We start from the raw sequence: 144,179 nt of genomic DNA on the forward strand, positions 1-144,179 counted from the left end.
TGCACATCAAAGGAAACTATTAGCAAGGTGAAAAGACAACCTTCAGAATGGGAGAAGATAATAGCAAATGAAGCAACTGACAAACAACTAATCTCGAGAATATACAAGCAACTCCTACAGCTCAACTCCAGAAAAATAAATGACCCAATCAAAAAATGGGCCAAAGAACTAAATAGACATTTCTCCAAAGAAGACATACAGATGGCTAACAAACACATGAAAAGATGCTCAGCATCACTCATTATCAGAGAAATGCAAATCAAAACCACTATGAAGAGGCAACTTTTAAGACTGTTTGCAGAAATAGAGAAGTAAATAGAAATCACACTGTAAAGAAAAAGTCAATATGAGGAAAGAGAATAATAAATTCTAGAAATATAAGTCAATGAAAAACTCATGACACCCCAAACATGGTTTCTCTTCATTCACTTTAGGTACATAAGAACTGTTTCTAAAAACTGACTATGCTGTGATTAAAAATAATAATAATAAAAACAAAACTTTAAAATCTCAGTAGCATAAACAACAAGGATGTATTTACAACTCACACTGTATGTCTGCCATGCGTTGTTGTGGTGGCAGGGTAGCTTCTCAATGTCATTCTTATTCTAGGACTCAGGATAATGAACATTGTATTTTGCAACAAGAGGATACAACTTGTTGAAAGGTCTTACACTGTGTTAAATGTTCCAATCAAGAAGTGACATGTCTGCCCACAAACCATTGGTCAGAACTGGTGATATGGTGCTACAGGGGGAGCAAAGAAATGTTATCCTCCTGATGGCCAGAAGGAGAGAACCAGAAGTGATTTAACATTAGAATTATTTTTCACCCATGGGAACATAAGAATTTCCAGTTGATCATTAATATCCTATTGTTTTAAAAAAATTGAAGTGCTAATTACAAAATGTTAATATTCTGGGTGATGGTAACATAGCTATCTGTGACATTATTCTTTGTGTACGTGTTCTCTAGAATGGAGTAAGCATGTCTCCATCATGACTCTGATGTAGCAGTGCCCAGCATTTTTGGCAGCAGAGACGGGTTTCATGGAAGACAGTTTTTCCACTGACGGGACAGGGTGGTTTCAGGATGATTCAAGCATGTTAACATTTACTGTGCACTTTATTTCTATCATTATTTCATCAGCTCCACTTCAGATCGTCAGACATGAGACCCCGGAGACTGGGGACTCCTGATAGAGTATCAGTGCTTTGGATAAGGATAAAAGATAGGAAAGAAGAAATGGATGCATGGTAAAAGCAAGCTTAAATGAAAATTTCCTGTTCACTTTCAGCAACTGGTATAAGCTCCTTAGAATATCAGAAAATCTCTCTGTAATGACTACTGTAGAAATCTAGTCTCATTTCCCAATCTACTGTCAAACCAAAGTATTCATAATGTTGATGATGCCATCCAGCCATCTCATCCTCTGCCACCCCTTTCTCCTCCTGCCCTCAACTGAATTCGTTATAGTATTGTTTCTGTTTTATGTTTTGGTTTTTTGATCACAAGTCATATAGGATCTTAACTTCCCAACCAGGGATCGAACCCCGAGTGCTGGATAGCAAAGTCCTGCAATGCATTTGTTATTACTAACTTTCCCTTTTCTTCCCCGGATCAACATTACTCAGGAAAAAAATACAGTTTTTACTGAAAACCCTTCTCACAGGCTAGGTTAAATGTTAGACCCTAAACTCCTAAACATCCTTCTTATACTAACAGCCAACTTTTTAGGGGTTTCTCATGTCTGCTTCCCCTATGGGCAGTGAGTTCACAAGAGTATCCTTGTGTCATTGGCATCTATCAAAACGTCTAGTATGTAGTGCTAAATAAATCCTTAAATGTGTGAAAATGTAAAATTTGTAACAAACCTCAGTGATCCTTGGTAGGAGAAAAAGCAAAGGCCAAAGAAAACTTGACCACCTGCAGGAAATCAGCATCAAATTACCATGCATGCCACTTTGGCAATTAACAAAAGCAAAATATTCTACCCTGCTTTCTGTTGCTACATGAGATAATGATGTTTCATTTAACTTTTCTCACAGTCTTTTCACATCTGTCATTTCACTGGATTCTCTCAAAATTCCTCCCCGGTAGACAGACCAAGTGTTTATTTTCCATGATGAACAAAATAAAACATTGAAACAAGAGGAGTCTACTCACCTGCCCTAAATCATACAACAAATAAAGCAGAACTGTTTTTAGAACCTAGAATTTAGGACAACAAGCTCTTCCCACTAGATCACACTGTTTGGTTACAATGGCAGTTTGAGAGTCTTGTCTCCAGAATTGACTTGGGTCTTTCCCTAGACAGGGCTTCCATGGTAGTTTAGCTGGTAAAGAATCTGCCTGCAATGCAGGAGACCTTGGTTTAATTCTTGGGTCAGGAAGATCCCCTGGAGAAGGGATAGGCTACTCACCTCAGTATTATTGGGCTTCCCTGGTAGCTCAGATGGTAAAGAATCTGCCTGCAATGTGGAAGATCTGGGTTCAATCCCTGGGTTGGAAAGATCCCCTGAAGGAGGGCATGGCAACCCACTACAGTATTCTTGTCCAGAAAATCCCATGGTCTCATGAAGTCAGACATGACTGAAGCAATTAAGCATACACACACAGTCATTTATACTCTCTTAAAGGGCTTCCTTGGTGGCTCGGATGGTAAAGAATCCACCCACAATGCAGGAGACCCAGGTTCGATCTCTGGGTCAAGAAGATCCTCTGGAGAAGGGAATGGCAACACACTCCAGTATTCTTGCCTGGAAAATCCCATGGACAGAGGAGCCTTATGGGCTACAGTCCATGGGCTTGCAAGGAGTTGGACAGGACTGAGTGACTAACACTTTCACATTCCCCAGACAGATTCAGCCCTCCTGGGGATAAGATCCAACGCAGGCCAGTAAAATAGCTTTGGGATTTATGAGAAACTGGATCATCTATGTACAGGAGGCCAGCATCCTAGATATATGACAGAGTGAAAACTTCAGTGTTTAAATCAGCATTTGGGTGAAGATTTGTTCGGTTTCAGGGAGAGAAACCAGCCTGGAACCGGCACACTATATTTTAAATCATATCTCTTCCATTCATTTCCCATATGACCTTGGGAAATCACCTTTCCTTCCTGGATCTCCGTTTCTCTAAGGCCCTTCTGCTCTGACATTCTTTGAAGATCTTAAAATGTCTAAATATATGTTATAAAAGGTAATGTTCCTTTTATTCTAAAAAGTATTAAATAGATTCAGGAATACCTGGGTATAGATGAAATGTGGAATTCAGAAAACCAATTGCCTTTATGTATAGCAACATAAAAATCACCATATTTTAAAAAAGCTTCCATTTCATCTCCCATTAACAGATGGGAAGCAGTTTGATGGAGTTTATTGGATGAAGCAGCTGCCATCTGAGCAGTCACACCACATGAGTGACACTAATGAGACCGGTGAAATATTCAAGAGTCCAAGACTCCCCCCTCAAGAAATCACTGCATCTCTATCAGGGTCATAGTGGGCATGTTTGTGAGTTAGTCCTCAGCTCTAAAAATAGGCTGTGTAAATAATAAGGCGTATAATGATGATGACTATTATTTATAGCTTGCCCCAGCCTCCCAGGCAAATGTCTGGGGAAGAACAAAAAGATGCTTAGTATAATTAAAACAAAGAAAATACAGAGGTGCAAGCATATGAGGAAAAGAAGCATTTGAACATCAGAAGCTGAGAAATATTTGTTGGATTTGATTAATAATCACTAATGTGGATTTTATTTTAAAATCATTCAGCTAAAAAAGCAGATTGCGGGAGTTTTGTTTTATGCATAAAAAAGCACCCTGAAACTGACTTTCTATTAAAAAGTTCCTGTATGGCTAAACCTCTTCTGAGCTTGACTATATATTTTTTTTTCCTCGACTATATTTTTATACTTTACTTTTTCAGAAATAACTTGAAAGAACAAGTTTTTCTAATCTCCAGATCTTGAGGGATTCCATTTGAGATTAACTCAAGAAATACTACTAAGTGTACATTAAATTTCAAGCACTGAGAATACAGATATTTTATATATATATGTAATTTATGGGCTATCTCATTTAATATGTGATATATTATATATCATATATATTGCATATAACATATATTAAATGAGAAAGCTCATAAATAAGTATAATTCATAAATTCCAGGGGCTCAGGAAGTGATGGGAGAATTAAAATACCCTGAGATAAAGTGAGTTACAGGATCTGGGAATGTTGGGGACCAGAGTTCTGAAAAGACTTCACTACAGAGTGGTATTGATATTTCTCCCACCTGAAAGGATATCTTGGACTTCATCCATATGACAAGGGAGAATGGGGCATTCCAGGAAGAAGAAATAGCAAGGACAAAGGAAGAGAGGAGTGATATAATACTTTAAGAGAAGAAAGAAATGCAGCAGAAGGAACAACCAAAGCCAGATTACAAATGACCACATGAGTCATATGGTGAGACCATATGAGTTCTCCAAAGAATGTCTGACTGTCCTGGGGTAATGGGGAACCACTGGGGGTGTGAATAAAGGGGCTTCCATGATCATATGTATCTCTTAGAAAGATCACTGGACAGTGTATTAGATGATCTGAATATGAAGACAGAGAGACCAATCATAATGCTGTCAAAATAACTCAGGCAAGAGCTGATAAGGGGTTGATCTGGGCAGTAGTTCAAGGGAGGATAAAAAAAGAAGATAAATATGAGACCTAAATATATCAAAGTTCCTGCTAGTATCACTACTCTAAGGCATTTCTCAAGTGATTAAGGAGTCAAAAGGCAAATACAATTGGGTGAAACCATTTAAAAAGGCCACTTTTTGTAATTATTATATATAGTAGCTATGTGCATTTAAACATAAAACATCCATGTACTGCTCTCAGGGCTTGTAAAGAAACTCTGCAGAGTCAACCATTCTGTTTGGTGGGAAGTTTCACTCTAGTGTCCAGCAGTATTTTCAGCTCCCTACATTGAACACAATCTCTGATACCAAGAGAGAGCCCTGGTCTACGTCTGAATCAACCTGTCTGCTTGCTCACTGATAAAGCAAAGAAACTATTTGCCAAGAAAAGGAAGATCTGGTAGTCCAAGGAATTCAAGGCTTGGGCTTAAACTGTGATCCATGACACCTGTTTTATTTTCGTGACTGTGGTTAGGACTCAGTTGACGACTTGAACAAGTTACATCAAGCCTTAATTTCCCTGGCTATAAAGTGGGTATAGTCAGAAGTGATCCCTACTTAACTGTTTGTGATGCTGCATAGATGACTGGGCTATGCCTATTAAATGTTCTCAGCCTTTGCTCAAAGGCCGTTTTACATGTGTCATTACTTTGTTGACAGTGACTGTGGAGTCGGTGTGAGCTTTGTGGGTGGTGAGGTTGAGTCCCCTAGAGGGGCTGACTCATTTGGTCAAAGGTGCCAAAAGATGATGGAATCAGCAAAACCTGGACTTACCTGGTCCATCAAAGATCAAGATCAACTGACCTATGAAAGAGTATTAAAGGGCTTAGGAGAGAATGGTTAGAAGAGAATGGTTTGATGAGAATGGTTTGAAGAGAATGGGTCAAGTCATATATTCTTGCAAATCAGAGAAAGAAGTAAGAATCAAAAGCAGAAATAAGTTTATAATGCAAATAACTAAAATTGCTTTTAAAATTTGCCTAATTATGCACTGTAGCTTCACGTTCAATATCTCATTCATGCTTCCAACTGATACACAGTTCAGTTCAGTTCAGTTTAGTCACTCAGCCGTGTCCAACTCTTTGTGACCCCATGGACTGCAGCATGCCAGGCCTCCCTATCCAGCACCAGCTCCCAGAGTCTATCCAAACTCATGTCCATTGAGTTGGTGATGCCATCCAACCATCTCATCCTTTGTCGTCCCCTTCTCCGCCTGCCCTCAATCTTTCCCAGCATCAGGGTCATTTCAAATGAGTCAGCTCTCTGCATCAGGTGGCCAAATTATTGGAGTTTCAGCTTCAACATCAGTCCTTCCAATGAACACCCAGGATTGATCTCCTTTAGGATGGACTGGTTGGATCATCTTGCAGTCCAAGAGACTCTCAAGAGTCTTCTCCAACACCACAGTTCAAAAGCATCAATTCTTCGGTGCTCAGCTTTCTTTACAATCCAACACTCACATCCATACATGACTACTGGAAAAACCATAGCTTTGACTAGATGGAACTTTGTTGCCAAAGTAATGTCTCTGCTTTTTAATATGCTGTCTGGGTTGGTCATAACATTCCTTCCAAGGAGTAAGCGTCTTTTAATTTCATGGCTGCAGTCACCATCTGCAGTGATTTTGGAGCCCAAAAGAATAAAGTCAGCCACTGTTTCCACTGTTTCCCATTTATTTGCCATGAAGTGATGGGACCGGATGCCATGATCTTAGTTTTCTGAATGTTGAGTTTTAAGCCAACTTTTTCACTCTCCTCTTTCACTTTCATCAAGAGGCTCTTTAGTTCTTCTTCACTTTCTGCCATAAGGGTGATGTCATCTGCATATCTGAGGTTATTGATATTTCTCCTGGCAATCTTGATTCCAGCTTGTGCTTCCTCCAGCCCAGTGTTTCTCATGATGTACTCTGCATATAAGTTAAATAAGCAGGGTGACAATATACAGCCTTGCTGCTGCTGCTGCTGTTAAGTTGCTTCAGTCGTGTCTAACTCTGTGTGACCCCATAGATGGCAGCGCACCAGACTTCTCCGTCCCTGGGATTCTCCAGGCAAGAATACTGGAGTGGGTTGCCAGTTCCTTCTCCAATGCACACATGCATGCTAAGTCGCTTCATTCGTGTCCGACTCTGTGAGACCCCATAGACAGCAGCCCACCAAGCTCCTCTGTCCACAGAACTCCCCAGGCAATAATACTGGAATGAGTTACCATTTCCTTCTCCATGTACAAACTTGACGTACTCCTTTTCCTATTTGGAACCAGTCTGATACTCAGTAGACACCCAGTCAATGTCAGTTGCATAAACGACTTTATGGTAAGTCCTATTGTTCTCATTTTATATACAAGGAAGAGACAAGGGAGAGGGAAGTTCTGCCCAAAGTCATGGTGCCATAAGTGCAGGAGAGCCCAGATTTAAACCTGACCTCTGCAAAACTCCTACAAGGCCCCAGGTCTCCCTGCCTCCAGATGTCTCTTTCCTTCCTTATTACCACTCTGTGCTTCATCGCTGGGGCTGCCTTTCTATTTCTGAACTAGGTAATTTTTCTCCATTCTTGACCATCGTTTGACACTATTTCTCCAGATCCTGAGAATTTATTGTTCCTTCTTCTTTTCTGGGGGACAGACGGATGGTGCTGTTTATAACCTTTTACCCATCTTGGAAGTCAATATCTGTATCGCCCACACTTGCCACACAAGAGGGCTTTACTTCATTTGGAATGTTCTTTACATTCAAAAGCAGGACTCTTCTTAGTAACTGACGGAAACCTAATGAGATCCTCATTCAACGGGAGACGATCTGAGACATTTTGCTGTTTTATTAACAGAAGTTTATAAATGGTTGGGAAAAATCTCTAAAGAAATACAAGACTGGATTGAATACTTCACTCATTCAATTGTCATTTATTGAGCATCACTTTTTTTTCATGTATCAGGAGTTCTTTGAGATTCTGAGAAGATATAAAGACCAATAAGACAGAGATCTGGAGGCAGAGTTCATAGACTCATCTGGAGGTGCATACAGTCTACATTCATCATTTGTGGATTCTGTATTTGCGAGTTTGCCTACTTGCTAACATCAAAATCACTACTACTCTCAGTGCTTTTGTGTCATTTGTCAACACACACCAAGCAACAAAAACTTGAGCCACCAATAAGCATGTTCCTAGTTGAGGTCAATTGAGAGAAAGCTCTACCTTCTTGATCATGGCACACTATAGACAAATGCCATGTTTTGTTGTCTATGTATTAATGGTACCATGTTTTCACATTTTTGTATTTTTCTGTTGATTTCACTGTCTGGTCCTCAAGCATTGTGATGAAGTACTGTCTGGTGTTCCTAAGTGCAAGAAGGTGGTGCTGTGCCTTAAGAAGAAAATGCCTGTGTTAGACAAGCTTCACTCAATCATGAGTTACAGTGCTGTTGACTGTGAGTTCAATGTTAATGAATCAACAGTATATATTAAATCGGTATTTTAAAGCAGATTTTGGGCTCCAAAATCGCTGCAGATGGTGACTGCAGCCATGAAATTAAAAGATGTGTCTTGGAAGGAAAGTTATGACAACCCTAGACAGAGTATTAAAAAGCAGAGACATCACTTTGCTGACAAAGGTCTGTCTAGTCAAAGCTATGGTTTTTCCAGTAGTCATGTATGGATGTGAGAGTTAGACCATAAAGAAGGCTGAACACCAAACAATTGATGCTTTCAAATCCTGGTGCTGGATAAGACTCTTGAGAGTTCATTGGACCATAAGGAGATCGAAACAGTCAATCCTAAAGGAGACCAACCCTGAATATTCATTGGAAAGACTAATGTTGAAGTGGAAGCTCCAATACTTTGGCCATCGATACAAAGAGCCAACTCATTGGAAAAGACCCTGAAACTGGGAAAGATTCAAGGCAAAAGTAGAAGGCCGAGGCCTAGGATGAGATGGTTAGATAGCATCACCGACTCAATGGACATGAATTTGAGCAAACTATGGGAGTTAGTGAAGGATGAAAATGTTATCACCAGAAGCTCACAGGAGCCTAATCTTGAATTTTTCCTAGGAGCAATGGTTCAATATTTGTTAGGTCAACGTTTGTGGTGATTTCATAGAACACAGTTACTGGGAATAACAAAAATCAACTACATATAAATTTATCAGATTCACACAACTTTTTGAGTGATATGATAAAGGTATGAATGCAATACTATGAAAGCCCACAAGAACGAACATTTGACTTGGCCCTGGAGAGTTGAAGGAAGCTTTTCAGATGGGTTGTTTTTGAACCAGGATGTTTAAAATGAATAGAAACTCAATAAATGGAGCAGGCTGAAAGGTCATTTAAGGGAGAGAACCATGTGCAAAGAAGGGGAGCCTGACACGCTGTGAATTAAAACATGATGATTTCAACCATCTTAAGTCATAGGCTCCAATTCAGCCACAGGCAATGATTTTCAGCCATTACCAAGTTTCTGTACATAGTTTGGGCTATGATTTTTCTTTTTTTTTCCTGCAACAAGGAAGTGTGCAGCGTGTCAGCTGTGAAAATTGGCTCAATATTCATAATCAAATAAATCTATTACGCTCCCTCTGAAGCCAGTGCCATGTTTCAGTAGAAACACTCAGTTACATAAAAGAACCCTGGACTGTAATGGGCAAGAAACTCCACCACCCTTGGAAGTCATTATCGTCATACTAGAGGGAAGGCGCGATACAATTCCTGTGGAACTAAGTGAAGTGGGAGGGCAAAATAAAGATTTCTCCCTGTGAAGTAGCAGGCAGAGAGCGCTGCAGGGGTTCATCCTCCAATCCAAGTTCTAATCTATGAATCAACGCCCCAAACACCAAGTCTGAAATGAGCACTTACTAAACGCCCAGTTAGTCAACGCACTAGGAGGAAAAACACACATACACACACAAAACTATTCTTTCTTTCATAGTTACAGAGCTGACATCAGCTCTCCCATCTATCTGCTGAGATAAGTTTTATTATTCTAATTTTAGAGATGACAAAACTGAAACTCCAAAGGATTAAGTAATATAGGTTCGTACAGCTAGTGAGTGACAGAATCAGAATGTATGCTCAGCTTTGACTCCAAATAAAGTGAAGGTTTTCTATGTGTTTCAGATAAGATCCTTGTCCTCAAGAAACTTGCATATGTGATGAAGCAAAGAGTGAGTGGATCAGACTGTCAACTTCACAGAAATTTAGAAGAAAGAAGTGTGAGCCTATAATCCACCATTGTCCTGAAGGCATCATTAGCCTTGGAACCAGTGGTCTTTGACAGCTGGAGATGGGGGAGTAAGTCATTGGAGGTGTATATATGTTTATACACACAATCAAAGTATCAGAGCAGAAATGACTTTGGAAGCACCAAGGGGAGCTATGCTGAGAAGTGAAGTGAAGTGAAATTTGCTCAGTCTTGTCCAACTCTTTACAACCCCATAGACTTAGTCCATGGAATTCTCCAGGCCAGAATACTGGAGTAGATAGCCTTTCCCTTCTCCAGGGGATCCTCCCGACCCAGGAATCAAACTGGGGTCTCCTGTGTTGCAGGCGGATTTTTTACCAACTGAGCTATGAGGGAAGCCCATGCTGAGAAGGGGAAATCTTATGTGTCCAGGGATTTAGAAGGAATGCTCCACCTGCCCTAGGATGAATCTCAGTGGATGGAGAGGAGCCCTGGGTGGGATCAGCTCTTGTTGCTTGGTCTCCACAGGGGATCACTTGCACCCATAACTTTCAATGTTACTGCTCACTCAACAAATATTTTTGGAGACCAGTTTATGCCAAGTATTGCTCTCAGCACTGGGGATGCTTCAGAGAATGTGTTTCCAAATGTCAGAGAGTAGAACTGGTCCATGGAGGGCAATGCAGAGCCCCTGGATGATGATGGCACTTCTCTCCTTGTCTTTCTCATCACTGTCTCCTTTTCTTCCTCCAAACTGCAGTCAGTCTCCTTATTTGAGGTTCCAGTCAAGGCTGCCCAGCCCATGGGAGTTCCCAGAATCAAGTATAGCCTTCTCAGGTTGATGTTCAGGGTCTCCATTCTCAGCCACACTTTCTCCAGCCCCTGACATTACAACCACACCAGACCTCTTTGTTCCTCTACCTGGAGGGACCTTATTTCCCTCTACCTTGACCTCGTTTCCTGCCTCCTGAAGTCTAGTCATCCTTCAAGGTTCAGCTTAAAAGAATCTGAACCCAATTTTCCCTAATCACAATGAACTCCTTGTCCTGAGCCCACATGAAAATACCTGTTTTAGCCTATTTTCTCTTCTGCCTTGCCATAAACTGGGCTGGCAATCAGTCTGTCTACTTCTCAGGCCAGGGGCATGTGTTAGGTCACCATCATTTGGTTTAGCACAGTTCCTGGCCCTTTGTCAAAGCTCAAGGTATCTCTTTAAAAAAATACATACATGACAAGGATGTCCGTGAAATTAGAACAGTCTGGTTTAAATTTAATTTAATTAAGGTTTATTTTAGAAAATGTATATTTTGAAGAAAGACCACTGAAATTTCATCTCAACCTACCTGCCCCCTCACTGACAGCTTAATTTCACTGTAATCTTTATTATAGTAACCTCTAAACTTGTTATTAGTATTACTGACGAAGTTGAAAGACCATTTCATCTGATTATTGTGTCTTAGGAAACACATAATTATTAAATTCCACACTAATAATTAGAAACCCTATTATTTCACAATGGGCTAGGCAACACCACGCAGGTAGCCCTCAATTACTGAAACAGAAGCCCTCTTTAAGTGTGTGGAAGTGAAATTTCATACATCAAATAGTCTCTTCTCACCAACTTCAGCTGTGTTATTAGATACAGACGAGTGTAAAGTAAGGAGTCCTCCCGTGGTCTGAAATGACAGTGTCGCGTGGGGTGAACGGTGTCTGTGGCTGGCTTGTCCTTGCCCTCCTCAGACCCTGACCAGGTTCACGGTGGATGGAATAAGTCAGAAACTTTGCTGTGTATGTGTACAGGGGTGGAGCAAGAAGGATTTTCCAGTAGAGCCACCCAAAGATAATACAGGTCTTTGCAGGGGTTGACAACATGGTCTGGTTCAAGTACAGACAACTTGACTGGCAAAAATAAAAAATGGAGACCTGTGCATTCTTATCCGAAGGTCCCCTACCAATAGGAAGACTATTTCATTCTAACTAGACTGTGCCTTCCTGGCCCCTGTCTGAATTCTTGCCAAAACTCAGAGCAGGAGCTCCCTCAAGAAGAAGAACTTGACCGAGGTCTCCTGAAGCTTTCTAACTCCAGAACTAGGACGGCCTGATGCGCCCAAACCACACATTCCTGGAGCAACTGCTGCAGCCCCCAGCACGTTCGCGGCCTGACCCCTTGTAGGGGTTTAATCAAGTTTCACCGATGCTCTGGCTGATTGACTGGGAAAGGAAGCAGGAGAGGCCTGTGCCTGCAGGAGGGCCCCCCCCAACAGGAGCTCTGACTCACAACCTGTTTGGCAACGAGCAGCCCTCTTTGGTTTCCTGAATCTCTCTCTCTTAATGGCAGATGTTTTAAAACAATGATCGTGACAATGACACTGTAATCCCCTACTTTCCCTTGCATCATAGGATTTTTTCAAGTGTTTTTGCAGACTTGCTCTGAAGGGTAATAACATTTTTTGGACTAAGCATTTGCAAAGACTTTTGAGGGTCCCTTCAGATAAGGGCAGCCCCCAGGGCTGGGGAATCTGTTAACAGTCCGTGCCGGGAGGGGCAGGGAGGAGAACTGGATTCAAAATCGAGGGTAATTTGGAAGGGAGTGGTTGAGGCTGGGATGGTCTGGCTGGGTGCATGGGCACACATTTGAAAGTGCGGCTAGAGATTAATCAAAAGACCGGTCCCCCGTCCTTTTTTTTTTAGAGAAATAGTTGGTATGGAGGAATTTCGTGTGTAGAAGTAGCAGGGGCAGATGCAGACTTCCCCTTGGAGGGCAAAGCCAGAGGCCAAGGCCGAAAAAAAGAGCAGGAATGACCGCGTGTGGAGGTGGTCAGCACTAAGGGTCTGGGAAGGGAACTCGGCCGGAAGACGGCGGGGGTGGGGCTCCCTGGGGGCCGGGGCGGGGCGGCCGCAGCGGGCGGGGCTGAGGGCGGGGCTCGGGGCGGGGCTCGGGGCCGGCTCGCAGGCTGCGGCGGCCGCGGGAGAGGCGTCCACAGCGGCGGCGGCTGGGGCAGAGGCGGACGGGCGGCGGAGCAGGGCGGCGGCGACTCGGGGTGAGCGCGGCGCGGGCGCGGCGGGGTTCGCGGCCGAGGGCCTGCAGGGACGCGGACTCCGGAGGCTCCCGGAGAACCCTGCCATCCTTCCCCAGCTCCCGACGCAGCCTTCGGGGAAGGGCGGGCGGGAGGGCGAGCCGAGGACCCAGTCCTTCTACCCCGTCTCCGGCGATCGCCGTCCAGATGTCCGGTTGGAGCCCTTTTGCCCTTCTGCGGAGCACAGCCTCGTGATTGTGCCCCGGATCATCTCTGTCGTCGCTCAACCGCTCAACATCTTTCCCCTTCAACCCCAGCGCCAGGTAGCTTGGGCTCCAAAGCCAATTCTTCCAGAAGACCCCCAACTCTGCTTCCCCGTTCCCACCACCAGAGACCCGGCTCCCCACCACTCCCTACCGCCCCCAGAGGCAGGGACGACCCCCGTTCCCTGGGGCCTGCACACCTGGAAGTTTGTGCTGCCACCTGCCAGGGAGATTATTTGCCAGCCAGACGGCCCGCAGCTGTGCGGGGACCCAGACCGCCTTGCCATCACCCTCCCCCTCCCCCGCTTAGAATCCCAGTCTGAAGAAAGGGACTTCACCGGATCCTTAGCTTTGGGAACAATTTGACCCACTTCCCAAAAGACTGGTCCCAAGCCAGCCAGGCTGTTTGGTGGCAACACCTGTCATGCCTGCCAGCCGAAGGACTGAAGAGCCTCTGTTATACCGGGCCAGAGGGTCCCTGCGTCCTTCTCCAGGCTCCCCTGATTTTGTGACCAGCGTTCCCAGAGACTGGGGCCACGAGCTTTTGTCATTTGCCGACCCCACCCCGGGTTCTCCAGAATTCCCCTCCCCTGTAGGGTCCAGGACTGATGGGCAACAGTACTGGCCCTGGCCTCCCCTCCCTTGACCCTGTTTCCCCCTCCGCTCCCCCCAGGGAACCCAAGGCAGAGTCCTGGAGCCTGTATGCAGGGCCTTGGTCTCCCTACCAGCCCTTTGGCCCTCCTTCCCTTCCCTGTTAGAAACTTTTCCCTTCTCTCCAGTCACCATCACTCTGGTTGGGCCCGGGGCCATCTGCACAGCGCCGTGTCCCCAGGGCACTGAAAGCTGGGCTGGGACCGTGGGCTGGGACGTGTGCTGGGCCAGTGCGAGGAGGGTGGCTGACAGCCAGGTCAGGCTGGGCATCTGGGCCCGAGTGTTGGTGTGGGGGGTGGGGACGGGCAAGGTTTAGGGTGGGCCATTGGCTTTCCCTGAGCACTGAAGGAGGTCCAAGAGCTTGCTTTGCTGTAGAGAGAGAAGGCAGAACAGGGGCTGTTTTTCCTGCGTGCTTCTGACTGTCTTGTGTTGCTATGGTGACAGTTTTGCCTCTCTTCCTTCTTCTGACTCTTCTGGGAGCTGGTTTTTATTGGTCTGTTGTCCTGTCTTTTATGGCTCTAATTTCTCCTTTCTATTTGCTCTGAAATAAACAGTCATAAACCTGGGCCCCAGGCCGGGGGACTGGCAGAATCTCACCTCCTCCTGGCCCCCAGGCTCCAGTGAGGGGAGGGTAGAGGAGAGAGGTAGAGACAGACCTGGCCACACCATCTCCTGCCCCCAGCTCTGGGATGGGGGCTGTGCATCACAGCCTGGGGCTCACAGTGGATAGCACCAGGGCCCCAGTGCTCATAATAGACCCAAATGTGATGCAGAAGCCCGGGATATTATTTCCTTTCATCTTCAAGGCAGTTCTGTGGTGTAGGGTCCGTCTCCACCTTGCAGATGACAAGACTAAGCTCAGAGTGAGCTATTTCCCTCAGGTCACTCTGCTTTCAGCACATAGTGGGCACTGAGCTTTTGTTGAATGGATGGAAAAGTGATGGAGCTGGTGGGCAAACACCCAGCTCACTCCCTGGCCACCCCTCAGGCTTCCAGGTACTGGTCCCAGGAGAGGGATAACAGAGCTCCCTAAACCTTTGTGCTGGGAGACTCGAGTGGGAAGGGTGTTCCCTAGTTTCTCTGGTAGACCCCTCCAGAGGCCCCTGCCAGAGAGCGACCTGTAAGGTCCTTTGTGAACCCTTGACTCTTCAGGTTGGGGGAGCTGAAGTTGGGAGGAGAGTCAAGCCACTTGGGACTTCCTGTTTTTACTTAGCACCCAGAAGCATTCGGTTTGCTTTTACTCTCAGAGCCGGGTGAGTCGGGGACACGGAGAGCTCAGGAGATCTTCCCAAGCCAACCCTGGGCGAGGAGTTCAGAGCTGTCCAGGCCATGGGTCACCAACTGTCAGCTGTCAGTGACACAGTCCCAGAGAAGCTGTCCCCCCTTTTATTTTTCCCTTCACCACACACTCTTTTCTTCCCCATCCTGCCCCCCCACCCTTTACTTTGCGGGTGCTCTTGGCCTGTTAGTAATGAGCTGGAAAAGCGTCATGGTGGCAGGAAAAAAACAGGGAGTCAGCAGCCCATTGTCAAATTCCAGCCCTGGGGCAGTCACTCATGTGGACCTCAGTTTTAACCTTTAAAATGGGGTTGATAGCATCTCTCCTCCTGGCCACAGTTGGCTTGTTTTTGGAGCTGGAATGCAGTAGCTTACAGGGAGTACATTTTTTTGCAAAATTGAAAGCCTGAGGGGCCCATCATGTCCTCTTCCTGTTGGGAGGTCTCCATGTTAGACACCCCCAAACCACTGCTCAGAGATGAAGAATTGATTTAAGAATAATTAAGCTGTGAAAGCTTAGGATCAGAGGTATTCTCCAGTCTGCAGGTCCAGACTCGATGCTGGATCAGTATGTTTCTTTAGTTATGCACCTTCTGTTAACTGAGCATATACTCTGTACCAAATATAGTTTGGGGAACTGGGGATTTTAAAAAGTGAACACTATTTCTGTTTTCAAAGAATGTAGTCTGAGGGTAAAGACAGACGTGAAAGGAGAGCCTTGCAATCCGTAGGAGAGATGGGTGATCAAGGAAAAGGTGGGGTGATGGGGACCCAGAGATGGTGACTTGACTTGGCCCCCGTGTTAGGGTGAATCATTCATCCTGTGCTTTGTGACTGAAACACAATTCTCTTACCTCTGCCCATGTGGCAAGCCCTCGGTCCGGCCCTCCCAGCCAGAGGGGATGGTTGCTGAGTCCCTCATTCAGCTCTGTGAGTAGTGTCAGGTTTGTGGCAGGGGCCAGTCCTGCCTTTCTTCCTGACTTTTGACTCATCCACTTACCGTAGCCTCTGGCTCCGAGTTCATCTTGGTCAAATCCTTTCTCCAAGGCTGCAGGAATTACCTGACAAGACAGCATGGTGACTGGAAAGAAAGTGGACTTTTGGAGTCAGCCATAAATTCAAACTCTCCTACTACTGTGTCCTAGGGGTGGGCTCCTGAAGAGCATCTGACCTCCCTGAGCCTTGGCTGTTGCACCTGTAAAATGGTAATAATGAGACTTGCCTTCTAGGAAGTGAAAGTGCATTTACAGGGTCTGGCCTGGTGCCCATCTCACACTTGCTGTTATTAAGTTATATTGATTAGAAAGGAGTTCTCAGTTACTGGCCCTCTGGGTCCTTTTAGAGCCACGGTGGGGAGCTTTTTGATCTAATTCTGGCCTTCAGAGATTCATTATCGGGGAAAGTTAAAAATCGCCCACACTCCTGTTCTAAGCACTGCTGGTTAATCTTTGAGTTCTCTCTCACCAGATAAACTATGCTGAGCAACGTGGTGTTTGATGTCCTCAAAAGGGAACAAATTTGAAACGGCAACAAACACCCTGGGTTTAAGAAACGTGTCACTATGAGAATACTTTGATGTAGTTCCACTGTTTCTTTTTGGTGTCAAGTTCCAAAAAAAAAAAAAAAAATCATTGCCATTGAGGAGATTACTGCATATGTTTTCTTCTAGAAGTTTTATGGTTTTAGGTCTTACATTCAGTCTATTTTTTGAGTTACTTTTTGTGTGCAGTGTAAGATAGTGGTCCAGTTTGGTTCTTTTGCACGTGGCTATCGTTTTCCCAACACGATTTATTGAAGAGACTGTCCTCTCTCCATTGTATACCCTGGCTCCTCTGTCAGACAACACTCTGAAATGAGTGCTTCACATTTTTATTCTGAGCCTGTTTAGTTTCCTTTTATTTTCTTAAGTTACACTACCTATGGAAATACATTTTCTCAAATCATCACTGCAACTCTGTGATATTAGTATTTATTGTGCCCTTTGGGCAGTGAAGGAAATTGGCAAAGGTCTCTGGCGCAGAGTCCAGCAACTAGTAAGTGGCAGGGCCAGAATTTAAAACTGGGTCCTACTTGCTCTTTGTGCCAAGGTACACAGCATTGTCATCTCCTAGGCTGGTGTGTCAGTGACCTAAAATAATTGTGTTTGGAGCATGGGAGCAGATTTTAACAGGGGTGGGACCGGTCAGGGCTGTAACTCGGACCCAGGCTCATAGTAAGTGTTTAGAGATTTTATTGGGGTTTTGCTCTCATCACAGCATTATCAAGGTCTTTGGCAGTTGGCTGAGGTGTCATTCCTAGAAGTGGTGAAGAGGAGAGGAGTTTGGCATGTGCAAGTTCAGAGAAAATTTTGATGATGCTTGAAATAGCTTCCTTTGCCTAAGAGTGGGTTACCGGTTTGTCATTGACATAAATTGAACTGATTTTCGGGCTGAACGTATGAATGGAAAGTATGACAGGTGCATCCCAGGGATAGGGGGACAGAAGCAAGAAGGTCAGAAAACCTGGGTCAGCGGCCCAACAAATACAGGGGTGGTTGGGATTCAGTCTATTGGTATAACTCATGGCTGGGAGATGGAGGTAGGAAAGTGATTACAGAATGGCCCCCTCCTGGCATTTCTTTCCTGGGTGATTTAGAAATTGAATTTCTTTGGCCCAAGGACCCCATTGTTCTGAAAACGGTGCCATGTTTGCCGGCAACATGCTTCCTGGTCCAGCTTAGCTCTGCTGACAGATCTGTTTCTATTTGCAATTATCTCAAGGCCTGAGCCTGGTGTCTGCTTGTTTAATGACTTCACTTTCTAATAAAAATTCTATATGGCATAGATAATTAGATCTTTAAAATGAAACTGGGGAAATGGGATGCCCCTGAAGAGTTGAATTGCAGTTTTATGATGGATCAAGCGTAAAAAATGGGATCATTCACTCATTCACTTAGCAAATGTGTATGAGACTGGTTCTTGCCCGGTGCTCTGCTAGACAGAACACAAGGATCAGGATGGTTTTGCCGCTGCCCTCAAGTAGTGCTCACTCCAGGAGAGGCAGGGGAGGAAACGCACACCTGAGATGGAGCTTGGAGAATGTCATAAAGAAAAGCAGTGCAAGGGGGTGGGGAGTGGGGAAGTGTCATTGTTTCAGCTCTTATTGCAACACAGTCCATTTTGCTCCCCATGGGTGTTGTCTGCAGTACAGCTCTATCACACCTGACACTGCAGGGAGAAGAAGCCTGGAAGAGAAAGGTTAAAGCCTGGATGGTGAACGACTCAGCTCTATTCCTAGCTTCCTGCATTGGGGAGGAGGAGCGGTTCTCTGTAGGAGACCCCCCCCCCCCATAGCTACAGTTTCCGGCTTCCCAGGTGGCTCAGTGGTAAAGAACCCGCCTGCCAATGCAGAAGCTGCAGGAGATGTGGGTTCGATCCCTGGGTCAGGAAGATCCCCTGGAGAAGGAAATGGCAAATCAGTCTAGTATTCTTGCCTGGAGAATCCCATGGTTGGAGGAGCCTGGCAGACTCAGGCTGCAGTCCTTGGGGTCTCAAGAGAGTCAGACGCTACAGAGTGACTGTGCAGGCAGGCATACAGCCATAGTTTCAGTTACCCATTCTCAACCTCAGTCTGAAAATAGTAAATGGAAAATTCCAAAACTAAGCAATTCATAAATTTTATGTTGGGCACCATTCTGAGGAGTGTGATGAAATCTAGCACCTTCCCGCTCAGTCCTACCTGCCATGTGAATCATCCCTTTGTCCAACATATTCCTCCTATTAATCACTTAGTACCCATCTCAGTTATCGGATAGACTCTGGTGGTATCGCATTACTGTTGTTCAAGAAAGTCTTATTTTACTTAATAATGGAACTAATGTGCAAGAGTAGCGATGCTGGCAATGTGGATGGGCCAAAAAAGGAAGTTGTAAAGTGTTTCCTTTCAGTGAAAAGGTGAAAATTCTCAACTTAATAAAGAAAGAAAAAAAAAAAAATCTTTGCTGAGGTTGGTAAGATCTAGAGTAAGAAATTCATGCTAGTCTGGCTGTCACACCTCAAACTGCAAAAGTCACAGCTACATGAAGAGTGTTTAGTTAAGATGGAAAAGGCATTGAATTTGTACAATAAGGTACTTTCATCAGAGAGAGGCCACATTTCCATAACTTTTATTACATCAGATTGTTATAATGGATCTGCTTTTTTATTAGTCATTGGTGTTCATCTCTGACTGTGACCAATTTATAAACTTTATCATTGGCACATGTGTATCGGAGAAATCATGGTATATATAGCATTCAGTACTATTTGTGGTTTCCACTGGCAGGCTTGGAACAGATGGATCCCCTGAGGATAAAGGAGACCACTGTACTTTCTGTTGGTAAAACAAGAGGGCTTATTTGGTGACTTAGAAGGGACCTTCCACATCTAGCCAATGATTTGAGCTTCTGTCCCAAAGTGATAGGTGAAAAAGCAAAGCCTGGCAGCCTTAGTCAGCAAGGTTTCAAAAACAGAGCTGGAGTGGAGAGAACCCTGGGTGTTTTCAAAGAACACAGAAATCTTGCTCTCCCTCATAGAAAGGGGGCCAAGTCTGATTGAACATCCTGATACATAGTTGAAGGTCAAGGCTGATGACAAAAGGGAGACACAGAAGGGCCCCAGGAGCTCAGTAGAGGTGGGAAGGACCCTTACCAGCTCACTCCCAAGTTCCAGAGTGTCCACCAACTGGAATGTGGAGGGTTGACCTCCACATTGTGACCACATTGAATGTGCTCTGTCCTCCATATTCCAGTCAGTAGAGGATGCTTTGGTTTCTGCAGATGCTCTCTGTTTTAAGTTAATAACCATTTTAAAATCATTTAGTCTGATGATTTCTGGATTTTGGAATGCATTAAAATGCATAATCGCTGTGGGACCTCAGAAAGAGTGACAAGCACACAACTGCCTCAACACACCATCAAACTCTCTTATCCCCAGTGTCATCCAAATTCAGGGTCTTCCAGTTGCAGTGATGAGGCCAAATCCCCTGATCCTGGAGTAAAGAAGCAGAGAAGACCCACTCAGAGCTGCCTGGGCTTTGGCAAGTTATTCCATCTCTCTTGAGTCTCGTGTTTCCCCAGTAAAACACAGGCAGCAGCAGTACCTTCTGAATAATGAGCATTTAATATCCATTTTTTTAGAGGACTTCCCTGGTGGCTCAAATGGTAAGAATCTGCCTGCAATGCAGGAGACCTGAGTTCAATCTCTGAGTTGGGAAGATCTCCTGGAGAAGGGAATGGCAACCCACTCCAGTATTCTTGCCTAGAGAAGCCCATGGACAGAGGATCCTTGTGGGCTGTGGTCCATGGGATCACAAAGAGCGACGGTCCATGGGGTCGCACGACTGAATGACTGACACTTCCACAAAGAGCTTTAGAAGCAGATATACCCATTCTATGGATGGGAAAACTGAGGTCCACAGGTGTTAGGAAACTTGCATAATGTCACATCATTCATTAGGAAGATTGCATAGCTGGTACCCGGAACCGTGTCTGTGTGCTTTCAAAGTGTGGCCTGTCTTTACCTTCCACCCTAGAAATGAGATGGTGCCAACACTTTGAGGTCCAGAGAGGTGAGATGGGCACATGGAAATTACCTGGGAGCATCCCAGGGCTGCAGCATGAGTGCGTCTGAAGTCCACAGACCTGGGTGGAATCCTCCTTTTCCCTTGGGCCGATCCCTTAAGCTTATTGAGTTTTCCAAGTTTTGAACTGAAGTTAATAATATTTGTGGCCCAGAAATATTGCAAAGAATACAGGCATACCTTGTTTTACTGCACTTCCCAGATATTGCTTTTTTTTTGACAGATTGAAAGTTTGTGGCAACTCTCAGTTAATCAAGTCTGTGCTGTTTTTCCAGCAGCATTTGCTCACTTCCTGTGTCCCTGTTACATCTTGGCAATTATGGCAATATTTCAAGCTTTTTCATTATTATTGAATTTGTTCTGGTCCCCTGTGATCAGTGATCTTTGATGTGACGGCTTCGACTGGCTGAAAGCTCAGATGATGGTTAGCGTTTTTTAGCAATAAAATTTAAATTTTGTCAACTAAGATATGTATATTTTTTAGATATAGTACTTTTGCACACTTAATAGTCTACAGTTTAGTGTAAACATAACATTTATATGCACTGGGAACTCAAAAATTTCAGGTGACTCACTTTCTGAGGTGGTCTGAAACCAAACCCACAGTATCTCTGAAGTGTGCCAGAAATAAACATGTCAGTCTTCATTTTGCCTGATCTTTTAAGAAAAGTGTGTTTGAAAAGTTCATCTACCTCCTTGGCTCCTCTTTACTTGTTGTTTTTGGTTGGAAACAGCAGGGAACTTCTTTCTCTAAAAGATGTGTTCCTGAATTGCCTTGGCAAAGCCACCCAAGTCCACTCTCCTGGACCTATGTTTCTAGCTCCTAAGCCTTTGTTTTATACTTTAAATGAACCTGACCATGTTCCTTACTGGAGTGTGACAAGGATAAGACTTCCAGCTGACATCCAGCATTACGCCCACTGTATGATCAGTCTTGCATCCTGTCCTTCCTTGATTTTGTAAATGCATATGAATTTTTTCCTTTAAGTGTTGAGGCTTCAAATCTGTGCCCTTGAGCACCTTCAGAAGTAAACAATGGAGCTGTAAGCTGTTTTCTTACATTCCCTTATTTGCAAGTCGAAAATCCAAAATCCTCTGAAAATGCAAAGTTTTTATTTTTTTTCATAACTCACGTGGGTGCAAAAGCTGGCTTGATGGTACATGAGACTATTTTTAGTTTGTATTTATCCCACTTGGAATGAATACGTTTTTCATCAGAAGAATGAATGCTCCAGACCCTGCTGGGGGTTCGTGTAACATGGTATCTGTACTCTATTACCTTTCTAAAATATGAAAAATTCTGAATTTGGCAGCACATCTGAGCAAAGGGTTTCAAAGAAGCGTTTATGAATCTCTCTTTCTGAAAGCCCGGAGGAACTCACAGGACTCTTGGTGTTGGGGAGACACCAGAGGGGTCCTCCAACATCTGCCTGATTCCAGATGCTGTAGTGACATGGTTTGTCGTGTGCTCATCAAAAGCCTTTGTGGCCAGTTTTCTATTTCCTCAATTTAAATAAGAGGATATAAATTAAATGACCAGGCCTGGCACAAAAACAAAACAAAATTAAAAAACAATGACAAAACCTTTTAAAGCACGGGTTCCAAAGTTTCATGGGGACCAAGTATTTTTTTAAAAATTCCATAGAACTAAAATTAAGCTGGGAATTTTTGGTCTAGAGTGGCTTATAATTATTTCATCATCGGCCTTGGGGGGAAGGTACGAGGGAATTTTTCAATCCTACTCATCCTTTTAGCCTTGTGAGGAGGAAGCAGGCCTTGGAGAGTGAGCAGGAGGAAGTCAAAAGGCCCGAGTAGGCGTGAGAAGGTCTCCATTCTTATCTTGGTTTCGCTCTTGATTTGTTGAGGGATTTGGCCTCCTTGCCTCCCTTCTCTGGGCCCTTGGAACTTCATTTCAAAGTCAACTAATTCTTTCTTTCTGAGAGTCTAGGAGTTGAAGCTGGGGTCCTCAAAGAGAGTAAAGAGCGTTGATCTGCCTCTTTGACTGCATCCTCCCAGCTTCCATCTGGCTCAAGGTGGACCGGAGGAGGCGAAAGGCTCTGCTTTGGTCTCCTCTGGGCCCGTCCTCTCCGCTTCTCTCACAACATGATCCTTTGATGGTGTGGCCTGGCTTGTGTGGGACTCACCTTGACCCCTGCACCTCCCTTGCTGCCTAGGGAGGGCTCACAGGATGTTTAACCCAGCCGTGCAGGTGACACTGCCCTGCTGGTGATGGTCAGCACCAGGGCTTGCTCTGCTTCACTGGGCTACTGTCGAGGCCATGCCGGGCACGAGTGAGGGGGTGTAAGAAAGGAGGGAGGGAGTTCCCTGTTGCAGAGCACAGGACCAGTGCAAGATCTGCCCAGGGAGACGGAGATGGAGTAGGTCCCTGCCATGGCCTGTGTGGGCAAGGGGTTGAAATGTAGAGCATTTAGGTAAAGGATGCTGGGGACCCGTCTAATTCCCTGTCCTTCTCTCCTTTCTCCCTTTCTTTCTTCCTTCCTACCTTCTCTTCCTTCTTTCTCACTTTCTTTCTCTTTGGAGTTTACACTTAAAGTACCATCATTCTGACTTTTGCCAGGTTGAAAGTTTCCTCCAGAGTCTGACATGGTTTAAAAACTTGGTGTTTCTGTCTCTCAGAGGCCCCACCCTGTTCAGCCAGGAGATACTCACTTGGCAGTAACTCATATTAGGAACTGGGGCCTTGAACTTGCACAGGGGGCTTTCCCCAATGGAGAAGTGATCTTGACTTTGGGGATCCTGAAGTCCTTCAGTTCACACGGACTGTGGGAGCCACTGGGCAGTTGTAAACATCATTGACACCAGGGCATACTGAGAGGAGGGCAGCCCTGGAGTGGCTGATCTTCATAAATTAATAAGGCCTGGGCTCTGGTGGATGAGCGTGTATGAGTGTGAGTGTATGCCTGGTATGTGGGTGTGTGAGGGCGCATGGTGTGTCATTGTGTGCATGGTATGTGCTGTGTATGCGAATGTGTGTAGATGTGTGTGTGTCAGTGTGAACACGTGTGAGTGCATGGATTTGGAGGTCCTTTCAGATCCCGGGAGATGCTGCCAAGACTTGGGTCTAGCTCCTTTGGACAAGGCTCCCCCTCAGTCTGACTCCTGGCCTTTGTGTAGCTCACGAATGGAACTGACCTCCCAGAGGGTCCCTGGGGCTGAGGGACCTCTGATATTTCAGGGACTAATGACCACTGAACAAAGTAATTCAGAGCTTAACTGGCAGGAAGCAACTAAATTATGTTTTCTTAGGGAGAAATATCTAATCTTTCAGCTTTGGAAACCCAGACTGCTGTCAAAGCTGATTTTATACATGTTTGAAAAGATGCACATTATTTGAGGATGCGACTTTAAAAATAAGAGAAAGGCCTAATACAGGTTTTAAAAATGAAGGACTAGAGAAAATAGAAAGCAATACATCCAGTGTTATTTAGCAATCGGTTGGGGGAAGGTAGGAAAAAATTGTGAAAGCAAAAAGGAAGAGAAGCAGAAAGAGAAACGGAAGAGAAACTGAGCTGCCTTTGCCCTGTGATAGGCGGTGGGCCCGTCTCCTGGTCCAGATTCTTCTGGGCCAAACCCAGACTGAGCTGAGAGAGTCAGGAGGCTAGAGGCGAAGGTGGGGGAGGAACACTGGGAGAAGTGGGTAGAGGATCCTTGCAGAGTTTGCTTCTACGCTTCCAAGGATCAGGAAGACATCTGGGGTGATGGAGAGTGCCCTGTCCAGGGAGTCCCCTAGGAGCCAAGGTCTCCCACTGACCCAGCTGCTGCTGCTGCTGCTGCTGCTGCTGCTAAGTCACTTCAGTAGTGTCCAACTCTGTGTGACCCCAAGACGGCAGCCCATCAGGCTCCCCCATCCCTGGGATTCTCCAGGCAAGAACACTGGAGTGGGTTGCCATTTCCTTCTCCAACGCGTGAAAGTGAAAAGTGAAAGGGAAGTCGCTCAGTCGTGTCCGACTCTTCGTGACCCCATGGACTGCAGCCTACCAGGCTCCTCCGCCCATGGAATTTTCCAGGCAAGAGTACTGGAGTGGGGTGCCATTGCCTTCTCCAACTGACCCAGCTAACCTTCTGTAACCATCTGTCTCTCACTGTCCCTCGGTTCCTCAGCCTGCAGCTGCTGAGAACGTTCTTCTCCATGGGTGCAAATTGCAGGCTTGCTCCCATGGGACTGGGGGCGAGAGTGTCAACATCTGTGGGTGGGAATGAGATGCTCTATGCATCTCCTCCATCTTCCCTCCCTTTGAACCACCTGTCTGAAGGCCCTTTCCCCCCTGTCCACTCTGTAACCCCCTAGTAAGGCTGTGGGCTGTGCGAATATATCTGTTCCACCTCAAATTCAGGAAATGATTTGAATACCTCATATCAGCTAAAATAGCAGCAGTGAGCTTGCTATTTCATCGTATATATGCATGAGTTATTTTTTTCTACATAGTTATTTACAGGTTAACCTATACCAACATGGCCCTAATGTTTCGAAGTCTACCACATTTTAAATTATATTTGTAACAGTGAGTTGTGATCTTTAACATGCCTTTAATACCCATCAGTTCTATTTTGCTAGTCTATCTGTATACATTCCTCACCCTACAGACAACCTTGCAAGGTAGATATATTTCTGTCTCTTTTACAGATAAAGACTGAAACTAAGACAGTTTTAAAAACTTGCTTTAAGACATAGGATTGAAAGTGGGGCACCAGGATTTGGATTCAAGACTGTCTGGCTCTCAGAGTCCTACTCTTTCCCACACCACATACTTCATACTGCTTCCAGGCCACAATTTTATTTTTTTCTTAGGAAAATCAAATCTTTTTTTTTTTTTTCCTGACATGGTTCTACTTAAGCCTCAGAAAATGCAATCATAGCTGGAGTTCTTCGTCTCTTTCCAGTGGAGTCCCATGGTGCTCCCTACCTTAATGTAAACTTCATGCAAATAATATATTTCCATATAACAAACTTTTGCCATGCATGTGTCAAGTTCTAGAAACTTGCCTATGTCATTTAATGGGAGAAGATGTTGTGACTTTATTTTACAGAGGTCAAAACTAAGTCTCAGAGAGATGCAGTTATTTATTTTATTATTTATTTTGTGGCTTGCTTTGTGAGTTAACATTTTAGAGTATGGCTTTGTAGGGGGCTTGGGATTTTTCCTTTGGCTGAGGACTGAAGTACCCCATGTTGAATCATGAAATGGAGCCCCAACTGACCCACCCATCTCTCAACCTCGTTGTCTCTGTCTGCTGCGGTCAGAACCCAGTCTGGTGGTTGTGAAGAAAGACCTGGTTCCTCTTGTCTTTCCCCATCTTGCATCAGCCTGCACCATCCTTGCCCATTTGAGCTGGCCCCAATTCCTGTTCTAGTTTCATGGCTCATCACTGACTTGCCAATATTATGCATTAGCTTCATATTATGGAAGGGATCATGGTGCTATATTTACCCAAGATTGCACATGAGTTACATATGCTCTTTCCTTTCCTGAACAGGTTCTCAAAGATTCACTTCCGGTTTTACATTTACCTAAAATTCATCCACCCATCCATCATCCATCCATCCATCATCCATCCACTTATTCAACAAAAGCTTATTGAGTACCCACAGTGAGTCAGGTACTTCTTTAGGTCAGTACCTGGAGAGTCAACAGTGAACCAAACAGCCAAACCCCCTGCTTCATGGAGCTTACAATCAATCAGGGAAAAATGGACCATAAATAATACAACCAAGTAAAACAGAGGATGATGTTAGATGGTTGCAAGTTGATGAAGGAACCTGAAGCAGAGATAGGTGTACACAATGAGGGGTCAGTGGGGAAAGTTTGAGGGAAAAGAGTTGCTATTTTAAGTTGGATGGTCAAGGAACATCTCAGAGAGGGTGATGCTTCAGGGAAGACCTGCAGAGAATGAGAGGGTGAACTACACAGCTCACTTAGAGAAACATGTTCCAGGCAGAGAGTCAAAACCTCAGAACACAGGGCAAGTGCAGGACTTTAAAACCTGGAGTGTGTGATGCTGGCTTGGCGATGGAACAGCACAGAGGCCAGGGCTGTGGTTGAGTGGACAAGAGACAAGTGGGCAGGTTGGGAGGTTGGGGAGACAGCCAAGGGCTGGCCAGCAACTTCAGAGCTTCTCCTTCCAACTGAGAACCTTTGCTGTCTTTTTACAGCCTGCTTTCCCCACCCTGGCCTGTGCACCCTGGAGGGAAGGCACCTAGCCCCAGGCCTGGGCTGGAAGGAGAGTGCAGCATTGATGATAATTGTGTGCATTTTTTTCTCTTTGTATTTTTTTTTCAGTTTTGATTTTTTAATTGACATATAGTTGACATACAGTGTTGTATTACTTTCTGCTGTACAGCAAAGTGATTCAACCATACATATATATATGCATTCTTTTTTATATATTCCTTTCCTTTTTCTAAAAGCCAAGAATGCTAATGAAAAGTTTATTTGCGATTCTTTGGGTAACATGGGAATTTTGAATGCATGCCGCTTCTGAACTCCCAATTAGTGAGTTCCTTTTTGGACAACCATCAAAGAGTTGCCAGGGAAAGAAAGAAGGGGCAGGAAAAAGCTGGAAGTGGAAACTGTGGCGAGGAGAGTGTTAACTGGAGTCGAGAGGAAGAGCACTTCACCAGAAAGTCCCGGGATTAGTGGGGCTGCCCAGATCTCTGCTGGGGACCAGTGTTTACAGAGAGTGACCGCAGGCTAAGCAAGGAGCTCTTGAGAAAGCCTCAGAGTGAAACCCTCAGAGCGTGTCGGGAGTCCAGCCAGGACTTTCCACTCATCACTTTGCTGACTCAGAGGGACCTGGAAGGCCTTGTCTCTGGAGACCTTTCAGGAAAGAAAAGAGCATTCTCCCTGGTAGGGAGTTTCCCTTGCAGAGCTCCACGCTGGTCTCTGAGGGGCCTGGGCTGCTTCTGAGGTAGAGAAAGAACACCTAGGAAATCAGCTAAAACAGGGGTGAGAAGAGGGCTGAGCAGAAGCTTTGGGTCTCCCATGGCATGTCAAGGTCAGGGACCTCCCCTCCACTGGCAGCTCCTTCATGAGTGTGTGTGCTAAGTCACTTCAGTTGTGTCCAACTCTCAGCAACCCTATGGACTGTAGCCCACCAGGCTCCTCTGTCCATGGGATTCTCCAGACAAGAATACTGGAGTGGGTGGTCATGCCCCCCTCCAGAGGATCTTCCCGATACAAGGATTGAACCCGCATCTCTTAGATCTCCTGCATTGGCAGGTGGGGTCTTTACCACTAGCACCACCTGGGAAGCCCTCCCACTTTCATATCTGCTCCTAATTTAAATCTTGCATCTTCAGGATCCTTGTAGGACAAAGTTGTCCCAACTCAGCAGTTGGTCCAAGTCACTCACTAGGGTTGGATTCTTGGGGGATAGGGTTGCAATTCGTGGATATTGAGGCTGGAGGATGTTCTGAAATCATTTGGAAGCTGTTATGGCCTTTCAACAAGGCAGTGATGAGAGAGGGTTTCCAGCCAGATGTGTGTGTGTGTCCAGGTGTGTATGACATAGTTGGAAATGACTGAGTGTTCATTCACGAGGGATGCTGGGGGGAGTGATTTTTTCCCCACTGGCGTGTCAGAGGATGGGTTGGTTTAAAAATTAAAAAAAAGAAAAAGCAAAGATTTTTCTTGTTATTTGGATGTCTTATTCTTATTCAGCAACTCTTTTTGGACATTGGGCTATGCTCAGGCATCAAACCAGGTGCTCACGTAGCCACAGCATATCAACACATTCCTTATGAGCCTTGCTAGAGAAAACATACTTCAAAACACATGGGATAAGACCCTTTGCATGACCTGGCTTCAAATGCATGTTGCAGAGGTATAAAGGTGGGGAAATAAAAAGTCACTGTATCTGATATTAAAGGGCTGGGGATTTACTTCTGTACCTGCCAGTGATCCGTGTAAAGTGAGTGACAGCCTTTCAGAGCCTTCATCTCCTCACCCACTGGCGGACTTGATCTTCAGCTTTCCCTCCCAGGGATATTAGGAACATAACAAGCTTTGCCAACAAATGAAAAGTTCTGTACAAATTGCAAGGAGTTACTCACAGGGCTCTGAGAGACCTCTGTTAGCAATGAGGGACCTGGTGAGAGATTTGGATCAAGTCTAATATTCGTTCACAACTTAATTTTTGTAAACTTTGCTGCTCCTGCTATGTCTCTAACTGCCTGTTTGGGCTTTCTTCCAGCTTTCAGAACTGCTTTTCCTGGCTTTTTATTAGCGTCTGGTTTTTGCAATTCAGTGCAATGCTTTAGAAGTGTACACATGTATGTATTTACCTAAACACTGTGGGGCTGATTGTTTTTTGACCAGTATTACAAAAATGGAAGAAAAGGGTCAGGATTGTTGCTCAGAATATGAAAGGACTTGGGTTTTGTATGAAAACAGCACCGGTGGATAAGTAGGACGTGGGAGGTGTCAGAAGTCAACCTTGCTCCGGTCAGGGTAAGAAACCAAAAGTGTGAATTATTATCTTGTAAAAGCATGTAGGATGCCAGCTCTGTCAGATCCCCCCCAAAATAGCTGTTTAAAATGGAGCTTTCTGGTGAAAAGATCAGTTGCTGCAGAATCTAGAATGCTTTCCTTATATGTCAGAGAGCTGGGACAGAGCATTGAGCCAGCCTGAAATGTGTCTAAATAAATGATTAAGGTGACTCACTCATTCCCCATTGAAAAGAGCTTTGTGAAAAAGGGAAAGTAAGAGGGAAAGAAGAGAATAAAGCAGAGGCAAAGAACAATAGGATTTTAATTTTAAACAATAGGAAAAAGAAAATTGAATTAGTCACTTGTGTCAGATCCTGTGAGCCTCTGTTCTGAATGACTACCACCCTGTGAAGGTTTTAAGGTCAGGGTCTCCTGATGTTGAATTTCCTGGTGAAATAACACACCATTCCTGGGGCTGGTCCAGGGTCTGTGATGGGTATTCTGGGGATATTTGTCATGTAAGCCACTGCAGGGCTACACTGTCCAGTCCAGGAAGCCTTCCCTTAGCCAGAGAAGAGTCTCTCAGCCGTGGGTGAGAAGGTCTGAGGCTTGCCAGTTTAGTTCAATAAAGATGGAAGCCTTGTCACTCGGTTCTGCATTTCTTTTATTGTATCTATCATGTTCTTTGACTACATCATCCCTGATACCAGGAACTGACCCAGAGACCAGTCAGATCTTTATAATTGGCTAGTGTTTGAATTGATCTGCAGTTTGCAAAAGAGATTTTTACACGAAAGGTGAGCCAATCTTGTTTTTAATCATATGCAGCAGTGATAAAACATATAGTTTTGTTCCCATGACTTACATCTCTTTGCTCTTTAATTCTGGGCCATCACTTAATAACTCTTAAGTCTTTGGGACCTCAGTCATAGAATGGACCTGATTCCTTCTTTGCTGACCTCAACATAATACCTGTGAATATGAAATGACTTACTATGCCATCAGGTGGTGTATTAGTCAGTTTTGCTGCAGTAAGAAATAACCCCCAAGTTTCAGTGGCTGGTAGCAACAAGCCTTTCACTTATGTCATGCATCAGGGGGCTGCTGTTTGGCTTTCATGGTGCTGACCCACAGTTCTCATTCTGAGACGGAGTCTGACTGGGCAGCTGCTTCTTGGAAAGTGTCCTCCTCTTGACAGGGAAGAGAGTGAGCAAGGTGGCAGAGACCTGATGCTTCTTGAAGCTTCTGCTCCTCACATCCATTTCCTAAAAAGGGCAAATGGCCATGTCCTGTATCGATTGTGTCCCCCTGCCATGGGAGGGAAGGTGGTGTTAATACATGAAGCCATATGGCAACCAGAAAGGCTGTATATTCTTTCTACAACCCCAGACACTGTAAACCTATTAAACCAGATGTGCATGTTATGTTCTTAGTAAAATAATAATTGATGGTCTAGTAGGAACTGAGCTCATATCGGGTGTTGATATTTACGTCAACTGGACTAGACTGTGCCAGGACATTCAAATGTAGTCTCTCCAGGAGAAGAAATTTGAGGTCATTTACTCCCATCTGCTAGGGGTAAAGCCTAGCAGTGTGCCTGGCAAATAGTAAGTACTGGATACAGACTAGCTGCTCTGAATGATTCCACAGAGTCACAGCTACTCCAGTACTCTGGAGCCAAAGAATCAAGTAGGATTAAGGTTTCCAGCCCATTTAAGATGAGAACATTTGGCAACGCATGAATTTTAACTCCATGCTAGATCAACAGGTTTATCAATTTAGTTCTTCAATTCAAATGTAATCACATTTCTGAAGCCTTGTTGCCCCTTACCCTGGAACTCATATCATGACATCAAAGAAGGTTCAGAGTGCAAACATAAGCCAAGGTCCCCAGCGTTGTTCACGATCAGTGTCCTTGTGAGCGACAGTAATAGCTACAGTTTTGACTATTGTTGTGTCTCTCTTTGGGGCTTTCCAAAACACTATTATTCTTCATATCTTGTTGTTGAACTGTCTCTGTCTTGCTGGAAGCAATGGTAGCCTCTTAAATTTAAAGAAATAAAAACCAAGGCCCAAGGATGTGAGGGCGGGCCCAAAGGCCAAGCAGGAGGTATGGACACCAATCCTCCCCTCCCCAACTGTGTGACCTTGGGCTAATGACTTGGCCTCTCTGTGCTTCATTGTTCACATCTGCAAGATACACGTGTTAATCCCTGCGTCTTCCTCCTGGGGGTGCTGTGATGATTTAGTGGGGCTGTGCTCAGCGTACTGGATCGATTTTAGGTTTCGGCCCCGGGCACAGGAGAGAGAGTGGTAGGCAGAGTAGCACAGCGGTCTGGTCTTCCCTGTGACTGGTCTAGTGATGAGGCGTTTAATTGAGGCTGGGGTGTGGGACTCCATGAATGGTAGAGGAAGGAAGGGATGAGGCCATGCTCCTGTACGAACAGCCCCCTGATGTGGTGCTGAGACTGGAAGATTCCTCAAGGTCCCCGCCTGGGCTGAACCTGAGCCTAAGGGGTCTTGGGGCCCGCTGGGCTTCCCGTTTGGGCAGAACTTGTAGTCAGTGCCGGTTGGAGGCCCCCAACCAGAAGTGACTAGACGCCCTGCCATAGCAGGCATGAGGGACGGTCACAAGGATGCTTGTTCTGGGCCCCTGATCGTGTCTTGCTGACAGCCCAGGTCAGGCTGTGTCCAACCAGCTTGTCCAAGGCGTGAGGCCTCTACGTGTGAATTGGAGCTCAAGAAGCACGCTCAGAGCCAACCTCAGGCAGGAAGGCTCAGGAGACCCCCGGGGGCCAGTTCAAAGTCAGGTGAGTGCCCTGCAACCCTCTGGGGGTCCTTGTAAATAAACATCACCCTCTATTTCCCTGTCAGACCTTAAGTAGACAACTTCTAAGAGGCCAGCGTAAATTGCATTTTTAACCTGCAAATTATGAAACATTGTTTTGCTTTTTATTCTGTAATTGAGGGTTACCTTTTCTCTAACACCTTTAATTTAAATAATTTCATCCTGAGCGTCCAGGAATTTCAAAATCCACTTTAGCATCTAATCCTTTTGTTACCAGCACTAACAGGTTTTTGCAAGACACAGCAGCTCATTTAGAATGCTGTGTTTTATTAATAGCTGGGAAAATACAGGCCTTATTTACATCTTTATCACTTTCCGATCTGTTGGCTAGTGGGGGAAGACATTCTGTATGCGGCTCTGATGTAGCATTCAAGTTCAAGGACACAGATTTTCAGGAGGATTCCCACCTGCGTGGTCTTCCTTCCTCTTCCCCAAAATCCTGGACATCACACTTTATGATTTATGCCCATTTTATAGAATAGGAAACTAAGGCTCAGGGGCTCATAGGAACATTCGACCCAGGTTATGGTAGCTGCTAAATGGAGCAACCACGTGAGACTTGAGCTCACTGGCCAGGGCTGTGCCCAGAACCCTAGCTCCCTGTGCATGGACCACCTTCTCTGGATTTCTGAGACTCTGCTTTTAGACAGTTCAAGACCTCTCCATTTTCAGGGCTACACTCGACCTCTGCTTGATAGGTTGACCAAACAGGCACGATTCTTTGAGATCATCTAGACCAGGGATTTCCAATGTTCGATGTCATAGCCACTTGGGAAATGGTAATGTGTGTACAGCACACAAAGGAAATGGTGTGCTTGTGGTGAAGCTGCTGTGGTCATTAGATAGTGGTCTGGCCACCCTGACCTCATCAGCTATCTTCTTAAACTAAGGACATCTTTGCCACACACGGTTGGGTCTGTTTTACAGTCGGTAATCCTGACACCTGGGGAAGGAAACACTAGAGCTACCTGGTGGCACTTGCGATTACATTCCGTGGCTTGCCTTAACATTTTAGTCACTCCAAATTTCTGAATTATTCATCAGCCATTTGTTACAAATTGTCAGGGACAGCTGACTTGACTGTGTGTATATGTATATTCACATGATCTCTTCCCAATTGGGTTATACATTATCTAGGGACAAGGTCTTGGTCTTGTTCCCTTTCTTTTCTTACTGCCCCCCCCAAAAAAAAGATGCTAAGCATAATGACTTGGACTTTTCTATGTATTAAAGTGTAAATAAACTACCATCCGTCCTTTTCCTTTAAAATAAACTGTTGCATCCTCCTACGTCAAGTATCTTTTCTTCCGGAACACATTCCCAAATGCCCCTGGCTGTAAATAATCTCTGTCTTGTCTCACCCTCCAGCACATTTTCTTGGTGACATCTTGAGCTTTTACTGGTTTTTATCTTATGTTAGAATCGTCGGTGAATATATCCCATCTCCTTTTCCAGTAATACGACCACTTTGAAATCAGGTTCTGTTACGTGTGGTTCACGTAACAGAGTGGCATTTACTTAACAGGCATTCAATTCAGATTCAGTGTTTTTGCAAGCCTCTATCAGACGCTGCAATATGGGAGCTCACTTAAATTTTAGCAGCCATGTGAGATGGGTGGCGTATATTAGCTTCATTTTATACTATAAGGAGACTCAGACTGCAAGAGAGGAAGTGCCTATTTAAGGCTGTTTAAGTTGAAGCCAGGACCCTGCACTCCAAATTCCACACCCTTAGCTCCTTGTCCTTGCTCACAATGAATGTTTGCTGAGTAGAAATACAAGCCAAGAAGATGGGACTTCATTAGTTTAGAGGCTGATAAAGGCCCGGCATAAGGCTTGTGTGATTTTTATTAGTGGCCGGAAGAGTACCCTCGTGTTGGGGAAAAAATGAAAAGAATGTTGGTTCTTATGAATGTTTTCTGCTTGCCTGCCAGTTGTCCCCAGAACATCTGCAAGTTCAGATGAAATATGACTTTCAGATGAAAGAATGTTCTAACTGACCCAAGTCTTTCTCCCCTGCAATGAAAACAATGGGAATTTATACCTTTTTGTTTTGCTGTTAACCAGATTCCTTGAGAATCAGTTTCCTTGATAGATGAGGTAAATCTAATCAGCTACTGATCTCCAGGAGACTTAATGGTTGTGTCTTTGTGTGTGTGTGTATTTATGTGTGCAGCAGAGCTATGAAAATCCTGCTTTATTTTTCTGCTCTACTTTCCCCTTATTTCCCATGGCAATCACTGACCCCATTCCAAGTTAAAGACCACACCCCCAAAGGTAGCAGAAACCATGTACAGTGATGCTGGATTCATCTTCCATGTGATTATCTAAGTGTGGCCTCCAAGAAAGTCATTTCTCCAGCCCCGTTAATTCCTGACTCTAATCAGAGCCCCAAAGCCCCTAATCAAGCTTCTGAGTTTGGTGACGGCAAGTGCCTTCATGACCATCTGCGAAGAAAACATGCCAAGAGGAAGCTTCTGCCAGATGACAGTGGTTAAGCCGCAGCACCTGCTGGACAGATGCATCTTGAATAGCAGGATAAGCCCCTTCTCCCTGGGGAACGTGGCAGAGAGTGCCCAGAGAAGAAATGATCATCCATGGCTAGAACTCACTGAGGCTAGTTTTCCACGGGGTTACCAGTCCTCTTGTGGCCCCCTGGTATGATAATTCTCATTTTAGAGATGCATACACTGAGGCATCTCTGACTCAACCCTTCCACTACAAGGACTGACTGTAGAGTAGAGTCTTTCTGGGTTCAGTCCTAACCTCCTTTTATGGCAGGGTGGACACCACAACTAAGAGGTTCACACCAACTCTACCTTGGATCAAATCCCAGCAACAGAGTAGAGATGCTGAGATGCTGGCAGAGGGTCACAAAGATGGATGTGCCCTGGTGCCCTTGCCTGCTTCCAGGTCTGCATGTAGATGAATTTGACTTCTGGGCACCAGATCTTTCCAGTGTAAGGTACTGGGTGGAAATGAAGTGTGATGTATATTCTGCCTTGAAGACACGTCTCAAGGAGCATTCTTTCTTAGAGTATATTCTTACATCAAGGAACTGGTCCTGGTGGGAGATGATCAGAAGGCATTCATTCATTTCCTCATTCATTGAACAAATCATTTAAAAACACTATGCCTGGGTGGGCCCCAAAGGTATGACAGGGAGCAGGTCTGACATGGGCTAGGTTCTGAACATGCACTTACAGGATGTCTAATTCTGGGTGAATATGGAGAGAACTGGGCTTCCCTGGTGGTTCAGAAGGTAAAGAACCTGCCTGCGGTTCAGGAGATTCAAGAGACCCGGGTTTGATCCCTGGATTGGGAAGATCCCCTGGAGAAGGAATGGCAACCCACTCCAGTATTCTTGCCTGGAGAAGTCCATGGATAGAAGAGCATGGCGGGCTACAGTCCATGGGGTTGCAAAGAGTTGAACACGACTGAGTGACTAAGCTCATAGCATAGCATGAATAGAACTAGGGATAAAGTCTTTGTAGGGAAAAAGGTGTGTACTGTAAATAAAATTGTACAAGGGATGTTTCTACACAGTTATTTATCAACTTTTGTATATCTCATTTCATTTTGATTATATGTCTTTTTAATAAAAGAAGCATGCTGTCCATTGATGTCCCTTGAAAACATCCTTGGCTGGTCTGGATAAGCTGGAAACTGCTCAAGTCTGCTTCTTTTATGGTTTTGTATCATGCAGGCAGGCTTGCGACACTGTCAAATCCTAAGATGTTGGTGAAGGTTCTATCTCTAGGCCCTGGCTTTTTTGTGCCCCCTGCCTACAGATGCCTTTTGGCTGTGGCTGCCTTTCTCTGGGCTAAATGCTATTTATTGTTTAAGCTGCAGTTCAGAGATGACCAGCTAAAACCATTCATTCATGCATTTGATAAATATTAATTGAATGCCTACTTTGTGCCATGCAGAGTTCCATGTACTGGGCCTGTGAGACATTAGTGAGAAAAAGTAGAAAATAAAGTTAGTATCACTCAGGCAAAAGTAATAAAATAATGTTTATTGCCTTCTAGCTTATTAGAAGGTCAAAAGAGCATGGGACAATGTGGAGTAAGGGGATACATTTGGATCTGTGCTGGATGTACTTTAAAGGTAAAGCCAAAAGAACTTCCTGGAAGGTTGGGTGTGGGCTGTGAAATAAAGAGGAGGCTAAGATGACTCAATGTTTTGTGCTAATAAACTGGATGGATGGAAATGTCATTAGCTGAGATGAGAAAGACTGGATGAAGTAGGCTAGGGAGCAGGGAGGAGTGAGGAGTTCATTGTGGGGCCACATTAAGTTTGAGTTCAGCATCCAGGTGTGGCGTTTGAGCAGACTGTGGTTAGTGCAAGCAAGGAAGAGGTCAAAGATGGAAATACGCATTTGAGATTTATCAAAATATAGACAACTTGAAAGCCATGAAGCCAGGTGAGGTCACTAAAGGCATGAGTCCTGATAAGGAAGAGGGGGACTAAAGGTGTGAGTCCTAGGGAATGCCAATGTCAAGAGTTCTAGAAAAAAAGAAAGGGAACCAACCAAGGAGATAGGGAGAGACAGAGATTAACTAGGAGGAAAAATAAGAGACTGTGATCTCCTAAGATTTTCTAGAAGGAACGATGACTCAATCATGCAGAATTGCTGATGGTCTAGTAAAGATGCAGGCTGAGAACTGACCATTGGATTTATCATCAAGGAGGTCATTAGCGTCATCCACCTCTGACCCCAGCCCACCCAGCTTACTTCCTCTGCATACCACATGGTCCTTTCATAATGCGCCTCTAGGCTGTACTCATTTGATCTCTTTAAATAGCTGTGCCTGCACAAAATAGCTGCATGTCTGCAGTCTTGCAGACATCTTCACATGGGTGATTCACTTACGTAACATAAATGAGCACCTACTATGTGCAGGACTGATCGAGATAGAATAAAGCTGCTAAGTCAATTGCATTCTCTGCCCTCTTCTTCTAGCTTAAGGAGTACAGCAAGACTTATACAGAATCTGTTATCACAAAAGAATGTGATTGATACAGTAAAATTATGGGAGCTCGGAGGACAGAGAGATTTTCCCTGGGGTCAGTGTTGAAACCATGTGCATGTAGCTTTTGAGTTTGGTCTTAAAGGATGAATAGGATTTGGATTTCAGGAGATGGAGTGGAGAGAAGACTGTTTTAGATAGAGGCATGCAGGTGGGACAGCTGGAAAGGTGACACTGAGCCTGACGGCAGGGTACAGGAAAGAAAGAAGAGAAGGTGAGGCTAGAATTTAGGCTGGCACCTGGTGAAGAGGACCTTAAAAATTAGGAGCTGGGCTTTTATTTTTTAGCCCATGGAGAAATCATTAAAGGTCTTTGAGCTGTGGAGTGGCGTAATCATAGCTCTGCTGCTTCAGGAAGAGTCATCTGGCTGCCTGTGCAAAAACATCCAGGAGAAAGATAATAAAGACCTAAATTAGGGCAGCTGCAGTGGGAGGAGGGGGAGGGGCCATGTGAGAATCCACAGAAGCGGAATCCCCAGGACCTGGCGTTGGAGAGTGTGGGCTGCCTGGATTGTAGCTGGGGCTCTGGGCCCTCCCTAAAGACCACATGCATGCGTGTGTGCTTGCTGAGTCGCATCAGTCGTGTCCCTATAGACTGCAGCCCACCAGGCTGCTCTGTCCATGGGATTCTCCAGGCAAGAATACTGGAGTGGGTTGCCATGCCCTCCTCCAGGAGATATTCCTGACCCTGGGATCGAACTTCTGTCTCTTATGTTCCCTGCATTAGCAGGCGATTCTTCACATTAGTGACACCTAGGAAGCCCCTTCTTCAAGTGCCAGGTGGCCTTGGTGGCTGCTCTTGCTTATCACCTCCACCCCCATCCTCTTCCAAACTGTGGGTGCTCAACCTTCACCTCATTAATGAAATGAAGCTGGCTTATTTTTGGAACTCTGTGATGCCCATGGTCTCTGCATTTAAGAAACAAATTAACGCTGTGCATTTTAGGACTCTCCACCTGCATGGTGCCCACTCAAAAGAGGTAATTGTGGAGATGTGAGCAATGTGTGCTCTGGCAAGGGCTCCTCTAGGTCACCTCCAACCTCCAATCTCTGATCTGTTTCATCTGATCAGTTGCATACAGCGTTTTCAGGAATAGTTGAGCAAAAGCAGTTCTCAAAGCCTCAAGAGGGTAATCTGCAGTGCCACCCCCACCAGCAGTGCCCTAGGAAATGCCAAGTGACCCAGATGGGGTCCAGGCAGCCTGCCTGATTATTCTTCCCCTGAAAATGCAGCCTCAAGAGCGTAGCCTTTGTACCAGAGGATAGAAACCCCCTCTCTGCCCAGTGATTCTTTCAGCATCAGCTAAAGTGGGCTGAGACACGGCAGGTAATGATGCCCAGGGGATCATTACTGAGTTTGGCTGCAAGGATGGAACCCCAGGCTGTAGGGGGAAGGGCCTGGCCTGTAGCCAGTCCCAGGATCCCAATGCAAGTGGCAGCAACGTTGGGGGAGCAGCCTTTGGGGCAAGGCTGGCTTCCTCCTGAATCTGCCATAAAAGGATAAAAGTGCTGCTATCTCATCTGCATTGGGTAGCATTGCTGGATGATAAATTTTTTAAAAGTGTGGATTTTTCTCCCTTTTTGCAATGAGTGTGTGTGTGTGTGTGTGTGTGTGTTTATGCGTGTGCACACTTTCATACAGTTTGCAGCCTATATGTGTTAACAGATGGATTCAGCCTCATCTTTATCTAGTGTTACAGAAGATAAAACTGAAACCGGGTGATATGCTGCCTTTTCAATTTAAGAGGAAAAACACTTTTTAAAATGCCTTTAAGGGAAGCCCTTCTGGTAGAAAAGAGCGGTCCAAAATATGGTCTGGCTTTACCCACAAGGCGGACCACAACAGAACCATTTAAAAGTGATTTTTCTCCTTCTCCCCACCTTCCACCTGACTTCTCCAAAATATATGATCCCTGTGTCAGAAGTAGGCCAAGCTTTAAGGCTGTCATGAATTATGTATCAAGAGACATCCTTACCCAGGAGTCTTGAACGAATGCCCCATGGTTTAAATTTTATAGACTACCTCACCTCCCCCACAGTAGCAGCATTTTCTGTTGCTGCATTCTTCCTGAGATGGAAATAGAAAGTGTTTTACAAAAGGCAGGACAAAACGTTATGCTAATAAAGGTAATTGTGCAAGGCTTGGAAACGCTCCCCTGTGAAGGCAGCTTTAAGCCCTGCACGCCAGGTACTCGGGTGAGCAGCCTGCCACGGCTTTGGTCTTTCCTGATTTCAACAGAAGTCAGACATCCCCAGGGTTTCCCTGGTGGCTCAGATGGTAAAGAATCTGCCTGCAATGCAGGAGATCTGGGTTCGATCCCTGGGTCTGGGAATATCTCCTGGAGAAGGAAATGGCAACCCACTCCAGTATTTTTGCCTGGAGAATCCCAAGGACAAAGGAGCCTGGCGGGCTACAGTCCATGGTGTCCCAAGAAGTTAGACACGACTGAGTGACTAACACAACAGCCATTCCCAGAGGCAGGACTGGTGGAGAGGAGAAACAGATCCACTGGGCAGGTCTCTCTGCCCACCTTTTCTGGCGAGGACTTTTGCCATTTCATCTGAATAGCAAGTATGTTTTACCCACCTATGTGTTCTGTAAGATTCAAGCTGAGGTTTGTGAAAATAATTATTTTGTCTGAAACTGGGGACATTAACTGGATAAACAAAAAAGTTGGGTGTTTGGTGTTTGATTTTTTTTGCCTCCTTATTGCTAACCCGTGAATCGGAAAGTGAGTCCTGAACACAGGTGCCCTGCGCAAGACACTCCCTGGGTGCAGAATCCCAGAGGGCCTTCCGGACAAAAAGGCCTGGGGCTGCGGGCTGTGGTCTCCTCTGCTCTGAGTGCCATGACCTACTCTCCGTGCATTCTTCTGGGGAGTGCATTTTCATATTTGATAGCCTTGAGATAAGCTAGGGGTCATTCTTCATAGAGGCTTCTCATTTTTTTTTAATCTTTAATAAACCTTTTATTAAATATCTCATTTCATCCCTGTAACACGCTGGGGATATGAAGCACACAGTGTGTTTCCCTCATTTTAGAGATGAAATAATTGACAGCCAGGATGGAATAGTGTGTACACACACATGTGCTCATGCACGCGCGTGCGCACACACACGCAGAGGCATGATGTAACATATAAACCTGACCACGTCACCCTGTCCCTGACAAACGGTGAAAGGTGAACAGTAGGGTCCAGCTCCCACGTGAAGGGTAGATTCCCGTACAAAGCTCTGCTGGCCCCTGTGGTCTGGCTTCCATTTCAGCCCAGGTTTCCCTCCCACCTGACCTATTATTGTCTCATAGTCCAGCCATATGATGAGGATGAGATGGTTGGATGGCATCACCGACTCGATGGACATGGGTTCGAGCAGGCTCTGGGAGTTGGTGATGGACAGGGAGGTCTGGCGTGCTGCAGTCCATGGGGTGGCAAAGAGTCAGACATGACTGAGCAACTGAACTGAACTGAACCAGCCATACCCAACTCACATAGTGTCTCACATCAGGAGCTTCATCACCTCCATTCATTTTTATTGCCTTATGACCTCTGTCCTCTTTCCCCCCTCTCCTTCTCAACCCCCATGTTGGCCTGGCTAAGTCCTGTGTGGATTCCAGACTTAGCTCAGACATTGACCCCTCCACGAAGCCTTGACTGATTGGATTCCCACCATGTGGATGGAGTTCGGGGTCCCCCATTAGTGCTCCCACACCAGCCTCTGCTTCCCCCTTACAGCAATCACCAAACTGTATTTTAATTCTTGTTTCTTGTCTTTATCTTTCCTGGTAGCTCCTGAGTTCCTAGTAAACATGGGTGAGGGGGCCATACTTTGTTCTCAGAATCTTTATCCCCAAATGGAAGAAACACAGGAAGCTAGTGACAGGTGGCAGGGCAGACCTCAGTGGGATTCCTCCTCCTTATTGCTGTACCTCTGTTTGGAGGCACCCCCATTCAAGGGGTCAGCCCACTAGGCAGGGTTTTATACTGTCTCCTGTGTCATTCAGTTGCATAGCTGCTCTCAGATTCCAAGATGAGGTCCCAGGAGGCATCTTATTTATCTCCTCTACTGACCCAGGCCCTTGGGACCACGTCTAGAAATATTGACCATTTTCGTAGGAATTTTTTAGTAGGAAAAAAAGTCAAGCCTGCTGTCAGGTCATTCTGAAGATGATTAATAATGAAGCAAAATGATTTTTTTATTTTGTAAAATAAAATTCAGGCATTACTGAAGACATTATTGTACTGTTTCTTTCAATATTAGGACTGTAAATGAAAAAGAAAATAATTTGTTTAAGGCTAGAGCATCGGAATCAAAGGGATTCACTAGTTTCAATGCTTTCCTTTGGGCTTTAGTGCCTTTCTTTACTTCTCTTAGCCTGAGTTATGACCTGTTGCTGGGTCATGGACATGAGAAATGAATGAGAGATGAGCATGGAAGGTCCAAGTTCAGCCAAGGATGGAGGCAAGTTCTCACCGAGTGGTGGTTACTTTGTAAATTTCTTTCCCTGAAACTACCCTGCTTCCATCCTGTGGCCCCAAGTCCTACCTGGACCACAATTAGCTTATGCCTACGCTTCAAGAAGACTCTTGAGAGTCTCTTGTGTTGCAAGGAGATCCAACCAGTCCTGAATATTCATTGGAAGGACTGAAGCTTAAACTCCAATCCTTTGGCCACCTGATGTGAAGAACTGAATCATTGGAAAAGACCCTGATGCTGGGAAGGATTGACGGTGGGAGGAGAAGGGGAAGACAGAGGATGAGATTGTTGGATGTCATCACCGACGCAATGGACATGAATTTGAGTAAGCTCTGGGAGTTGGTGATGGACAGGGAAGCCTGGCATGCTGCATGGGGTTGCAAAGAGTTGGATACAACTGAGCGACTGAACTGAACTGAATTCTCCAGGTTTCACCGTTTAGAGTTCAGAGACCTGAACAAAAAGACTCACTGAGCAGTCACAAAAGTGCCCTCAACTAAGAGTCAATAGAAAACCCCACAGCAGGCCTGGGGCAGTGCACCCCTCCCCTGGGCCAGGGGCCCCTCATTCTTAAAGAGGGTTGGGGGAGGGGAGCAGGTACTCAGGTGGCTTCCAGCCCTGGCATCCTGTGAGCCTAATTGGTGGCTGAGTGAGCTGTCATCGGTAGACCAGGAGAAATCAATTTGACCCTCGTCACTCTGCTGGCAGCTCTGGTGCCTGAGAAGCCGCTGGGTCCAGCTACATCTAGAACTAGCTCTGAACCCTTGGGGTTTTAATTACAGGGCTTTGTGAGTCAGATGGCTCATGGTCAGGGAGACACTGAGGGGGGTCCCATCCTGTCATCTGCTCCCTGAGAAATGGGCCGCCTCTCCCAGTCCAGCCCAGGGACAGGGAACCGAGAGGCTCGCCGGGGGTCTTCCAGGAAAGACTTGTGGCAAAGCTTGTCCCCACAGCCCTGCTGACTTCAGGCCCCAGAGGAGTTGGGGCAGTTGGTATGTGGCATGTCATCGCTTTTCTCTTGTGAGCATCTGGGCCATGCCAGCCCGCTTCCCCTGGTGCTTGGAGGGTTTCTTAACCAACTCTGTTTCTGCTTCGGGTGGTTTGTGCTAAATGCATTTGCAGTCCCAAGTGGTACAAGGGATAAAAGGATTGTCTTTAAAAAAAAAAAAAAAAAGTGGTTTGTGAATGTGTGGAAAGCCAGACTGCCTGCTGTGTGTTTTTAACAATCACCTCCCCAGAGAGGGTTCAAAAACCTCACCTTTCAAGATGCTTCAACTCCTATTAGAAAGTGACTTAAATAAGGTTGCTTTTCTGACCACGGCTGGCTGCTATGACTGTCAGGCTGGCGATTATTTGTTGAAGCTGAGTCCCCGGGGCTGGGATGTCACACCATTTCTTCCCATCTCCCTCCCAGAGGAGGTGAAATCCCCTTGTCAGTTTCTTCTAGCTGGTGTCCCTGTGATGGAGGGTGCGCGCACACGAGTGTGAGTCTACTAGAGAGACTACACTGTGGGTCCCAGCTAGACTCATTGCTTTTCCCACAGATCATTACTGAGCACCTACTGTATGCCAGGCACTGTGCTAGTGCAGAAACTCATATCCTTGGGCTGCCGCCTTGTAGCAACTACCACCCTGTTCTGCACCCACGGACCCTCCAGGGTTCCTCCAACTGACCCAAGTTGCCTTTATTTTCCTCTTGGATGCTGATGTGTTCAGGGAACTTCAACGGGCCACATGTTTAAGTATCTTTAGTTCAGGGCTTCTCAACTTTGGCATTACTGACATTTGGGGCAAAATAAGTCTTTGTTTTGGAAATGTCCTGTGCATGGTAGGGTGTTTAGCAGTATCTCTGGCCTCTACACACAAGACGCCAGTAGCACTGCACACACTCCAGTTGTGACAGCCAGAAATGCCTGCAGACATTGCCAAATACATCCTCACAACTTTGAAAGTGAAGATGAAAGTCTCTCAGTCGTGGCCGACTCTTTGCGGCCCCATGGACTTCTCCAGGCTATGGAATTCTCCAGGCCAGAATACTGAAGTGGATACCCTTTCCCTTCTCCAGGGGATCTTCCCAACTCAGGGATCGAACTTAGGTCTCCCGCATTGCAGGTGAATTCTTTACCAACGGAACCACAAAGGAAGCCCAAGAATACTGGAGTGGGTAGCCTATCCCTTCTCTAGCAGATCTTCCTGATCCAGGAATCGAACTGGGGTCTCCTGCACTGAAGGCAGATTCTTTAACAACCAAGCTATCTTTACATTTACTCAAATGCACTTAGGTCCACCGTCCTACTTTATACAGTCGTGTGTCAGGAAAGCAAGGATTCTTTGCTCCCAGTCTACAGTTAAAGTCATTGAGGATCAAGAAGGAGAGAAACGTGCTCAGGTCAAACGGTGAGTTGGGGGCACAGCTGTGGCTACAGTTTAAATCCCCCATCATCCTAACTCAGTGACTTCTGATGGATCCATTGAGTGGTGCCTGGTTAATGTTTAATAACTGACCCTCTGGGGAAAAACATAAACAAACCTGACTAGGAGTGTTTGCCAATTTCCACGGTATAAGTATTCCCACATGGGCGGTTTCTAATTATAAGACCTCACTGAATGTGAAGTTGGGAAGACATAGGTATAATTGGCTCTGGTGAGCTGGTGCCGTGGGTGCTTCTGTCCACACAGCGTCCACACAGTGGTCTTTCTGTCTTCCAAACCTTGTTCTTCTACGCTTTCTACCATAAACACACACTCTTATGACTGTGAGGCATGATTGGGGGTATAATTAGGCTAGTCAGGGTTTCTGATCACCTCTGGATAACTATAGAACAGTTAGACTGGAATTTTCTCCCTTTTCTTTTAGATGAACATCCAGTTTCACAATCTTTCCATCTAAGGAGTTACAGGAGCTCATCGGGAGGGTCTCCTGGACAGAATGAACTCTTAGGCAGGAACGAAGTGTTTTGCTCAGCATCAGACCAGTTGAATGGGAGGTACTTAGTGGTACAAAGTAGTGATGGCCACTGGGCTGCAGGGTTCCATATACCATTCCAGAATATCTAGGTGGGATCTTGGCTGGAGTTTTAGTTCAGGCATGAGCTCAGCTTCCGTAAGCCTCAGTTTCCATGGCTGTGAACATTGCCTCATCACTGTGGTTGTAAAGAACAAATGAACTGTCTTATGTCCCAGTCTCAAATGCCTACTCTCCCACTTGGCTGGTCAATGGAATGGCTGAAGACTATATTGCTGTAAGCTTATTAAGATTAAGAACCTGGTGGGCTACAGTTTATGGGATTGCAAAGAGTCAGACATGACTGAGCACTTAGTTGGTCTTGACTCTTTTTACCTTGGTCACGGTTCAATGCCATGTGCTCCTAGCCATCTTCTCTGTGGTCCAGCATTTGGCCTGGGGAGGGGACCTTGAAACTGTGGGAGCAGTTCTCAACTGAGTTCTTATCCCACTCTTGGTACCACCTCAATATATAAACTCAGGAGTACTTTGGTGTCAATGGAGCGTGGGCAGCCTCAGCGGATGGGCGGGAGTATGCTGTGGCATTTGAATTTGACCTTAGAAGTGGTAGGAAGTACGAACAGAGTTTTAAACAGGGAACACACATCATCTGATATGCTTTAGAAAGCTCTTTCTGCAGAACATGGGTCTGAGTCCAGGCAGGATGAAACCAGTTGGGAGGCTGGTATAAGAGAACAGTCAAAAAGCGATGAAGCAAAAACGCTGACTGGTACAGGCCGAAAGTGCTATGAGAGTTTAGACAAAACAGAGGTCCGTGTGGACTGGGTATCAGAAAAGTATCAGAGAAGACTTCTTGGAGGAGGTGAGACTGCTGCTGGCCTGGATGGATGGTAAAAAGGAGGGAGACGTGTGGAGAAGTAAGTCTAGGCTGCAGAACAGGGTGAAAGAACACTGGGCTTAAAGTGAGAGGTTATATAAGGGTGGTTCTCTTTCAACATGGGCCTGATCATGGAGAGATTTGAACACTAGTCTTAGGGTTACGTTAGAAATTAGTGGGTCTCAGAAGGACGATGCATTTTTCTGTAGTCAGTCTGATCTCATCCCAGGCATTTTTTATGTCCACGGTTCCCCCTTCTGTCCCCCCAGGGCCAGGTGTACGGTGTCTGGGACCCTGATGGGGAGATGTGTGTTTTTGCCCCCTACATCCCCGTGCTACTGAGAAAGGCAGAAGCCCTGTGCATCTTGAGGATGAATGCTGATTTAACGATTCCTAATTTGCCTCGCAACAGAGGGGGGCCCAGGAACTGGAGCAGCTGTGCTATTGTCTGAGGGTCCCCAGTATTTGTCTGCCTGGGCCGGGGTGACCGGCATCTTGTCATCAGCTCAGATAAGCCGGCTCCCAGCTGTCGCTGCAGGCCGTTCTCATCACTGTTGCCGCTGTTGACAGGGACCCTCTCCTCTTCCTGAGCGTAATGGACGGCCCCTCATTTCTCCCGTCCCTGCTTTGTGAAGGTGTGTCTGGCTCTGTCTGGGAGGGTGGAGTCTGACTAGCCTCGTCACGTCCTAGAGAAAGGAGATTTGTACTTTCTATGAAATTTTAGAAAACAGAGCTTGCTGGGAAATGACATGAGCAGAATGTCATTACCACTGAGTCTCACATGAGGAAAACTGAGGCTCAGAGGGGTAAAGCGACTCACCCAGGGTTGCACAGCAAGAGTCAGTGGGGTGAGAACTAGAACCTGTTGGATTTGGCCTGAGGTGTCTGCAGGAGGACCTCCGCTTTCACAGCTTTCAGCAGAGGCCTGGCTTGTCAGAAAACCACTCTCTCCAAGGGCAGTATATAATATATATCCCAGGTTAAGTTCTTTTAGAAACACTCCACTGAAGGACTGTCTTAGACCTTGAGAGCCCTGAGTTCCAAAGACCTCTCCATTCATGATGCAGATAGTGATGAGTGATGTGCTTGGGCTCTGAGAGAGATTTAGGGTCAGAGCAGAAACTGGAGCCCAGATCTCTCACTTCTCAACCCCCTGTGCTTTGCCGCGCCCTACCCCCACCCCCACCCTACCTAGCCTCATGGCGTAAGCAAGGCCTTAAGTAAGAACACCCAACCCAAACCACTTCAATGGTGCCTTGTGTCAATGACCAGGGGCTCCTGGGAGTTTGCAGGTGGTTTGTGGTCCTTGGGTGATACTTGCCATGTGAGACTCTTGTGGCTTTTGGGTGCAGGAGTGCGGCCAGGCTTTGCACGAGGTGCTGGAGTGCAACAGGGTCGTTGGGAACTTGGACAACAAATGCCTCCAGCCAGACTGGCTCTCAGACTGTGCTCAGTCCAATCTGGCCATGGTACCATTTCTTAGTTACCTCCAGGCAGCACTGACTTCGAACTTCCATAACAATCATTGACTCTGATAGCCCAGGTCAGTTTTTGCTCCACTTATTTAGGGGGCAGTTGTATTTGCTGAATTTGAGGGCTTCCCTTATGGCTCAGATGGTAAAGAATCTGCCTGCAATGTGGGAGACCTGGGTTCGATTCCTGGGTTGGAAAGATCCCCTGGAGAAGGAAATGGCAACCCACTCCAGTATCCTTGCGTGGGAAATCCCATGGACAGAGGAGCCTGGTGGGTTACAGTCCATGGGGTCACAAGAAGTTAAACATGACTGAGCACACATGCACTGCATGGACCACTTTTTTTTTTCTTTTTGGACTGGCCACTTTTTATGTTGGGTCGCCCACATGCCTTAAAGAGAGAGATCATTCCCATTGAACAGACAGGGCAGCCAGGTGTCCAGGTGTCCAGGTGTCCAAAAATTACAGCTCATGACTGTTGGGCACGAGACCCCAGGCTCTTTCCACAGCTCCATCCTCCCACTAGGACAAAAACATCTGATAGACGAGCTCACTACTTGGCCACACAGAAAGCATGGGCATGTGTAGGGTCCTCCACAATCTGATGCCAGCCTCTTTCTACTGTGTTTCTGCTGCCTCTTTCTCCCTCTCTAGCCACCCTGAGCCGTTCACTGCCCCCAGGGAGGCTGGATTTTACAAACTTGGCCATGAGTGTTTGTCATTTGTGCGGGACTTTGAGCTCATTGTGATAGCTTGTGAAAATCAGGAAGACGTGGGCCCCTCCTCTCAAGGCACTTTCCCTCAGTGGCAGAGAGAGCATATGAACATAAATAGCTGTGGTGCTTTCAAGGCTCATTTGATCTTCAGAGTAGCCCAGAGAGGCTTGCTCATGTATGTGGCTGTAAGGCTGCACTGAGTAGACTTTGCATCTGAAGATCAGAGAGAGGTAGTGAGGGACCAAAGGTCATGCAGCCCAAGCAAGACCAAATTCAGGGTACAGCAAGGTTTCCTGGCTCCACCACGAAGCATTCAAAGCATCTAGGCTTGCACCACCGCTGATGGCCATGCATGCAAGCCTGTTAAGTTGTGCCCTCGTCCTTCCAGAAAGGGGATGTTCCTGGAGTTGTAGCCTTGGGAAGGGAGGCGGGAACATGAAGGAGCCCCAGCGATCTGCGATTTGACTGTGCTGGTGCTCAGGCTTGTCAGGGAGAGGAGACTGATCTCATTGGATCTCTAAGGTGTCTCCCACCCTCTGACCCCAGGGGATGACCTGATGGAACCAACCTCGTGACTGTCACACATGAGGCAGTCATGTGATGTGCGCCCGATGTCCGGCACCGAGTGAAGAAGAGTGACGCTTGTGTCACCCCTGTCCCCCGTTGCTCTCTGACGGTCTGGGATGGCCTGAGCCCAGGCTCTGTCACTGTCTGTCTATGGGCAGTTTCCTGCTCCAGGCGGGGCTCCTTGTCCTTAGCCCCTAGCTCAAGGGGGTCACATGCTGAGATAGAAGAAGCAGGAGTCAGTCAGGAGAACTGTGTTCTGGTCTTGGTTTTTCCACCTACTTGCTGGTGCTGTTAACTAAGTCCCTTCCCTCCCCGCGGTTTCAGGCATCCCCTAAATGGCATGACCAATAATATTAATAATAGTAATAGCAATAACTTGATAGCAGTAGTGGGTTGAATTGTGGTTTATTCTCTCAGTTGTGTCCAGCTCTGTGTGACCTCGTGGACTGTGGCTCCTCTGTTCATCAGATTTTCCAGCCAAGAGTAATGGAGGGGGTTGCCATTTCCTACTCCAGGGTATCTCCCCCACCCAGGGATTGAACCCACATCTTAGCATCTCCTGCTTTGGCAGGCAGGGAACCCTGGCCACCGGGGAACCCCAGAGAGTTGAATAAGATAAGTGGTCCACAAAAGATAAGTCCATGCCCTAAACCCCAATGGCATATGAATGTGACCTAATTTGGAAAAAAAAAAAAAAAAAAAGGTCTTTCTCTTAATCAAAAATCATCACTAGCAGACACTTTGGAGAAGGCAATGGCACCCCACTCCAGTACTCTTGCCTGGAAAATCCCATGGATGGATGAGCCTGGTGGGCTGCAGTCCATGGGGTCGCTAAGAGTCCGACACGACTGAGCAACTTCACTTTCACTTCTCACTTTCATGCGTTGGAGAAGGAAATGGCAACCCACTCCAGTGTTCTTGCCTGGAGAATCCCAGGGATGGGGGAGCCTGGTGGGCTACCATCTATGGGGTCACACAGAGTCAGACACGACTGAAGTGACTTAGCAAGCAAGCAGACACTTCTATGCAGAACAAGAGGCTGGCTGTGTGCATTATTGCAGGGCCCTGCGGCCTGTGTCTTCACCAGTCCCTCTGGGCTGGTGACCCCCCTCTGGGGGTCTCTGGGCTCCCCAGCACCACTGAGCTTTCCTGAGCTGTCAGAGAATCGCTGGACCAGAAGTCCTGGGATGCCCCTGATTAAATAACTGCAGGAAACAGCTCTTAAGAGAATGGACTAACAGTGCCTGTTGCTCTCTTGTTAGCATTTCACTTGTATTGATGTGTGAGATTGATTTAAGACTGATTTCCTGTTTCAAAAGAACAGCAGATTCTTTTTTCCTCTTGATCAGAGATTCTTAAGAAGGCGGAAAAGAAACAAAAAGCTTAAGAAACAAAAAACAAGCTTTAAGTGCCGCCTCCCTCCTCCCCAGGCTCATAGAGTCAGAGGAGAGATCCCTGGACAGGTGGGTATAACCCCACACCCTCCAGGGGTTGGGGGATCGGTGCCTGCTGGCAATGGAGACAGGGCGCCTGTCCCAGCCCTGCACCCCCTTCCAAGGAAGCAGGGTCTTGGGTCCTGTCGTGGGTGGCGGTTTCTCCAGCAGAATGCAGCAGCTTCTCTTTGCCGTGTTTCCTGTCCTGTTGCCTTGGGCCGCCAGAGATGAGAGAGATGCCGAGCCCTCAGGTCTGGGGGACTGGCTGGTTATCAGAACACCTGCCCATTGAGGTTCTGGCTGCGAGGGCACCAGGCGCCCAGCAGTGCTTTCAAAATCTATTGCTGAACAAGTCACACCCTTGCTTCCCAAATCATAGGATATCCGCTTTATCATCAGCTTGCCTGTTTTATACATAAGGCCCATGAGGCCAACAGGTGTAGAAGACTTTCTGGTGAGCAAAGGGAGAGTGGATTGTTGCAAAGGAGTGTTTGGGTAAGCTAGAAAGCAGGAGATCATGCAGTAGCATTCTCCACTGAATCAGTGAGGCTTAAAAGAACCCACCCCCGGTATTGTGGTTATGGCAGGGTGACAAAAGGTCTTTGTGTGCCTGGGACAGGACTGGTTAATGCGTGTTGTCCTAGCGGCACTATTATTATTTTGATTTTTTCCTGTTTTCTGATTCATTGATTTCTGTTGCAGTCCCGCAGTTTATTTTTTATTTATTTTTTTGGCTGCACCATGCAGCACGTGGGATCTTAGTTTCCTGACCAGGGATCAAACTCATGCCCCTTGCATTAGAAGAGGGGGTTCTCAACTGCTGGACCACCGGGGAAGTTCCCCAGCAGCATTATTAATAGGCCCTTTTCACTCTGGCAAGAACCCAGGTTTGGATCATAAGCGGCTTGATTACCTTAATAGTATGTAACCACATAGGTGGATAAGTAGCATGGATACATAAGTGGATACATAGTATGGATAAAGTGTGGATAATATGTCTAAGTTTAAAGACCTGTACCTTTGTGCTTTAACAGTTCAAAAGTTGGTTGTGGGTTAGCACCATCAGTCATGGGCAGAGTCTGTCACCATCTCATGACACACGTAGCTTAGAGGTAAGACCATGGACCAAAATGTCAGACAACAGTTCAGATCCTTGCTCCTAACCAACCAGCTACTTGACCTTTAGGATATGATTTAGCTTATCTCAACTATAAATTAAGAATAATCATACGGCCTTCTTAGAGTTGATGTTATTACCGTATAACCTATATAAAGCATCTAGTTCATTTCTGATAGATGACAGATGTCAATAAATGGTGGCTGCCATGATGATGACGCTGACGTCATGACTGTTGTTATTTTGGCTCTAGTCTCCCCGTCTGTGAAATGATGAGGGATGTTCTCTGTCCTGCCCTGCTCCCCAGTTCTTCCTGAGTCTGAATTCACCCGGCACCCCTAGAACCCAGGCTCCCTGGTAGCGTGTGCACTCACTGCTCTGGGTGAGAACTTTTGGCAGAGTCTCATTCACCAGCTGCCCAGTGGGTCCCTCCTTCTGTGACACGGGCACTGAGTTCTCAAGAACACTATCCCTTCCATCCACCCTGATGACTCTCCCATCTTGGGGCCTCCCTCAAACCCTCCGCAGCCCACCTCACTTCCTCTTCCCACGAGTGGTGCTGTGTCAATACTGAAGCCAGGAAGTCCTTTACTGGCGCTGGCTGACACCGAGGGGGTGGGGGCAGGGCTGCCACCCAGGAAGGGCTGGGGACCAGAATGCTGGTCCTGCCTGCTCAGCACCTTTCAATCACTATTTCCCGCCCTGGAGAGTTTCCTCCTTTCCTCCACCTTTGGCATGAAGGCAGTGTCTGCTTCTAGTGCGCCTCCCGTGTTCCCCGTTTCTTTCCACTAAGTGACTGTTCTGTGTGTCTCTTTCTTTCCTTTTTTCTTTTTTTAAAAATGTAACTGCTTTAGGATGGAGTATGTGCATGCTAAGTCACTTCATTCATGTCTGACTCTTTGAGACCCTATGGACTGTAGCCCGCCAGACTCCTCTGTCCATGGGGTTCTCCAGGCAAGAATACTGGAGTGGGCTGCCATGCCCTTCTCCAAGGGATCTTCCCGACTCAGGGGTTGAACCCACATCCCTTAAGTCTCCTGCATTGGCAGACAGGTTCTTTACCACTAGTGCCACATGGGGAGATGGAATATTAACAACATAGTAGTAAAGAGCAGGAATGGAGCCAGACTGCAGGAATTCAGCTCTTGTCTCTACTGCTCAAAAGCCAAGTCCCTTGGACAAGGCCTCAGTTTCCTCGTCTGTAAAAGCAGCTGGAAGAACACCTATCTGTCCAGGGCGTCAGGGAGTCACCTGGTCTCCAGTGTTCAGTGATGCCTGATGCACTGTGGGAACCTGATGAGCAGGAGTCATATTTTTCTTCACACTGACCCAGGCTCCTGCTGCTGTGGGAGAGAGCGTTCTCAGGTTCCCTGACTCAGGGTGTACGCCCTGCCACTGGTTAACCTGTGGCTGGAACAAGTAGGCTTCTGCCCTGCTCTGGATTCTGAGTCCCCTCAGCTTGGAGGGCAGGCAAGTGGTCTTCCAGGCTCTCCAGTTCCCTCACCGTCTGTAGGTATCACCTTCTGTCTGTCCAGTGGTTCCACTTTCAGAACCATTCAAAAATGGCAGACACACAGACATCCTAAGCTATTTCTCAGCCCCTCCCCTGAATGGGGGAGGCGAGGAGAGGGGTGGACAGGAGGCAGTGAAAAGGTCCCAGGTCACTAGACTGGAGAAGGTCAGGAGATGCCCGTTCTGGTTTCGGTTCTGTCCTGTGAACCTGGAGAAGTCATTTTATGTCTCTGGGTTTTAGCTTCCCCATTTTTAACATGGGCTAACACCATGCTTTGTCCCTCTCTTAACACATTATTGATCCAGGAGTTTTTTGCAGAAACTGATACCTGTGACCAGCCATTTGTAATATAAGTGAATATTGGAACACTCCGGTCAATAATGTTTGGATAACAAAAGATGTATTAATACGTCTCTGGTCAAAAAGCTGTTAAAATGACCAAAGAAGACAAGATATTGACAAGAGAGGCTTCCCTGGTGCCTCAGGTAATAAAGAAGCTGCCTGCAATGCAGGAGACACGGGTTTGATCCCTGGGTCAGGAAGATCCCCTGGAGGAGGGCATGGCAACCCACTCCAGTATTCTTGCCTGGAGAATCCCATGGACAGAGGAGCCTGGCGGGTCACAGGTCATGGGGTCGCAGAATCAGACACGACTGAGCACAAGCACTCAGGTGCTGCCACAGCGCCGCCTACTGGTGGTCTCGGGTGGTGCTGGTTTCCTCCCTGGGGCAAAGGGACAGTGGCTGTGGCTCCAGTCATTTGTAACCATGGCAACAGGAGCAGACCAGTGCTGATGTTGTGTGAGGTTGGGCTGCTGGTGGGGACCAGAGGCGGAAGTTGTCAGTGTCTTTCTTCACTTGACTCTGTGCTCCCTGACGGATCTCTGGCCTGTGGGTGACTCAGACAGGAAACCGCCAGCCGTCCCTTCAAAAAGCTTGGACTCCTCTCAAAGATACGCTTGCTTTTCATTGCTCTGTGTTTGTTTGGATGGTGGGGGAGTAGTTTACAGAGTCAAGGCCAGAGCCCTGGAGCAGGCTTCTCCTTGGGAGGGTCTCCGTGATTGAATGGACAAGATGGAAGGAGGTGGGACCCTGTGAGGGCTGGGTGAGGATCCAAGCTATCTAAATGCTGGTCTGTGGGCCAGAGCCAGTGATGACATAGATCTCTCCAGAAGCTTGGCCCCAAATCCAGGTTGGGCTGTACTTTTTTTTTTTTTCCTTTTTTTTTTAAGCTTCTCTAGATGTACAAGTTTGGGGAACCACTGGAGTGGGTTGGACTGGTATCTAGGACTTGTCTTTGGGGGGGGGCCTCTGTATTCCCTGCCTACCGTCTAGTACCCATTCGGATCCTGTTAAGTATTATTAGTTTTGATATTACAGAGTGATTAGGTTATTAGTTTAGCTTTCTATTTGTGTGGTTGTTCAGCTTACCAGGTGACTGCCAGCCTCAATGGTGCCCACTGGGAGTTGGGGGACTTTCGTTGTGTCTGTAATTAAGTAAAGTGAACAAAATGGTAGGAAAAGATTCTGGAAGTACTTAGAGTCATGGTCTGGAGGAGACCCAGCATTCTGCTGGCCTTGACTCTCTTAGTATTGCGATAGAAGAAAGTGTGATTCTTGCCGGACCCCACTGGGGAAGATCAAGTCCTAATCAAACACATGAAAATGGTTCTAATTTTGAGAGCATTTGAGCAGGACAGGGATGGGGACGGGATCACACCCCCTGATACTGATTGCCTCGAAAGTTCCCAGGTCCTTTTGTGACACCTGGCTTCAGCCACAACCAAGAGGTGAGAGAGGTGGTCTCCCCTGGATTCTTCTTTAGGAAGCCACTGTAGTCAGGGGCCCCGGCACACAGCACCCGTGGTGGGCACCCTTCTCCTTGGCCTGTGCTCTGCTGGCAATTCACAGGCACGACCCCAAACGTGGAGGAAACTAACTTCTCTCCCTGGCCCGACCCCGATCCCCCCACTCCCCACCCCGCTACCACCATGACCTGGTTTCCCAAATGCAGGGCTCAGAAATCCCTTTCTCATCAGGCAGGAGTTGCTGTGTTTTCTCTATCATTTCCTTCCCTTCCCCCACCACTTCCTGTTTTTTCTTCCCCTTTCTCCACCCCCCCACCATCTCTCCAGCCTGTCCCTTGTTGTCCAAGACCAGGAACAGAGGCCGGCCGTTGATAATCATGATTTCCTGACGGGCCCTCTGGCTGCTCGGGGCCAGGGCCAGCCCAGCATCGCTGGGGCACGTGAGCCCTGGTTGGCAGCACACAGGAAGCCAGGGCCCTTCGAGCCTCTTGTCTGAATGAGAATCTAACGAGAATAACCCTTCATGTCCTGACAGCATTAACAGCTGCCAGAGAACCTTCGCCTGCCTTCAAGCTAACATACTGGAAAATAAGACAGCTCCCAGTGTTTTTTGGCCTAATAACTGTAGTCCAGTTTAGATGAACAAAACACGGATTTTGGAGTCAGAGATGAGTGCATGCCTAATTCTGCACCGAGTTTTCTTTATGACTCTGCAGGGCATTCTAGTTCTCTCCAACTCAGCTCTAGGTCTAACCTTTTGGGAAAATGGAACTCATGGTACCTTTAGGGGAAAGTTTTTGAGGATAAATTAGGAAACTATATCTATAAGATTCATATGGTATGAATGCTTTGCTTCATGAATGTGGGATCCCTTCTTTGGTTTTGATGTTTTGCATAGAGGAGTGGCTGTTCAAATGTACATTGTTCAGAAAAATCACATAATAAAACAACAAGGTCCTACTGTGTAGCAGAGACATTATTTTGCTGACAAAAGTCCATCTGGTCAAAGCTATGGTTTTTCCAGTAGTCATGTATGGATGTGAGAGTTGGACTAAAAAGAAAGCTGAGCACCGAAGAACTGAGGCTTTTGAACTGTGGTGTTGGAGAAGACTCTTGAGAGTTCCTTGGACTGCAAGGAGATCCAACCAGTCCATCCTAAAGGAGTTCAGTCCTGGGTGTTCACTGGAAGGACTAACGTTGAAGCTGAAACTCCAATACTTTGGCCACCTGATGCAGAGAGCTGACTCATTGGAAAAGACCCTGATGCTGGGAAAGATTAATGGTGGGAGGAGAAGGGGATGACAGAGGATGAGATTGTTGGATGGCATCACCGACTCGATGGACATGAGTTTGAGCAAGCTCCGGGAATTGGTGATGGACCGGGAGGCCTGGTGTGCTGCAGTTCTTGGGGTCACAAAGAGTCAGACATGACTGAGCGACTGAACTGAACTGAACTGAACTGTGTAGCACAGGGATCTATGTTCAATGTCCAGTAATAAACCATAATGGATATACTCAGATATATGTGTATATATATAACCAAATTGGCTTCTCTAGTAGCTCAGTTGGTAAAGAATCTACCTGCAATGCAGGAGATGTGGGTTTGATCCCTGGGTCAGGAAAATCCTCTAGAGGAGGAAATGGCACCCATTCCAGTATTCTTGTCTGGGAAATCCAATGGACAAAGGAACCTGGCAGGCTACAGTCCATGGGGTCGCAAGAGTTGAACACAGCTGAGTGGCTAAACCACCACCATAACTGAATAACTTTGCTGTATACCAGAAACTAACACAATATGGTAAATCAATTATAGTTTAACAAAAAAAAAAAGGTGGGGGGAATCACATAGTGGATGATATCCATGGGAGGAGGATCCATATGTATTTCTTTGTTTTCCTGAAACATGTAGTGACAGATAGACAAAAAGAGACAGAGACAGATCAGCTGACCTAGGGGCTGGGTATACAGACGACTCTCATTAAAAAACCAACTCCACCCACCACTGTGCTCATGGGTCCCTCTCTTCCATAACAGTATTTTTCTAATGGGAAACAGGGAGAACCATCCCAACCACATGCCTGAGGTGGACTGTTTTACTCATTCAGCTCCCAGGGGGTAATACTACAAAAAACTACAAAAACAGCATTCTGGAAAAAGTGCCACCTCTCTTTTGGAAAATCTATTTTAAAAAAGAAAAAGAAAAACAGAGAGTTCCATTCAGGGTCAATGACCACTTGTTTGAGAAGTCAGATGGGTCATGTGGCTGCTTTTTAAAAATTTGTTTTAAAATTCCAGAGGCCAAGGAATCAGAGACACGTTCTGATCTGGAGTCTCCCTCCAAGTGGCAAGACTCTTGAGTGAAGCTCTTTTCTTCTCTGAGCCTCAGTTTCCCCAACTACATGTGACAAGGTTGTTGTGTTTCTTCCGTCCCTGGTAATCGGTGATTCTGGGGCTCTCTCTGCTCTGCGTAAACGAATGTGTTATGGCCAGAGTAGAAGAGGAAATGGCCTCTCCTAGTAAAATGACTTGTGTTCCCTTTCTGCAGATTATCACTCACCAGGGACAGAGAAACCGCAGGACTCTCAGGGGCCACAGTCCTGATCTGGGGAGCCAGACTTGTCTTGGCTGAACAGCTGCTCATCTGATTCATTCCGTCAGCCTGGATTGGTGACTCCGAGTCACGGGAGAGATCTCCAGGTAAGAAACAACTGTCTTTGCTTTTAGCCGACAGCACGGTGATGACCAGCATTTTTAGTGCAGAGAATCTATGCACTAAAGATATTCGGGCTTCCAGAATACCCAGAAGTCTCAAGGATGGTCCTTCAGCCAGATTTCTCATCTCTGATTGGAACTCATGCTTCCTTACACCACATACATGTACAAGGAGAAAAAAGAAAAAAACAAGGATATAATAAAGAACTGATGTGTATTTCAAAGTAGCTCATTCTGAAGTGGGGAACTGTCCCCAGGTTCTGTAACTGCATTTTGAGTGGGAGCATTTGCTACATGAGTCTTCTGTTTAGGCAAGAAACAGAGGAGCTTGAAACATGGAGGGGGAGCAGCTCAGAGTTATCGTTGTAGGTTGCTCTGTCTCTACAGAATCCATCTAAGGGTTTCTTTCTGTCCATCCTGGCCATCCAGATTAAGACCAGCAAGGAGAGAAGTAGCTGACCTGGCATGAATTTAAGTCTCATGCCAGAGGCCTGGTTGGTGTCTCACTTGCTATAACATTTTGGGAGGTAAAACCAGCTGAATTTTGAGGTAAATTTGGCACCGCGGTGCACCACTGTGGAGCACTGGTTCCCTCGCCTCTTCCCTCATCGCCAGCATGTTGGCCTTTTTCTCTCCCACCGCCTCCCAGTCAGTTTTGGATACTTTTCTTCTTACCTGGAAGGGGAGAGGGTCACACCTACTTGCACTTCTTTGAACATGGGCCTGACACAAGCTGACGTTCTTCCCAGGTGACCTAAGATCTGCTGATTTTGTCTGCTGGGACTGTGGGGTATCAGTGCGTCTCCTTTAAGCTGGCCCAGGGCACCCACACATCCGAGGTCAGCAGTCACGAAGGAGGTGACAATACACCCTGATGACCACATGCCCGTTTGTTACTCTTTCAGTGTTTGCCGCTGTTACCTTCTGCTGTCTTCTCCTAAAGCTCTTCTTTTTCATTTACATATTTTGATTTTTCCCTGAAAAGCAAAATTAGAAGCATTTCATAAAGCTTGACAGTACAGAAGGTAAGGCCAGGTGATTTCTCAGGTATTTTCCAGTTCTGAAGTCCTGGGGTTATTTTGTCCCAGACTTGTTCCTTATACCAGATTCTCATTCTTGGGGGAACTGATTTGTCTTTGTGCTCCTTGCCTTTCTTCCTCTTATGATTTCTTTCCCCCGAGGGGTCCCTGAGTTGTAGCATAATTCAGAGGAAGGAGAAGAACTTTTGAAATTAGACAGACTTGATTTCACATCTCAGTTCTGCTATTTATTGGTTGAGTGATTTTTGCTTAGATCATCGTAAATTCCTGAGCTTCAGTTTCCCCACTGTAAGATGGGGACAGTCCCTACTGTGTTGAAGGCTTGTGCTTAAGCTCCAAGGAGACGATAATGCATTGGCGTGGGTTCTTGCAGATGGTAAACCTCAAAAAAATGTCAGCTTCTTTCCCTGGTCAACCTTATTCAGAGGTATTTCAATACAGCTTTGAGCCCCCATTGAGCTCCCTTTGAACCTGTGGCCAAAACCCTAGGGACAGGCTAGTCTACACACACAAGTAAAGAAGAGAACTGTTAACAGCTCTCGATTTCAGTGTTCTTCTTCAGTAGTAGCCTTCCCTCCTCTAGCTTTGACAGACCACCTTCTGCAGTTCAACTATTTGATGGTTTGCTCTGTTACATCTCACCACCCTCCCAGCCTCTTGTGTACATCCTTTGTCCCATCAGATAGTAGCTGAAAACTAACTCACCGCCAGCAGCTTTCCCACTTCACACCAGCATACTTCCAAGATCCAGATGAATGTCCTTACAGCTGGGATCAGCTGATTTGGGGGCAGATTTCCTGGCCCCTCAGCTAGACAGTTAGGTTTCAAGCACATGTTTGTCCAGGCCCACAACGTTGGTTTTCTTCCTTAACTGTTAGCTCTTACGGGACATTCTTTTATCCAGCCATCCACAAATATGAATGGAGCATGTCTACACAGCAGGGGCATTCTTGGGGTTAGGGTTCTGTACAAAACAAAGCAAAATTCCTGTTCCCTTTGAGCTTGCATTCTGATGGGATTAAGGGCGTGTCAGTAAATAAACAAGCATGTATTATCCCAGGTAGTACTAAGTGTTATGGAAAAAATAAAGCAAAAAATAATGACCATAAAGCCAATTCAGAGCGATAGCAGTGCCTGTATGCCTGCAGCCCCCAGCCTCCTGTTTTCGGCAGGACACCAGGGAAGCCCCCTAACTGGGTGTCACTGGAGCAGGATCCAAACAAAGTTGGGGACGGAGGCTTGAAGGAAAGTGGGAACAAAGGCTGTGAAGTGGGGATGTGCTTGGGCTACAAGGAGCTGCAAGTGGCCAGTAGGATTGGAGCAGATGGAACGAGGGACAGTGCAAGGATGTGAGGACAGGAGGCGTGGGCAGGTGGCACGGGCCTTGTGAGCCACTGTGAAGACTTGGGCTTTTATGTTCTGGTTGACTTTTCCAGAGCCTCCTCTACCCTTCCTCCTTCTTCCCCAGAATATCTCAAGGGCCTCATCCCTGAAACATCCTGCAATAGAAATGAAGATGGATGTTCTTGCCCAATAGAGTACTCACCATTCATTCCCAAACCTGTATTGGGCACTCGGTAGTGAGACTCTGGAGATAAATGAGACTTGGCCCCGTTCTAGGAGCCTGTGGCCAGGCACTGGTTCAAGGCTGCTTGGAGAGTATGCATGGATAAATCAGGTCCAAGTGAGCAGTTGTCCTAATTTGGTTACTTTGGAAGCAATTTGCCAGAGTGGGAATTTTCTGCTGGTACCTCCCACAAGTCGCTGGTACCAATTCTTTTGGAATTCATTCACCTAGACTGTTGCCAAGCCTGGCCTTTTGGGTTGAGGGAGGACCAATCCATTCAGCAAACCTGTGAGTGCCTATTCTGTGTTCGTACCAGTGCTAGACACCTGGGGAAAAGATGCTGAGATCCAGCCCCTGCCCTCAGGTGGTTTATGGTTTTCCTGAGAAGCCTGCTAGTAATTATACAGCACACCACTTATCAGATGAGAGTGGGTGTGAGGGAGCCAAGAGATGGAGGTAGTGAGCTCCCCGTCCCTGGGAGAATGTAAGCAGAATGAGTGGCATAGCTGAGGAAGCTTCCTAGGGACACACTATCTCCACTGAGTCCTGGAAGTGAGAGGAGTAGTCTGCCAGGTGAATAGCAGGGAGAGCAGGAAACTTCAGGGAAAGGTTGGGCATTTCCAGACAGAAGAGAGGTGTACACAAGGGCTGCCTCTCGGAGGACCTGTGAAGGTGAGGTGAAGGTGAGGTGAGTCTGAGCGAGAAAGACTCATTCAGAGACAGAAGGTGGGAGGACTAACAAGGGGCCTTGAATGTCAGGCCGAGAGGGTTGGGTGAATCCTGAGGACAGCTCAGAACTGGTAACAGAAACTTAAGTGAAGACAGATGGACCTGATGAGGAAGTTTTACAAAGCAAAGGGTCAGCTTTTATTTGACCCCCTGTTCTGTAAAGTGCTGATTTTACGTCTACTCCTTGTAATAGTATATGATCATACCTCAGCTGTGAAACAGATTCATACAGATCAACTTAGTGAGATGCTTGTGAGGGTGCCCAGCCTTTCCACCACGAGGTCCCTGGGAATGGTGAGTGCTGATGACCCTGCACCTGTATCTTGGTGCACAAATTACTGGGAAATGGTTAAAACACGAGTCTTGTGTTCTATTCATGGGTCCGACTCTTTGCGATCCCATGGACTACAGCACACCAGGCTTCCCTGTCCTTCATCGATTCCCAGAGCTTGCTCAAACTCATGTTCATTGAATCGGTGGTGCCATCCAACCATCTCATCCTCTATCGACCCCATCTCCTGCCTTCAGTCTTTCCCAGCAGGTGAATGGAATTGTACACATGCATTAAACAGACAATATCTGAACCCTCATGATGCACCAGCCACCATGCTAGGCCTGGGAGCATCCAGACAAATCAAGCCCGGTCAGCCCCCCAAGTAATTCATAGCTCGTGACAAAGATAGAGGAACCAGCAGTAACAGGAGCAGATGGTGGGCAAGAGCCTCAGCATAAACAAAGTGATGTGGGTGCAGAGAGGGAGCCTGCCCTCTGCTCAGGCAAGTCAGGGAATTCTTCCAAGATGGGCCATGTGAGCTAGGTTTTGAAGAATGAGTAGGAGTTGGGGGCTAGGAAAAAGTACAAAACAGGACTCTCATAAATAAGGGCGAACACTCAGTCCTCTGTGATGACGCTGGGGAGGAAGTAGCACAGATAATGCCTCAGCTCTGCTTTGAAAAAAAACATTAGTCGCTACCTCCTCATCCTCCCACCTCATTCCCGACAGAAACTAAAAATAATCATTTACTAATTTGGGTTCATCCCTTCTCTGACTGCATGGAGATTGTTAGTGATCAGAATTGAATAAAGGGGACCAAGAAAAGAAGTACAAAGGAGGAGGCAGGAGATTTTTGAAACTGTATCTGTCCTATGTTTCTCTTAGAAAAAACAATCTAGATATAGATGTTATGTATATGCACATTCTCATGTGTAAACGGGTCTGATACATATCAAAGTGCATGTATATACATGTATGTGTATGCATGCACAGTCCCTCAGTTGTGTCCAACTCTCTGCAGCCCCATGAACTGTAGCCCACCAAGCTCCTCTGTCCATGGAATTTTGCAGCAAGAATACGGGAGTGGGTTGCCATTTCCTACTCCAGGAGATCTTCCCAGCCCAGGGATCAAACCTGTATCTCTTGGGTCCTACACTGGCAGGCAGATTCTTGACCACTGTGCCACCTGGGAAGCCAGCATACAAGTATGCACACATTCATATTATATAGAATTTGTTTTAACCGAGCACAGAGCTTGGTGCCCGTGGCCTTCAGGCACGCTTGCTGTCTGGAGATGGATGCGGGTGAGAATTGACCTTGCTGACTTTCACACATCCCCGATGTGCCAAGTTCGCTTAGGGTCATGGTGTTGTACATTCAGAAGCACTGCAGGAGGGAGTCTGGATACTGGCCACGGCAAAGGAGGCTGCAGCTCTGGAAGACGAAGCACCTCGCCCGAGGCCCACAGCTATCAGCTGGTCAGGATTCAGGCCCTCTTCTGACTGTCCCTCTCCCACAGCCCCATGCTGTGTGTCACCCTATCTATGAAAAGGGAAAGCGTGCATGTGCGCTCAGTCGTGTCCGACTCTTTGTGATGCCGTGGACTATTGCCCACCAGGCTCCTCTGTCTGTGGGATTTCCCAGGCAAGAAATACTGGAGTGGGTTGCCATTTCCTGGATCTTCGAAACCCAGGCAGCTCCTGCATTGGCAGGCGAGTTCTTGACCACTGCGCCACCGGGGAAGCCTATAAATAGGGCCTCAGACTGCAGCAGCAACCCATCGTGGAGTCAGGGATACGTGTGCCCGGAAATCCTCTGTAGATCCCTCTGGTGCTGGCAACACACTATACCTTGCTGTGCAGGGGAGGAAGAAGGAAGGGGGGAAGGAAGGAAGGGAGGGTGAAGGAGGAAGAAGGAGGAGGGTAAGGAGGGATAGGATGAAGGACAGACATCAGGGTGAACTTGGGTTCTAGTCCAGGCCTGGCATAGACACACCTTTGACCCTGGATACCCCTTCCCTTCTCCATCATCACTAAGAGGGTATTGGGCTTGATTGTTGAACTCCTGTTTCTGAACTTGTCCCCAAGGAGGGTCCTTGGATTCCCCTGTAGTCCCACAGGACCCCAGTGTAGGACTCGAATTTGCATCACCATCACCAGAAAGCTCTAGAAGGTGAGAAACGAGAGCCCCGACCTCCTTGTGGAGGGCCGGGTCTCCCCCAGCCCTGGAACCAGAACAGCTGAGCCAGTACAGAGAACATGGAGGGCTCAGCTGCACCCCGTCCTCCCAGCCTTCTGCCGGGATCCTCAGTGTAACTGCTCCCTTGTTCTGTCCCCCATTTCAGGCCCCCAGCCTTCTTGCACCTCAGTCTTCCAGCCCAGAGAAGTTCAAGTGCTGGGCTTGGCCCTGCACCTTTCTTCCCTGGAGACTTGTAAGCTGCCAGCCCAGACGTCCCAGGAGGGAGCCCGCGACTGACCTGGAAAGCAGGAAGGAAGCCGGGGGCAGGAGCAGGCTGCAAACTGGCGGAGAAAGGAGTCCTGCGGAGTCATCCATGTGGGCACGGCTTTGGCCGTCAGTGCCCCACAGCTTCTCCTTCTTGCCAGTCAGCTCTCTCTGCCCTGAGCCTGCTGCTAGCCAGGGTTCTGGGGCAATTTGTCGTTCAGTCGATCAGTCGTGTCCGACTCTTTGCGACCCCATGGACACGCAGACTTTCTTGTGCTTCACCATCTCCTGGAATTTGCTCAACTCATGTCCATTGAGTCGATGATGCCACCCAACCATCTCATCCTCTGTTGTTCCCTTCTCCTCCTGCCTTCCATCTTTCCCGGCATCAGGGTCTCTTCCAGTGAGTCAGTTCTTCACATCAGGTGGTCAAAATATTGGAGCTTCAGCTTCAGCATTTGTCCTTCCAGTGAATATTCAGGGTTGGTTTCCTTTAGGACTGACTGGTTTGATCTCCTTGCTAACACCTTACTTCAATATTCAATTCCGTTTCTGGGCTGAGCTGCAGGTTCAATCATTTAATGGCTGTTTATTAGGCACTCTTGCTTGCAGAGCTTGTCCTGTGAAAAAGTGAAAGTCACTCAGTCGTGTCTGACTCTTTGTGACCCCGTGGATTTTATAGCCTGCCAGGCTCCTCTGTCCATGGAATTCTCCAGGCAAGAATACTGGAGTGGGTTGTCATTCCCTACTCCAAGGGATCTTCCCCACCCAGGAATCGAACTGGGGTCTCCTGCATTGCAGGCAGATTCTTGGAATGTCTGAGCCACCAGGGGAAATCCACCGCCCCCCCCCCACCCCAGCCCCCAAGCAGAACTTTTCCTAGATGATGGCGTTTCAGAGCTGAAGTCAGCAACGCCATAAACACAGGGAGACGTCACGAGTGTGGGACACCTCCTTCTGTCCAATGGAACAAGTGGAGCCTCGTAGGAGACCAGAGGCTGGAGAGTTCCTTGAACCAGGTGGCTTCTCAGAGGAGCTGAGAGTCTGGAGAGGAGCGGGGAGCAAGGAGGAGATGGAGGCAGGAGCCTGGGTCGGGGGAGTGGAAAGTAGGCGGAGAGAAGGATGGAGGAGCTGACTAAGGATGAATAGGGAAGGGGCTACCGTGCTGAGTGGGAGGAACAGCTTAGAGGGTGGATTTCTTGGGGGTAGTTTTCTGGCGTGGGTGTGGGTGGAAGCTCTGCTTTAAGCCCTTTTGGTGTAAAATACCTGCTCGCCAAGTGGAAATCCGTCCACTATGCTCAGCTCCGATGTCAGGCGAGGAAGAGGGCTCAGGATGCCCCGGTGAAGGGCCCCCCGGCTCTGGGCAGAGCTAGCGCAGGCCCCTCTGTGTGCGGCTGGAGAGCCCGGGCTGGGCCTCCTCCTTGAACGGCCTGACAAAGACTTGCTTGTTCTCCCCTGACATCAGACCTCACCCTCAGGATTTCTCTGTTCTTCTGGGGCAAGATCTCACACAGTGATAATAGAGTGAAAGGGAAGGGAGGAATCGAGTGAAGAATGTCTCAGGCGTCACCATGCCAACCGGCTCCCCAGGCAGAGGGTAGGAAGGGGGTGCCAGCCGTGTGCGCCCTGGGCATCTTTTGGGTCACACCCTGCCAGGGACAGCCCTGAGCTGCTGACAGCCTGGTTGGAGATGAACGGGAGCTGCTGATGTTGGTTCTGAGAGATGCTAGTGGCCTGGTCAGTGATAGACAAAATATTAGTGAGTCACGTTGATTAATTGCTGCACATAGTGGTTTGCTTGTTTTCTGTTGGTGTGTGTGTGTTTTATCTTAAGTAAGTGTTGCATTTAAACACCTGGTTTTCTATTTGTTATTTTAACAAAGATTTATTGAGAGAGCTCTGCCTTGTAAATTTCGTAAAAGTTGTCTTTAGAGGGTTCTGTGAGATCACTTGGTCTTGCTTCTGTCTGATCCTTTTTTCAGATGAGTAAACTGAGGCCAGGAGAATGGGAGGCATTGTGGAAAGTGGCAGCAGTAAAGATGGTATAGCCTTCTTGTCCAGGCTCCAGGATGCAGATCCTGTGTGACAAGCCCTCAGCCTAAGACCTGGTCCGAGGTGGGGGATTACTGAATGCCATCCCTGCTTACCTTCTGTGCTGTGATTTGTGCCAGGCGGCGGGTGGTGGGGGCGGGAAGGGGGCTGTCAATAAATGAACTCACCCTTAAAACAAAATGAATATGAAACTAGTACAAGGGGAACCCCCGGTTTCACTTATCTTAAGACAATCAATCCTAAAACAACCATTTACTTGTGATATACAGGATGGAAGGGAGATTTGGCACTGGAAGTTCACATCCTTAATCTAGTGCATGCATGCATGCGTGCTCAGTCACTTTAGCTGTGTCCAACTCTGTGCGACCCCATGGACTGTAGCCCGCCCGGTGCCTCTGTCCGTGGGATTCTCCAGACAAGAATACTGGAGTGGGTTGCCATGCCCTCCTCCAGGGGATCTTCTCGACCTAGGGATTGAAGCTGTGTCTTTTATGTCTCCTACATCGGGAGATGGGTTCTTTACCACCTGGGTCAGATTCATGGCCAAGGCCATAGGCTAGTAAGTGAAAGGGGAGCCAGGGTCTCCACGGTCTCTTCAGTGTGTTTCCCACATTCTGCCCTCTACTCCACCAGATGACCTGGGATTACTTTGTTGAGCTGGGTTCTCAGCTGCTAGGAACTGCGGAGCAGCCCCTGACCTGGTGGTTGAGTTAACAATTTGCTATCTTCAAGTGGAATTTAGAAATAGCCTAAACAATACTTGATCTGTCTGTGAGAGCTGGCAACCCTGGAGCATATGCAGGGCACAACTTTCAAATTTAGTCATTTGTGGCCACAGACACCAGCCTGGGAACTCTGGCTGCAGGGTCAAGTTTAAACCAGGATAGCACATGGTTGAGTCATCAAGGGCAGGGCTGGGCTTAAACAGAAATCTGGAGATAAACTTGGTGAGCTTGTTTGTTTGGTTTAATTGTGGTCTTGCGGGATCAGCCCAAACAGGGAAGTTCCACAGTCCCTCTGCTAACTCCTCTGTGTATGTCGAGTTTCCTGCCGGAGCATCCTTTGTGAAAACAACACTCTACTTCTGCACACCTCCTGACTCTGTTTATACATACAGGGTGGGGTAACCAATCGCTAACGGAGGATCGCCTGCTCTCCCAGTTTAGGCTTCCAGAGAATTTTCCAGATCCGCAATATAATTTTAAGCGGATGTTGCATGAGAATGAGCGGTCAGAATTCATTCTGATCAGCTTGGATAGGATTTCAGCCCTTCCTTCCTTCCTTTCTTTCTTTCTTTCTCTCTTTCCCTTTGCAACTGGAGTCAAGTTGATTCAGCCACCAGACCCGTTTCCCTGGGTGGAAAAGGTAATTTGAGAAATTTAGGGGAAGAGGCTGGGAAGGAGGATGCTTACACCAAACGGGTGAATCTATTCATTTTTCTTTCCCACCAAATGTCACGGCTCCATTTCCAGAAAAGTGGTCAAGACCAGTGCTTTTGACGTGCTCGTGAACAGGGATGAAGCCAGTTAATGTGTTCAGTGAGCACTGGGTGCCACAGCTGTGAACGTGAGCCTGTTTTACTACCAAGAGGAGCAACGTTTAGAATATATTCAGGGCGTTGAAACTGATCCCTCTGCTTTGTCCGTTTTGTGAAAAGGACAAACTTCTTTTGTGAAAAGTGTTAGTCTCTTAGCAGTGACTCTGCGACACCATGGACTGTAGCCTGCCAGGCTCTTCTGTCCACAAAATTCTCCAGGCAAGAATACTGGAGTAGATAGCCATTCCCTTCTCTAGGGGATCTTCTAAACCCAGGGATAGAACCTGAGTCTCATGTCTCTTGCACTGGCAGGCAGGTTCTTTACCCTCTGAGTCACCAGGGAAGCCTGACCGGCACTTTTAACGGGAGATGAGCACTCCCCTTAGTGGAGAAAGTACTTAACTGCAAGCTCTTAACATTTGCCCAAAGAAAAGCTCTTGGTTGTGGCAGAAATACATAGATTTAGTATCTCTGAAAGCCAACTACTTATCTACATTTGAAAGTTATTGTGAGAATTAAGTGAGATTATTTGTGGGCAGCGCTTAAAATGGCATTGAGTGAAGGATTGAGGGTCAGCAGCTGCTAATTTGGAGAAGGCGATGGCACCCCACTTCAGTACTCTTGCCTGGAAAACCCCATGGATGGAGGAGCCTGGTAGGCTGCAGTCCATGGCGTCGCGAAGAGTCGGACACGACTGAGCGACTTCACTTTCACTTTTCACTTTGCTGCATTGGAGAAGGAAATGGCAACCCACTCCAGTGTTCTTGCCTGGAAAATCCCAGGGACGGGGGAGCCTGGTGGGTTGCCGTCTATGGGGTCATACAGAGTCGGACATGACTGAAGTGACTTAGAAGCAGCAGCAGCTGCTAATTAATTGTGTTTATCTGAGAATGAGGATTTGGGAAGCAAGGGGCTGAGTGACGTCATTTGGGGAGTCTTCAGGGCCCTCTGTGCCCCCACTGATACCTATCGGGAAAGATGAATGAAGAGTAGTAGACAGGACTTACCTGGGATGGGACCCACTGCCAGCCCACCTGCTCCAAGGCCAAAAGCAGTGAGGACCACTTCAGAATGCAGGCCTTCTTGCCTTGCCAGAGCTTTTATTTCACAGAGCATCCCACAGTGCAATTCCAACCCCACTTGGTGAGGAGACACTATTCCTTTGCCACATCTGTCCTTGACCTTGGACTTCTCGTAGCTCAGCTTCCCAGTGATGCTGAGACAGCTCCACAAGTCTCCTTTTGTGAAAGTGACTCACTGGCCAACTCCTCCTAGCTGCGGGAGGAGATGTCTTTTTCAGAAGTTAATTTGGGCATTACCGAGGCTGTATTTGGCTCTTCTGATGACTCAAGTTTTCTTTCTTTTAATTGTCAGACCTAAGATGTGACTCCTAGGAGTCTGAATCCAGTTACATCTTTATTAGACTAGATGTGAAAGTGGGGGGAACAATTTTTCTTCCCTCTCCCCTTCCTTTATTCTTTCTTTTCTTCCTTTCATTCATTCCTCCCTCTCGCTCACATTTCCCTCCTCTCCCACTGGCCCCTCCTCTTTCCTTCCCTCTTGCTCTAAGGTGATGGCCGGCACTCTGGTGAGAGGTCCTTGGATACACACATTGGCTCCCACACCTTCTTCTGTCCACTCACTTTTCCATGTATTCGGAAATACGTATTCCCTGAACGGCCTATTTTGGATTCAAACATGAATCAGTCCCAGTCCCTTTGCTGTAAGGATTCATCCTTTAGGGTGAGAGGCAGACAAGTGAACAAGAATGGCAAGATTGAGGGAAGGTGCTGGAAGAGGGCTCCCAGGTGGGTGGAGGAGCAGAGGGCAGGCCCCTCCCTGGACCAGCCCCGGACTGGCACCAGCAGCGGCACCGGCCCCTGGCTGGTGGTGGACATAAGTTTGCTTGGCAGAGAACCACCTTTGTAGCAGTTTTAAATGCCACCTAGGAAGACTGGTCCCACCACTTCATCATAAGCCAAAGATGGATGTGCCAACAGGTGTCATGGCCAGGCCTCTGCCCAGCTGTCACTCCAAAGGCCTCTCTTCTCTATCCACAGAGAATGTCATTGCAGCCACGGGGGACTTAGGGCTTCCCATCCTCCCAACCCCAGACCTCCGCAGCCACCAAGGCCCACTGACAATTGAGTGAGCAATTGTCCTCCCACTCCATAGCCCCCTCCTGCAGGAAGCCCTCCCAGGTCCTTCCAGCGAGAGAGGTCCTCTCCTGTCTTCCGCCCTCTTCCCCGATACCAGTCATCACTAGAACCTTCCGGCCTTCGTAGCCACCTCTCTGTATTTGGCTGCACTGGGGCTTCGTTGCACACATGGGCTTCTCCTGCTGTGGAGCACAGGTTCCAGAATGCACAGGCTCTCCAACTGCAGTGGGCAGGCTTTGTTGCCTCACTGCATGTGGGATCTTAGCTTCTCAACCAGGGATTGAACTTGCACCCCCCGCATCGGAAGGTGAATTCTTAACCCCTGGACCACCAGGGAAAGCCCTTTATAGCCACCTTTAAACATGGCTTCTCTTTGCTACCAGGCCACTGCAGGGGCCATGGCTTACGTAGCTCTAGTCTAAGAAGAGCAAATGTTTGTGCCTTTACTGACTATGCGCCAACTTTCCTGTCCTCTGTTAAGGGCTGTGCTGGGTATGGAGGCTGGACCACTGATTAACACCTGCCTTCAGGAAGCTCAGGAGACACATAGGAATATTATATTTTGATGGAAATATTTACAGCATACACAGAGTGTATATATTAGGACCAGAACAAGGAAGAGGTCAGGTCTAACTTGGGAGCTTGTGACAATGGAGAAGAGGGATGTTGTTTTGGGTGGAGGTGGGCATCAGCTGAATCAAGTCACATGTGAAGTGAAACGTAGGTGGGTAGATCACTCAGCAGAACCAACAGTTTTGCCAACTACACAGAATCTTCAGTGTTACTGGTAATTTCTAGAAATGTTGAAAGAATTCATTACTTGTTTCAACTGCCATTTCCTGGGCAAAGTAAGTGGACTCCCAAAGTCTCGGCAGTAAACAGCATCATTTCACCATCTCTTGGAATTTTTTTGAAAGTCAGCGGACATAGCTTTGGTATTTTCAAATTACCCCCTACCTACTCCCTTCATGTTACAAATTTACTATTATCGTCATTGCAGTGAGACCTGATTTGGACTTCAAGGGCTGGCAGGTCGTTAGTTGCTTCTGGAATTCCCAAGGAAAAAAGTTGGAATTAAAGATCACATTAGACCTTTGAATACACATGATAGATGAAACCCAGCTGCCTAAGCATTGCCTTATTAGGTACTTTGGGAGCCACTTTATCTATGTATGAAAATTAGTTGTTGTTTAGTCGCTAAGTCATGTATAAGACTCTTTTGTGACCCCAGGAACTGCAGCCCACCAGGTTCCTCTGTCCATGTGATTTCCCAGGCAACAATACTGGAGTGGGTTGCCATTTCCTTCTCCAGGGCATCTTCCCAACCCAGGGATCAAACTTGCGTCTCCTGCATTGGCAGGCGAATTCTTTACCACTGAGCTACTGGGGAGCCCCTGGTTATAGTGAGTGCATTTGCATACCTCATGATGTTTGATGCTTCGGAAATACACAAAGACTTGAGAATAATTTCTCTTGGGTCATTTAGGCGTTCTACCTGATTTTGAATTACTGCTTTTTCTCAGAGGTAAACTCTAGAAGCACTCTCTGTCTGCAGCAGTGGCCAATTTCCGGATAGCGTGTTGCATTCTCCAGTATTGGAAAGCTGTCCCCACCATCCTTCCCAAATAGCTGGAAATCCAAAGGGCTCCATGGACCAAGACCAGGAGGCTCTGTGGAAGAGCAGTCAGCACACAGTTCTGTTTCTTAAATGGAAGTCTCGTCCCGTTTCTAATTAACTTAGCTCCTGGTGTGACTTTAGGTTGCCTGAATACATTTTTAGAGATGGTTAGACATTCTCATTGCATTAAAACCTCAGGATGCTGGAGCAAGGAGTTTTCCAGGTCATCTAGCCAGTCCTAGAGGGCTAGAGACCATGAGGATGAGACTCAGAGCTAGAGCTGGGGGGTGGAGGCAGTGGGAAGGGGATGATGACCCTCCCCAGGGTTTCGTGGTGAGCACATGGCTGAAAAGAGATTAGGACGAGAGGCAGTGACTCCCTGTACCACTCCAGTGGGTGGGCAACCCACTCCAGTATTCTGGCCTGGAGAATTCCATGGACGGTATAGTTCATGGGGTCACAAAGAGTCGGACATGAATGAGTGACTTTCACTTTAACAGTCATGGTAGCTTCCATGACCTTCAGGCCCTGGGTTACACAGTAACCGTCTAACCCACTCAAGCACCAAGCTGCATTTCTTCCCAGGAGTATCCTTGCTTCTGCTTTCTGGATTCAGAGTTCCTATGTAATCAGTCCTCAGCAGATTCTCCTGTCTCTTCCTCTACTTTTCCCCCAAAACACAATGTCTGTTTTAGAGGTTCATACTGTTCCTCACTGGGACCAGGCTCGCTGACCACGCACTTTCCCATCCCCTGGAATGACTACTTCTCCCTTTTTGTTATCTAAATAAGAGTATCCAACCTAATGCACACACTCCTGTAGTTTAAATGGAAAACAACAAGGGCTTACTGCACAGCACAGGGAACTCTGCTCAGTGTTAATGTGTGGCAGCCTGGATGGGAAGGGAGTTTGGGGGAGAATGGGCACCTGTATATATATGGCTGACTCCCTTTGCCGTTCACCTGTTGAGACTATCACAACACTGTTAGTTGGGTAGCTTTTCCCTTCTCCAGGGGATCTTCCCAACCCAGGAGTTGAACCCAGGTCTCCCACATTGCAGGTGGATTCTTTACAGCTGAGCCACAAGGAAAGCCCAAGAATACAGGAGTGGGTAGCCTCTCCCTTCTCCAGCGGATCTTCCTGACCCAGGAATCGAACCGGGATCTCCTACATTACAGGCAGATTCTTTACCAACTGAGCGATCAGGAAAGCCCTAATTGGGGTTCAAACACAAAATAAAAAGTTCAAAAAACAAACAGAAAAGACTGTCTGACTGAAATAACAGATGACCTGAGACCCTCTCCTTCCATGAGAGGCTAGTGGAAGAAACGTGTTCTATGGGAGGAGAAGCTCCAAGGGGTCATGGGAGTTGTGTTTCTGAACTGATGACTTCATTCATTCACTCTACGTATGGAGTTCCTATTGTGTGTCAGGCCCTTGTCTAGGAGCTGGAGGGTATATGTCAGTGGCGAGAGAGATTAAAAAGAAAAATAAAAACAGTGAGTGGGGAGTCGGGTGAAGTATGATGTTGGAGAGGTTGGTTAGATTGAGCTCCACCGAAAAGTAAGCCCTGAACAGAGGCCTAAAGAAAAACCATGCAGACATATTGAGGGAAATCATTCTAGGCCTAAAGATTAGCAAAGCTCCTGTGTCAGAAACTCATGTGATAAGTTAAAGAGTGAAAAGGGAAGAGGCCAGAAGCAGTGAGTAACCAGCGATGGAATGAGGAATTGCAGGCAATGAGCTACCTTGTGGAAATGTCACCTCAGGCCTTGGTGACTATGATGAGAATTGTGTATTTTATTCTAAGTGAAACAGGGAGCCATTGAAGGGACTTTACCAGAGGAGTGACATGCTGAAACTTAAAAAAAAAAAAATTATTATTTTCAAATTTTTTTAATGGGAGGATAATTGCTTTTACAATATTGTGTTGGCTTCTGCCATACATCAACATGACTCAGCCACAAGTATACTATGTCCCCTCCATCCTGAACCCCCTCCCCGCTTCCACCCCATCCCACCCCTCTAGGTATTTACAGACCACTGGGTAAAGCTCCCTCTATCACACAGCAAATTCCCACTTGCTGTCTATTTTGTGAGTGATTAGAAGCTGGGAAATCTTTTAAGAAGTGAGTATGATACTCCTGGCAAGAGATGGGATGGCTTGTGGGCTGGGCTAGGACTCTGATAACACCTTCATGTCTGAGAGATGTTCAAATTCAAGCTGTATCCTAAAAGGAAAGCTGATGGGATTTGTTAGCTTAGATATGGGATGTAAGAGAAAGAAAAGTCAAGGGTGACACGGATGTTTTTAGAATGAGTGTCTGAAGACATGGAAATGCCATTTACTGAGAGAAGAAGGACTGGAGAGGGGGCAGATTCCTAGGGAAAAAATAAAAACTTTAATTTTGGATGTGTGACATGTGAGGTGTCTGTTAGAAGTCAAGCAGTTAATCAGATAAATGAGTCTGGAGTTCAGGCAAGGGGATCAAGGTCAAGGTGACAGTTATAAATTTGGACGTCATCTGCATACATCTTCTAACACGGTATTTTAAGCCATCAGATATTAATAGTTGTGTCAGAAAGGGAAATTCTTCTTCATGGCCAGAAGGGCTGCACTAAGACCAGTGACTAAAACAAGAAAAATAATGATAGTAACCATCTAGTCAAGGCTATGGTTTTTCCAGTGGTCATGTATGGATGTGAGAGTTGGACTGTGAAGAAAGCTGAGCGCCGAAGAATTGATGCTTTTGAACTGTGGTGTTGGAGAAGACTCTTGAGAGTCTTCTCAAGTTGGACTGCAAGGAGATCCAACCAGTCCATTCTGAAGGAGATCTGTCCTGGGTGTTCTTTGGAAGGACTGATGCTAAAGCTGAAACTCCAATACTTTGGCCACCTCATGCGAAGAGTTGACTCATTGGAAAAGACTCGGATGCTGGGAGGGATTGGGGGCAGGAGGAGAAGGGGAACGACAGAGGATGAGATGGCTGGATGGCATCACCGACTAGATGGACATGAGTTTGGGTGAACTCCGGAGTTGGTGATGGACAGGGAGGCCTGGCGTGCTGCAATTCATGGGGTCACTAAGAGTTGGACACGACTGAGCGACTGAACTGAGTTGAATAGTATTATGCTCTCAGTCGCTTCAGTTGTGTCCGACTCTTTGAAACCCCATGGACTGTAGCCCACCAGGCTCCTCTGTACATGGGATTTCTCAGGCAAGAATACTGGAGTGGGTTCCTATTTCCTTCTCCAGGGGATCTTCCCAACCCAGGCATCAAACCCGAGTCTCCTATGGCTTCTGCGTTGCAGGTGGAATCTTTAGCACTGAGCCACCCAGGGGGTTATGGCAACTACTATTTATGCATCTGGCCATTTATATACGTTGTGTCATTATTTCTAAAAACCAGCCTTGAAGAGGTGGAAATCATCTCTGTTTTACTCATATTGAAGCTCCGATTCTGGGAGGGTACGTCAATGTTGTTAAATACATTGATTAAGACCACCCAGCCAATAAATAGTTGAGCTGGGATTCAAACTCAAGTTCGTATTTTTGTGGCTATGCTCAACATCACAGCTCAGTTTAAGAAGTCTTTTATCTTTGAGAAAGACAACTTAGCTCAGAATTTCTGTCAGCTTGTCCCTCACCTTTGAGGAACTTGTCTGGAAGATGGGGCCTTTCAGATGCTGGGTAAAATACTGCATGTCTGGGCTGTCCTTGCCAACACGGAACACACACTGTAAAGCAAGGAAGGGAGAACAATTTGAAAAAGAGACGATACATCAGAAAGATAAGTCACATGCTCTTAACACATCTGAATACTGGCCACAGTTTAAGCCAAGATGTTACCCTTGATTTCCTTTCCTAGTTCCAGAGATCAGATGACAGTACCCACCCTACTGGAGACAGGTGGAGAAGGGGAATACAGGTATTTCTTTCACACTGGCTGAGTGTATCTGTCATATCCTTTCAAGCTTGCCACAGCCAAATGGGGCTTCCCAGGTGTCACTAGTGGTAAAGAATTCGCCTGCTAATGCAGGAGATGCAGCAGACACAGGTTTGATTCCCTGGAGGAGGAAAGGGCAACCCACTCCAGTGTTCTTGCTTGGAAAATCCCATGGACAGAGGAGCTTGGCGGGCTACGGTCCATGGAGTCAGAGAGATGCAGACATGACTGAGTGACTGAGCACGCATAGCCAAGTAAGAGCTGAATTTTCCACCTAGGAAAATAAGACCTGAGGGGTGACAGGGCTCGTCCAAGGACCTGCAGGCAACGCATGTTATAGGCTTTCCAGACCCCAAAGTTCATGCCCGTTGCACCGTTGTCCTTAAGAAAAGAGAGAAGAGGCTGGATGGAATGCTGAGAATGGCTTGCGTTATCCTCCGCCCCTCCCCGGCTGCAGTTCCTAGGGCGGCCGGCAGAGGGCGCCACGCCCCCGGCTCTCGCAGCCGGCGGCCTGAAGCCATGTTGAATGAGCAAACGTCTGCAGCCGCCTCCGCGAGATGGAAATGTCTCCTTGGCAGGAAATCCGCGAGGAGCACCGCGGGGTTGTGCAAACAGCCTCACAATGTCCGCTTGTGTGTGTGCACTCGGCTTCGCCTGCGTCGCCCACAATGCTCTGGTTTTTTTTTTTTTTTTTTTTTGGATAATGGGCCTCTGTGGACCCATAGGCCTTGTCATGCAAAGGGAGTGACCTGTGTTTGTCATAAATGGGCTCTTGTATGATTAATCGCCACGCGAGCGCGCCCGCAGCCGCCGTGCAGCGCCCGCCTCACCTCCTTGCCGAGGCGGTGGTCTCAGGCGCTTTCTTCCCTCGGTCCAAAGCAGCCGTGCAGAATTTATGGCTAAAAGGGAAATTACTTGTTTGCATTGTGGTTGCGGTTTTTTTCATATGCGAGACCGGAGTTGCAGAAAACGACCATTTGTTGCTGGAGGCTAGCTGCATGCCGGATGCTTTCCTCTTTGCTTTCAGTACATTATCTCACTCAATAACGACACTGCTTGGGAACTATTATGATGTGCATTTTACAGATGAGAAAAGCTCAGATTCAAAAGAGTCGAAAACCTAGGACTTGCTTGGTGGTCCAGTGGCTAAGACTTTGTGCTCCCAATGGAGGTGGGGCCCAGGTTCAATCCCTTGGTCAGGGAACTAGAGCCCTCATGCAGCACTGAAGACCTGGTGTAGCCTAAATAAATACATATTTTAAAAATAAGCAAACAAAAGAGATTCCCCCAAAACAGAAAAGTACAGGACTTGCCCAAAGTCTCCACAGTCTGTGCAGTTGCCACTAAAGGACTCCTTTTGTTTTTCAGCGTGGTCCACTGTCCACGCACTTGGAACTGTCTCCTGGCCTGGCCACCCATATGATGGAATCGGCGATTTTAAAATAAATGAGAGATTTCTACTCTTGAGTGTCAGTATGTGTGTTGTACTTCCTGGAATCACGTGAAGAAACATGTATGTCTGAGCATAGGTGCATTTTTCTAAGAAAGCTGCTTTTCATCAGATTCTCAAAGTTATCTGTGATCATAAGACAACAGAGTCGAGCCTCCCATAATATCTCTGTTTTGGGAAATGCTTATTTTCTTCCACCTATTCCTCTGTTAGTCACCTAGTTTTGTCTGACCCTTTGCGACCGCATGGACCTTATGGACTGAAGCATACCAGGCTCCTCTGTCCATGGGATTCTCTAGGCAAGAATACTGGAGTGTGTTGCCATTTCGTTCTCCAGGGGATCTTCCTGACCCAGGGGTTGGACCCAGGGGTTGAATCCAGGTCTCCTGCATTGTAGACAGATTCTTTAGTGTTTGAGAAGGGGATGACAGAGGACGAGATGGTTGGATGGCATCATCGACTCAATGGGCTTGAGTTTGAGCAACTCCAGGAGACTGAAGGACAGGGAAGCCTGGTGTGCTGCTGCGGTCTGTGGGGTCACAAGGAGTCAGACGCGGCTGAACGACTGAACAACAATTCCTCTGTTGGTCTTGTGTGCAGCTGACAATCATATGGTTGTAGATATGCAGTGACTCCTATGGAAACTCGCATTCTGTTTCAGTAGCCATCAGTACAGAGGCTGTGTGCCCGACCCCTGCTTGGAGTTTGGATGGGCAGGGGTGAAGGGGGAGAGGAGTGGACTAGGAGGAGTGGGGTAACATTCTGAAGATGAAGAAGACACAGCCCTTGAAAGAATTCACAGCAAGGCCAGGAGGTCAGGGAGGAGGTTTCTGGGAGGAAATGTTTGATTTGGGCCTTGAAAGATAGGACCTCCACAGGCTGAGGGGAGGGGAAGACTTAACAGGCAAAGGAAGCAACATGAGCCAAAAAAACAGAAGCAAGAACGAGGCCAGAGCTCTGGGCACCATCTGTGTTCTGATGTGACAAAAGTAGAATGTTCCGAGGAGCTGAAACTTGAAAGAGCGATTCAGATCAGGTTTCAGTACCAGGTGAAAAATTGGACCCATCTAACTCTGACAGTCAGCTTGGGAAGTGCTTACACTGAAGTGCTTTTCTCCTTTCACCTGGCTACCCGGTATCCCTCCTGGCCAGGGTGTCACCTTGAGAAGCAGCTCCCTGTAGGAGAGGATCTGTCTTTGGGAACTCAGCACACCACCCCCCTACCCCACCCCACCTTTCCTGTCCCAGCTTACAGTGATGGTCTTCACACCTTGCTTGGATTTCAAATGAAGGATTTTATTTTAAAACTTTACTTGGGTTTGCAATGAAGGGTACTGCAAAATCAAGGCACTTGTTCCTTTCAGAAACTGGAGACCAAAGCAGAGCCCCTCCAGCCTCTGAGATTTCAAAGGAGGTTTTCGGCCCTTAGGATGAGCTTGAAATGTGATGGATCACACCAGCCCTTCCTTGGCTTCCAATTCTTCAGGTTTTCAGTATATGGAATGGCTTTTGTTGACTTGTTGGTACTTCTGTAATTTTTGACATCCTCTCTCCCCAACCCTGGGCTTCCCCGATGGCTCAGTGAATAGTCTGCCTCTAACACAGGAGACACAGGAGACCCAGGTTCAATCTCTGGGGAGATCCCCTGGAGAAGGAAATGGCAACCCACCCTAATATTCTTGCCTGGAAAACCCCATGGACAGAGGAGTCTGGTGGGCTATAGTCCATAGGGTGGCAAAGAGTTGGACACGACTGAGCAACACTACAAACTATAAAACCCCCCAATAAATTTGAACTGGGAGGTAATACCCCTAATGCTTTGACATCCGAGTCAACTCCAAAGTCTCCTTTGGTGCACAGGTCAACCTCCATTTAAGAAAGTTCAGGATCTGAAATCCTAGCTTTACGAATCAGGTCAGTCCCTGACTCTGGGAGGGTGGGAGTCTTCAGGGGGCTTTCACTTCCCAGAAGGACCCCCATCTATAAGCCCCATGCCTGATAGTGCCCTCATTTGAGAGGTCATGTTTTACCCCCTGACAGTGAAGTATGGAGGCAAAGAGACCTCAGGCACAGATGTGTGGACCAGCTGCCTATGGCATGAGAGCCAGCCAGACAGGGACTGGGGCTGCGGGAAAGCCTTTTTTTTTTTTTTTTTTTTTTTAGGCTGGATTGTCAGATTGCAGAAATAGAAGAGATTTAATTCACCAATGTGCATTTTACACAGGACATTTCCTGTAATGGGCACAGAGTCTGCTATGTAATCTGAGGTGCTTGGGGTATCTGGTGTTGGGTTGAGGGAAGACAAGAGAGAGCCTGAGATAGTGACCAAAGATGATGACCAAAGATTGCACCAGGAGAAGGCCTTAGAGAAGTGTCAGGGCTCGGGTCAATGTGGAAAGTACCTGGATAGAGTTTGGTTTAAGGTGGGCAGCGGATGCAGAAATCTCGGGGACACTCGGGTTGTTGGCTCATAATTCATTAGGCAGTGAGGTATTTCTTTGAACAAGGAAGGAGGAGGACATTTGGGAAGAGCAGAACTTAAGGATATCAGGGCCTTTCCCAAATTGCTACACTTGCAGGAAATTCCCTTAGAGTTACTGGCCTGGAGTTGAGGAGGGAGATCCAGTTTGGGGCTAAAGGTTGAGAAGTCTTCTGCATATGAATGAAAATCACAGTCCAGGGGGTTTCACCTGGGAGCAGGAGAAAAGGTGTAAAGGATGATCATTGGAGACAGACACTGAAAGGTTAGATGGAGCAAGAGGAGACTGCAGACGGATCACTCAGAAATGAGGGGGTGCAAAGAGGTCCTCCAACATCTCAGGGAACAGGGCTTGGCCAACGGCATGCAAGGCAAGACTTGTCCTCAGCCCCAGCTCTGAGCAGCAGGAGCCTGGCTTCTGTCAGTTTAAGTACCTGAGAAGCAATTCTGGGAAAAGGAGATCTATAATCCAAGAGAAACTCAAGTCTGTTTAATCTAAGTCATTTGCCCGTTAGAGCAGCCCAAACTTTTGGCAACTTCCTCGAGTTCCCTTTTGGGTTCTAGAACTGAAGCGAAGCCATCTGAGAAAGGGAATATATAGCTTTCCCAACACCACTCAGTCCATGGAAGGCATTTCCAAGGCTAGAGCTCAGGGCCCTGGGCTGCTGCAGGGGTCACTCTCCCTTTGAAATTGGGAAGTGACCTGGGTGGACTTCCCTGGTGATTCAGATGGTAAAGAATCTGCCTGCAATCCAGGAGACCCAGGTTCGATCCCTGGATCAGGAAGATCCCCTAGAGAAGGAAATGGCAACCCACTCCAGTATTCTTGCGTGGAGAATCCAGTGGACAGAGAAGCTTGGTGGGCTACAGTCTTTGGGACTGTAAAGAGTCTGACACGACCAAACAACTAACACTCCTACTACTGAGCGGGTTACGACTGTCAGCCTTCTTTCTAGGAAAGGGGAAAGCTCATCAAGCAGTCTCCCCATCACCAGGTTCTTGATTTCACAAGTGGAAGGGAACAAATTCACTAACGACGCCCCAGTGGTGGGCTGGTCCATAATGAAGCAGGTTGATTGTTTCCATATTCACTAGTACTGGAAATTGGGGCAGAGGGGAACACATTGACTTTCATTCCCTAAAAAAGAATCTAATTTTGCCCTCATTTTTTGGAGACTTTTTGCTGCTGTAATATTGATGTTTATGGGGAAATTAGCTCTGATGAGGTAATAGTCTATTTTAGAAAACTGAACTCAGATATTGAAAGGACTATTTTAAACCTGCGCTTAATCGTTCTGCTCCGTAATGGTCTCAGGGTATTTTTTTGGAGAATTCCCATGGATTGCCTTACAACTCGACTCTAGCAGCTTATATTCCGCTGGGAACGCCCAGCCCTTTTGAGGGACACCGTGGTATTAATGATGGATGAGAATATTCAAGGCATTTTCCCATTTGAGTGCCATTACTTGTGGTGTTAAAACGTTTCAAAAACACATTTTAGCCATTAACTCATTTTTATTGTCAGATGAAAGTGCTTAATAGACTCACTCTAGTTTCCCTCCTTCGTCTTGGAATGAAATCATCTGTTGGATTCTTGGCACCACATTCGGCAATGGAACAGAGAACGTTACAAATTCATTGCAGAAGTGGCAGCTGGGGTGGGGAATTCCAGCCCAGCCCAGCTATCTAAAATCGCTAACCTGGTTTAGCAGATTCAGGCTCCTGGAATTTATAGGCTGAACTACTTCCTTGCATTCCACTGGTACATTTTTCCCTCCCAGAAAAACAGGTGCTTCTAACATTTAAGAAATGTACCTTTCCCTTGGTTGAGAAGTAGTTTTTTAAGCCACCTATTTTGTATCTGATATATTATAGGCTGATGGTCAACCAGTTTTGCTTATCATTCAAAACAGTCAAGGAGTATAAATGGTGTATGATGGGATTGTGTGATCACTGGGAGAAAGTATCCCTGAGTTGTGTTAATAGCTGATGTATTGGGGTTGTACTCTCCCCTCCCAGATGGCTCCCTGGATGGTTCACGGGAGATAAGCCAGAGGGGTCACTCACTTTTGGGGGGTGGTGTGGGAAGCCTGCAGACCTCTTCTGTCACTGGCATCAGCTGCCACCCTGGCTGCTGTCAAGATTTCGCCAACTGTGAGCCTCACTGATCAGATTGAAGAGCAAATTGTCTTAATAGCCCTCCTAAAATCACATCCAGTCACCAGAAACACTCCGAAAGCCAGAACTGGACTTCTTTCCACCACTCTAGTGGGGAAATCTCAAGGCTCCATTGGAGTTAGGAGGTCAGACTTCTGGTAAAAATAAGTAAGGCAGGTTGCAGGATGCCCCTGGAGGTACCAGCCTCAGAGCAGAGACCAGCAGCTCAGCTCCCCAGCTGGGCCGAGTAATTGACCAGGTTAACGACCTCTAGTCTTTAGAATTTCATAAACCAGTAAAATTTCAAAATAAACTTTGGGGATTTAGGATGTAACTATCTCTATCATCTTATAAAGTAAATTAAAACACTGTAGCCTAGAGCTGTTTGCATAACTTCAGCTTTCTGCAGGATTCATGGTGTAGCTTTTATTCCTCATTTTGCTTTGGAATCACTGGACAGGACAATCTTAAGGATTTCTTTGCCAGTGATCACTGTGTGTTGATTCCTAGTGCTAAGTGCTGGGCATACAAAGAGGCGTAAAACCAGTCCTGCCCAAGAAGGCTTTACATTCAGAGCTGGGGAGAAAGTGTGTAATTACCATCCACACTGTAGGCCGTGTGACACAGTAAAAACAGCATGTTAGGTGAGCAAAGAGAAGCAGAGCTCACCCAAGGGAGTGGGTTTTGTTTTCTTTGAACTGGAATCGAAGAGGAGGGAAGACTTAGGCGGTTCCTTCTGAAGGCCCTTATTTCCAAACTCATACTTGAAAGGAAATTCCGGGGAGGCAGTGGTCGAGGGCCAGTGCTTAGAGGTCAGATGAAATTGGAGTCCAGACTCAGCTCTATGACTCTGGGGCTTGAGAGACTTTTTAAATCTCCAAGATTATTTCTGTATCCCTAAAGTTGGGATAGTAACAGTTGCTTCCTCATATGGTGGTTGTGAAAATTAAAATATGATAATACATGAAAAGCTATCATTGCTATGGCCTGCAGATCATTTTAAAATGTTAGCTGTCATTCTAATTGTAAACAGAAGGAGCAATGTGAGCAAGGGCCCTGAGGCAACAAAGGCAGGCTGCTTTTGAGAAGTGCAGGGTGTGATGAGTGCTGGGCCCACTGGCCCAGAGGAAGAGAGGAGACAGAGGAGCCGGCAGAGGCTGGGGCCAGGTTTTCTGGACCCAATGCACCCATTTGCATGCCTTGTATCCCGCGGGTCCTGCAGAGTCTTGGAAGTATATTAAGCAAGGAAAGAACACTGTCAGATTTGTGTTTAGAAAGCTGGAAATGAATGGGCGAGAAATAAGACTAGAATTAAGAGGATCAGTCTGGGGGCTCTCTGTAGGGTGCAGACAAGCTCTGCTGGGGGTCTGAATTAGGATAATCTTTGGCCACCTCATGCAGAGTTGACTCATTGGAAAAGACTCTGATGCTGGGAGGGATTGGGGGCAGGAGGAGAAGGGGACGACAGAGGATGAGATGGCTGGATGGCAACACCGACTCGATGGACGTGAGTCTGAGTGAACTTCGGGAGTTGGTGATGGACAGGGAGGCCTGGCGTGCTGCGATTCATGGGGTCGCAAAGAGTCGGACATGACTGAGCGACTGAACTGAACTGAACTGAACTGAGACAAGGAAGGAGAGAAGTGTGTCCAATGCAATGAATCACCAGTGGAGATGTCCTTGTTTAGTTGCTGTTTAGCATGTTCTGGGGAGACCCTACTACCGTGGAGCAGAAACTCTCCAGGGGCAGCGACACACTGCACCTTATATTTTAATGTCTTAAAAAAATGAACTTGATGTCCCATTTACTTTTTGCATTAGTGGACAGAGCAAGAGATTGACAGTCAGGAAACCTCTCTTCTGAACCCTTCTTTGAACTAATGTCCTGGGGCAAGTACTGTTTCTTAAAACAAGAGCTTTAAAAAGATGGCCCCAGTTCTAATGTGGAATGTGTTCTGATGACATTTGGGACTTCCATCTGGATGACTTTGAAAAGGACATTTATTGTACCTGATCCACAAGTTCTCGTCTGTAAAATGGGTCCAATATCACCTTCCCTGCCTTTGACACATGTTCATGTTGAGGATAAATGAGTCTAGAAACATCTTTGACAAAGATATGATGTTATATAAATAAATGTCATTGTGTATTCGTGATTTGTCTGGGGCTTATGTTGGTTCAGACTGGTAAAGAATCTGCCTATAATGCAGAAGACTTGGGTTCTATCCCTGGGTTGGGAAGATCTCCTGGAGGAGGACATGGCAACTCACTCCAGTATTCTCACCTGAAGAATCCCATGGACAGAGGCATGTGGTGGCCTACAGGTCATGGGGTCGCAAAGAGTCAGACATGACTGAGTAACTAATACTTTCACTTTCACTATATGTTAATAATTATGTTACAGAAAAATATTAGGCTCAACAGAACTTCTTAATCTCCAAACTATGGAGTTATAGGTAAAAGAATCTAAGTCTTTGATTTCTTAAATGTTTGTACCAGGGATGCTGAAAAATTTGTAGATGCTGGAAGGTATTGTCTCACTCAAAATGCTAAGAAAACCCATCTCTCTAGTAGAGGCATTGAGTCTTTACCATCTTAGACCTTAAGAAAAATACTAGCCAATAAAACCATATAGGGCTGTTTTTCTATTTTTTCTCATTTTCTGTTCTTTATTGATGAAAGGCGGTGTTGGCTTAGAAATACTCCTTTGCAATAGTTGTAGCTACAAAAGAAATGTTCTAAGTGCTTGTTCTCTAATCATGAAAATCAGGCATTGAAATGTTGGTGTACACAGGCAAAGGTCAGAACTCGCAATGCCCATGCCCTGCACTTGAGTTTTGCTATGTCTTACTTCTAGAAAACAAATTTCCTCACCAGAGATGGCCCTATTTTTTTTAAAAAATCACCTCTGGTTGATTTTATTTGGTTTTACACTCTGGAAATACAGCTAATCCTATTGTTTATTTGTTTTTTTCTTCCAAACAAGAGCAGAGTTATAACTAGGACAAAAAAATAACTGCACGTGTGTGTGTGTGTGTGTGTGTGTGTGGTATCTGTGTGTGTGTTTTGCTTCTCTTCTCATTTTTGGAACTGAAGTGTTAGCAGAAAACGACTTCTTTAGGAAAATCATCATTTTCTACTGAGCAGCCTATGAGCCAACTCCCATGGAAGTGGTTTTAAGCTTAGAGCCAAGAAGGTAGTCATAGAAAACACCAGTATACATCCCAAATCATCACCACTGAGACATGAGAGCCTCCCTTGGCAGAGACACGCGGGCTGTCTTTACAGACACTGTTAACACTCCTACCGGGATTAGAGAAACGCCCTCCTTCAATTTGCAAAAAAAAAAAAAAAAAAAAAAGTGAAAGGATCCATTTCAAAATTGTATTAAGTAAATAAACCTTGAGGAATAAGCCTTCTGTTTGGGGAAGTCACCCAGATTGTGTCTGCTGTTCTGTTCTCACCCCTCATCCCCCAGCTGGAGGCCTCCTCTCTGCCATTACAGATTCCCAGGGTCCTTCATGCCTGGGTGGAGTTCACTTCTATGAAGCCAACTTTTCTGGAAGACTCCACCCCGACATGGTTTCCTAAAGAAAGCATGAATTCCTCAAGAAGTGTTTTTCCCTGTACGTGGAGCAATACTAGTGAGAAACAGGCTGCTTTGGAATCTTAACAGAAACTGTAGACTCTGTCCCCAGAAAAAGGAGCATAGATCTACAGTACTGTATTATCCTGCAGACACTTTCTGCAGACCATGGGCTCTCAGTGTTCTCAGCCAGGGACCTGCTAGGGGTCTGAAGCCCCAGGTTCCTTCTTGTGGGGAAAAGAATGTGGACATGGGGTTCCCAGACCCTCAAGTTTAAATGTGACTCCATCTTTTACTCTCCTGTCATCTTTAGAAATATACTTAAACATCTGAACCTCTTTTTCTTCCAATAAATGAAGACAGTTGTAGCTACCCAAAGAGTTGGTGTAAGGTTTTAGTGAATTTAAGTGTGTGAAAGCTCCAAGCACAGTGCCAGGCACACGGTGGGCACTCAATAAAATGTGCATGTTATTGTCCCCTTGGAGGGGAACATTTTTTTTTTTTTTTGCCATGAAGCAGGTGAACTATTTCTGTATCTGTTCAAGAAGTTTGTATTGAAATGCGTGTTTTCTAGGTTCCATAACACTACATAAGTTCCCACAATTTTATCATTCCAGACAGTTCCTGCTTGAGATGTCAACATCTAGAAATCTAGAATAATTCCAGTTAACTGACCTTGGCTGTTGTTAGAATCACGTCTCAAGATATTGGACCACATCAGCCAACCAGCCTAAGTAACCTTCTGAACAGATAGCACTCTGCAGCCGGCTGATATTTGGATGTATTTCCATGTGTGTTTCAGTCTGTTACTAATTTTAAAGGCTTAACGTATTTCCCACCCAGGAACTCTGACAGTAAAATCCTACACAAGGCAGACTTTTAGGAGGAAGCTAAACTCATTCAGGTCTCTTGTGACATGTTAATAGCACAAAACTAGGGAAATTAAGAATATTTAACTTCCATTAAGGCATTTTATATGAAAGTCGGGGCTGCTACTAAACAGTAGAATCATCTTCCTGCAAGATTTGCCTTGGGGTCTGAGTTGGAATTGTTCATTAAATTGGAAACACATTGTTTCCTAGAAACCCAGGAGGGTTTGTGAATATTGCCCAGTGACAAGGATGGACTACACTAGTCGTGAGTTTTAATTTGGCAGAACCTGTCTCACACAGGGCTTTGCTCAAAAATATCTTAAAAGGAAACACAAATCAAGACAAGGGAGGAAAAAATAAACAGTGACAGAACATAAAAGAGGGAAGATTCTTTTGGACAAGACGAGCATGTCTTGTCCTCCTACCGTGTGTCTGTGTACTCATGCACACGTGCCCAGGTGACGCTAGTGATAAAGAACCTGCCTGTCAACGCAAGAGACACAAGTTCGATCCCCTGGAGGAGGACATGGTAACCCACTCCAGTATTCTTGCCTGGAGAATCCCATGGACAGAGGAGCCTGGTGGGCTACAGTCCACAGGGTTGCACGGAGATGGACATAACTGAAGCGACTTAGCACACACACACGCATGCCCAAATATTCATATACTTCAAGATCGGCAAGGTCGAAGAAGTATATATCCCAATCTTCTGCCCAACTCATTTTCACAATATTTTTAATTTCTACTTCACCACTACCAGTGACAGGAAACTCACTATTTCACAGGGCAAATCACCCAATAGTCTGACAACCCTAATGGTGAGAAATGTTTTCACGACATTGAATGAAGATCTTCCTTATTATTCCCTCATTGGTTCTAGTTCTCTTCCCTAGAGCCACATAATGCCTCTCTGATTTGTCTTCTATAGGAGAATTCTGAGTAAGTATTTGAAGGCGTTAAGATAATCATCACAATGATGACGGGCAATTATCACATACTGTTTCTTGAGCACTTCTTAGAAGCACTGTGCTAGGCATTTTATATCTTTAACCTCATTAATATCATGAATTGATGAAATAGATACGTTTCAAAAACTCTTCTTATAGATGAGAAAACAGGCTTAGAGAGTCAGTGCCTTGCCTTGGATAACAGAGCTAACAAGAAACAGAGGTAGGATTGCAAGCAGTCCTTCCTAAGTTCTTCTAGCTTCACATTGGTGACATGGGTGACTTTGGGTGATATCTGTAAGTGAATGTGAGTATTCTCTCAGAGGGAGGAGTATGGAGACTATATTATACCACCTGCTGCACTCAAGAGAACTGCTTGTTATGTATTTTTATGCACAGCATCCTTTTTGTTTATTCTCCTTTCACCACATCTTTCTTACAATGGCATTTTTTTGTTGTTGTTAATTCCTACAGCAACATAAACACTATCAGGAGCCATGTGCATAGAAAATTACAGCCCTGAGCTCCATTATCCCTCACAAGCTGAGGTGTCTGACTCACGAATTAGAGGAATGCCTCCAGCACCCAGCATGAGATCGCAGCTCCATCAGTTCAGTTCTGTTGCTCAGTCGTGTCCAACTCTTTGTGACCCCATGAATCGCAGCACGCCAGGCCTCCCTGTCCATCACCAACTCCCGGAGTTCACCCAGACTCATGTCCATCGAGTCAGTGATGCCATCCAGCCATCTCATCCTCTGTCGTCCCCTTCTCCTCCTGCCCCCAATCCCTCCCAGCATCAGAGTCTTTTCCAATGAGTCAACTCTTCGCATGAGGTGGCCAAAGTACTGGAGTTTCAGCTTTAGCATCATTCCTTCCAAAGAAATCCCAGGGCTGATCTCCTTCAGAATGGACTGTTTGGATCTCCTTGCAGTCCAAGGGACTCTCAAGAGTCTTCTCCAACACCACAGTTCAAAAGCATCAATTCTTCGGTGCTCAGCTTTCTTCACAGCTCCATGCTGCTGCTACTGCTAAGTCACTTCAGTCGTGTCCCGCTGGGAGTGTCCGACTCTGTGTGGCCCCATAGATGGCAGCCCACCAGGCTCCCCTGTCCCTGGGATTCTCCAGGCAAGAACACTGGAGTGGGTTGCCATTTCCTTCTCCAATGCATGAAAGTGAAAGTGAAGTCACTGAGTCTTGTTCGACTCTTAGCAACCCCATGAACTGCGGCCTTCCAGGCTCCTCCGTCCATGGCATTTTCCAGGCAAGAGTACTGGAGTGGGATGCCATTGCCTTCTCCGTCGCAGCTCCATAGATATATGTAAAATGAATGAAGGCATTCATTCATTCACATAGAATGGCCTCCTGAAGAAGAAGAAGGTTTAATGTCTAGAGCTGAGAGCAGTAGACACATTGCTATTTATTTAAATCAGTTCAGTTTAATCGCTAAGTTGTGTCTGACTGTGACCCCATGGACTGCAGCATGCCAGGCTTCCCTGTCCTTCACCATCTCCCGGAGGTTGCTCAAACTCATGTCCATTGAGTCAATGATGCCGTCCAACCCTCTCATCCTCTGTCGTCAATAATGACTACAGTTTCCCTATTCTTTCAGCTTGGGGTTGCAGATATGTCACAGATTTGTATTTCTCTGTAGGTTGGATTCACCGTTGCCAATGCCTCAGGCTGCAGTTTCATTGAAAATAACTTTTTGGATGTTATACCTTTTCATTTTTACACTTCATGAAGTACTAATCTCATAACTATTGAAATGTCAAATCGCAGGAACCTCTGACTTACCTGGGAAACAGGACCTCTTGTACAGGCTAAAAGGGATTCCTGGGAGTATAAATCTGTTTTCTAAACTCTTTTCCTTGGGAACTTTGAGAAATTTACCTTTCTGGATAGGTAATTTAATAATGCCCTCACTGTTCTGCTTGTCCATTGACATAGTATGTTCCCACACCAATGGAACAGAAATCAAGCAAGGATTAAATATTAACTGTAAGGATTCTGGGGATTAGTGAAAGGAAAAGGGGAAAAAAAAATTCTAGAATACACCTGAACTCTGCCTCCTATGACCATTACCCAATTCTTTGAACAATAACTAATTGCTAAGTTATCACTTGTCACCTAGCATAAAAATACTTTCTATTAGGTCTTCTGATGTAGTTATAGGGGTTCAATGGTATTTATGCAAATCATTCAAAAATATCTAAGCTTTTAAGAAGTATGTTTTTTATACTGCTAATGGTGTTTGGTTTTGTGTTCCCTCTCCTAGGCTTGCTGGGATGGGAAACCTGCTCAAAGTCCTTACCAGGGAAATTGAAAACTACCCACATTTTTTCCTGGATTTTGAAAGTAAGTTCCAAAACTTAAAAGATTATGATGAAAAAGCTTCACTTTCTTTATAGTTTGTTGATAGGGGAGTTATAAAGATTGTTATGTAATTCTTAAACCACATCCAAATGTCTCTCTACATTTCTCTGAGTCTTCAAAGACCATTTCCTCCTTTCTTTTCATATATTATTTTTTTAAAAAAACAAAAAACATATTTTTAATATGCTCATGCTTTTCTTTGATTTTAGAAGCAGTTATTGTAAGCCTAACATCAATCATCATCATGTATTTTCCTAATAATTTTCATGAATTATTATGTCATAATCCAAAGAAAAATAGTATACATAGTAATTTACACAGATTAATATAAAACAAATATCACTAGATGTAAAAGAAAAAGTGATAGATAGCAGAAATGAGACTTAGAGATTTTGTAGTTTTGAGTAATCTCTGTCTGCTCTTTGTGTATTATTCGATAATACAGAACTGTTTCAGAATTTTGAGATGTAGCTTTCATTTGAAAGATTTTTTTAAATCAAAAACTTTAAATTAGGGAAAACGGCTTATGAATCATGACTGAATACATACAGAGATTCTTTCTTATATTGTTCATTGTTTGACTATGTTTATCAATGAGTGACACATTCATTTTAAGCAACTGATCTCATGTATCTATACTTATTCTTGTGGTCTCCTCCTTTTGAATTGCAATTCCACAATACCAAGCACAGCTAAATGTCCTTTGTCCCAGTAGTCATCATCTGTTGCAAACCTTAATCTGCTTTAAACTATAGTTTCAAGTATTGTATTCATATTAAAAATAAGTTGAAACTTCCTTGCATATATATTAAACCTTCTAACAGAGATTTTCTAAGTAAATGCTAGAATAACTTTCTAAGACACAGCAAACCAAACTATGAAAGATCTCTGGAGCTATCTTTTTAAAATCTTTGTTATGCCTAAATACCTACTTAAAAAGGAAAAGTATTCCCAAAACTCATACATTCTGAAAAAAATTTTTAATGCAAGTTATATTCAATTAAAGAGATCTCACTTGTGATTTAACTCAGTTTGTTATTGTTCTTGTTATTTTGCTAAGTTTGGCTGGATTTGATTGGGTGTGGTTGGTTTTGGTTGAGTTTAGCTGGGTTTGGCTGGGTTTGGTTGTGTTTGGCTGAGCTTGTCTGGGTTTGGCTGAATTTGATTGGGTTTGGTTAGGCTTGGTTGGGTTTGGTGGGATTTGACTGGGTTTGGCTGGACTTAATTTGGTTTGGCTGGATTTGTTTGGGCGTGGTTGAATTTGGTTGGGTTTAGTTGGTTTTGGCTGGGTTTGTTTGGGTTTGGTTGGGCTATGCTGGGTTTGGTTCAGTTTAGTAAGGAGGGCACCTGGGAACTCAAGAGCCAGATTGATATGATACTTCAAAAAGAATTTTTTTTTTTTAAACTGGTGTGACTTTTGCTACTCTTCTATAATATCCATATCTTTGTTATTACAGGAAGATTTATTAATAATTTTTAAAATTGTTGCAGAATGAACTAGCTATTATTCCAACACTCTAATTTTACTACTTGCATCTTTAATTGGTCCTTTCCACTTCTCGTCATATGTATTTTACACTGTTTCATTCAGCGTGCACAAAGGCCAAAATAGTGGTAAAACAGCATTCACTCACAACTTCAGGGGCAGATCAACAGCTAAGGGAGTTTCATGCTTTGCTTTTTTGGAAGTTCTAAACTCCGCATGCGTGTGTACATGCTTCTCACAATGTCACTCAGAATTCAGTGGCCCCATTTGCCTATGTAGCTGTTCTTGAACTTTGGCCTTCCCGTGCTTCCACAAAGAATAATATTGAGTTCTTTGTCAAGTCTAATATGAAAACCCTTTAAAGTGATAAAAGTAAAATACAGGAATTTAAAGCATTAGTTTTCAGCTGGTGTTCTCTGAAGCACCAGAATTCTGAGGCAAGATCTCAGGGCATCCCCTTCCCCAGCAACATTGCAAAGGGGCCTCTCTTCCTCTCTCCTACAACCCAAGGACTCTGACCTACTCAGTCTTGTAGTTTGGCCATTTTCTTAATATGTTTTTTAAAGAAAGATCATGGTGGCCGAAGAAAACATTTCAATATTTTCAATTTTGATAATGACTTATAGTATCAAAGCTCCATTTATAGATATGCTCTAATTTCTTCAGGAAGGGGAAATGTAGACTGGATTTCCATGTCTGGTGGCCTATTACTAGGACTAGAACTAAAGTATTTAAGGAAAATATAAAACTATAAATTTATAGACATGTACAAAATCCTGTTTATATCCCCCTTACTACCAAAGAGAAGATTAACATTATTTCACTGAGTCTGAGACGATGAGTCACTGGACTGAAGTCACACAGGGAATGATTGGGGAATTGAGGTGGGAGTATAGGTGTCTTTGGCCTTCTTCCTCCCTCTGCTTTGATTCCCTTAAGTGCTCATCATAGGCAGCTTCCAGGAAGTAATACAGCCATCATCTTCTGCCTAATTAGAGAGGGAGATGAGATGTCTCAAAAAAAAAAAAAAAAATTGTTTTCATTTCTTGATTCTTCAAATCTTATTTCCTAAAGCTGGCTTTCAAGAAAGAAGGATGATGGACTGGAAGGGTGGGGAAGATGGGCTGAGGTCATGATTTTTCCTTGAGTATGTAGATTTCAGTTCATTATGGCAATAGTATGTTGAGTATGGTCATGAGCATCCGTGTAAGCCTGGTGACATCAGGGAGACAGAACTAAACAAGAGCAGCCATTGCCTAATGAAGCCCCAGGCTGGTGTGGAGGACAATATAGGCAGACAGTTCAAAGATAAACTAAAATAAGGGGCTTAGAAGAGGCATGGTGTGGCCTGAGAATAGAGGTAGAAACTTCTAGTTTCAAGAAATGGATGACCTCAGGAGGAATTAGAGCAGTTTTCTTACAAAGGTGGAATTTGGAATGGACTTAAAACAATGTGTATTTTTTTCCGAAGACCTAGAAGACCTGGGTTCATTCTCTGGATTGGGAAGGTCCACTGGAGAGGGGAAAGGCTACCCACTCCAGCATTCTTGCCTGGGAAGTTCCATGGACAGAGGTGCCTGGTGGGCTACATACAGTCCATGGGGTCGCAAAGATAGGACATAACTGAGCAATTAACACCTTCACTTTCAGAAGACTTTTCCAAAGAGAATAGTTGAAATCCCTGAAGGAAAACTACAGAAGATAATAAGAGCTGAGTGGATGAGAACTTCAGGCATGCTTGTGTTTAAAGGGAGCTTGAGTAGGAGAGAGACTACATTGAGGGAGAAGCAGGGCAACTTAATTGAGATTCCTAATGGCAGGGCTTGGGCCTCACCCAGTTTGGTGACCCAGCCATCAGCTTGTGCTGAGTTAAGAGACCGAATGAGCCCAAGTAACAGATGCTGGCCATGTGAAGAAACAGGATAGAACAGGCTAGATAAAACAGCCAGAAGACACAGACTTTCAAGAAGGAGGGAATGTAAACAGATTCAGATGCTGAGAGTAGTCAAGAAGGCTTGAAAAGGGGATGATGAGTTGGGCAGTTAGCTGCCTAACAGATTCAGGATTTATTGCTTTAAATACAGAGGTTGGATTGCAAAGAGTTAAGGAGGGAGTCAGCAGTAAAGGGAGGAAGGCAGGCTGAACAGGATGTAACAACAGCTTAAATGCATGTGGCACCTCTGCTTTGAGTATTGAATATTCTTTTTGAAGTCAGTGATGGAATATAATTGAACTGGGTCAAATAGATATAATTAAGCTGGGTCAAAATTTAATACAAAATTAGACACATCTGTCCTTAGGTTTTCCAGTTGTGTAGATATGATTTAAATTTGTTTGACCTTTGTAGTAGGTTCTACAGTCTATGCTTGAATTTCTACACAGTCACTTACTGTCTTTTTATTGTTTCTTCATCCCATGACTACTTTCTTTCCGTGAACAGAAATGTTATATTTTGATGAAGTGTGATTCATCATTTTCTTCCTTTATCAGTAAGTGCATTCTGTATCCTCTTTAAGAAATCATGCCTATTCCATGGTCATAAACGTACTCAACTACATTTCCCTAGGAACGCTTTAGAATTTTAAGCTTTACCTTTAAGTCAATGATCAATCTTAGCAAGTTTTTGCATATGTTATGAAAGAGATATTGGATTTATTTCTTTTTTCATGTGATACAAAATTATTCTAGCACAGGAGGCATTGCTTTAATGCTCTTATCATTAATTTGTTAACTATTTATAATATGTGTGGGGCTACTTAGGGACCTTTTATTCTCTCTCATTGCTTCTTGACCCATTTCACCAATTAATGCCAAAACATAGCAACTAATAAGTTATGAAGTCAGGAAAAGCAAGTGCTTCAACTTTGTTCTTTCTCCAGATGTTCTGACTATTCTAGCACCTTTACTTTTCTGTATAATTTTATGTATCCTTCAAAACTAGCTTTTAATGTCCACAAAAAACCTTGCTGGGATACTGATTATAATTATGTAAATCAATAAATCAGTTTGGAGGTAATTGACTTCTAGGCAATATTAATTTGTCCCACCTATGCATATAGTCTTTCCGTTTGTTTAGATATCCTTTAATTTCACTCAGAAATATTTCATAGTTTTTAGAAATCTGACATATCTTTTGTTGAATCTACCTTTAATCATGTCACATTTTGACCGTAACAGTTTTCTTACCCTCGGTATTTGCAGCAGTATGTATTTCCCCATTTTGTCTGCTTTTCTTTATAGCGTGTTTCTTATAAACAATATGTAGTTGCCCCAAGCTTTTTCATCCAAGCTGAAAATACCAACCTTTTAATTGGTATGTCTAGTCCATTTACTTTTAATTATTGTATGTGCATTTAATTAATGTTTGTATTTCTGTATCTTGGTGTGGTTTCCATTCGTTATCTTTTTCCTCTTTGTTTCTCAGTGTCTTTCTGTCTTTTAAGTGAACCAAATAATTTTTAGCATTCTTTTGTGTCCTTTCTGCTGACTTTTTAGTTGTGCTTCTTGGTTCTTACTTTAGAGATTATTATATACACCTTTAACTTATTGCCATCTGTCTTCAAAATGCGTTGTTTACTTCATGAAGAATTTAAGAAACTTGTCACAGTAGACTTCCAATCACCACCCTTCCACTCACTCTTTGTGCTATTGTTACATGTTTTACTTCTGTGTACATATGTTATAAACTCATTGCAATGTCTTTATTTTAAACTTTAAACTCTTAAATAGTCTCTGTGTGTTTATATTTGTAATCTTAATAGATCTTTTATATTTACTGACATATTTTTCAGTGTTCTCCATTCCTTCTGACATAGCTAGGTCTCTTTGGTATTGTTTCACTTTAGCCTAAAGAATTTCTCTGTGGAAAAGATTTAGATGGCATCTTATGCTTATGTCATGTGTGACCTATTCAATATCTGCCATAGACCTGGGCTTGAAGCATAAGCTTAGGAACCTTGGCTTCTTCATTGATGCTAATTCAGTAACTATCTGCAGAGCATCTTCTGTATCCTAGCTTCAGGCAGGACCAGCAGAAGTGGGGGGTCGGGTCTTAGTGGAGCAGAACTGCATGAGGGGGAATGACATAAAGTACATAAATACAGGAACATTAGAAGAGCACAGACTCTTTTTCAAGGAGTATGTAACTATTGGGGAGATCAGATGCAAGCACAATGAAGAGACAATAGTACAGGTAGCAGAGAAGAAATCTGTAATAGTTAGAACAAAGAGAAAGTGATGGACTAGCCAAAAGAAGTACAGGTTCTAGGCTGGGATGAACATACGTTTCTTAGGCTATAGTAACCGAAAAGCGATTTTCTTATAAGAAAAATCCACCTTTATGAGCATAATAGGAATGCCAAAAACCATAATGGTGGTTGATGGGGTTAGTCAAGAGGGAAATTCTAAAGCTCCCAAGCCATGGTACTTCCAGAAAGGCTCTGTGTATTTTGACTTGTTACAACTAAAGTCTCCTACTCTTTAAAGCAAGGGTGTGGGTGCATGTCAGATTATGCAATCAGCTGGAATGTCTTTGGGTGATGCAGAATACTTCTTACTGCTGCTGATCTCTTCTTTCATCTCCCCCTCTCTGGTATGCTCATATCTGCTGCGGTTGTGCATAGGGGGCTAGATAATCTTGGAAAGGGAAAGGAGGAAAATAAAGGATGTTTTTGGTCACTTTACAAATGAAAGCAAAACAAACAAAAAGCAAAGGAACAGAACAGACCTGGGAAGCAATTTGTTTATGCCAAGGCAGGGATTCATTCAGAAAGATTCTTTCAGTTTCTAGCACTTTCGCTTTTTAAGTGCTTTTCAGCTGTCAACATCCTCTTTATGATCCTACACGTCACAGACCCCCCACAGGACCATATAGGGAGGAGACGAGGCTCATGCTAGCTCCCCTCCCTCTACCAAGAATTCATCTGAGACCAAGAGATTAATTGGCTTGCCCTGAGGTCTCATATTTAGTGAGTGAAAACTTATCATAGGATCTGGTTCTTCAAAAATTACATCCCTGGAGCTCTCTTCCCTCCATGACATCACAGGGATGCCTCAGCATGTGAATGAAATAAACAAGCCTTCAAGTGTCTTAAACCTCCCTGCTTTTTGCAGTCCCTCATCTGACTGTCCCTTGGGAAAGGGTCTGGCATAGGATGACTGATGTTCCTGTACAAATAAATATGTCAGTCCCGTCACGCTTACATCTTCTGACAGACCTTTGCAATTTTAGATTGTTTTTTTGTAAGCAGTTAGTATTGTGCTATAAATCGTTTCCATTTTTACATCCCCCAATGTTCATATCAGGGCTTCCCTGGTGGCTCAAATGGTAAAGAATCTGCCTGCAATGCAGGAGACCCAGGTACGATCCCTGGGTCAGAAAAATCCCCTGGAGAAGGGAATGGCAACCCACATCACATCAGTGTTCTTGCCTGGAGAATCTCACGGACAGAGGAGCCTGGTGGGTTACAGTCCACAGGGTCTTAAAGCATTGACCTGACTGAAAGACTAACACACACACACATAACGTTAATATTAAATAGTTATTACACTTCCTAGTTTATCCTGAAGGGGTGAAGGGTGAAATGAGGAAGTGGGTGGAGAAGAAGAGCTATATAGATTTAATTTATGGTTTGGCAAACCCTTCCTGCTCTACGTTTCTTTGGTGTTTATACAACAGCTGGTGGGTGCAGAGATAGGGATGTATCCTACTGATGAAATGCCAGGGCTTCCTTCAAAGCCAAAGACATCTCCAAATAAATTGTCTTCCATTCACATTTTCTTCAGTTAATTTGTTTGATTCTCTGTCAGCTTTTCCACACAGTCTTGAATAGGTCTTTAGGGGTAGGTGTGTGTTCCCGGGGCTTGTGGAGACAGAGTGCATCCTTGGCTGATTTACAAAGATAAGAACTCTTTGATTTGACAGCCTTGCTCAGGGTTGAGCCCTGCCGCCTGTGCCCTGGGGTATGTTCACCAAAGATGTTCCTTTCTGACAAACAAAGCTGGTGGCCACCTTGCTTTGCATCGGCACAGTGGAATGCCGAGAATTCTGCTCTCAGTAAATATCACAGTCCAGCACGAAACCTCCCCCTGACCCCGGTGACTCTAAAATGCTGACAGTTAATATCCACTGTCACTGGGAAATTGAGTCAAAGGAGGATAAATAGGTCCCCTATAAACAAAATGAATACTGTTGAACTTTCTTAATTGATAAGATGGTGCTTTTTCCATTAAAAATTCTAGGCACTTGGAATTCAGCAAATTCTTGACAATAAATGTATGTATTCAAGGTCACAGGGCACATGATACATTTTCATTCTTTCCACAACAGCTAGAATAGGGGTTTAAATCACTGCCTGGAGAAAGGCCTGGAGAGGCTTGTTCCAGGGCTCCTAGAAGTGTTGGTTTCTGAAATTGCCTGTGTAAATCACAGGCACTTTTAACAGCTTCATTGTTAGACAGGAACAGTCCAGCTTTCTGTAACCATTCTCCTCAATTTCGATGAAATAACTGGTGATGATTAAGAATTTACAATGTAATTCTTAGAAGAAACATCACTAAACAATTCACTGGCTAGAACTGGAAACAGAGACCCATTTCCATCATCATCATTATTATTAGTGTGTGTATGTACCTTTGACTTAAGATCAATCTTTGCGTTAAAAATAGAAAAACAGAAGCCTTAATTCAGAGTTCCTGTTCACTCAGCAAATGCTCTAGGAGGTTGCTGATAGGTTAAATAGTAACCTTTCCAATCACTAATTCTTCTGGGTCTTTTTCAAGATGTCTCTCCTTGACATCTGAAGACACAATACATTTTAAAAGCATGGTGAGCAACTGAATCTCAATTTAGAGAATGCCAGAAGTGCAGACCCCAAAGTCTGTCAAAGGACTATTCCAGAAAGTGAAATAACAGCTTTAGAATTAGGACAGTAACATTAATGCAGTTTTGCACACATCAAATATTCTATTAATATGTTAACCACACTGAGGAAACATTGAGGCCATAGATAAATGATGGAGGATTTAAAAACACATTAACTAAAGTGTGAATAGCCAGTCTGATTATAGGTAAATGCATATTATCTTCATGGTGATAGTGAGACATGCAACAGTGGTAAAGCCATTTCAGGAGACAAGACAGAGGAGAGGATCTGGAGTAGTAAGATCTTTATTTTTTTCACCGCTTCTCAACACCCGTGTTCTCTGTCATATGGTCAATTTCATCGTTTATCCATTGAGACAGACATGACACATTTAGTAAGTTTCTCCAATGGGCAGGGCATATGGGAGCCCTGAGGACAAGCAGCCAGGCCCTATCTTCAGATAGCTTGGTATTCAAAGACGAACAGGAAAACCATCACAAAACAATATGAATTGCTGTTCAGTTGCTAAGTTGTGTCTGATTCTTTGCAACCCCATGGACTGCAGCAAGCCAGGCCTCCATGTCCTTCACTATCTTCCAGAATTTGCTCAAAGTCATGTCCACTGAGTCAGTGATGCTACCTAACCATCTCATCCTCGGTCACCCCCTCTCCTTTTGCCTTCAATCTTTCCTATCATCAGGATCTTTGCATCAGATAGCCGAAGTATTGGTGCTTCAGCTTTAGTGTCGGTCCTTCCAATGAATATTTAGGTTTGATTTTTCTTTAGGATTAACTGGTTTGATCTTCTTGCAGTCCAGGGGCTCTCAAGAGTCTTCTCCACACCACAATTTGAAAGCCTCAATTCTTTGACACTCTACCTGCTTTATGGTCCAACTCTCACATCCGTACATGACTACTGGAAAAGTCATAGCTTTGACTCTATGTTTCAATCATTCAGCCCATTTTTCTATTGCCATTACTGTGTGCCAGGCACTGTGTTAGATCCTGGAGATACAGTGTCAAATGAGACAAATAAGGTCTGAGTCTTACAGTCTTGTGGATCAGCTTCTCACTTATTAGTCCTGTCTGTTCTTTTAGCTGGGGGATCAAACTGGGGTGAATTATGAACTTAGGGATATGGGCCAAGACCACATGTCACTTAGGGTTACATGGTCCTTTTCCCATTTGAAAACCAAGACAGACAGATTAGGGCTTCTCCCAGCTGGTACTTTCTGTCTTGAAGTTTATGCCACTTGTGATTTGAGTCCTCTAGACTCTTACAGCAACCTGGCCCAGAAGCCAAGGACTGTGTAGTCAACACCGAGGGCTTAATTAATAGCTGGAAGAAAAGATGATTCAGTTCCCTGACAGAAAAGCAGAAAAGCCTAGGACTTGAAATAAGCCTAACCAATTATGGAAGAAAATGAGCCTGTAATTCAGGAGATGTGAGTTTGAATCTTGCTTTGGAAGATTCCCCTGGAGGAGGGCATGGCAGCCTACTCCAGGATTCTTGCCTGGAGAATCCCATAGACAGAGGAGCCTGGCGGGCTACAGTCCATAGGGTTGCAAAAAGTGGGACATGACTGAAGTGACTGAGCACGCATGCAGGTACCCTTTCATTAGTGAAGTCTGCTGGGAGAACTCAGTCCCTTAGGACTTGGATTTTTAAAAACAGATTTTAGGAGATGACATCTTCCTGTATTAGCAATGCCTTTGTTTTAGATGGAGATTAATTTCCTAACTAGCCCAGGCAAGAAACCTATTTTATAGGCATTGTGAGATAAATAAAACCCTATCTTTACCACCATTCAACTTCCACCCAACAGCCCTCACAAAATATTCCTGCAGGCAAGAACATACATTGGCTCCAGGAATGTAAACAAGTCGGAATTCATTGAAGAACTAAGTGGATGTCTCTGTGACTGTTAGAATTTGTTCTTCAATATTTAAGTTTAAATGCATTACTTATTTTTGTGGATAAGTTTCATGGTTAAGACCAAAGATGAACAGTACAGGAGTCTTTAAAATGAACTCTCTGCACTTCTTGAGCTCATGTTCAAAAAGGAACTCCATTGCTTTCTACATCATTATGTTCTGCAAAGATACATCTATACCAAAGCTCTGAAGGATTAATTACAGAAAATCTTAAGTGTTTTTTAGTATGGAAATATAAGGGGGACTACTTTCCCATCTAGACTCAGATTCACAGACTTTCAGTCACAATAGCTTCTATTAAATATTAGAATTGGATCCCAAAAGGTAATGTTTATTCTTTCTATCACCCAGTGTACCACTTGACACATAGTATATGTGCAAAAAAAAAAAAAAAAAAAAGTGATCTATACAAATAAAGGGGTGCCTACAATGATTCCATGGGCTTCTTAGGTGGCTCAGTGGTAAAGAATCCGCCTGCACTGCAGGAGACATGGGCCTGATCTCTGGGTCAGGAAGATCCCCTGGAGAAGGAAATGCCAACTCACTCCAGTATGCTTGCCTGGGAAATCAAATGGACAGAGGAGCTGGGTGGGCTACAGTCCATGAGATCTCAAAGAATCAGATACAACCGAGCGACTGTGCATGCACAATGATTCCAACAAGCTTTGTTAGATGTGAGTGAAATATTTGTAACTATTTTGAACTCAGTAATGGCCAGATCTTCTGTTAGTTTTCATTTCTTTGCACCTTATTATGTTAAAGAGGAAATACCATGCCTGCAGGAGTCACATAGGATTGTCTAGCGGGTAGAATTGAATGCCGAGCCTCTTCCCAGGCTGTTTATAAACACAAGCCTCTGTGTCTCTTGGTTTCCTGTCTGCCTAGATGCCCAGCCCACAGAAGGAGAGAGGGAAATATGGAACCAGATCAGCGCCGTGCTCCAGGATTCCGAGAGCATCCTCGCAGACCTGCAGGCGTACAAGGGCGCAGGGCCAGAGATCCGAGATGTATGCCAGTAATAACACTAAGCTGACAACGCCCTTGGTGGAGAAGGGAAACCCACACACGCACACACACAGCAAGATTCAGTAATAGCCCTAGTTTTTCCTAGCATACCAGGAAGAACAAGGAGGGTAATGTGTCCTTAAAAATGTATGAATGGTCCCTTTTATTCAAGTCCGCTGATCTGAGCACATACTGCTGCGCACCATGTAAAGTACAAGCCATTCTCTCCTCTGACATGCGTTTGAAATTGTGGGACTCACATTTAAACAATAATTTGTCAATATGTTGCTTCGTATAAGAGAAACATGAAATCTGTGAACGGTAGTTGAAATATGAGTCACAAAGTCTGGGTGTATGTGAACTTTCCAACATTTTGTAATGATTTTTGGCAGGTTTCATGACTATCACAATCAAGAGACATAAACAACCTCCCTTAAGGAGCCTGCTCATCTGTCATCCTGAAATGACGTGTAAGATCAAAATAATAAGTGCAGGAAAAAGAAAACAGTGACCAAAGCAACAAAAAAAAATGGCAGTGTGGCTTTTGAGAGTTTGTCATGCCTTCAAGGCAAGAAACCTCACACTCCTTTTGTTTGAAATAATTAGCTTTGTGGAAGTATCAGCACACACACACATTGCCATCACCATTTTCTGAAAAAAACCAAGACAGCAACAACAATAAAATGCCGCAAGCATCATAATCCTCAAACTGCTGAAACCCAAGCAAAACAGCATTTCAAAGAAAGTAGCAGCCTATTAAGAGGTTATTTTTCTACTTAAGGGTCACCATTTAATTTAGGCAATTTAGGTACCATCTCAGACTGTCAGGAATGTAATACATATTATAGAGAAAGGAAAACATCTACAGAATCTGTACTTCATAATGAGCACTGGCTCTACTTTAGAAGAATCAAATGGTCATGGAGGAGATCTGAATTGCTTCCAATTAGACATGCTTTTTTTTTTTTTTTTGCATTGAAGATACGAGAAGTGAGTCAAATGACATGGTGTCTAATTGTTGAGCCATTTGCATTATGTTCAAGTGCTAAAATCACCATCCTAATTGAGCATCTTGGACAATACTTCCATGAACTGATTGAGGCAGTACACATTAGCAACAGACAGAAGGAATTTTTTTTTTTTAACTCAAAGTCTTTCTCAGTCTTAAGTCATTTTGACATGGAGCCTACCGCTTCTTTTTAAGCAGAAAATTCCATCGTGTTTTGGCAGGCCATCCAAAATCCCAATGACATTCAGCTTCAGGAAAAAGCTTGGAATGCAGTATGTCCTTTGGTCGTGAGACTGAAGAGATTTTATGAGTTTTCCATCAGGCTAGGTGAGTATGTACTTATGATTTTCATGTCCCTCTTGTGAAACTCTGTGATGGTATTTGAGAAAGTAGCAGGAAAAACTCAGGGGATTGGAAACTGCCCCACATCCACTCTTGTGCATCATGAGAGGCCACTCAGATACAAAAACAGCAGTCATGTCCATTTCTGACAACATGCCTCAGAGTTTCTTCCCCTGCATTTATTGGCATGTTTCGAGTGTCTTTGCTAATGGGTCTCCCTTTGGTTTTGTTCTCCGCTAAGTTCTATTCTTAACAGTATTACCCTGTCTGATCACATTTCCAAAGGACAGAGAAGTTGGAAAATCCATGTTACCTGCTAACCCAAAAAGAAGTTGGTTGGCTGGAATCATGTGTTAAATTTATTTGGTTGGCCAAAAAAAGTTAATTTGAATTTTCCAGATGACAGCACAGAAAAACCCAAACGAGCTTTTTGGCCAACCCAATAATATAGCAAAATACAAGAAAGACAAATATAATGTTCTGTTCTTAAGCTTAAAAAAAAAAAAAAAAACTCTGTGCAGGTACAGGATGGCTTTGCAGAGTTCAGAGTAAAATCAATTCTGGTTGACAGTAGTCTCCATGTGACCACTGATATGATATAACCCCTCCCCCAACAGTAAAGCTATCTGAGGTTTCACTGGTTAAAACGTATGATGTGTCTAGAATGAGGAAGGGGGGTTTATTATTGTTCCATCGCTCAGTCATGTCTGAGTCTCTGCGACCCCATAGACTGCAGCACACAAGGCTTCCCTGTCCTTCACTGTCTCCTGCAGTTTGCTCAACCTCATGTCCCTCAAGTCGGTGATGCCATCCAACCATTTCATCCTCTGTCGTCCCCTTCTCCTCCTGCCTTCAACCTTTCCTAATATCAGGGTCTTTTCCAAAGAGTCAGCTCTTTGCATCAGATGGCCAAAGTATTGGAGCTTCAGCTTCAGCATCAGTCCTTCCAATGAGTATTCAGGGTTGATTTCCTTTAGGAAGTGTGTGATCATGTTTTATTCTACTTCTGCCATAAGTGAGTGCTACATTTTAGGAATTAAACAGAGAAAGTAAAGTACCCTGGGGGAATAATAGCCATGATGTTGAGAGAACTTGAAACTGAGACTCCAAGGGAATAGTTCAATGAACTGAACCAGTTTTTCAAGAAGAGCTCCTGAAGACTCTCAGGTTGAAGAGGGATCGACTTCTCAGTTTCCTCAAAGTGTGTGTCTAGACCCCTTGAACTGAAATCATAAGGAGCCAAGTGTCAGCTCAGCAGACGGAAAAAGATCCACCAAGGTCAAGTGGGCTGCCTCAGAAGACAGTGTGTTTCTGTAGATAGAAAATGCTAGTGATGTCCTCAGAAAGAAACTGTAAAAGGCCTCTAAGGATGATAAAGTCAGCACTAGCGAACTCTTGTAAAGAGCCAGATAATAAATATTTTAGGCTTGTGGGCTATCCTATCATTGTTACAGCCACTCAGCCCTGCCATTGTGGCACAGAAGGAAAATATTAATGAAGCATGGCTGTGTTTTAATAAAACTTTATTTGCAAGAAAAAGTGACTGTGGACCAGATTTAGCCCGTGGGCCATAGTTTGCCTACCTCTTCTCTAGAGGATTGTTAAAATGACTTGATGGCAAGAAAAATATATTGAAGAAAAAGCAGGAAGGAAGGTTTAGAAACAGACAAGTGAGAGTAATGAGACTGTTTTCAGGATAGTAATGGAGGTAAATATGGCAGCAGGTTTGTAGAAAAATATTCCTGGGATTTGCTAAGAGTGTCATTGCAGAGAAGGGCTGGTGTGGACTGGAAGTCTCTCCCTGCAAAGCAAGCAATGTAACCCATGCATTCAGGGCCACCTCATCTCATCCTGGGTCATGGATGGCTGTCTCATGCACATGATCCTATTTGCAGTTTTCTACAGTGTTAGGATTTGGGACAGCTGAACATGGGAAGGTCCAGCTGAGCTTTGGGACCACAGGTCAGCTCTGCAGTGGAGGCAGCCTTCTCAGGCATGGAGGACAGGGGGGTTCCTTTTCCTCCTTATCCACACACATCACATTTCACACTGTTCTGGGGGGGGAAAGGTGGAGAGAAAAGACTCACACAGGTCATCTCTGAGAATGTCAACTGGGGCTGCAAATTGGGCTTTTTGAAAAATCTCTGTGGTCCACCACAAATATGTATGTATCCCTTTGACTTTTAGAAAAAGCTCTTCAGAGTTTATTGGAATCTCTGACCTGTCCACCCTACACACCAACCCAGCACCTGGAGCGGGAGCAGGCCCTGGCCAAGGAATTCGCGGAAATTCTGCATTTCACCCTTCGATTCGATGAGCTGAAGGTTAGGCCATGTGTGCTTGGACAATTTAACAGATTCACACTGAGCATGTGCATGTCCAGGTGCTTTTCAGGGCTGTGGGGTGGGGAAAAAAGACGAGGGAAGTAGCTCCTTTCCCCAAGAGACATGTGATGTGGTAAGAATTCACACTCCTTGTGGTCAAAGTGATTTACGATAGTGGTTTGTATGTGGAAATTCAAAATCTGCCAAATACAACCAGAGAAAACATCTCAAGTGTCTGTTCCTCTTTGGAAGCAAGTGTGCTTTCCCTAAAATCTAGCCTAGGGTAAAAATAGGGTGTATTCTTAAATAATGAAGCTCTGAGTCTATTTTTAACCCAAAGTTGTTATTAACTCTTGGGTCACAAAGAGAAGTCCTGGTATCTGTACAAAATATAGTGCCTGGATTTTGGGTGCATAACCCCCCTCTGATGCTGAGAAATGACCTTCTTTCCTCTTTTCTTAACTTCAGATGAGGAACCCAGCTATTCAGAATGACTTCAGCTACTACAGAAGGACCATCAGTCGCAATCGCATCAACAACATGCATGTGAGTCCCTGGATCTCCTGGGTCGACAGCCCCAGGTTCCAGATCTCTTTTAATTTCTTTATCAGGAGGGGCACAGGGAGAAGACAGAGCCTTTGTGATTCATTTTCCAGAAGACACAATTTGAGCTGTTAACCATCTCTTTATCAATCGCATCTTCTCATCTTCTTTTCATCAGCTAGACATTGAGAATGAAGTCAACAATGAGATGGCCAATCGAATGTCCCTGTTCTACGCAGAAGCCACGCCGATGCTGAAAACCCTCAGCAACGCCACCATGCACTTTGTCTCCGAAGTAAGTGATGTTGAGCAACAAAGTGCCTTCTGCCCAGTTGCCCATAAAAGCTGCTAACAGGCTAACACACTTTGTGTCTCCCATTTAGAACAAAACCCTGCCAATAGAGAACACCACAGACTGCCTCAGTACGATGACAAGTGTTTGTAAAGTCATGCTGGAAACTCCGTAAGTTAAATCAGAGGTGTATCCATGTCAAGAATTCACGTATCTCTAACAGCGATGATGGTGTTGATGACAGCTTCTAACGTTTGGGTTAGCACATCAACACTTCCTTATACATTAACTGAATTAATTTCACAAAGAACTCTGGCGATAGGTATAGTTATCCCCATCTTAAAGCTAAGGAAGACAAGGCTGAAATTGGTTAACTGACATCTTCCCAAAGATCGCATGGCTTGTTAGATGGCAGAATCAAAACTTGAATCAAAGACGCAGGAGAAGTTGTATGCAGATCAAATAGTGGATTGAGTTAAATGACTGGGTATTGTTATAAGTATATTGGAGAAAAGATTTGAGAGACGATATAAGTATGCTGGAGAAAAGATTTGAGAGAATATTTAAAACCAAGAGTAGAAGTGGTAAGACTATTGTAAAAATGATAATGAAAATCTCTCTCTCAGGCATGTGGCAGTTTCTTTGTACTTAAATTAGTTGCTAGATTTTAAAAATGCTTGAGTTGTTGAGGTGAGGCAGTAGGGTAAGGAGGAAATCTTCACTCCAGTGTCAGATTTCCCCTTATTTTATTTATTTTGTAGCCCCTTCTGTGCCCACTGACAAGTGGTCTGACCTTGGTTTCCTCACCTGATGAGATCCCCATAGTGCCATCTACAAGGCGGAACGTTTAGGAGTGCCAAAGGCATCAAGAGTGCCTTCTAAAATGTGATGCTCTGTTCAAATGTAAGATGGCATTCCTTCCAGATATTTCATTTATATTTAAGTTAATATTTATTCCAAGATGGAAATAGTAATCATCATCTTTGTGGAGCCAAGTCAGAATGAAGTTGATGTTAAGAAAGCCTCTAGAATTGGCCTGAATTATCTGAATCATCAATGACCCTGTCAAGGTAAGGGAACAGAATTCAAGCTCCACAAATACTCTCAACCCAATGAATGGTATGTAATCTCTTTTAGGTATCTTTGCCAATCTAATTCAATCTGCAGCCTGTATCTTAACAAAGGAAGTTACCCTGACTGGCGACGCAGTAGCTGCTCTATAGAAATGAGCTTGATTCGTTTTCTCCATAATGAAGCCATTATTCTCTATAATCTAGGACAGCCAGAGAGACCTGCTATAAAATATTCATGATTGATGGGTGGGGGAGTTATGTACGTGATGAGCTGGCTCGCTAAGGGCAGAAGAGAAGAGAATTTACTGCCCTCCAATTTACCTTGTTTTCACACTGGTTGGATAGATTCAAGGAGAATTATCATCGCCAGTTTCTTTAAGAGCTTATTAACCTGGTTCTTGCAGGTCTAGGATTGTTCTCAAGAGAGGATTGGAGGAGGCTAAACTAGCCAGTTGTGGAGCCAAAAACAAACAGATCTGTCACGGAAGTAACACCTCTGCCATTTCTCCTCTCTTCCAGGGAATACAGGAGTAGGTTTACCAGCGAAGAAACACTGATGTTCTGCATGAGGGTCATGGTGGGGGTCATCATCCTATACGACCACGTGCATCCTGTGGGAGCTTTCTGCAAGACATCCAAGATCGATGTAAGAACAGTTATGATAGGTGATTTCCCAATAGGGGCTCGTGAATGTCGCCAAACAGACCTTGCTTCTCTCTCTCCCTCCCCTCCATCCACTCCCCACCAACTGCCCATGAGTGAGCTCTCCCTGTTGCAAATCCATCAGGGCATCTCTCCTTGTAGCAAAAAGTCCAGTCCTGTTCACGGGCATACAACAAATGGATCCAATCTCAAAGACACAGAAAGAGAGTGGAGATGCTGATCCCCTCAGCTTGTAGAGGGGCTGAGGGGTGAGCAGTCACTTAGCTGCTAGCTGCCCCTTCAGCTTTTCCACGTGCCATATACATATTTATTTGTATATATGTATCTCAGTGTGAAATGCATTAGGAGATAACTGGATTACAAGACACCATGGTCAAATCCCAAACAACGTTCCAACTTCCTGTCCCATTGCCCAGTAGAGAGCACTACCTGATTCTCATGCTTTTTCTTGTCCTTGGACTATGCTTGAGCCCTGCCCAGAGCGCCCGGCCTCTTCTCTGGTAGGGGGATTCCTTTAAGACACTCCTCACATGTCCCCTCATGTGGAGCACGTCTCCCGCACCCTGCATGGAGTAGAGCCTTGCTTCTCCTCCGGCCCCAGAGCGCCTGCCATTTTGGATTTTCTGACTCCTTCACAGACTCTGGTGCTTCCCTGGTAGCTCCACAATAAAGTATCTATCTGCCTGCAGTGCAGGAGACACAGGTTGATCTCCGGGTAGGGAAGATCCCCTGGAGAAGGAAATGGCAACCCATTCCAGTATACTTGCCTGGGAAATCCCATGGGCAGAGGAGCCTGGTGGGCTGTAGCCCATGGGGTCACAAAGAGTTGGGCACGACTTGGCAACTAAACAACAAATACAGATTCTGAGTTTGTTGACAAGAGCGGAGACCAGGATCTATACACTTGATGCCCACTCCATTGCCTAACAGTGTCTTTGGTCCATAGAACATAGTGCTCATAAAATTTTTGTTGAGTGAATGAATAGGACTGGAAAACAAATGATGGTGGTGTGCAAGTGATTTCCTGTTGATTGTGAGATAAAGACACTCCTCTCAGCCCAGTGTTTGCCTGCAGCAGCACCCAGCAATGTATCCCTGTATTAATTTAAAACCTTTTAAGTACAGAATAGCACCTTTTGGTACTAACTTATTCTGACACAGCTAAGTAGGGGTATGCACACTCTAGGCTCATTCATGCGTAGACAGCAGCATCTTTGATGCTCTAGTTCTGTGCAGACAGAAGGTCCAGACGCCCAGAGGGGCCGTGAGTCTGAAGAGCATAAGAAAATTTATCAGTTCATAATGCAATTCAGTTTACTCATGTTGAGGTTCTGGCTTCCTAGCATACATAGCTAGCCATAGTTCTCCATAGAGTCTTCCTTATTTTTAATATAATTATTTTTATTTCTCAAGAAAATAAATATTTATATAAAAATTTGGGGAAATAAAGGAAATTAATATACAGAAATTTAACCATATCTGTGGTAACCTCACCATGGACATCATGTGTCATCAATATGTCACATATGTTTGTCCCTTCATTTTATATAGATGTTTGGGTGTCTGTGTGTATGTATTAATACTTAACAGATTAGCACCCTGCTATAATTGTTATTTAAAAACATATTTAATTTGCATAACAGTATATTACAGAGTTTTTTCCATACCAATAAATATTTTACTGTATTCTTTGTGAGGCTTTAACATTTTTATGCTATAGATTGAGCATAAATAGCTCTATTAATAACCCATGAATATCATTTGAATATGGATTGAATTTATTACCTAGTACTCATAGGACATTCTCATTTACCACAGCCATTTGTTAACTTGTCAGAGAGTCAATAATTAAAAATACACTGAGTACCATTATGTCTTGTAGCCTTAACCTTTAAAAAAAGCTCGTCCTTGCTTGTCATTCACTGACTCTTTCTGTGGAGGCTGTAAACACTATACGATGTTAGTTCTAACCCTCCCCATTCCTGATGAAGTCTGTTTGTTCAAGTTGGTCTCACTAAGAATGGCTTGCTTGTATTGAAGCTCACCCATGTCTCTAAGAAAGTTTCAGGTTTACAGAGCACAGTATGTATACTATATAATGGGCCATTTTTCTCTGATGACATAAAGGCTTTCCTTCCAGATACCAGTCTGCTTCGAAGTCAGCAGTTACAGGCACAGGGTTTATAAACCCTCAGGGTATCAGCATCAACTATGAAGAAGCAGATAATGAACTAGATCCTGTCCCCTGCCCTTACAGAGAATGTGTTCTGGAGCCCAAAATGAAAGTACTGAGCTCTAGACACCCAGATGAGGGAGAAATTCCTTCTGTAGAGAGGCAGAAAAAGAGGGCGATGTTTCTGGTGGATCTGGGGAATCTTACCAAGTGGATGGAGAGAAGGAAGAGTACTCCAGGCAGAGGATTCATCCCAGCAGAGTCATGGCGACCCAGAGGGTTGGTCATCATTTAGAGAACAGATCCTGTTCGTGGGTGTGAGGGATGCAGGCTGGAGTGAGGTGGCATTTTCAACTGATTTCCTTAAAACTACATGGAGCAATCCAATACAGAATCACTCTTTAAGCCCGGTCCCCAGCCCATACCTCACCCAGAATCCCAGACTCCCACCTCCTCTGGACACCTGAGGTATGGCCAGCCTCAAATCAAAGGTTCTCACTTTCACACAGACCTGCTCCTCCTCTTGGGCTCCTGTCTCAGGTATTTCACCTCCTTTCAACTCGGGGTCAAAGCCAAACTTGGGGTTTTTCCGCAGAACCTAGGAACAGTCTTCTTCACTCTTCACCTTCACACCTCCTCAGACACCGAGTCCTGTGGCCTGGACCTCAGGGCATCCTCTCATCTCGCCCTGACAGTCTGTGCCTACTGCCGATCTCACAAGCTCACTCACGCCCTCCCTCACACTGTCACTCACGCCCTCACTCTCAGGGGCTCCCACCAGGCCTCCCATCTCCAGCTCTGCTTCCTCAGATCCCTTGCAGTATTAACCACATTATTAGATTGTTGAACACCTATCAAGGGTATTTTCCACAGGTCAAGGCCTCAAGTCCTGAACATGTTGTTAAACACATGTTGAATCTGGTCCAGAATGCATCTCTGACTGTGTCTTGTTATTCACACCCCAGGCTTTTATCAGCCTGAGATCGAACTAGAAATTCCCATAGAGTATCCACCACACTTCTGCCTCTTTTCTAATCTGTGTCCCCATTTCTCCCTGGGCACTTTTTACAAGAACACATATCAAAGGATGACAAGGAGCTTTTTGTCTCTCTTCTCCCACTGGGCTCTGAGCTCTCTTGGGAGAGGGACTGAATCTCTTCATCCTGTGCTTGTCCCCATCCTGCACCTGTGACAGGCGTCTCTGATTGACCACGACATTCTTTTTGGATGAGGCTAAGCATACCCCCAAATGATTCTAAGCCCTGTGCTTCAGGCTGCCCCCATCAATCCAACAAGCTTTATCAAGTCTTTGGGAAAAAGCTTTCAACCTACAAAAACATTTTCTAAGTGACCATTGTAAGAGAGGTCCTTAGTACTGTTTACCCAATCAGTGCATGAATATCTGTGAGTTTAAAATGACTGACTGTATTCTTTCCAGAAGGATTCTTCCTTTGCCAAAAAAAATTCCCGTATATGAGTAATATAATGTGATCTATTAAGATGTAGATTTAGCTTTCATGTATTTCCCAAATGATGAATACATTATATTGCAAGGACACAAAAAGCTAAGAAACTTACCCAGGTTTATGAAGATGCTAAATAAAGAAGGATGGATGAAACCCAGGCGTTCTGCCTCCATGTGCTTCATATTCCTAACTGTTGTCCTTTATTGGACCTCTCCTGGCCTGGGAAGGGAGACAAATTAACCTGAGCACTAAAATCTCTTAAGGTTCTCTGAGAAATGCCAGTGTACTATCAGGGATACAAATATGTGGTGGTTACTTCTACCGGGTGAAGGTAATGAGATCAGAAAAGGCTTCCTGGTGTTGGTGCACTCCAGCTGAGTCCTAAAAAATTTTTAAAGAGATTACCAAACAACTGAAGGAGGAAATGCATTCTGGGCAGAGGGTGGTGTAAAATTATCAGGTTTGCAGTTCATTTGGTCAGCCTCCCCTGAGCACAGACTAGAGAAGCTTTGCTCTTGGCTCTGGTGTCCAAGACAAGAAAATGTCTCAAGTCTTTGTCTCCAAAGGCCAGACACAGAAGATATTCAATTGTGGTATAATATGACAACTGACACAGAAGCGTCTAGAAACCCACAGAAGCAACTCACTGGCCTGACGGAGGAGGAAGGTTTATTGGTCATTTCAATGTTTGGTTTCTATGAACACAAACAATGTGGTATTATTACAGGCAGATATTGTTATGGACAGATACTATGATGGGCAGAATTGCTAAGATATTAACCAAATCTTGTACTTTCTCTTCCTAGATGAAAGGCTGCATAAAGGTTTTGAAGGAACAGGCCCCAGACAGTGTGGAGGGGCTACTGAATGCCCTCAGGTGAGCTTCAGCCCTGTGGGGTAGCAACCCTTCAGATCCACTGCTAATTTAGATGCTGCTAGGGTTCGAGGGCTAAAAACACCAAGCTTAACCTCTTACGTCTGTTAACACATGTTGAGGTCAGCCCCATTTTTATCATCCCCTTTTCACAGATGGAAGAAACTGAAATTTAGAGAAGTCAACTCACTTGGCAAAAGTTCTCACAGCAGATGGCTGAGCCAAGATTAAACCCTGGTCTGGGTGACCCTGCGGGTCAAAGACCAGATCCTGGCCACACTGCTTTGTGGTTGGTGGGGACTTGTCAGGAGAAGAAGCCTCCTGGGTCTCACTTCCCCCTCCACCCCTGCTCCCCAGACCTGGCTGCATATGAGAATTAGGTGGATAGCTTTTGCCAACACTGATGCTTGGGCCCAACCCAGACCAAATGAATTTTAATCGCTGGGATAGGGGCTCAGGCATCCATTTTGGGTTTGTGGGTTTGTTCTGAAGGTCCCTGCATGAGGCATCTGTGGAGTTGCCAATACTGAGAACCCTGGTCCCCTGTCTGGATGCCCTTGTATCTGGCCAATGCCCCTGACAGCTCCTCACTGCTCCTGAGCCATGCTAAAGCACCTGCTCTTCCCAAGGACACATGCACTTAATCCACTGCAGGGGCAGGACTCTTATTTGTTTAGCTGTGACACATCTATATAGTTTGTTGAATCGTGCCAATTGGATTGCCATCTGGAAAAGTTTATGGCCCCTGCTGTCTTACTCATTGGTGATTTCCCTCTGTTCCTCTCAATACCATTCATGTAGTGAATGTTCAATAAGTGAAATGGAGCAATGATACTCTATGATGTACAACATGTATGTTTCATGCCCTCATTTAATCATCACAAGTCAGAATGGTAAGATCTATTATCCCCAACTAATAAAGGAAGAAACTCAGATGCATATGACATGAATAAATTATACACTGAGGCTGATCCTTTTTGGTGCAGCTGCTAAGTCACCATTCTTCAGAACAGATGTAGCATTAACCTAAGTCTTTCAAATTCTGTGGGTAAACCAAGGTTTTTCTCCATTGGTGCCCATTTCATAGAAGGCAGACTTTCCACACTCACTAAGAAAACTTTTGGCTTCTGATTTTTTTTTTAAGATTTTTTTGATGCAGACCATTTTAAGTCTTTGTTAAATCCATGACAATATTGCTTCTGTTTTATGTTTTGGTTTTTTGGCCATGAGGTGTGTGGGAATCTTGGCTCCCCGATCAGGGATTGAACCCACGCCCCTTGCATTGAAAGGTTAACCACTGGACCATTAGGGAAGTCCAATGTCATTCTGTTAAGCAAGGCTTGGAGACCAGGGCACTGTGGTAGACTGCGAGTTCCACTGGGTTCTTGGTATTTTGTGTCTCCTCTAGGCACTGTGATGAAGTCAGAGGGTACAGACTTTTAAGGCAGCTAGACCTGGATCCACATCAGAAACCACAAATTTTTCATAAATCATGCATTGTTGTATTTGTCATCTGGAATGGGTCATTTAACATCTCTAAATCTCAGTTTGCTCATCTGTAAAATGGAAGTAATAACCTGTCCTTCAAAGAGTTAGTGTGAGTGTGAGTGAAATAAAAACTTCCACAGTGCTTGGAACACAGTCAAGATTTTATTACATGTTAATTCTCCTTTCCTTCCTTTTCATGACCAGTAAATGTGAGGATGCACATTACACCACTTTTCTTTCCTATATGGGTCTGCCTTAGTGCCCCCTTGCGGTGGTAATGAGGATAAGCACTCTCACAAAAGGAGAAAACAGTAACTAGAGAGTTGGATAATGTTGTTATGGTGACTGGGTGGTAAAGAATCCTCCTGCCAGTGCAGGAGATGTGGGTTCGATCCCTGGTGGAGGAAATGGCAACCTATTCCAGCATCCTTGCCTGGGGAATCCCATGGACAGAGGAGCCTGTGAGCTATAGTCCATAGCATGGCAAAAGAGTCACACACGACTTAGCAATAAACAACAACAGTGTTGTTATATGCAAACCAAGCTTTTACAATCGGTGACTCAGGAGGTGTGCCCTAGATGGCCAAGAGCCTGCACTCAAGCACATGAAATCTGTCTCCCTGGAAAACGAGATTGCTTGTATCTCCTTCATGTAATTATTTGATTAGGTAGAAGATCTGTTTGTTTAATAACCAAAATATAAACTTCTTTGGAAGGAAGGATCAAATATTAAATCTGAGACTAAGTTGGGCACTGAAGTGTGGCTCTTTGTGTAAAGAACAGATGCCAAGTTTGATTTCTAAATATCAGCTGTGCCTTCCAAGCCAAAGATGAGCTGACAACTCTGATCAAAGCTTTCTCAGAGCACACTGTTTGCACACTGACTGCCGTCCTTTTCTCTCCATCCAGGTTCACTACAAAGCACTTGAATGATGAATCGACTTCCAAACAGATTCGAGCGATGCTTCAGTAAAGCCTTGCTCAGTGAAGAGGATCTTTGAACTGACCTCAGAAGATGTATATGTTTACATAATTTAATACAGATTGATGTTAATACTTGTGTATTTACATAACCGTTTCCTTCTTGTCACTGAAATACATGGACCTTAATTTGTATCCTGACTGACTCAACCCAGAGATCATAAATTGACTGGAGAGCCTTACCTTCGATGTCTAAAACAAAAACCCCTTCTCCAAAAGGCAGAATTTGGAGACATTGATCTTTGCTACTGGAGTTCCTTACGCCTGTAACAATCAGAACTTCCCAACAGTTTGTGGTCATGTTTTAATTCTAGATTAAATTGATCTCTCTGGGAAGTATAGTCAGAAAAACACAAAGAGTTTGATTTCCTGGGTCAGCCCAGCTACAAGAAACACAACTGTTATCCTGACAGAGAGATGGGGGGAGTCCCAGAAAAGAAAAATGCCAGTGGAGATACAAACCCCAGTGTCTGGAATTCAGCACACCCCCTCTCTTTCCTCAGAAGGCACAGCACCCATGCAACTTTTCTGTTTGCACCTATTTTATTTATCAGCATTCTGTCTTCCTATTTTGATTTATACCCTGTAACGTTCCCTTTCCATTTTTCAAGAGGAAAAAATCAGCATGTTTGCATCAGTTTGTGGAGGAGAAAGGAGAATAGAAAGATGTACTCTTGTGGCTGGGCTGGTGACTGTCGTGGAAGTGGGGACAGGTGGGGAAGAAGGGCATCCAAGCAACGGTGACAGTCATCTCTCTGCTTCAGCCCTCTGTCTCCAGGATCAGGGAAGTGGAGCTCTGGCTAAAATTGTGGGTGAGGTTGCTAATATTCCAGTTGTCTGTGGAGTGCTGGGCACACAACTCCTCCTAATAGGAGCCATGGCCTCTGGGGACCATTCATGTGGCAGCAAAGATCTAGCTAGAACTTAACTAGTTATCAGAAAGCTTGGGGAATTTAGAGAGGAGATTTTTATTTTCTGATTACCTGATATTTAAAAGACAGCTCCTCCAGGACCTAACTGCCAGCTTGTTACAATGTATAAACTCGGGCCTGAGTACTGGGATTAAATGGTAGACTTGTTGATTCAGAGTGAACTTGGAAAATTCACTTAAATTCTCTGTGTCTCACTTTCTTCATCTATAAAATGGGCAAATAAAATAGATAACCTCCAATACTCCTATAAGACCATGAGCCAATAAGAAGACTGACTCTCTCATCCTTCCTTTGTAAATAGAATCCGGTAAGCATCACCCCACCTTGCCTTGATGATTAGCGATATGACAAGGGTTATCTGTCTGCAGATCAGAGTTTAGAGTGGAATCTTGGAAATCTACTATTTATTCTGGTCTCCAGTGAGGATGAAGTCAAACAGCATTACCCCTCTGTAGGACTAGAACCCAGGATGCCTCATTCCTGATTCCATGTCCTTTTCTTTTCACCACGTGGCCTATGCATACATACTATAGGGTGATATTGGACACTTTTAAATATTCAACCTGGCCTGTATAATTGCTTGCCTATTTCTGATAGAAGCAGAAAGTTACCCAGGGAATGATAATTCCAGAAGTTGGGTTTGGTATATCAGGGTTTGATTACTTTGTCCCAAGGAATGAGCTGTCACACCATTACTTTCTGGATTTTGGTAGCCAGGTGGCAGTCCCTTGAGTCGTCTAAGAATAGGAGAGACATACTTAGGTTTTATTTTTAACAAATCCATTCAGTGGCAGAACGGACTCCCTGGTCTATATCTAAATGTCAGTCAGTCAATAAAGAGAGGAAAAGCCCTTTTCCTTGGAGCTTTTCAAGCTGAACAAGTACAGCTGGCTGGATGAGGGTTCTGTCATCATAACAGAAATGCACTAAATGGCTTTCAAAGACCTTTCCAAACCTAGGGATTCTAAAACCCTAGAGGAAGCCAGAAGTTGGGATAACACTGGGTGAACAAATTCATTAGATACTCAGCTTCTTTTACTTGGAAGCCACATGTTGTCTTTGGGCAACAACTGTCAAGACTAGAAAGGTAGAAGTACTCAATATTTATTGTCATAGGGTCTATTTTCCTCCCATATCAGAGAAAGGACTTGCGGAGTAAATGGTTGAGCACATGTATAATTTTTAATTCGACTTTCTCACAAGTGGGACCAAACATATGGGGTGAGGAGCTGCTGGCCTGCCCCAGTTTAGCCAGGCCACCTTGTTTCAAAGCCAAGATTCACCAGAACATGGATTCTCAAAAGCCCAGGGCCTGAACTATTGCCTCTGGTTAGCAGCAGGACAGGTTAACTGAATGTCTGTGATCACTAACAGGTGGTGGGCCTTGGGTCCACTCCAGAGCTACAGTGGGAGACCGATTCTTTTAACAGACTGTCCTTCAGGTGTCCTTGAACAATCACATTTTTGTATGCTGCATGCACGTGTGTCCAGGACCCATGAGCTGTTCAGGGGAAAGTGCTAGCCACGGTATCCATGTCAATGTTAGCTGTATTTCATATTTGAGGTCTCATAATTTTCAAATAAAAGTGTACCCCATTACTCAGATATTTATTTTTGGGCAAGTGACAAGGTGAAAATGACATTTCTTAGATGCATTGCTACTTTGGCATTATAATTTTGTTCTCGGAAACGTTTTATGTGCCACTAGACATTAGTTTAAAAAGAAAGTGACCATGTTTTGAGTTGTGGTGACCCATTGGAGCTGGAGTTTTAATTAAGAACCAGAAAGCAACTCCTGGATACTATCCTTTAACTATTAGTTAATATCATGCTTCATCGGTGTTTGCTCCTAGTCACCACCGCTGTATCAAGATATTAATGGTAAACTGAGGTTTTTAATACATTATCACATTTAAGTAACAATAATTTCATGCTTCTTCAAAATAAAAATGAAGCTTACTCAGTCTTGGGATCTACCTGTGCAGTAGACATCAGAGACTTTTCATTCAATCTTGTATCCCAGACAGCTACAAATTTTTGTAGATGTTAATAATAAACATTGGAATTTTGTCTTAAAGAAACAAAAACTTTGGAACCCAATTTTCCCACTACATCTATAAAGGCTGTTGCATACACAAAGCTGTTTAAAAATTGTCATATGTTGTTTGCTGAAGTCATTGTAATTTTTTTGCCTGCTTTGCCTCTTTTTGTACAGAAGTTTTGAGTGTGAAATGAAAATTAAAGTTTGGTACATATATTTAAAAATACACTTCTTTTATATGATGTTCAAGGTTGAGTGGGTAATAAGCACACAGTCATGAATACTTGTGTGCTAAGTGTTAGTCGCTCAGTTGTGGCCAACTCTTCGCAACCCATGGACTATAGACCACCAGGCTCCTCTGTCCATGGAATTCTCCAGGTAAGAATACTGGCGTAGATAACATTCCCTTCTCCAGGGGCAAACCCAGGTCTCCTGCATTGCAGGTAGATTCTTTACCATATGAGACACCAGGGAAGCTCTAGATGCTTGCTGCACATAAATATTTGCTAAATGTCTGCTCTGGGGATCAGGAAATCACACCAATTGCCTTCGCCTCTCTAAGCCTCCATTTCTTCATATACCCAAAGTCTGAAACATCCAAAATGAACTCCTCTTGGTACCAGATATATTTATGCACTTCAACAAAGACTCCCATTATTTAAAAAGACATAAACTACAGAGATGCATGACATATCTAGAGATGCATGAGACCTACTTATTCAAGGATGCTAAGAAGTAAAAGAGCATTTATTTGCTCTTGTATTTTTTCTCTTCAGTGTAGTAGCACTTTCTTGGGTTGGCAAATTAATAATAACCTATTCCATAAAAGCACATTTTTCAGGCAATTTAAACTCTACAGCAACTCTCCTAATGATTAAACACTGAAACTTTTCTAGAGCACTACTTTTAATCCCTGAACCTCTTAAGCTGATCACCTAAGACCTAATTGTATGTGTTTTCAATGGGTCAGAGTCCCCAAGAGACACTTTCCATGAGTCTATATGCAAAAACACAAAGGGAAATGAATAAGAATAATTTTTCTGTAAATTGACACACAGACAAATTATAATGGACAAAAGCTGGAAAGAAGGAAAAAGAAAGGGGCCTTTGTGAGAGAAGAAAGGGAGAGAGAGACCCGAATTAAATAAATGCTGAGAGTCAAAAGACATGAAAAAAAAATGAGTAAGCATATATGTGATTGTCAAAAGGAACACAACTGGTAAGGAATTGCACATGCTTCATACCAGCCAGAAATTTGGTTGTTAATCAGAGTTCTCCTGGAAGGATGGTAAAGGAGAGCTCAGATGATACTTTCCTAAAACCTAGTGAATATTTCGGAGAAGGCAATGGCACCCCACTCCAGTACTTTTGCCTAGAAAATCCCATGGAAGGAGGAGCCTGGTGGGCGGCAGTCCATGGGGTCGCTAGAGTCAGACATGACTGAGCGACTTCACTTTCATGCATTGGAGAAGGAAATGGCAACCCGCTCCAGTGTTCTTGCCTGGAGAATCCCAGGGATGGGGAAGCCTGGTGGGCTGCCCTCTGTGGGGTCGCACAAAGTCGGACATGACTGAAGCGGCTTAGGAGCAGCAGCAGCAGTGAATATTTGCAATCAGTAATCTATACCTGATTTTGTACTTTGAGTTACCAGTTATCAGTTGTTCAGTCGCTGAGTCGTGTCCAACTCTGCAGCCCCATGGACTGCAGTATTCCAGGCTTCCCCGTCCCTGAACTATCTCTTAGAGTTTGCTCAAATTTATGCCCATTGAGTCAGTGATGCCATCCAACCATCTCATCTTCTATCATCTCCTTCTCCTCCTACCTTCAATCTTTCCCAGCATCAGGGTCTTTTCCAGTGAGTTGGCTTTTTGCATCAGGTGGCTAAATTATTGGAGTTTCAGCTTCAGCATCAGTCCTTCCAGTGAATATTCAGGGTTGATTGCCCTTAGGATTGACTGGTTTGATCTCCTTGCAGTCCAAGGGACTTTCAAGAGTCTTCTCTAGCACCACAGTTCAAAAGCACCAATTCTTCAGCACTCAGCTTTCTTTATGGTCCAACTCTCATATCCATACACGACTACTAGAAAAACCATAGCTTTGACTATATGCCAGCACTTTGTTGGCAAAGTGATGGTGCTGCTCAATTGTCAATAAGCAGACAGAACTTCTAGATGTTTGCTATTTGAAAGGTCTGTAAAGGTAATTAGTCATCACAATGTAAATGACCAATTAAATAATACTGTATAGTGTTGATTGATTTATTTAAACTATTTATATTAATTAAGTACATTAATATATCCAATACCAAAATCCTGGTCACTGCTGCTACCTCCACCCTGACTAAGTACACCTACATGTACCACTTAGTAAATAGAAAGGTCTTGGCCATTCTGTCTGCTCCAGCTCAAAGGTCAAATTCCAAAGAAGGGAATTTTTCTTCCTAGGTCTCATCAAGTTCCTAGGGCTGTATTTTTACCACTCTAGCTCATCCCTTGCCTGATGTCCCAGAATTTCCTTTAGAGTGTCTTTTTGGCTGAAAGTTCTTATAAGACTATCTTCAAGATAGTCTTTTCTGTATAAAATGTTCCAGTTTTCACTATCAAATTGCACACTTCCAGACTCCTCTTTCTCTCTGCCTTCAATTTTAAATTGTCCTTGTTTGCTCCACAACAGGCTTTTTCTCAAGTCATGAGCTATATTTTATTAACATCCCTAAGCCATCCAAGAGCTAAAGTCTTCAATATTGTGATTTGAGAACTGGTAGTTCTAAAAGGCTTCTTACACTTTGAAGAAGCTTACCTCTAGAAATTATCAAAAGCACTTGGAGGAGGCCATAAAATTCTTTCCTTCCAAATTTAAATAGATTTAAAAGGATTTTTAAAATTCCTTTTATGTGACAGAAATAATGCAATCACTATGGGGAGAAGTTGTAAAGGTTGTGGTGCTACTCGTGAATATGAGTGGGAACGATGCTAAACCTCTCTTTTTTGGTTCTTAATGGATTTAATGTATTTGGTGCTAAATATAGGCCACTGCACAGCAGTTTAAACTATGTGTTTGCTAGAACACTTTCTAACATCTTACACAAAAATAAACTCAAAATGGATAAAGATCTAAAGGTAAGACCAGAAACTATAAAACTCTTACAGGAAAACATAGGCAGAACATGCTCAGACATAAATCACAGCAAGATCCTCTATGATCCACCCACCAAAGTAATGGAAATAAAAACAAAAGTAAACAAATATGACCTAATTAAACTTAAAAGCTTTTGTACAATGAAGGAAACTATAAACAAGGTGAAAAGGCAGCTTTCAGAATGGGAGAAAATAATAGCAAACAAAAACAACTGACAAAATATACAAGCAGCTCACGCAGCTCAATACCAGAAAAACAAACAACCCAAAAAGTGGGTCAAAGAACTAAACAGACATTTCTCCAAAGAAAACATACAGATAGCTAATAAACACATGAAAAGATGCTCAGCATCACTCATTATTAGAGAAATGCAAGTCAAAACCACAATGAGGTACCATCTCGTGCCCATCAGAATGGCCACCATCAAAAAGTCTACAGACAATAAATGCTGGAGAGGGTGTGGAGAAAAGGAAACCCTCTTACATTGCCAGTGGCAATGCAAACTGGTGCAGCCACTATGGAGCACAGTGGGGAGGTGCCTTAAAATCTGGAAATGGAACTGCCATATGACCCAGCAATGCCACTGCTGGGCATACACACTGGGGAAACCAGAATTGAAAGAGACAGATGTACCCCAATGATGTTCATTACAACACTGTTTACAATAGCTAGGACATGGAAGCAACCAAGATGTCCATCAGCAGACAAATGGATAAGGAAGTTGTAGTACATATACACAATGGAATATTACTCAGCTATAAAAAAGAACACATTTGAGTCAGTTCTAATGAGGTGGACTGGAGCCTATTATACAAAGTGAAGTAAGTCAGAAAGAGAAATGTTAATACAGTATATTAACACATATATATGGAATTTTGAAAGATGGTAACAACTACCCTATATGCAAGACAGCAAAAGAGACACAGATGTAAAGAACAGACTTTTGGACTATGTAGGAGAAGGGGAGGGTGGGATGATTTGAGAGAATAGTATTGAAATATGTATATTACCATATGTAAAGTAGATGACCAGTGCAAGTTTGATACATGAAACAGGGCACTTAAAGCCAGTGCTCTGGGACAACCCAGAGGGATGGGGAGGGGAGAGAGGTGGGCGAGGGGCTCAGGTTGGGGACACATGTGCACCCATGGGTGATTCATGTCAATATATGGCAAAAACCACCACCATACTGTAAAGAAATTATCCACCAATTGTAATAAATAAGTCAATTAAAAAAATAAATTATTTGTTTTATTTGTCCATTAGACATTTAAGTTCCTGGGGGCAGAAAATGTGTCCTAATGAGTGTGAAGCTCAACTTAGTTCAATAGCCAGTAGATGTCTGCAAAAGGAAAACTCCAGGGTCCTGAAGGCTGAGGGTGCTGAAATGAGAACTTGAGAATTAATTTCTACATCTCACAGCCATCCACAGCCACAAACTACCTGATTCTCTGGCTGGTCAGCTTTATTCCTGGAGGAAATTTTTACCTACTTGTCAGGGTATTTTTAACCTGTGTGAACAGAGAGCCTGCAGCTTGCAGCAGATATGCCAGGAGTCCAGCTGAGAAATCAAGCTGTTGTCTTGATCAAAAGTCAGAGTCATCTAGTTCTGACAAAGACAGGCATATTAGTCAGATTAAGTCTTGCTCAGTCTGGTGCTAGGCTGTACCTCCATCAGAGAGTTGAGCTTGAGGCAGAGGCAGAAAGACAAGAGAAGCAGTTTTCAGTAGTGAGACAGATCGGTTCAGCACCTTGGATAGCAACTGATGCTTGCCCTGGCTGTCCACAGCCATGTATCTTGGAATCTATAAGCCCTATTCGTTGGTTCAACTTTATTTCTTGAACTTTGCTTATCAAAGACAATATGTCCTTCATAAAATTAAAGTTTTTTTGGCAGCTGGAAAATAATTTTTCCATGATAGGGAATTCTGAATATTACATAAGAAATCGTTTTGGAAAGGCCCATATATCATCTTACATTTTCATATTCACAATACTTTTAGATTCAGATCAGACTCATACTAATAAATCTTTCTTCTTCTTTGTCCCTACTCCTCCAGCTGATAATTAAAACCTAACAAGTACCCTTTTTAAAGGAAAGACCTGTCAAATCCTCTTCACTTCATTTAGCTTTGTTTATACCATCTCTTCTTTAGAAGGTCACTAAATCTTTACTTTTTCCTTTCTTCAATTCATTTTGCATACAGCTAACATTCATATTTCTGTGACATACATTTGACAATGTCTGTGCCATATTATTGCCTTTATCCTGTTCCTTGAAATATCTTCTTGCAGATGCTAATTGGTATTCCATGAAAAGAAAATCAATTTTCAAGTACTGTGGAATAAGTTTAAGCAAATTATTTTATCTACTTATTCTTTTTACTACTATAATTTTTTGTTCATTGTAGATCTCCACAGGAGGGTAAAGCAAGTGATATGTAGCAATTCTCAAGTGTATTTGTCTATAGAACTCATATGCCACAGACATCGATGATTTCTCATGGACATTAGCATTCTGAAGAAACACTGTTTAAGCAAACCCAAGATGGATGTGAGAGTTGGACTGTGAAGAAAGCTGAGTGCCGAAGAATTGATGCTTTTGAACTGTGGTGTTGGAGAAGACTCTTGAGAGTCAATTAGACTGCAAGGAGATCCAACCAGTCCATTCTGAAGGAGATCTGCCCTGGGTGTTCTTTGGAAGGACTGATGCTAAAACTGAAACTCCAATACTTTGGCCACCTCACGCGAAGAGTTGACTCATTGGAAAAGACTCTGATGCTCGGAGGGGTTGGGGGCAGGAGGAGAAGGGGACGACAGAGGATGAGATGGCTGGATGGCATCACTGACTCAATGGACGTGAGTCTGAGTGATCTCCGGGAGTTGGTGATGGACAGGGAGGCCTGGTGTGCTGCAATTCATGGGATCGCAAAGAGTTGGACACGACTGAGTGACTGAACTGAACTGAACTGAACTGACTGAAGAGCTTAATTTTTCCATCTCACTTACCTTCTATCAAACATGCATTTCACTTCCCCATGCTATAAAAAACATTTATAATTTTCTGACATATGTATTTTTTCCATACTTATAACATTGATAATAATGCTGCTCTTTCTGCCTGAAACTCTATTTCCCCTACTCTTTCTTGTGAAATCCTATTCATGCATTTAAGACATTGCTTAAGTGACTCTTATTCTTTGACCCTTTCCATGCTTTCCCCAAGCAGAGTTAGTTACTCTTTCCTGCGTGTCCCCTGTTCCATTTCCATTACCCCAGTTTCAGATTTAGGTACTACTGGAGAGATTAATGGTGAGCACCTGTGCTTAGGTCTCATTTTTTTCTCTTGGTCAAATAAGTCACTAAAATAATAACCCATATCTGAGATTTCTTTAAAAGACTTAAAATTTTTCAATCAACTCTATAATTTAAAAAATATGTATTATTTTGAAGATCTGAAATTAATCACTTAAGAAATCATCTCAGCTGACATTTTTAGGCAGATATTTTCAGTAAAATCTTAATATTTTCAGTATTTGTGAAGCTTGTTAGTGTAGTCTATAAATTTCATTTGGTTTTTAGTAACTTGCATTTTCATAGAAAATGGTAAATTTTATCCACTTTAAAAAGTATTTAGCAAGACATTCTACAAATTATTCATTATTTTATTATTTTCTCTTTACCTGTGGTTGTTTCTACTTCCTTAGAATTTTTTAATTTACAAATTATAAAATATGACAAATACATGATTTATCTGTTCCTATGTGTATGTGTGTATATATATATATATGCACATGGGTACATGAGTGTACATTTTAAGAAGTAGCTATTGGATAGCAGTTCATGGTTTATGAAAGGGAGGGTCACTCAAAGTCCAAAAAACACACTAGGTTTTCATTCAGGTTACATGACTTACTAAATGTATAATCTTGGAGAACTTTATTTGTGCCTCAATTTTATCATCTGTGGAACTATGTTAAGTATAAAAACATGACAAAGGGTCTTTCATGCAGTAACCAATTAATAATTATTACTTATTATATCATTGAAAAAGCAAGAGAGTTCCAGAAAAACATCTATTTCTGCTTTATTGACTGTGCCAAAGCCTTTGACTCTATGAATCACAACAAACTGTGGAAAATTCTTAAATGAATGAAAGTACCAGACCACCCAATCTGCCTCTTGAGGAATCTGTTATGCAGGTCAGGAGGCAACAGTTAGAACTGGACATGGAACAACAGACTGGCTCCAAATAGGGAAAGGAGTACATCAAGGTTGTATATTGTCACCCTGATTATTTAACTTATATGCAGAGTACATTATGAGAAATACTGTGCTGGATCAAGCACAAGCTGGAATCAAGATTGCCAGGAGAACTATCAATAACCTCATATATACATATGACACCACCCTTAGGGCAGAAAGCATAGAACTAGAGCCTCTTGATGAAAGTGAAAGAGGAGAGTGAAAAGGTTGACTTAATACTCAACATTCAGAAAATTAAGATCATGGCATCTGGTCCCATCACTTCATGGGAAATAGATGGGGAAACAATGGAAACAGTGACAGACTTTATTTGGGGGGGCTCTAAAATCACTGCAGATGGTGACTGCAACCATGAAATTAAAAGACGGTTACTCCTTGGAAGAAAAGTTATGACCAACCTAGACAGCATATTAAAAAACAAAGACGTTACTTTGCCAAGAAAGGTCCGTCTAGTCAAAGCTATGGTTTTTCCAGTGGTCATGTACGGATGTGAGAGTTGGATTATAAAGAAAGCTGAGCACTGAAGAATTGATACTTTTGAACTGTGGTTTTGGAGAAGATTCTTGAGAGTCCCTTGGACTGCAAGGAGATCCAACTAGTTCATCCTAAAGGAGATCAGTCTAGAACATTCATTGGAAGGACTGATGCTGAAGCTGAAACTCCAATACTTTGGGTGCCTGATGTGAAGAACTGACTCATTGGAAAAGACCCTGATGCTGGGAAAGACTGAAGGCGGGAGGAGAAGGGAACGACAGAAGATGAGATGGTTGGATGGCATCACCGACTCAATAGACAGGAGTTTGAGTAAACTCTGGGAGTTGGTGATGGACAGGCAGGCCTGGCATGCTGTGGTCCATGGGGTCGCAAATAGTCAGATACTACTGAGCAACTGAACTGAACTGATACTTATTATCTATTGTAGCAATTTTTATCTTCATTATTTCCCACTCTCTTAGTTAAAGCTCCTTATTTTACTTTTTAACCTCTTCATTTCTTATTTTTAATGTCTTTCATAGAATATTTAGTGGTTTTTTCCTCTGTTCATGAAAAAACTCATTCATGAAATGCATTTTTCTATGATAATACCTTTCGCTTCCCTTCATTACCATTTTTACTAGATTACTTTATACTCTGAGTGTAAGTTTTCATCCATTTGTGCATAATTTAGGAGTGATTTTAAGTATATTAAGAGTTGAGGATTTTGTTGAGTTTTGTACTCTAGTTTTTGTCATTAATGTTAGTATTATCATATCATGATTAGAATGTGTGATTTATACTATTGCTATCATGGCTATGTTTTTTCCCAGTAGTCACGTATGAATGTGAGAGTTGGATTATAAAGAAAGCTGAGTACCGAAGAATTGACGCTTTTGAACTGTGGTTTTGGAGAAGACTCTTGAGAGTCCCTTGGACTGCAAGGTGATCCAACCAGTCCTTCCTAAAGGAGATTAGTCCTGAGTGTTCACTGGAAAGACTGATGCTGAAGCTGAACCTCTGATACTTAGGCCACCTGATGCGACGAGCTGACTCATTTGAAAAGATCCTGATGCTGGGAAAGATTTAAGGCAGGAGAAGAAGGGGACAACAGAAGATGAAATGGTTGGATGGCATCACTGACTCAATGGACATGAGTTTGAGTAAGCTCTGGGAGTTGGTGATGGACAGGGAGGCCTGGTGTGCTGCAGTCTATGGGGTCGCAAAGAGTTGAACACGACTGAGCGACTAAACTGAACTGAACTGATCATTTTGGAATTAACCAAGGTTTTCTTTGTAGCCTAATATCTAAGTCTGAATTCTCCCCAAAAGCAGATCCTAATGCTAAGACTCGGGCACAGGTAGTTTGTTTAGGAGATGGCCCAAGGAAGCAGGGGTTGGGAGACAGACAGAAAGAGATGGGGCAGGAGGAGGATGTAATAGCAGATGCTTCATTGAGAAACTTACTTCTGAGGACAAGTGGAGCCTAGTCCTTCTGAACACTCTCTAGGGAACTATACAGAAACTCCCAAATATTGTCTCCCTAAAGGACTGAATGCTGAGGCTGCATCTGTGCATGGACTGAGCAACCTTTATTCATTTCAGAGAAAGTCAGGAAATAGAAAGGTGGAGAGAGAGTTCAACCCCCAGCAGGCCACCAAGCATGTGTTTACAAATTGCCCACTGCAGCCACCGCTGACATCCTGGTTAGGCCTAAGCGATCTGGTGCGGGAACCCATCTTGTAGGTTGCACATAAAATCATCTCCATTTGTAAAGTGTGCCAATGGTAAGAATTTTTTTCTTTTTTTTTGCTTTTTTTTTAAAGACTCTTGGAGTATAATTTCCAGTCTTTGTTTCTAGATTTGTATCAAGGAGTAGCTCAATACTTCACAAGGCAGACAGCTCTATTCAGGAATATATGATCATATTGCCATTACAAAAGACAGAGGTGCAGAGGGGTAGAACCTTCTTATTTATCAGATGGCAAATAATCAAATTTTATTTGGCTAAGAGTTTCTTTATGTCAAAATGTAACTTGACTAGTAAATAACTCTCTCATACTGATTATGAACAGATGGAATAGATACAATCTGAAATCATCAGCATTAATAATTAACTGGAAGTATATTTCCCCTATTATTACAAATAATAGATTTTATAGAGTAACTTATCTAGATAGAAATAATAACCCCATAAGAAATTATATTTTATATTATATTATATTTTATAATCATAAAATTATATTTTATGATTGGAAGAGAAAACTTGAATGTCTCTTTTTACTTAAGAGATTTGGAATTTTTTCTTTGGTTTCAATGTAACTTGTTATTATACCCTATACTACTTCTGAAAAATCATCCCAACGGGTTTTGGATTGTCCTGTGATATGATAAAGTCAGCATAAAATTAACTGTGGCAAGTTAAGAACGTGCGTTTATAAAAACAGAAAGGGGAGCTAAATAGAATATATCAGTTCAGTTCAGTCTCTCAGTCATGTCCGACTCTGCGACCCCATGAATCGCAGCACACCAGGCCTCCCTGTCCATCACCAACTCCAGGAGTTTACTCAAACTCATAAATAGAATATATAAAGAATATCTAAAAATATTTAGGACAGATGATGGATTAACACTGCTACTGGTAATTGGGGATCTTATGTAACGTAAGATGTTACAGATGGTAGGAATTACAGATATGAAAGGTCTGACTCTGACAGCTTTTGCCAGTGTTTTTAATAAATGTCCCCTTCTAGCCTTAGACAGAGTTGAGCTGTTTGAGAAGCAGCCATGCATGGTATGCTGACTTAAACTAACCTGTTATTAACTCATCTTGTAACCTCAAGATAGCTAGACCATACTTGTGGAATTGTAGTTTTCCATGTACTATGCGACTTTTTCAAAGGGTTGTCAAATTAGCATCTCAGGATTCTTGTGGTGATAAGTGAAGATCACTGACCCCTGGATAAAAGAGAAGAGGTTCTCAGTGAAAACATCCTTCATTTCTTACCCAGAATTCAGTCACTTATTTCTCATTGCTCACTTACTGAGTTACTTACACTGAGTATAAGCCCCATGTGCTAATCGCCAAAGATATAGTTATGAAAGTCAGAGAATTAACAGTCTAGTGAGGGGACATAAATATGATTCAATTTGATAATTATTATGATAGAGATAAATGCAAAGTTACATGTTAGGAAGGACATGGGAAACCTAACCTTGCCTAATTGGTTTGGATGGAGTCACCAAAGTTACTCTTGGCAAAGGCAGCTGAGGTTTGAAAACTAGAGGGAGACCTCCAGAAGGGCCAGGGCTAAAGTGAGATTGTTTCAGATAGGAATAGCATCACATGCAAAGGTAAGAGACCATAATACCAGCAGGGGCTTTGTATGGATGCAGCACATGCTGCTGTTCTCCCCCCTCCCCGGGGGTGAGAGATAAAAGATGAGAACCCAATGAGAGGGGAGGCCAAACAAGAAAGTGAAAGGTTAAGAGAGTGATGGGAAGATACAGAAAGACTTTTTGAGAAGTGACATGGTCAAATTTATGCATTCCAGGGATTACTCTGACTTCTGTGTAGGAGGACAATCTGGAAAATATAGACTGAAGAGCGGAAACCAACAATTAGTAAGGGTACTGCTGCTAAGTCGCTTTAGTCGTGTCTGACTCTGTGTGACCCCGTAGACGGCAGCCCACCAGGCTCCCCCGTCCCTGGGATTCTCCAGGCAAGAACGCTGGAGTGGGTTGCCATTTCCTTCTCCAATGCATGGAAGTGGAAAGTGAAAGTGAAGTCGCTCAGTCGTGTCGGACTCCTAGCGACCCCATGGACTGCAGCCTACCAGGCTCCACTGTCCATGGGATTTTCCAGGCAAGAGTACTGGAGTGGGGTGCCATAAGTATAAATGGTTATAATAGCACATACCAGGAGCCAGACTCAGTTAGTGAATTATGCAGATTAACCTCTCTACACGATCCCTACTGCTTAATAAATCCCATTTTTACAATGGAGAAAATTGAGGCCCAAAGAGGTAAAGTGAATGATCCAGGTTCTCAGAGCTGTAAGTGGCAGGTCTGGGATTCTAAACCAGGCAGCTGAGTCCCCGAGTTCATGCTCTTAATCTCCATGCTAGGGAAATGTGCTTGTTTAGGGGCTGTCACTGTGCGTGGGCAGTGGTTCAGCACTTAGCATGCTTTATCACTCTTCACAGCAATGTCTCTGAGGAGGTGATAGTATTAGCCCCATTTTACAGATGAGGAAAGTGAAGCACAGAGAGCTTGGAGAAGTTTCCCAAGGGCACACAGCTAAAAAAAGGTCAGACTGAAGATGGGGACCCAGGCTGTCTCATTCCAGAACCTATTCTTTTAATTACTGTGATCTCCCCATCAACAAGTGGTTGCTGGAATTTCAGAGAGATTCTAACTATTGAAGCAGAAACTTATCTGATATAAAGCCCTCATCCATGTTAGAAATTTAAGGATTCAGAAAGAATTAAAATCATCTGCCAAGACTGGAATCTTTATTTCTTTTGACATGACTGGACTTGCTGATTTCCCTGACTAGAATCTTCCTTACAAGGTTCTGAGTTTTTTGAGGAAAGGGACCCTAAATTATTTATCCTTGTATTCCAAATACATATTAAATAGGACATAAGAAATGGCAACCCACTCCGGTATCCTTGCCTGGAAAATCTCATGGACAGAGGAGCCCGGTGGGTAGCAGTCCATGGGGTCGCAAAGAGTCGGGCACGACTGAGAGACTAACAGTTACTTAAGAAAGTTAATTAAGGCAACCCAACCTGAAGGTGTTTCAGCATAGGCAAAGAGGTCTTTGAGTAAAAAAGAAGTGTCTGACTGTTCAGGATGCTACAGCCACTAACCACATGTGACTTTGTTGTTTTTCAGTCACTCAGTCACGTCAGACTCTTTGCATCCCATGGACTGCAGCATGCCAGGCTTCCCTGTCTTTCACTATCTCTCAGAGCTGCTCAAAATCATGTCCATTAAGTTAGTTATGCCATCCAACTATCTTATCCTCTGTGGTCCTCTTCTCCTCCTGCCTTCAGTCTTTCCCAGCATCAGGGTCTTTTCCAGTTGGCTCTTTTCATCAGGTGGCCAAAGTATTGGAGCTTCAGCTTCAGCCTCAGTCCTTTCAAATCAGGTAAAATTAAGTACATTTTAAAATTTAATTCCTCAGTCCTGCTAGCCACATTTCAAATGCTCAGTAGGCACATATAATAACTAATGTGGTGAGACACTGAGACAGCATTTCCATCATGGCAGAAAGTTCTATTGAAGAAAAACTACATGGCCAAAAGTCCTATGGAAGAGAGCTTGCCTGTTTCCCTGGTATTGAAATGTCACTGTCAAAACCTCCTGGGCAATTTTCCACAAAGTGGTTTTCTGGGTTCTATCCCAGACCTACTGTATTAGAATTTCTTTGCAAAGAGTCAAGGAATCATAATTTTCTATATATGTCTATATGGTTTATTTTAAGAAACACTGGCTTAGATTTTTGGACTTCCATATTGTTGCCTAAAAGCCCCTTTGTTCTAATCAAAGCTTAACTAGAGTGCCAGCAGGTAAAACAAACACAAGTAGGGCTGCTTGACTTGGAGAGGAGAATGGGTCTGGATAACTACTTGCCCACTGCCTGATCTCCACGGAACACTGAAGAACAAAGACATTGAAATTTATGGTTTGAAAATTATTGGTCCAGAGATTATAGGCGCTTCCCAGGAATGCCAGGGTGCTGACTCCCCAGAGAATGGGACTTCCCTTGTAGCTCAGCTGGTAAAATAATCCACCTGCAATGCAGGAAACCCTGGTTGAATTCCTGGGTCAGGAAGATCACCTGGAGAAGGGATAGGCTACCCAATCCAATATTCTTGGGCTTCCCTGGTGGCTCAGACGGTAAAGAATCTTCCTGCAATATGGGAGACCTGGGTTCAATCCCTGGGTCTGGAAGATCCCCTGGAGGAGGAAATGGCAACCCACTCCAGTATTCTTGCCTGGAGAACTCTGTGGACAGAGGAGCCTTGCAGGCTCCAGTTTGTGGGGTCGCAAACAGTCAGACACAACTGAGTCACACGTGGCCCTAAATAAACTCAAAATTGAATCTTGAGCCTTGGGGACTTCACAGTCTAGGGACTGATATATTACAGAGCTAGGGCAAGCAAAGCTTCATGAGGTAGTGAGCGGATATGAACAGATGCTTGAGAAAGGATGATGTCAGGTAATCTCTGAAGACTTGACCTAGATCCAGGATAGATTTCAACTCAGGTGTTGTGCTCAACCATCACTCAGTCAAAGAACAGATATTTATGGAAGGGGAAAGGGAATCCTTTACCAAGTGGGTCTGGACACAATAATGCCTCCTGATGGGTTCTTGAAGTTGGCCCACTTTTTTACAGGAGTCAGTGTTATTTCATTTACCTGCAGTAAGTCTTGTGCTTACACTTTTACCCATTAATGGAGTTTCCTAACTCACTTTGCCATCTGTAAGAGATGAGGGCCATGCAACTATGGGAGAGACAGGCATCTAGGCATCCTCATTCTTTTACCCAATGTTCAGCCTAACGCAGTCATTAACATCTATGTGGGACACTTTACCCAGTGATGTCAGATCATCTCTGTAATGCTGCCACTAAAGCAAAATCCTTGTAGGTGACATTTTTTATCCTTTAATAAAATGCATGTGCTTTTGGCCCCAGGTGTTTCTTCCTCTGTATGAGCCACGGTTGAGCGCTGGTGTTGAAGATCAACGATGCATAGAGATATGTTTACTGAGTCTCATCCATTGTCTTGGGTCCTTTCAGCTCTGACATCTTATACCATGTGTGTTGCAGTAATGATGGTCAGGGCATGGAATGAACGAATGAACAAAACACAGACAGAAGGCTATTCTTTTGAATGGTTTTTATTTTCAGGGTTTCATTTGTAAATTACAGAGCATACCATATTTATTTAACTTAATCTATCAGGATGACACTTCATTAAATTAAGTAATTTTAATTAACTAATGAAGATTTCATTGTCTATTCTTTTTATGTTCACATTAGGGTAGCCATTTTGATGACAATGTTTATAGCTGTAATTAAATATTTCTAATAGGTTTAGTTAAAATTTGCAAATAATAAGGCATATTTCATCTTTATTTTATTATTCATGGCATATCCAATTTAGCCTTGTGGCAGTCACCCAGCTTTATGTGTCTTCTCTTATTTCTTTTCACAAGTCTGTGCTTTACTTCAGACAAAAGTTTGAAGTAGTGATAAATCAGGGTTATAAAATCCATGAAATTTATCAATGGATCCACGAGCAAAGGAAACCCTCCTTTTCCTGCTGTGGTCTGTGGAGTAAGGCCACCCCAAGTGACCACCTCACATACATAACTCACAGCTTGATTAGCGTAAATCCAGTGGGCGATGGCTTGGCATGTATCCCTGAGCGTGACACCATTCAGAAATGCCCTTTCATGGCATTCCTAAGGGAGGATCATTCTGCTAATGTCTGTACACCCCAGTGGTGAGGAGCTTATTATTCCAAAGGAACATTGGTCAATCAACTATTTGACATTGATTTTTAATGCAGTCTTCCTATTCAATTAAAATATATCTTATTTTTACCTTACCTTCATCTATTTCTGGATCTACTTTCGGGGCCTTCACTCATTATTCAAGTATTTATTTACTTTCCATTACATTCCACTGGAAGGAACAGGATGGATATAAACTGAAGCCAAACATAGTGAGTTTATTCCCAGTTCCCAGAGGTCCAAGGACACTGACTAAGCCCTTAATATGCTTCTCTTCTTCCCCTCTTTCCTTCAGCTCTCCTTCCTGTGGCCATTGTCCAGCTCCTTCACCTCCTGTCTTTTTCCTTCAGTCTGTGATGGTGCCCAACCTAGTGCTGACGGCTAGATCCCTGCCCGTTTTCTGCTGTCTCTAACACAACACGCCTCTATCAGGAGCTCCTTTTATTACCAAAGATATAAATCAGATCATCCAAAACAAGAATGGAAGAGAATCTCCTCTTGCAAGGTCAGCTAGACTTTTCGGCCCCCGCTGTCCCACTGAGTTACTCACCCATAGCACTGATTCCACTCTCTCCAGTTGAAGAGCAGCTCAGCTTCTGGAGGGAAGATCCAGATGGTGACAGATTGTAATACACCCTGACCTGGAGCCAGATATAGTGCATCTCCTCCTCTCTGCCATGCTCCTTGCCCTGAAAGGATTATTGTTCTTTAGTGGCATTTTTGACTAATCAACTGTGACAAATGCTCAGAAGACTCAAGCAAGACAATATTATGAGCATCAGCGTCCAAAATGCTGAATAAAGAGAGTAGTCCACTGATTTTTCTTTCCATGCTGATGATAATTGGGTGACCTTTTCTGAGAGGTCTACTGTATCTTGTCAAAGTCCTGTTGCTGTGATAGTCAGACTTTGGTATAAGTGTTAGCAAAACTTCCAGGGTAGGAACAACATTTCTCCTAAAAAGAATAAGCCATTTCCACCCAGCCACCCAGGGAAAGAGGTCTGTTCCTCAAAACTAGAATCAATGAGGAGGTTAACGTGCAGCTGTAGTGATTCTTACTGTTTGGAGGCTGAATGCTCTTGGATCCAGACCCTGGTGATGGTAAATGCTGGATGTGTTGGGCTCCTGGGAGTAAAATGTGAAGTTCAGGCCTACCATGTATTAGGATCTGGAAAGGAGGTATGACAGCCCTGGGCATAGACTGAAGACACTGAGGTCACAGGGTGTACTTTACACATGGGGAGTCAGTGCCCTGTTGGCATCTTGAGTTGCCCTAGGCATCTGTAGGATATTTGACAAGCTCCGCAGATCTCTTGATCCCTGTTTTGTGGCCACACTTTCAGCCTGGATCTAAAAACCTGCCTCTCGCATTCACTGACCTCTATGGTCTTGACCTCCTGAAACCCAGGTATCTCCAGCTCAAAACAGCCCTTTTCTTCCTTCAAAGAAACAGTTCCTGACTCCTCCAATCCATGAAAGCTTCTCTCGCCTGAGCACCATAGTTCTGACTGTTTGTGCTACTTGTTTTTCTAATGTTTCAAAGTGGCTGCCTTCCTAAGAGACTGTTTTTGATTTGCTTTCACATGGATTTGTGTGGTTTTTTTCTCTCCAGCAGAGTTACAGTCTTTTGGAGGGTGAGATAAGACCAGAAATCCTCTGTATCTCTTCACTGTACAAATCCTACCTCTCCATCTGGCTCACAGTTTCATAATAAGCTGTTAGAACTACCCACAATGCATGATCTAATGCTTTCTCTGGAATGCCTAGTAAAACCAATGAATTTGACCCAATCTATTGCTATGGTCTACCCTCCTTGGCTGAACACCCATAAAATCCATTCCTACTCACGTTCCCCAAGTTTCTAACAATATAGTAGCACAATTTTCATTCTTGTTGGTATAAGCTGTTTCCACCTGGGCCTTAATATGGCACTAGTAGTAAAGAACCTGCCTGCCAACGCAGGAGACATAAGGGACTTGAGTTCGATCCCTGGGTGGGGAAGATCCCCTGGAGGAGGGCACAGCAACCCACTCCAGTATTCTTGCCTGGAGAATTCCATGGACAGAGGAGCTTGGAGGACTACAGTCTATAGAGTTGTAAAGAGTTGGACACGACTGAAGCAACTTAGCACTAACTATGGGTTTGTTGGCAACAGAAGGTGATTGTGGAAGATTTTAAAAAGAGAGATCGTCCACTATTAAAGCGCATACCCCAGGTAAGACTAAATAATAAGATTTTCAGGTACAGGAATGTAAGTCTGACTTCTGTGTACAGGAGAATTAGGTAATTTCAGTGCCAAGGGAAACCCAGAGTGACTTGGCAGCTTAAGATTATCAGCTGCATCCGGGGCCAACCAGATGTTCTCAATCCCAGTTTTAGTCTCCTAATCTTTCTGAATGAGTGTCTTCACTCTCAAATGAGAAACTTGGCAAGACTCTGAGTTCAACTGTTACTGTAACTCAGCAACTTGCATAATACATTTTTTATTGATTTTTTCACAATATCAGCCCTGCAGCTATAAGAAATAAGAACATATTTTAGAACCACCTTGTAAGCTCTTTGCTCCTGTGACTTGAGCTGACAGTTAGAGGACTAGAGTTTGTCACTTTCTTTCTATAATTGCTCGAGCGCACGCTGAGGAGCCATCCCACACCATTGTCCCCCTTGTCCTCACTACTGCCACACAGGCCACATCTTCAGTTGGCACTTTAACACATTCAACCACAGGCGACAGCTGGATGAATGGCAACGCCATTGCATCCCATGAATTGCTAGCATCTCATTTTCTATTAGCAAAAAAATACAGCACTGCCCTCAAGTTCCAAGACACAACCGAAGCAACCCAGAATCTCAACTTTGTATATCTATCTCCTGAAACCATTCTCAGTTAGGGTTGAATCAGGAGACAGAGCGCAAGCAGATATTTGAACAGAAAAAAAAATAATATAAGGAATTATTAACTGTAACAGTTACAGTTACTTTGTAAATGAGTAAACTACTCTGGACTTGCCAAGTGGCGCTAGTGATAAAGAACCTGCCTGCCAATGCTGGAGACATGAGATACGGGTTCAATCCCTGGGTGGGGAAAAATGCCTGAGGAGCAAATGGCAATCCACTCCAGTATTCTTGCCTGGAGGATCCCATGAACAGAGGAGCCTGGTGGGCAACAGTCCAAAGGGTTGCAAAGAGTTGGACACGACTGAAGCAACTTAGCATGCACACACACAAAGACTACTCTAAAGAAATTTCTAAGGTTGATAGAAATCTTCTAAAGAAGAAATAAACTCGAAAGCCTGGGGCCCTCTCTCAGCATGGAGCTCACCTCATTGAAGAAGGTGCAGTTTGTATTCTGCTGGATGGCAGCGAAGTTCATTGTGTTGCGGAAAGCGCTGGTCCACAGATACCAGGCTAAGGCTGGTGGGCAGGGAGCTGCAACTGAAAGTGACCAACAGGAAATACTCCATCTAAGAACAGGTAGATTGAAACAGATGGGCAGGGACCCACAGCCATGACTGGCAAGCTGGAAACCTACCATGTGCAGGCCTGACAGGGAAGCCAGTCATTGGAATGCCTGTGAGACGCACTGGGGATTTGCCCACAGGTGTACCCCACAAATCAAAGGGAAATTGTCTACAGAGGAACCACCAAAAGATGTGGGGGTTAACCCCAGTGAATGTTCCCAAATGTGATGCTGGCAGCAGAAAGACTGGAGCAAGAAGCAGCAGAATCCAGAGAAGGAGTCTCTTCCTCCTGATTTATCTCTTCAGTGCCCTCTACTGAGAGAACTAAACATCGTGTGAATGGGCAAAGAAAATACAGAGTCCCTCTCCATTAGCACAGAGCCCGCAACGAAAAGTGCTTGGGGGCTGATAGATGATAAATTGATACCTGGCACAAAAGCATCAATTACTATGATAATAATTAACATTTTATACAGTCTTTACATGTTGTTACATAATCTTTATATTTATGACCTTATTGCATCCTTCCAATTATTAACTTCACCTAAAGGATAAAAAGTTTGAGGTTCAAAGACATTGACTTATCCAGAGTCCCACAACTAGTAAACAGAAGAGTTGGAGTTCAAACGAGATTTTCCATGGACCATGAATTCTTCCTACTGGACATCTCACCTTCCCCTGAAAGGAGCTAGAAGGAAGGAAGAGTCCATTGATAATTTTAGGACAGCAATATTTACTGAACATCCACTACATATGAGGCACTGAGTTGGGTACTAGATATGTGGAGTAGATAAAAGAGACATGGTCTCTGCTCTAATGGTGCTCACAGTCTTGAACACGTTGGCAAGTTTCATTTATTTAAAAAATAAATAGACATACGAATATTTCAGGGATGTCCCTGGTGTTCCAGTGGTTCAGAGTCCGCCTTGCAATGCAGGGGACATGGGTTTGATCTCTGGTTGAGGACTAAGAGCTCACATGCTGCAGAGCAACTAGGCCCATAAGCTGCATCCAAGACTCAACACAGCCTAAACATGATAAATAAATATTAAAAAAAATGTCAGGTTTTGTAAGGTATAGAAACAAAATTGAAGATACTATGTAGGTGCTTACATGGCCATTTACAATGCAAAAGCCTTTTTTCAGCTCATAGGCCATGTGGGTTATAACAAAAAGTTCATGAGAGTAATGGAGAGCTTGTAGATACCTGGTCTCAATAAAGAGACATATTTAAAAAATACATGTATGAGTGCAAAGGGTAAGGAGGGCACAAAGGAAAAGAAATGGTTCTATGAGGGAAATAAGGAGCGGTTTGGGGGAAATTAATTAAGAGGGAATATTAAGGGAGTTGTGTTTGAGGAAGGCCATTTGGAGCAGATGGGAAGGGTGAGTTGTTAGCTGGGCGAAGAGTGGGGTGGTGGAACATTCTGGGCAGAGGTAGCAGCCCCTAGGCGGGTGAGAACTTGATGCATTCATACACACACACACACACACACACACACACACACACACACAGCAGTAGAGCTGGAGCCCAGAGGGTGAGAGGGAGAGGAACATGGAGATTAAAGAAGTGGGGAACCAGTTATCAGATCATCCACACATCCAGGGGTTTGTGAAGAGGCGAGCCAGGAGGCAGTCAGGCCTGGGAGCAATCAGACATTGAAGAGAAGGAGGAAGAGGGGAGGGGAGCAAATTCAAGGGCAGAGCCTCAGTCAGCAGCCACGGGGGGGGCTCACCTGGCTCCACAGTCATACCCATGAAACGCTGTTATGCGTGTCGGCCTTCAAGAAAGGCCTGCCTCCTGACCCCGCCCCCCACCCCCCGACCCTCACTGGCACACATTCCTTCCAGGTCTGCACTTTGATGCACACAAAGAGAATTCAAACCATCTTTCCGTGCCATCATTTAATCTGTTGCTCCAGGCCTGACAGAAAGGGCATGAAAGCAACCTGACCGTCTTGCCCTCCAGAAGCTGGGGCCATTCAGGGTCCTGGAAAAGTATGGGCTGCAGAACGCAGGAGCCCTGGTCTCATTATGCCTCAGCCTGTATCTCTCCTTTCACCTTCACATCTGGGCTCTGAGGGAACAGGTCACAGAGACCAGTTGGTTCTAGTCAAGAGCACAGGCTCTGGCGTGGGACACCCTAGATTCAAACTGAGCCTTTATGTCCTCCAAAGACGTGACCTTGGTCATGTAACTAAACTCCGAGCCTCACTCAGCTCCCTCATTCTCAGGGATGAGCATCGTTCTGGTATCTAACTGATGCAATTGCTGTGAGTGGTAAGTGAGTTGAGTGAAGGCTTAGACTAGTGCAGAGCACACAGAAAGCACTCCGTCAATATTTGCTATACTATCTGGGTCTTTGCATCCTCCTGTTTCACAGACATGGAAGAAATCACTATCCCATTTTACAGCTGGTAGCTGAAGCTGAAGCTCCAATATTTTGGCCATCTGAGGTGAAGAACTGACTCATTGCAAAAGACCTTGATGCTGGGAAAGATTGAGGGCAGGAGGAGAAGGGGGTGACAGAGAAGGTGATGGTTGGATGGCATCGCTGACTCAATGGACATGAATCTGAGCAAACTCCAGAAGACATTGGAAGACAGAGGAGCCTGGCGTGCTGTGGTTGATGGGATCGCAAAGAGTCAGACATGACGCAGTGACTGAACAGCAACAACATATGATGGACTGGAGGCACCATAAAATCAAGTCTCTTGCCTGAGAACATGAGGCAGAGCTGGTCCTCAAGCTCAGGCCATCTGAGCTCCAGTCTAAGACCGAGCCAGTTAACACCAGACCTCAGTGAAATTACCGTGGGCAAGTCGCCACCATCTTATGGGTCTCAGTCGACGCCATAGTAAGACAAGAGGAATAGCACTGTGCGATCTCTAAGTTCTCTTCTTGATCTGCCCATTGGTGTGCCTACAATCCAACCTGGGGGCTTTGCTATGGTGGAAGTAACTCAGGTTCTGCCTGTGTGCTGTTCCTGGTTGGCCCGGGCATGGGAAGCACAGGGCAGGATCACACCCAGCCTTCTAAGCACCACTGTTTCCCCAGGCAGCACATATGTCAGCTGCCAGCCCCTGCTCTGTGCTCCGAAGTTTCCCTTGTCACATAAAATTCTTCTTTTGACACTGTTTCCCTTTAGAAAGAAAGTAAATCATAACTTTTCACTTAAGTATTTCTGCTTCTAGTCAGACCTGCTTTAGCCTGAAGTTGAAAAAGCGTATATTTGGTTGGCTCACATTTCAACTCAGTCTAATAGATATTTGCTTAAGGGGAAAAAAGGTTGAAGAAAAAAGGGAAATGTCAAAACGGAATAATAAAATGGTCCATAAACAGAAGCAGGTTTTCTGCGATACGTTACCCCGATAAACCCGATAATGGTTCCCAAATGCACTGTCCTGGGTGGATGCCAGGCGGGGCGGTGGGGGGTTCTGGGTTATTTTTAATTTTACTGTAGCCAAACCATGACCTCATCCCGAAGGAATTCTCTCCCACCAAAGAGCTGTATCAAGTTATTTGTCGGCCGAAATTCATTTGAATGTGGATTCATCGGAAACATGTGTGACCACAGAAGCGGCCAAGAGGGAAATCTGCGAAAAAGTGGGATTTTCAAGGAAACCCTTCCCTTTGTTTTAATGAAACAAGCTGGTTCTTCTGGGGCCTTGGGCCTTTGATACTGTCATCCCTGGGCCTGCTGCTCTCTGTGACCGCGCGGTGCCCTCAGCAGACCCCCCTCCTATGTTCTTAGCAGTCCACCACCCACCAGGCAGGCCCTAGGGCAGCCCACCCCCACCCCCTAGAAGGACTCAGGGCTTGGGCAGATGCTTTGGCCATTGCACACATAACTTAAATACAGTCAGTGCATAATACAGGCCTCGAATAATAATAGCAATCCTTACCGTTTATCAAACACCTACTATGGGCATTGCACACTCAGTGCTTAGCATGTACCATTCTCTCATCCTCTCAACAAATGTAGAAAGCTTGAGGATTTCCCATTTCATTGATTAAAAAACAAAAACAGGCTTAGCGATATTCGCTCCCCAAGAACACTTGGTTATTTAGTGGCTTAATCAAATTTCCAGCCCATGCTTGGTTTATCTCAAGCTTCTGCTCTAGTTACAATACAATGCTTCTGCAAATAGAAGTTTTTGCCAACACAAGTTTGTGTGCCTGATACACAGTGAGGCTAACAAACTGAGACATAGGAGCATGGAGTCCAGAAAATGTTACTGCAGGGCCAACCAGGGAGAATGGATGGGCCATTCTCTAAAAAGCCACAAACTTCCCAGTGCTTTTCAGGGAGAAGGTTTCATAGGCAAATTTTGGGTTGAGGGTTGCAGGGTGTATGACTTTCTTCTGCTTAGTTGGTGGTAAGGTAACAGGGCGGTGCCCTAGGGATCTTGGGCTCAGCCTGAGGTTGCCATCCTCCACCTGGGTGGGGGCCTTTGTTCCTGCAGAAAAACTCAAAGGTATTATGAATATTCCTTGAGAAGGAACCCAGCTCCTGCTTTAATCACTACTCTAGTTTTTCTTGATTATTCCTCCTTTGTTTCTGCATTTCCTCCCTTCCCTGATTAGCACTGTTTGAATCTACTCTTTGGAATTCAAGGGAGGTCAGGGAGCTTGAAGGCGTTATCCTGTAATTAAGAAACAGGGCACACAAAAAGGTTTTTGTACCTAGGAGAGCCCCACAAGGTCCTGCTCAGGTCCAAGGTCTTCAAGAGACTTGGAGAAGAGAAAAATGCCCTCAGTTTGGAAAATCAGGGAAAGCTTCATGTAGGAAGTAGCATTTGGGCCAGTTGTGAAGGACAGGCAGCATTTGGACGAAGGGAGATACATTCCAGACAGAACGGAAGTCAAGAAGAAAGGAGAAGGCAACAGGAAACGTGAACTGAATCTTGGGGGGGCAGGGAGTGGGGGTGTACAGAACCTGCTTTGACTCCCAAAGGAGAAGAGGGGAAAATGAGATAGAAATGCCCCATGGGGCTGCATCAAGGAGGTCACTTGGTTTTCAGATGTCTGGGCAGACTTGACCCAGAAGGAGATGGAAGAATCATTGACAAGTTTTTAAAAAGGAAATTGCCATGAGTTGTCATCTAGAATGGATGGCAAGGGGAAGTTGGGCATTACAGGAAACAGCTGGCTGGAGGCAGGGCTCACAACATGGGAAAGGAGAACCAGAAAAAGAATCAAGAGGATTTTAGATCATTTTGTTGGGGGAAGAGAGAGGGAAAAGTCCAGGATGAACGCCAGGTCTCTGGTATGAGTGAGTGGGTCAGGGGCCAGAATCATTTACAAAATAGCAGTGAACTTGTAGGCAAAACAAGGGCATCTTGCTTTGAACATGTTCAGCCTGAGTTATGTTAGTTCTGTCACCCTAGCTCCCACGTGGTGGGACTCAGGCACATCCCTCTATTTCCCCCAAGCTCTTAGCACAAGCCTCAGTGAGTATAACCCGCTCAGGGGAAAGCATTGAAGTGATCGATGGGCCCTATCACCCTCCACCTTCCCTGTGGCCAAACAGCCTTGACAAATCAACAGAGCTGGGTTTGACCACAAGCAACATCCAGACCGGGCAGACAGTCGAAGCACCATGTCAGCAGCTAAAACCAGTCTCTACATCTAGACAGAACCAGAGAAGCAGTTTTCTGAGATGCCACATGACAGCACTGGGGCTAAGAAAAGACCTGGCATGAGCACAGGAACCTGCCTTTCACCATTCTCAGCATAGAGATGGACCTGCTCGCAAGAAGCCATCCTGGCCAAAGAGTCCCAAGGCCTTAGGAAGAAAAGCCTGCTCAGAGCAGTTGGTGTTGTTCAGTGGCTCAGTCATGTCCAACTCTTTGTGACCTCAAGGACTGCCAGGCTTCCCTGTTCTTCACGATCTGCCAGAGCTTTCTCCAATTTCTGTCCATCGAGTCAATGATGTCAGCCAACTATCTCATCATTGTCCCCTTCTCCTAGTGCCTTCAATCTTTCCCAGCATCAGGGTCTTTTCTAATAAACTGACTCTTCACATCAGGGGGCCAAAGCATTGGAGCTTCAGCTTCAGCATCAATCCTTCCAATGAATATTCAGGACTGATTTCCTTCAGGATTAACTGGTTGGATGTCTTTGCAGTCCAAGGGGCTTTCAAAAGTCTTCTTCAACAGCACAGCTCAAAATCATCAATTCTTTGGCACTCAGGCTTCTTTATGGTCTAACTCTCACATCCATACATGACTATCGGAAAAACTATAGCTTTGACTAGATGGACCTTTGCTGGTAAAGCAATGTCTCTGCTTTTTAATATGCTGTCTAGGTTTGTCATAGCTTTTCTTCCAAGGAGCAAGAGTCTTTTAATTTCATGGCTAAAGTCACCATCTGCAATGATTTTGGAGCCCCAAAAATAAAGTCTGTCATTGTTTCCACTGTTTCCCCACCTATTTGCCATGAAGTGATGGGACCAGATGCCATGATCTTAGTTTTCTGAATGTTGAGTTTTAAGCCATCTTTTTCACTCTCCTCTTTCACCTTCATCAAGAGGCTCTTTAGTTCCTCTTTGCTTTCTGCCAAAGGGCGGTGTCATCTGCATATCTGAGGTTGTTGATATTTCTCTTGGCAATTTTGATTCCAGCTTCTGCTTCATCCAGCCTGGTATTTCTCATGATGTACTCTGCATATAAGTTAAATAAGCAGGGTGACAATACACAGCTTTGACATACTCCTTTGCCAATTTCGAATCAGTCTGTTGTTCCATGTCCTTTTCTAACTGTTGCTTCTTAAACTGCAAACAGGTTTCTCAGGAGGTTGGTAAGGTGGTCTGCTATTCCCATCTCTTGAAGAATTTTCCACAGTGAGGGAGGTCAAATCATCAGCTTAGGTTTTCAATCAAGTTCTTTTTCCTATGTAAAGCAACCCTATAGGAAATTAACTATTCTACTGCCTTCTCAGCAATAGAGACTCTGATAATAGGGAGAATGGTTTCCTGCAAGACCAAAGAACAATAGTCTGTGTGTCTGGGAGCATCATGATTTTTTTCTAGTGTCTCTAAAAACAGTCCAGAAACTGAGGCAGAACTGTGTTTGAGTGTCTCCTGCAAAGATATGGGTCAGCAGTGGCCTGCCACAGGGGCAGGGGCTCTGGGTACAGCAGACCTGGGTATGGCATAAACCCTTTTGGAGGAGGTCACCATTAACCCAACCATAGAGCTGCCAGAACTTACAAAGGACTGGGGAAACAGAGTCTTGGAGGGCACAAACAGAACCTTGCACGCACCAGGACCCAGGAGAAAGGAGCAGTGACCCCACAAGAGACTGACCCAGACTTTCCTGTGAATGTCCAGGAGTCTCCAGTGGAAGCGTATGTCAATGGTAGCCTGCTACAGGGTTGGGAGCACTGAGTGCAGCAGTGGGTGCATGGGACCTTATGAAGGAGGTCGCTATTATCTTCATTGCCTCCACCATAGTTTGACCTCAGGTCACACAACAGGGAGGGAGCACAGCGCTGCCCATCAACAGAAAATTGGAGTAAAGATTTACTGAGCATGGCCCTGCTAATCAGAACAAGACCCAGTTTCTCCCTCAGTCAGTCTCTCCTATCAGGAAGCTTCCATAAGCCTCTTATCCTTCTCCATTAGAGGGCAGACAGACTGAAAACCACAATCACAGAAAACTAACCTAACTGATCACATGGACCACAGCCTTCTCTAACTCAATGAAACAATGAGCCATGCCATGTAGTGCCACCCAAGATGGACGGGTCACGGTGGAGAGTTCTGGCAAAATCTGGTCCACTGGAGAAGGGAATGGCAAACCACTTCAGTATTCTTGCCTTAAGAATCCCATGAACAGTGTGAAAAGGCAAAAAGATAGGACACTGAAAATTGAAACCCCCAGGTTGGTAGGTGCCCTATATGCTACGGGAGGTCATTGGAGAAATAACTCCAGAAAGAATGAAGGGATGGAGCCAAAGCAAAAGCAATACTCCAGTTGTGGATGTGACTGGTGTTGGAAGCAAGGCCCAATGCTGTAAAGAGCAATATTGTATAGGAACCTGGAATGTTAGGTCCATGAATCAAGGCAGATTGGAAGTAGTCAAACAGGAGATGGCAAGAGTGGACATCGACATTTTAGGAATCAGTGAACCAAAATGGATTGGAATAGGTGAATTTAATTCAGATGACCATTATATCTACTACTGTGGGAAAGAATCCCTTAAAAGAAATGGAGTAGCCATCATAGTAAACAAAAGAGTCCTAAATGCAGTACTTGGATGCAATCTCAAAAATGACAGAATGATCTCTCTTTGTTTCCAAGGCAAACCATTCAATGTCATAGTAACCCAAGTCTTTGCCCCGACCAGTAATGTTGAAGAAGCTGAAGTCGAACTGTTCTGTGAAGACCTACAAGGCCCTCTAGAACTAACACCCAAAAAAGATGTCTTTTTCATTAGAGGGAACTGGAATGCAAAAGTAGGAAGTCAAGAAATACCTGGAGTAACATGCAAATTTGGCCTTGGAGTACAAAAAGAAGCAGGTCAAAGGCTAACAGAGTTTGCCAAGAGAACACACTGGTCATAGCAAACACCCTTTTTCAACAACACAAGAGGAGACTCTACACATGGACATAACCAGATGGTCAATACTGAAATCAGATTGATTAATATCTTTGCAGCCAAAGGTGGAGAAGCTTAAGCAGTCAGCAGAAACAACACCAGGCGCTGACTATGTCACAGACCATGAACACCTTATTGCCAAATCCATACTTAAATTGAAGAAAGTAGGGAAAACCACTAGACTATTCGGGTATGACCTAAATCAAATACCTGATGATTATACAGTGGAAGTGACAAATAGATTCAAGGGATTAGATCTGATAGACAGAGTGCCTGAAGAATTGTGGACAGAGGTTCTTGACATTGTACAAGAAGCAGTGAACAAGACTATCCCCAAGAAAAAGAAATGCAAAAAGGCAAAATGGTTGCCTGAGTAGGCCTTACAAATGGCTGAAAAAAGAAGAGAAGCTAAAGGCAAAGGAGAAAAGGAAAGATATACCCATTTGAATGCAGAGTTCCAAAGAATAGCAAGGAGAGATAAGAAAGCCTGCCTCAGTGATCATTGCAAAGAAATAGAGGAAATTAATAGAATGGGAAAGACTAGAGATCTCTTCAAGAAAATTAGAGATACCAAGAGAATATTTCATGCAAATATGGGCACACTAAAGGACAGAAACAGTATGGACATAACAGAAGCAGAAGATATTAAGAAGAGGTGGCAAGAGTACACAGAAGAACTATATAAAAAAGATCTTCATGATCCAGATAACCATGATGGTGTAAGCATTCACCTAGAGCCAGACATCCTGGAATGCGAAGTTTAGTGAGCCTTAGGAAGCATCACTATGAACAAAGATAGTGGAGGTGATGGAATTCCAGTTGAGCTATTTTAAATCATGAAAGATGATGCTGTGAAAGTGCTGCACTCAATATGCCAGCAAATCTGGAAAAGTCAGCAGTGGCCACAGGACTGGAAAAGGTAAGTTTTCATTCCCAAAGAAAGGCAATGCCAAAGACTGCTCAAACTACTGCACAATTGCACTCATCTCACACGCTAGTAAAGTAATGCTCAAAATTCTCCAACCCAGGCGTCAGCAGTGTGTGAACCATGAACTTCCAGATGTTCAAGCTGGATTTAGAAAAGGCAGAAGAACCAGAGATCAAATTGCCAGTATCTGTTGGATCATCAAAAAAGCAATAGAGTTTCAGAAAAACATCTATTTATGCTTTATTGACTATGCCAAAGTCTTTGACTGTGTATATCACAATAAACTGTGGAAAATTCTTAGAGATGTGAATACCAGACCGGCTGACCTGCCTCTTGAGAAATCTGTATGCAGGTCAAGAAGCAATAGCTAGAACTGGACATGGAACTACAGACTGGTT

The 144,179-nt window shown here is 44.6% G+C and overlaps 1 protein-coding gene across 3 annotated transcripts; it reads left to right on the top strand.

Annotated features, from left to right (window-relative positions):
- Window positions 1-12,801: 12,801 nt before the first annotated feature.
- Window positions 12,802-115,605, top strand: CYRIA (CYFIP related Rac1 interactor A). Of its 3 annotated transcripts, none has more exons than XM_025261536.3 (12): window positions 12,802-12,911; window positions 56,494-56,645; window positions 87,792-87,871; window positions 99,059-99,180; window positions 100,409-100,514; window positions 102,717-102,853; window positions 103,322-103,399; window positions 103,575-103,691; window positions 103,780-103,859; window positions 105,281-105,407; window positions 109,870-109,940; window positions 112,335-115,605. In XM_025261536.3, exons 3-12 carry the CDS (start codon window positions 87,802-87,804, stop codon window positions 112,396-112,398), a joined length of 972 nt encoding a protein of 323 aa, XP_025117321.1. In that variant the 5' UTR covers window positions 12,802-12,911; window positions 56,494-56,645; window positions 87,792-87,801; the 3' UTR covers window positions 112,399-115,605. The 3 variants fall into 3 exon arrangements, with proteins under 3 accessions (XP_025117321.1, XP_044782161.1, XP_025117322.1); XM_044926226.2 differs by lacking the exon at window positions 12,802-12,911 and adding an exon at window positions 13,055-13,210; XM_025261537.3 differs by lacking the exons at window positions 12,802-12,911; window positions 56,494-56,645; window positions 99,059-99,180 and having other exon boundaries at window positions 87,836-87,871.
- The last annotated feature ends 28,574 nt before the right edge of the window (window positions 115,606-144,179 follow it).

The sequence above is a fragment of the Bubalus bubalis genome, chromosome 12 (assembly GCF_019923935.1).
Source record: "Bubalus bubalis isolate 160015118507 breed Murrah chromosome 12, NDDB_SH_1, whole genome shotgun sequence".
Classification (NCBI taxonomy): domain Eukaryota; kingdom Metazoa; phylum Chordata; class Mammalia; order Artiodactyla; family Bovidae; genus Bubalus; species Bubalus bubalis.

Excerpts from the sequence above, each read along its gene's own strand:
- CYRIA (XM_025261536.3), top strand. The coding sequence starts at position 87,802 with ATGGGAAACCTGCTCAAAGTCCTTACCAGGGAAATTGAAAACTACCCA. Across the intron at positions 99,181-100,408 it reads CAGGGCCAGAGATCCGAGAT|GCCATCCAAAATCCCAATGA; the intron begins GTATGCCAGTAA and ends GTGTTTTGGCAG. Across the intron at positions 103,400-103,574 it reads ATCGCATCAACAACATGCAT|CTAGACATTGAGAATGAAGT; the intron begins GTGAGTCCCTGG and ends TCTTTTCATCAG.